General features: G+C 41.0%; 7 protein-coding genes and 1 long non-coding RNA gene across 8 annotated transcripts; 5 read left to right on the top strand and 3 right to left on the bottom strand.

Annotated features, from left to right (window-relative positions):
* Window positions 1–220: 220 nt before the first annotated feature.
* LOC136767285 (E3 ubiquitin/ISG15 ligase TRIM25) lies at window positions 221–1,860 on the top strand. The gene has a single exon (XM_066721063.1). The coding sequence runs from the start codon at window positions 221–223 to the stop codon at window positions 1,445–1,447; it is 1,227 nt and encodes a 408-aa protein (XP_066577160.1). The 3' UTR covers window positions 1,448–1,860.
* A 7,463-nt stretch (window positions 1,861–9,323) lies between these two features.
* LOC136767286 (Fc receptor-like protein 5) lies at window positions 9,324–20,541 on the top strand. The gene is made up of 15 exons (XM_066721064.1): window positions 9,324–9,412; window positions 9,839–9,859; window positions 9,988–10,070; window positions 11,120–11,416; window positions 12,553–12,840; window positions 13,207–13,500; window positions 13,748–14,041; window positions 17,274–17,624; window positions 17,745–18,017; window positions 18,158–18,451; window positions 18,994–19,275; window positions 19,402–19,644; window positions 19,832–20,107; window positions 20,184–20,297; window positions 20,390–20,541. Exons 1-15 carry the CDS (start codon window positions 9,324–9,326, stop codon window positions 20,539–20,541), a joined length of 3,351 nt encoding a protein of 1,116 aa, XP_066577161.1.
* A 5,653-nt stretch (window positions 20,542–26,194) lies between these two features.
* On the bottom strand, window positions 26,195–63,272 carry LOC136768773 (uncharacterized). The gene is made up of 6 exons (XR_010822035.1): window positions 62,867–63,272; window positions 56,936–58,675; window positions 50,990–52,729; window positions 45,057–46,795; window positions 39,131–40,870; window positions 26,195–26,635 (listed from the first exon to the last, which is right to left on the bottom strand). It is a non-coding gene; the product is annotated as an uncharacterized LOC136768773 (long non-coding RNA).
* On the top strand, window positions 29,951–34,457 carry LOC136768023 (C-type lectin domain family 4 member C). Its single transcript, XM_066722080.1, has 6 exons — window positions 29,951–30,077; window positions 30,509–30,619; window positions 31,686–31,862; window positions 32,607–32,758; window positions 33,265–33,389; window positions 33,863–34,457. Exons 1-6 carry the CDS (start codon window positions 29,981–29,983, stop codon window positions 34,011–34,013), a joined length of 813 nt encoding a protein of 270 aa, XP_066578177.1. The 5' UTR covers window positions 29,951–29,980; the 3' UTR covers window positions 34,014–34,457.
* Window positions 63,273–73,124: 9,852 nt separating the features above from the next.
* Window positions 73,125–74,675, top strand: LOC136767287 (E3 ubiquitin/ISG15 ligase TRIM25). Its single transcript, XM_066721065.1, has one exon. The coding sequence runs from the start codon at window positions 73,125–73,127 to the stop codon at window positions 74,289–74,291; it is 1,167 nt and encodes a 388-aa protein (XP_066577162.1). The 3' UTR covers window positions 74,292–74,675.
* Window positions 74,676–76,001: 1,326 nt separating this feature from the next.
* On the top strand, window positions 76,002–88,309 carry pip4p1a (phosphatidylinositol-4,5-bisphosphate 4-phosphatase 1a). The gene is made up of 7 exons (XM_066723136.1): window positions 76,002–76,144; window positions 79,692–79,882; window positions 80,124–80,230; window positions 81,391–81,496; window positions 81,642–81,694; window positions 82,499–82,589; window positions 82,921–88,309. Exons 1-7 carry the CDS (start codon window positions 76,024–76,026, stop codon window positions 83,062–83,064), a joined length of 813 nt encoding a protein of 270 aa, XP_066579233.1. The 5' UTR covers window positions 76,002–76,023; the 3' UTR covers window positions 83,065–88,309.
* Window positions 88,310–88,809: 500 nt separating this feature from the next.
* LOC136767288 (Fc receptor-like protein 5) lies at window positions 88,810–98,921 on the bottom strand. Its single transcript, XM_066721067.1, has 18 exons — window positions 98,594–98,921; window positions 97,934–98,227; window positions 97,408–97,701; window positions 96,931–97,209; window positions 96,340–96,645; window positions 95,753–96,037; window positions 95,336–95,608; window positions 94,512–94,805; window positions 93,629–93,910; window positions 93,273–93,503; window positions 92,822–93,100; window positions 92,319–92,420; window positions 92,036–92,092; window positions 90,283–90,336; window positions 90,048–90,095; window positions 89,913–89,960; window positions 89,463–89,528; window positions 88,810–89,269 (listed from the first exon to the last, which is right to left on the bottom strand). The coding sequence occupies exons 1-18, from the start codon at window positions 98,919–98,921 to the stop codon at window positions 89,205–89,207; spliced, it is 3,585 nt and encodes a 1,194-aa protein (XP_066577164.1). The 3' UTR covers window positions 88,810–89,204.
* A 9,727-nt stretch (window positions 98,922–108,648) lies between these two features.
* LOC136768024 (immunoglobulin lambda-1 light chain) lies at window positions 108,649–110,946 on the bottom strand. The gene is made up of 3 exons (XM_066722081.1): window positions 110,853–110,946; window positions 110,053–110,412; window positions 108,649–109,463 (listed from the first exon to the last, which is right to left on the bottom strand). The coding sequence occupies exons 1-3, from the start codon at window positions 110,899–110,901 to the stop codon at window positions 109,132–109,134; spliced, it is 741 nt and encodes a 246-aa protein (XP_066578178.1). The 5' UTR covers window positions 110,902–110,946; the 3' UTR covers window positions 108,649–109,131.
* Between the last annotated feature and the right edge of the window lie 18,195 nt (window positions 110,947–129,141).

Consider the following 129,141-nt stretch of genomic DNA (forward strand, 5'->3'; position numbering starts at 1 on the left):
TTCAATCATTATTTATTTAAACTTTTAATAATTGAATAATTGATTGACTTCATCAATACAATCTGCATCACCTGATATAGCAGGCCTATCGCAGACTTCAGGTGATCATTACTTCTATGACTTTCTCCCGACTTGTTCAAACGTTTATGCTTCCACAGAACAGGTGCATAAACGCAAGTTTAAAATAATTATTAACATTAAACCACAAGAGGAAGACAAAATGGCCAAGTCAAGTAAAGACCAGCTACTTGTACAGGAGTTGAGCTGCTCAATCTGTCTGCAGCTTTTCTCGGAGCCCACATCTCTGCCCTGCGGCCACAGTTTCTGTGCGCCTTGCATCGCAGAGGTGATCCGGAAAGAGCATTGCGGGAGGCGGCCTCACACCTGCCCGGAGTGCCGCACTGAACACAGCGGCCCTTCTGCTCTGCAGAGCAACTTCAAACTGTGCAGCATCGCAGACTGCTTCAGAGAGAGGGACGCATGCGCCTCATCGCCCCCTGTGCTCTGTGATGTGTGCATGGAGAGCCCTGGGGCAGCAGCGAAGACGTGCCTTAAATGCGAGATGTCCCTGTGCGCTGCGCACCTGCGGCCTCACTTCAAGCCGGCTTTCCAGGGCCACGTTTTAGTGGAGCCCACCTCGGATCTCCGCAGCAGGACCTGCTCGCTTCACCTAAAGCCGCTGGAGTACTACTGTGCGACCGACAGGTCTTGCGTCTGCGCTGTGTGCGCTGTGGAGGGCGAGCACCGAAGCCACGACGTGAAGAGCTTCCTAAGCGCCCGGGCGGAGCTCAGCGCTGCCCTGGACAAGAGGCTCAAAGAGGCGGAGAAGAAGCTGCAGGACAGCGAGCGGATCCAGCAGGAGGGCAAAGAGGCCGAAAGCGCACTGGAGCGGTCGAGTGGCGAGCTCCGGCAGAAAGCGCTGCGCCTGCTGGACGATATTATCCGTGAGGCCGAGGATTACAAAGGACAGGTTCTCGGGGTGATTGAGTTGGAGCAGCGCCGGGTGGAAAGCGAGCTCCGCGGGGTCATCAGCAGAGCCTCGTTGAAACGCGTGTCGCTCAAAGAGGCGCAGATGGAAATCCGAGACGCGCTGGCGCAGACCGACCTGCTCGCTTTCACTCGCAAGTGCCGCACTGTGGCCTCCAGACTGGGCGCTGCCGAGCACCCTGGAGCCGGCGAGCCGCAAAGGGCTGCTTTGAATCGCGCTCGGCTTGTGGCTTCCGTGGAAAAGAAAAGCCTGCAGTTTCGCCTGAGGTGCGTTCAGGTCCAGAGGTCTCTGGCGTCTCTGATGGAGCCCAAGGTGCAGGTCCAGGACAAGAGCCGACTGTCCCTCTCGAAAGGCAGCGCAAACACCCCCGCAGCGGCGAGGCGCAGTGTTGACACCCTGCCCAACCCGACCGCCTTCATCCTCGCCGACTCTCGATTCGGTCGCATCTCACGTCAGTGATGAAGAAGGGGACCAGCGGAGGGACAGTTTGCATTGCTGCCTGTGCACTTGCACTTTATATGCGATTTCACTGTTGCAAAGGGAACGGGACACGTACACAACGTCTCTTGCTTGTACATTTACCAGTAGACCAACGCAAGTGATGCCACGATGGATCTGAAGAACTAACATGTGTTTGAGTTAAGATGGACCGAAAGACGCAGATTCCCATCAGCCTGGCCTGGATTGTGAGGGTACAATACAATCCTCTTCAGTACAAGACTGTGATAATCCCAATTTAAACTATTCTAACTGATATACATGTTTTGTATGTAGGCTATATTATGATTTTTAATGAGGTATTGTTCTCTGGCTCATACAAAATCAGTGCCAGAAATGTATGTATGAAGACTATAATAAAATGTATGTTTCTATTTCTGCTTCCCTCAAATTTGCTTACATTCAGCACATTATACCTCGGTTCATGTGCCCCAGATTTTGCTTGAACCATGTCTGAAAAGGTATTTTAAACAAAAGCCTGGGCTTGTATGCCACAGTATAGGATCTAGAGCAGTCAACCCTGGTGCTGGAGGACCCCATACCTGTTGGTTTTGCTTTCTTATCCGGGTTAAATCCCAAGATAAACAGAATATGGGGCCTGCGGAGGGGGGATGATTTCGAGGTATTTAACATTAAGAATCTGAGAGATTGTTGGGGTTGGGCAGGGTTGGAGGCTGACAAAACCCAACTCATGTCATATTCGCCAAATGTAAAACCTGAGGCTTTACAAGAAACTGTGAGATTCTCCTGGTTTCTTAATTGCTGGTTCAGACTCCCTTTATACGATGCCCATCCTAATGCCTTTAAATAGAAAACACAAGGCCACTAATTTTAACGTCACACAGAGAAAATGTGATCAAATTACATCTAGAAATTTAAAAATTATTTGTTGTTAATACCACCTGAAATAAATAAGCTGTAGCTGTTATCAGTGCTTTTAAGATCTGCATTGTGAATAGTTTAACAGATGATTGTTCAGGGAAAGGAGAAGTCACAGACTGTCTGTTCTGGAATGAGATAAATACACTTTTCAACTTCTGAATTTATATAAAAATATGGTGTGTATCTGCTATACTGATATTTAGTGTTGTATTGTAAGGAAGCTTTAGCTTATTGAGCTTAAGAATGTTATTCAGTTCCTTGTATAAGTCATTACAAGCCTCTGGTAATGTAATGTGGTTCAGTTTGCAAGATGTTAACTTTGTATTTCTATACATGTTTCACTGTTCTCTTTTTCAAACCATGCTCATGTTCCTCTTCTATTTTGCAAAAGTATACTAATTCATATTTTTTCATTCTTGTTATTTAAAGTGCGCTTTGGTCTCCACGGTGCCCCTGCCACGTTCCAGAGGCTCATGAACAAAGTCCTCTGACTTCACCAGAAATATGCAGCTGCCGACCTGGACAACATCGTCATCCAGGACTGGGAGACACATTTGCCGAAGGTGCAAGCAGTCCTAGACTCACTATGGGATGTGGGCTTAATGACTAACCCAAAGAAATGCAAACTGTGTTTCACGAGACCAAATATCTATGACACATTCACTATAGGCAGGGGTTTGATTGTGCCACAATATTCGCCGGTTAATTGCCAATTTTGCCACTATAGCCCCCCAACTGAGATGACCAGAAATAAACAGCCGTCCATGGTAAACTGCTTTCCTCTCCCCAAAGGATTCCTTGTGCCAGGCTGCTACCCAAAGAGGATATGACCCAAAGTCTGCAAGGTCGTGTGGGAGCCTCTTGACTTCAACAAGAAAGGGGCTTAGTTTTCTCTCTGCACGAATTATGTTTTGTTTGTTACGCTCAGTGTAAACCTTTACTGTAGTTACTGTAAGCATTCTATATGTTCACTGGGTGTGTGGCTACGCCTATGTAACTTGATTTTCTTTTATATTTTCTGAACGTGCTCTGTTTATATTTTTAGCTTAACCGTGAGTAACCGTAGACAACTTCAAAGTTATCTAACTCAAGAGGAGTTGTGAGAGGAGTTGCAGGTTGTTTTCTCACAAGTATGTTCTTTATTTAATCCAGCTAAACTGTGACCACTCCTACAGCACTGATGTGTGAAACAAGACCTGCGAGAAGCTCGTTTAGCCCCACAGATCATTTTAGATTCAATACTGTGAGTGTTCAGAAGGGCAAAATCCATTTGCAGTAATGATTTCACCTGTCTGCCTAACTTGCTGTGTAGAAAGATATTATCCTCGGCGCCGATCCCGGCAGGCATAGGGCGCAAGGCAGGACTACACCCAGGACTGGACACCAGGTGAAACTCAAACATTATTAACAGAAACACAGAGGACCGAGAAATTACATACTTCCTAGAAATCCTTTGAATTTGTCTGTACTCCTATGTGCAGCACATTGCAGTTCTGCATGATTATCTAAATCAAGATTGTTATATTATTTAAAAAAGAGAGTGTAGGTGGACGATACTGTGCTGCAAAGAGTTATTTCTGAAACAGACTGTGAATATTAACTGCACTGTCTTTCATGTTCTATATCCGGAAATCAAGAAACACACAAGTTATTCTTGAATTTGATCAGTGGGGTATTTTTGGTCAACAGCAGATCACATCCTTAATCCAGAGTCAAGCCAGAACAAAACCTGAAAGATAACTGTAAGAGTGTTGTCAGGCAATGCAATTAGGGCATATTTCTCATAACTGTAGTTAGATGTGTACAGCTCTGATGAGGAGATTCTCCATTTAAGACAATATGCTTTGTGCCCAGATCCTCCTCTCTATCAGTAAGTATAATGAAAAATATGAAATTTGTTATGAAGCTTGATTTGAATTGTTTTGTGTGAGTAATCGAATTGAATGAGTATTGTTCATTACAACATACTTATTTATATATGTTATGTGTGTGTGTGTATATATATATATATATATAAAAACACTGTTCAACCCAGAGAAAACTAGAAGACTCTCACAATCTGTACAATATTTATTTAAAAATAATAACTTAAAAATATAACACAAATTAAAGTAAAATATAATAGCCATGTTGCACTCTTGCTAAAAAGTCAAATTGAATACAAGAAAATGTTGATTACACTCAACTATCATATCAATATCATAATAATAATACTTTTATAAGGAAATATTCACAAATGGAAATGGATACAAGGACATTTTATCTGGCAATTGACCAACTAGTAGAACCAGCTAAGGCTTATCAAATTTGATAATTTCTTAACTGTAAAATAAGAATTGTTTAACTGTATACAATACACTGTTTTTCAAAGTGAGTAAAATTATTAACTGATGTAAAATGTATTTCAGAGGTCAAATGCATATAGAATCATGACTATGGTGGTTAGAGATGTACACGTGTCAAATATTTACAGACCGATTTTTCTGTTCAGTGCTAGCTGCACCTGTCTTGTCTATTTGAAGCCAGAGAGAACGGGGAAAGGAATTGTCATGGTTGTTTTGTATTGTTTCTTTAAGAAATACCTTACAAATACAAGGTAAAGTTCTCTGTGGGCTGAAGAAAAGTGTAGAATCTTAAAATGATGCTATGCGTGTTTTTTAGGTAACATGTTATTAGTTTTTCATCACAGACTGTTAATCTAAATGACTGTGTAAATGTCATTGTTCACTGAAAAATATTACAGTGAACTCTTATTAAAGTGAAGATAATTCTGGAATACATGCTCATTATTTATTGAGTTTCAATTTATTACAATGACCATTTCCAGTTTTAGCATTAGTTCACTATTAATTTAAAAGTAAATTAGCCTGTTAAATGAAAACTAATGTTAAAATGTTTTCCATATTGAAATGTAGGATTTCAAACAACAATTCGCAAATGCTCACTAACCATTCATCCAAATCCTAATTTAAACCATGTGCTCCCATACCAAAGAAAATAGTTGCTTGCATGGCACCATTTCAGATAAGAAATAGATTAGAACATTAGATTCTAGAATACAAATACTTACAGTATGTCAGTGTTTTTTCTTTCAATCACCGTGAGCTATATCTTTAAAATATTAAGTTTAACTTTTGTATCTGTTGTTCATTTTCCTCTGTCTTACAGTTCTTACCTGTGTTTCCTGTTGGGTTCAATGTGTCACAGGTGGGGGAACAAGCCTTTAATTTGTGTATAATATTCTGTTTTGTTCTAATTTAATCCATCCATCTTCAAAACCACTTATCCTTGTGAGGGTTGCAGTGAAACCAGAGTCCATTGCTGGGCAACACACACACAGAGCAATTTAGCAAGACTAACCTAGCCTGCAGGTCCTTGGATTGTGGGAAGAAAACCCTTGCAAACACGGAGATATCATTCAAACTACATACAGACACACCCCCAAAGCCTGGACTCGAACCCGGGACCCCGGAGCTGTGAGGCAGCAGCGCAAACCACTAGACATTTGTACACTAGACATGCTTTAGAAAGTCTGACCAAAAATTGATTATCTACAGTGTTTGTAGTTTCTTAAAACAGACATGTTTTAATATCTGAGCATTTTAAACTGGGATTTCACATTATTATTGTAAAGCTATTTAGCACACACTTTTGCCCAAGGCAATCTACATAGTCTTAGCATCCCTAGCAATAGCCTATCTGTACACATATTGCAAGGCTATTAACATCACTGTGAAAAATCATCTGAGCATTATAGTGAATACAATTAATGTATTAAAGAAAACAGATACAGATACAGATACATACAGCAGTCCAGCCACTGTGCTGATTAATATAGAATAAAGAAATATAACAAATATAAAATACACACATACAGTATAATTTGCCTATGTCTCCTTTCAGGCCATCAGACACAGCCTGTGCTGACCTTGCACTCCTCAAATGGGACAATTTTTGAAGGCGATGCAGTGACATTGGAGTGTGTGTTTGATGGAGACCCTCTTGTCTGGCAATATAGATGGTATAGAGGCAAACATCTTTACTGGTTAATTGACAACAATCCAAGCCTAACCATCAACCCAGTTACAGTGTCTCACAGTGGGGATTACAGATGTCGTGCTGCCAGAAGACAAAACCCATCCGATATATTTGACAGCAACTCTGTTAAGTTACAAGTGTTTGGTAAGTATTTTTTTTATCAGGCAGAACACACTTTGGTACAGAAGTTCTCCAGCTTTTTGTCTGACCCACTAAACAAACTGCAAATAGTTAATATTCCTGTTGTGTGTTTTTATAGTTTGGTAGGAAACTATGCATTGTATATACACTTCTATCTGTAAAATACATTTACTTTGAACTAGAAAATGTAATGGGTTTCTGTTTTACCTGTTCCACCTTTTAATTAAATACTTATTTAACAAACATGTAATCCCCCTTTATAAAATAAAACTACACAGCAAGGTTTGTTCCCATTTAATTGCTTATTAAATGTAGCCATTGATCCTAAGAGGCTTTTTTAAGGGATTAGAATTACTTTTTATTTTCAAAAACTATATTTCCTATGTTGTTTTCTCCTCTCTCTGCTAATACTCAGTGTGTGTCTCCTACAGTGCTGTTTGGGATCCCTTCCCTGTCCATTCAGCCCTGGCAGGCACTCTGGGAGGGAGAGACGGTGACTCTGTCCTGTCAGACTCAGTTACACACAAAGAGGCGAGACACAGTTCTCCAGTACCGTTTCCTGAAAGGACAGGAGATAATAACCCCTCCAGGGTCACTGGCGCACCACTCTATCCAGACAGTGAGGCCTGCAGACTCGGGGGTGTATCAGTGTGAAGTGAGAGCAGGACGGGTGAGGAAGATCAGCGCTGGACTACAGCTGACAGTGACAGGTGAGCTACTGCCTGCTGTTTACATAGTCCTGTATTAGACCAGTTCAGCCCAGAGAGAGCTTTGTCAGTACTGGTCTGCATATCTGCTGTCCTTACTATGTTATCTGGTGACGTGTCTTTGTCTTACAACTAGACTTAGCAGCTAAAAAGAAGTAGACAATGTCACAAAGAATAAGGAGCTCAACAAGAAAGAACAAAGATTAAATACAAAATACATTCAACTGTTGTATCTGTGCATGACGTTTCAGTAGAAGTTTTAAGTGAAAATTAAACTCATGAAAATAATAAGGCAATTCAGTTTTTTTGTTAGTTTAGTTGCTTTATCTTTGTTTTACCTTTCAAGTCAGAAGCCCATCGAAAACGTTGCTCTATCAGGTCCCTTCCCACTTCCTGTTCTATAAAACGTGACCTGCGCAGGTTCGTCCTCTTTTGCCATTTCACAGGACCCGAGAATGTGAGCTTTCTGTGTCTGTGTGTTGCATTAGACCTTAAAACATTTCATCTGACTGGCTTCACTAATAGTGTTTTTCACTATTTTGCTACATGTCTGTCTATATTGTGTGTCTAATTAGTTATATTTAAAGCTATTTCCAATCCTGGCCGACCGCGCACAGGAGCTCTGGCTATGCTTTCAGTTTTAGTTTCAGTGCACAAATTCAGCATTTCAAAATAATAATCGTGTTAATATAGTGCCATATATGATCGGATTTCTTGTTGTGATGGTTTCTTGTCCACAGGGCTTTTCCTCCACAGCAGGAGCGCTAGCAGCGGCAGTAAAATCTGGCCTGAGCCTCGGTGTGTCATCCTCCACCTGCTTGTGCCTGCACTACAGCCTGGGGCTGCGGCTGTAGGAGATCTCGAGCTCTGTGCGAACTCTGCTGTGCTCCTCCATCTGCGGTTGTAGACTCGTTTCTAGGCTTCGCTTTGGCTGGTCTACTACCCTCAGACCCTGGACCCCATGTCACCCGGTGTCCCCGGAAACCCCGGCACACACGGTGTGGTTAAGCCTATGGGTCTATGCGGCACTTGGTGTTTGGAATATACAGTGTTCTGTCCGGCAACAACAAGGTTGCATTTGGTTGGTGTTGCAGTGCCCCCGTGTCCATAAACATTGCCAGGTGGAGACGCACTTATAGCTAGGTGCTCCACTTGTGGTGGCGGCGTTTCAGTTGTTGTGTGCTCCCTGGTGCAAACACTGACTGGCACCCCTGCTGCACGTTTCCCTGGTCATGAACGTGTGCACTCGGCGATGAGCTCCTCTTGCCCCCACCATTGCGCTGCTTGTAGCCGATGCACCTTGCCTGCCTGGAGTGGGGAATTCCTTGCCTGCCTGGGTACCGACAGTGAGCGTGAATTGGTGGCGACTTCCGGTTCCGCTACAGCACCGCACCTGGTGATCACCTACTACGGCGGTGTGACAGTAGGGTTTTGGTAGCATTGGATCTCTGATTCTCTCTGAGCTCCTCAGTCTCCTCCTCCAGGCTTTGGAGACAGCCATGCGTCCTGCACCCGCTTCTCTGCCTGCGTCTACTCCCCCGCAGCAGCCGCGCCCCCCCTGATGTGCCTGGTCTTCTGACCCCACCCCCCCAATGCTCCAGGTTCGAGAGAGGGAGCAGTGGCCTGACAGGCAATGTCGCATGACAGAGACCCTGCTCCGGAGGGCCTACGATACTGGAGCCCAAGCGGCTTGCCTGCGTAACACCGAAAGTCTGCTGACCCTTTACCTGGACCAGCTGGCTGAGGCCCTGGACCCAGCCACTGCATCACAGGCTCCGCCCCCTATCAGAGAAATGGCAGTGGTGGCCGACTTGCTGGTCAATGTGATGCGTCACGGCGCAAGGGCAACTGTATGCTCCTTGGCAGCCATTGTGGCGGCATGCCACCAGCTTTGGCTGTCACAGGCAAGACAGGTGCAGCAGCCTTCAGGAGCTCGATGTCTCCCGACTTTGGCCCCCAGGCAGCAGCCCAGGCAGTAATCCTTCAACTGCTCTGCCCTGTGTGGGCCCTCAGGTGCTATTTGGAACATACTAAGGACATTTGGCTCTCAGACCAACTGTTTGTGTATTATGGAGGCTCGGATACAGGGCCATGCGCTTTCAAAGCAGCGCCTCTCGCATTGGATTGTGGACACCATTATCATGGCCTACGAGCAGAGGTGATTCTAGGGTATGTGGGGGCCCCAGGCAAAATAATTGCCTACCCCCTTGTGACGCCCCTGCCTACGAGTCCACCATGACCCTGGTGCCTAAACACCTAGTGGCCCACTCGACTCGAGGCATTGCCACATCGTGGGCCCTCTTTCAAGGTGCCCCCTTGGCAGACATTTGTGTGGCTGCAGCTTGGGCCTCACCGCTTACATTTGTCTGGTTCTACGGGTTGGATGTGATGGGACCAGTACCTTCCATTGGGAACCCAGTGTTGGCTGCAGTCAAGCCACAGTAGCTCCTGGCTCCTGATTTCCTCTCCCAGTCTGATGGAGCTATTTGAACCATGTCTTCCCTTCTACCAGACTATGCCTTCCAGTCGAGCACCCACACAAGCTGCTCCTGGACTTGCTGACAGCCTGTCAATGTGTTCCCAGGGTCTATCATGTGGCTTACAGGTATGTTGCCTTACGAGGCAGCCCTGTATATAGTTTGTTCATTAGTGCGTTGTGTTGCAGTGGTGCATGTGTCTGGCCTGTACCCCTTGAACACTTGAACGGGCTCTCGTGTTCCGCTGTGTATACAGTTCATTTGTCAACACGGTAGAGCTGATGTTGCCCTGCATCAGCTGGTCTAATCAGCAGGTGTCAACTGCTCCTGTGTTCCGCGGTTGGCGCATGAGTTGGTTCCTGCGCCTCATGTGTATATAGTCCATTTGTACGAAATTGTAGAGCTGCTGTGGTCTCACTCCTAACTGGGCTAGTGGAGCAAGCGGCCAATGCTCCCATGTTATGCAGAGAGTGCATAAAAGTTTTTTTCCTGCACACCGCAATGTTTATGGTTTGATTGTCATGGTAGAGCCTGCTGTTGTCCTGCATTTGCTGTGCTAATAGGTGACAACTGCTCCTGTGTTATGTGGTGGTGAATGATCTGCTTCCTGCACCCTGCAATGTGTATAGTTATGATAGCATAGTGGAGCTGGCCACTCTGTACTGTTGAGTGAACTTGATTTCTCCTGTGCTGCGCGGAGGCAGTGTGAATGTTCCTGCTGCCACGCTATACTATTATGTCCAGCTGTGGCTACTCAGTTGACTAGCCCCGCTCCTACAAGTTGCTTGATTGCCCGCACCATATATTGTGCAAGTGGATATACAGCCTCGCTATTGTAAGCGGAGGGCATAAGAGTTGACCTCTGTAGCTCCACCTTGTATATGCTGATTGCAGACAGACCCAGGTAGAGTGTGACTGCGGCCCTCACTCCTGGACAGCCCAGGTTGGCCTCAAGGGGCCTCTGTGGCTCCTGTCTGGAGTTGTCGCCTCGGGGCAGGCTCGCTTCCTCCTCCCTTGTGATGATTTTGTTATACAATAACCCCTCCCCCTATTGGGCAGTTCTTACGAATTGAAAGATAATGATAGGTTGCGAATGCAACCCGTTATCTGAAAAAGGAAGCACTGCCCAAGGGTTGCAAGTTCGCGCAGGAGTTCTAGCTCCCGGCAAAAGAGGACGAACCTGACGTCATGTTTTATGGAAAAGGATGTGGGATGGGACCTGTTCTGAGTGACGAGCGCAGGGACCAATAGCAGCTTTGATAGTCACATGTTTGATCGGGTTCCTACGGCAGTGCACAGAAACCCCTCCCCCTTGGGCAGTGCTTCCTTTTTCAGATAACCTGGGTTGCATTCACAACCTATCATTGTTTGTTATTGCACTGTTTCAGAGGGTCAGCCGAGCCCTGTGCTGACCATCCGGTCCAGATGGAGACAGTTTTGTACTGGGGAGAGAGTGACCCTGCTCTGCCAGTCTGAGAATGGGGCAGCAGGCTGGTCCTATTACTGGTACCAGGACAGCCAGGAAACCCCGCGGTACCAGACTGAGTACAACAGGCAGACTGGTTCAGTTCTCAGCCTCTCTGCGGTGACCCCGTCTCACAGTGGACTGTATTGGTGCAGGACTGGGAGGGGACATGAGGTTTATCACTCCCAGTACAGCAATGCTGTTCAGATACAAGTGTCTGGTGAGTGCTGGAGTTTAATGAGTTTTATTACATTACAATGGGAATACATTTGTTATAGTCATGTTGTTTTTTTTAAGCTTTATCTTACTGAGGCCTAGACAATATGTAAAACAGCTGATATGTGGAAATTAGACATTTGTGTTTAAAACTAAAAATATTTGTCATTATTATTATGCATTTATTTCAAACATAGTCAGGTTAACCAAGTTCTGAGTGTAAAAAATCATTGTGGATTAGTTCAATAGAGCCAAGAACAGATACAAAATGATCAAGCCATTTTCACAGTTTGTTTCATGCATTATTCTAGAGGCTCATTGACTCTTCTGTGCAGATGTTTATGGTTTCATGTAGCATCTTACATTGGCGTCAGCTGAAACACACTCACAATAGATAATTTCTGAAAACCACTAAGGCAGCACACCAGCAAGTCAACTGCAGTAGTTTCTTCCAGTAGAGTGACTTTTAAAAGTGAAACACAGTCAAAGCAATTCAGTACATGTCTTTAGAGCAGCCAGTTCTGTGTCTTGGTAAATGTCCTCTTGTCAGTGTCTAAAGAGAGAGAAGGCACATATTTTGTGGACTGATTATAAGCATGGGCAGGAGTTGAAATGTACAGATCTTCATGTCTTCTACACAGGGATACAATAACCATAGGCAAACAAAGCAAAGGTTGCTAGTTGAGCATTGTGGACATTTGAGAAGAAAATTAGAGTTCGGGAATTTTCATTACAGTTGATGAAGGTTCCTCTCATGCTGACATTGAAATCATATATCAATCCCTGCTGCACACTAATTTGAAGAGTTATTAATGAATGAATGAATTAATTAATTAATTAAAAAGCTAGTGTTTATCATCTTCATACAATACTTGAGACATCACCTTAATGACCAAACTGGTCCAAAAATGTTCAAATCCATACACCTCACCTAGTGTTGACTCATTTTTATTTTGTACAAATACAAATTTTGGCCTAAACCTCTGATCTCTGACAGTTTTGTTTCACTTTCTTGCTATGAAATTCCCTGCGGCGGTTCCTGTATGCATCTAATTAAACAGACTTAACTCCTTCCCTGTAGAGGTTTCATAGGTATTAAAAGGTAAAAAATATATACTGCAATATCCACTCTGTCCGCAGATCCACCAGAGACCCGTGTGACTCTGCTTCCTCCAAGAACACAGCTGTTTACAGGAGACAGTGTCACCCTAATCTGTGATGTGGGAAATTACTCCACTGGCTGGCACTACTCCTGGTACAAAGACAGCACCCAGAGCCCAGCCCTGCACGGTGGAGACACCGCTGGAACCAGATATACTGTCCACTCCGCTTCTCTGTCCCACAGTGGACAGTACTGGTGTCGAGTGGGGAGAGAAGACGCTTCATTTCACCTGAACTACAGCCAGCCTATGTCTCTACAGGTGACAGGTGAGAGCTTTCCTTCAGCTGACCAGTATCAGAACAGGGGAATGATTGAGTCAGACAAGTGGAGGAAACAGGAATCAGATGAGGTGTTTTACAGTTTAGTTAAATGGATCTGTCATTAAACAAACTCTGAACAAGGAGCTTTGACTGAGTTATCGCAGGATGGATCAGAACCAGTGTCAAAATAAAGAGACCTTAACTTGACCTCCATTCAGTTTCCATTCAGGGCAGCAGAGGTCCAGTTGTCTGGCCAGGCAGGGTGTGAGTCTCTAATAATGAATTCTGGAGTGGTTACAGAGGATGTATGTGGATGTAATACTGTCCTCACATCCCAAACAAATGTATCCCAACTGTGTTCTGTATCTACAGAGTGGCCACAGGCAGAGCTGACCCTGGTACATGGGTGGACACAGATGTACGCCAGTGAAAGCTTCACCCTGAATTGCCGGGTTCATGGCAGTTATTCTGAATGGAGTTACCAGTGGCACAAGAAAGGAGAGGACAGGCCGGTGTTTCAGCTGAGCTCCAGCACTCTCGATGGTGCGAACTACACTGTAGCCTCAGCTGATGTGCCTGACAGTGGAGAATACAGCTGCCGTGGAGAGCGGACATCCCCCCCTTATTACTCCAATCAGAGCAGCGGTGTGGCCTTGCGGGTGTCTGGTAAGTGCATTGTTCTGTGCTGAACTTAAATCAGTTTAATTCTCACTGGTACCATTGCTAAGGGATTGTCAGCTGCTAAGAAGTGATATCCTTTGTAGAATTGCTAGGAAGTCTATAGTACTTTATAATGCAAGTGTGTATCTCCATCTGCAGTGTGCGTCTCTCAAAGACTGATCATTTAAAAGCAACAGATTAAAAAACTGTGCAAACACAATGTAAAATTGATCTTTATAAATGTATATTGCAGAGAACCTGCCCATCCTGACTCTGACCCAGCAGCCTTCAGTCAGGATGATCTATGAAGGAGACACAGTGACCCTGGAATGTGTGCTGGAGGACGACTCAACTGGGTGGCAGTTTTACTGGTACAAGGACAGTCTTCAGCACAATATGGATGAGATCTCCAGCAGCAGTGTAACTGGAAACCAATATACTATCAATTCAGCATATATTTCCCACAGTGGGAGATACTGGTGCCGGGCTGAACGGGGAGAGAAACCCATTTTAAATTTCACTCAGCCAAGTGTGTTAGAGGTACACGGTAAGTTGATGCAAGTATTTCTAAATACTTATGTTGTAAGTCGACTTGGATAAGGGCATCTGCCAAGAAATAATAATAATAATAATAATAATAATAATAATAATAATAATAATAATGTAGCGTAAGGTACACTTATAAATTTCAATTAAAGAAGTGAATTTATAGTATCACCTTATCACGAATCCTGGAATCTTGTAGAACTCAATTTCTGTAATAATTGGACGCAGACACCAATTCCAAAGATATAAATTGTCAAGTTTATTAAAAAACAAAGACTAAATGTAGCACTCCACTAATTATACAAAAGGGAAAAACGAATTAAAATTCAACTCTAGATCAACAAATCAAAGACAAATCACTTCCGTGACCAAATCAAAGACCATGGGATCGCATATGATTACACACAAGTCACTAAACAAAAAAGGTTATAAACACATTGACTACAATACCGGTTAGTAAGACGAAGGTGAGTCTCTCATTAGTATTGTTAGTCAGACATTAAATAACTACGCAGGTTAGTATTTATGTCAGGTAACTTCTCGTTATATATATCAGTCTCATTTACGTTTAGGTGCCGAGAAAGATCCCATCATTACTTGTTACCACAATTTCCCTTAACTGATTATTATTCAATGATTAAGGATAGGCAGGGCCACCTATAATCTGGTGTCTATTAACTTGTGTCAATTTCAGACTAAACAGTTAAACAGGAATGAGAACATATTTCTCGGCGTTGACAGATTTTATTTCTAAAATTATCAACAAAACAGTTTAATGCAACACACATTTATATTTAAGAAAACTAAATGATATTACACATTCTAGAGTTATGAATCACAGATTAACATTTCTAATTGATTTCTCAAATGTCATGAATCACAAACTCCAAACTGTTAAACTTATCTGAACTTCGTCGCAGAGAGGCCTCTCTGGCTTCGGGCTCAGATAACAGCACACGGCACGAGGTCCGTGTGGTTTGGAACAAAGGCAGTCCGGTTCGGCTTTGTCCAAGAACTTCCACTCAGTCGATGCACCTGGAAGTTGGGGTTTCGCAAAAGTAGAGTCTTTTCCAAACAGATTTTCCACTGGTTTGAAGGCTCCAAGGTTGTGCACAAAATCTTCTTGGCAAGCAGGGGTTCCACCGTAGTTACTTGAAGACAAAGTCTTTGAGGAAACCAGGGCCCTATTCGTTCCGAGGGTCAAGTTTCTTAAGACTCAAATAGCTATTTAAATGACTGACACTTTCGTATGCAGTCGACTTAGTCAATTGTCCAGCTGTAAAACTCCACTGATCAGGTGGGCACAGGCGGGCAGCACAGTCTGTAAAGTTCTTTATTTAATAAAGTCCTTTAAAAGAATTCTTCGTACGGCTCAATCTCCTTCTCCCAGTTTAACTCTTCTGTTGCCGGCAAAGACTTGGTTGGTTTCTGGTTCCGGTTCTGGCAACAGAGCTACAGGTTGAGCTGTGGCAGCGAGTTTCTGGTTCAGGTGAGAGAGAGAGAGAGAGAAAGAGACTGTGCGCTGTTCCTTATAGTCTGTCAGATCAATAGGTGATTGGTTCCTGAGTTCTTGAGATTGGATTTCGGTTTCAGCCCGCAGTGTCCTATTGGAGGGGGGCTTGATTTATGACTGATGTCAATCCATGCCATCTTTTGGAAATGCCGGTTGGCCCGGGTTCGTAGCTCTATGTCGGGATTTCGGCTCTCGTCCACTTCAAAGAGTTTTTATGACCTACAGGCCCCTTTCTCCAGACATTCCACAGCAGGACTCTAAACCATTCGGCCCATTCTCGGTGCCATCCTCCCCAAAACTGTCACTCTGATGCAAACCAGTTCCAAGCTGATGAGCTAAGGAAATCTGATAACTTTGGGGGGGGGAGGTCTTCTTTAGATCAGTGCTTCAGCTCAGAGCCAAAATGCTCTTATCAAAATACACCCAACATAACGCTACAATAATAATAATAATAAAGACTGAAAGCTTTATTCACAAAGTCTCTTTTCGATCTTGCTGTTAGAATAGAAGAGGGAAGTGTAAGCGCTGCTGTGGAAACATAGCATGCACTGCAGGAAATACTTGCTCTGAATTACTCCGTCTTTTTTATACTATAAATATCTATGTATTTGCAGAACGGCCTCAAGCAGTGCTTACCTTTGGGCTCGACTGGACAGCATTATACACTGGAGAAGCAGCAGAGCTCCGATGCACAGTCCCTGGGGAATATCCAATGCACAGCTTCCAATGGTACAAAGATGCAAATCCCTGTCCAGTACATGAGTCCAGCCAGAACATTTACACCCTCCAGTCTGCTCAGAGATCGGACAGTGGGAATTATTCCTGTCAGGGTACAAGTACAGATAATCCGTCCTACTCCAGAATAAGCAGTCGAGTTGGACTCCAAGTATTAGGTGTGTATTCTTGGTGTCTTCTTATTCTCTGTCTTTTCATATTTAATAGGAGAATGTCTCTACCTGTGTACAGGCTACAGTGATCAGATGTGCAGGTACTATAACAAATAGAAAGAATGCCATTGAACTCCAAATCAACAATCACCTTCCTTAGTATGGAGTAGTGGATTGGATGTGTGATCTAGCCTAATTTGGATACCATTGCAGCATTGAAGGTATTACAAAACAGTTCATGACAGGAGCAAGACTGTTTAAACTCTTCCACATTGTTTTCCTCTCTGCCAGTCGCCCAGCCAAGCACAGTGCTCTCCCTGCAGCCTCTGCATGGAGAGATATTAGAGGGAGACAGGGTTACTCTGTCCTGTGTGGTGGAGGACATGGGAATCCACTCTTCTGCTTGGCTGTATTACTGGTACAAAGACAGTCTGGACAACACAGTGCACCAGAGCAGCAACAGCAGCAGGTCTGGAGCCACTTACACCATCGGCTCTGCTGCTCTCACTCACACTGGCCGGTACTGGTGTCGGGCTGGGAGAGGAGAGCCACTGTTCCATTTAAATCACAGCCGAGCCGTCAGAATACAGGTGTCTGGTACGTAACACACAGCGCACTAATGAATACGGGCCTCTGAATATGTCTGTAATTGTGTGCATGAAGTTTGTAAATTCAACTGAGAGGGAAGGAAGGAGGGAGAGAGAGACACTGTGCTACTGGGCCAAAAACACTACCTGTCTACTATCCAAGTGACATTAACAGCATTAGTCTTGGATGTTTTTCCAAGCTTTGCCTTCAGTCTTGAACATCTGCTTTACAGTGAGGAAGTCCAGGGAATGGGATAAAGTGTCCCCTGAAATCCTGGCCGCAATGTAACCATCACTGTGTGTCTTATACAGAGCTGTTCACCAAACCGGTGCTGTGGGTGCGGCCAGGGAACTCGGTCATAGAGGGGGACTCGGTCACTCTGCACTGTGATTCCCAGTTAAACAGCAAAGCCCAGGATATGAAGCTGCAGTACCATTACACAGAGGAGAGGGGGGACTGGAAAACAGTAACATCAAAGGAAACCCTGATGATCCCCATTATCAGGCTCAATCACACAGGACAGTACCAGTGTGAGGTGGAGGCGCTGCAGAAGAGCATCAGGAGATCAAGTAACTGGACAGAGGTCACAGTGGGAGGTGAGAACCAGTCTCTGCTTTACATTATTCCAGCTCTATAGGACACTGTGTATGTGCTGCAGTCCATTCGCTGTTAAGAAAAGTATTTTTGCAATTTGCATTGTGCTCTTACATCTGCAGAGCTTTTCCTGGGAGTCCACATCACAGCTCAGCCATCAGAGATAGTCTGGGAAGGAGAGACCCTCACCCTGCACTGTGCTGCTCAGTTAAAGAACTCAGCTCACAAACTACAATACAGATACGTGAGGGAAGGACGAGTGGTGAAGTCCAGTTGGGAGGATACATACACCATCAAAGTGAAGCAGGGGGATGAGGGGAAATACCACTGTGAGGCTGAAGCTGCAGGGAAGGGGATTTACAGCATAAGCAATGAAGTGGAGATCACTGTGACAGGTGAGTCGCACTTCAGGAGCCACTGATATCCATAATTTAGGTCAGGGATGAAAAAAACAGCCTAGGAGACCACAAGGAATACTCATAGGCCTTGACAGAGCTTCACAAACATGGCACCATCTTCCTTCCTGTCTCTGCAGAGCATCCCAAACCAGCAGTGACACAGGAGCCTGTCTGGGAGAGGCTGTACTTTGGGGAGCCAGTGATCCTGAGATGTGGACTCAGTGTGGATTTCCCCAGACTGGAGTATCTCTGGTTCAAGGACAGCCTGGGAAGCCCAGTGACCAACACCAGTGACCACACCATTCACAGAAACACACTCCGAATCTCCTCGGTTCTCCGCTCTGACCGGGGGCAGTACAGGTGCCTGGTCCAGAGAGGACAGCCTCCACAGTCCACACACCCCAGTGACCCTGTGCTCCTAAACGTCTCGGGTGAGTAGAGCTGTGTTTTTTGAGACACAAGCTTGCCCTGAGTTCCTCACACAGAAAGAGCAGCGCTTTCAGATTGACAGAGTTCCTGTTCTTTCACACTGTAGTCTGAAGGAACTGGTTTTATATCCTGTTTTCTGTGGTTCAGATTCCCACATGCACACACACACACATCAACCACTCAAAGGTCATCTCTGCAAACCTCACAGCATGACATGGTTGATGGATTATGTTGTTACTATAACCAGTACCTAAGCATCAACATTAGAAGAGATTGCTCACTTAAATGTTATCTTTTTCCACACAACTGATTAACATAAAATACATTGATGCAGATCCTCGAGTGACCAAAAATAAACACAGACACACAAAATGTAACTAAACATAGTGCTGTATTGTACAAAAATACTCAACAAGAAATAAGCTTGAAATCAGATCAGGTACCATTGTATTGGATAAGTTGTAATAGAAGTCTCTCTCTATGTCAGAAAGTAATTTTTTTAACTGCTTTAACTACTCTGTCTCTTTCCCCCTCCCTCTCTCAGATGAACCCCCCAGGGTCTGGCTGTCTCTCAGTCCGGAGTGGACAGTGCTGTTTCCTAAGGAGTCTGTTACCTTGCGCTGTGGCCTGACAGGAGACTCCAGTGCAGGACAGTATAACTGGTACAGGGCTGCAGAGGGCAAGGCAACTGAACCAGTGCAGTGCCAGAAGACTAATGGTGACAATTGTTTAGTTACTTTTAAAGACAAGTCTCACAATGGACTGTACTGGTGTGAGGCCCAAACAGAGGGAGAACGGAGCGCATCTGTCCACATCAGAGTAGTGGGTAAGTCATGGTAATACTGGTAGCACTGGAGGTGGGAGCCCAGTGATCTTTAAGGGCACACACTCTCAGACACCACGTCTGAAGTGACGGCCCAATTCATCACTTCCTCCAAATGAATCTTTTCAGATCACAAGGTGATCCTGCAGACCCCTCCACTGCCTCTCACTGAAGGAGACAACGTGACTCTGGTGTGTCGAGATAAGTCAACCTTCAGGAATGACAGTGCGTATACATTTTTTAAAGACAACAAAACACTGTCTGACACAACCCAAAACATACTGAGGATTTCTCCAGTCAGGAAGGACGCTGAAGGGATCTACAGGTGTCAGCATTCACTGGACTCGGAGGAGGTGCAAATATCTGTAAGAGGTAAGCCCCTTAGAAGGAACTAGTGAAGAGAAACACATTTGTTATCAGTATAGTCAGAATAGTCTACATGTCTTAAAGTGTCTCTCATTAGCAAGGCTGATAAGTAGGTGTTTTCCAGTAGTAGAGATCTTTCCATCCAAATGACCACTTGCTATGAGCTTGACTTGCTGTGTGCTCCTGATCTAAGATCTCTTCTCTAGAGTGACTCTGCTAGTCTCCCCTGGAGGCTCAGTGCAGGAGGGAGAGCCTGTGAACCTGACTTGTGATGCCGAGATGTCCGGATACGTCCGTCCCTTGGTCCTCTACTCCTTCAGGAATGGAGAGCTCCTGTCAGAGAGGAGTGGCTCTGCGCTTTACCCCATAGACACTCTGAACCAAACCCTCACAGGGAGCTACAGCTGTGCGGCAGAGACACCCCATGGATTTCAGAAGAACAGCACTGGTGTCACCATCACACTGGCAGGTCAGTGTGGATTAATATCAAATACTTCCAAAGTGCTAATGATGGAGTTATAATAATAACTGAGTTACACTATTAGCTTTGCCCCCAGAGTCTTGCTGGTTAATGGTCAGGACATTTGGTGGAGGAGCGCTGTGTCTGATCTCCCTCTCTGTCATTTTGATTCTCCACTGCAGAAGAGCTAAGATTACAGGTAAGTCATATTGTTTTTTTCTTAAGATTAAGATTTTAGTTGCAAAGCCTCTGACTCATGCCACATCTCATCATCTTATCTTTGTTTTCAAGGAAAATGTCATCCTGCAAAGAGAGAGTATCCAAGTGAAATCATCGAACTGAAAAATCAAGTCTGTGGTGCGGTTATAGTTTGTTCTCTTGGTTTCACCTGTCAAATGTTAATTGTGTGTGGCTCCTTGTTCCCTATTACAGTATTTCCCTGAGACACTGCCATCAGGGCTCCCTTGGTGAATCTCCTCTCTGCCCATCCAGAGCACAGATCCCTGTCTTTGGTCTTTCTGATTACTGTTGATAATAAGACTAAGCCATTTCCTTCACCAGAGACCCCTGCCATTAACAGAGGGGATTGGTTAATTTTAAGCTTCTAAGTAGACTCCTGTAGCTCCCCAATGACAGGTGTTTTGTGTCCCTGACAGATGTGGTTTCAGTCTCAGCTACTATCTTTCCTTCCTCTCCTTGTCAACACAGGGGCAGACAGGCTGCAGGCATCGCAAGAAGCCGAGGAATTCAGCCCTGACTTCACCCAGACTTGTGCCTGTCTCGGTCATGAAGGAGATTTCCCCAGCACTCAGATTTATGTAGAAATTTCTCATTTATAAGTTCTAATCTGATTTGTTTATGTTCTAAAGACTAATGTTAATGTAATGCAGTCAGAGGTATTAATTTTATCTTGAAGAAAACCAACAAAAATAAATGTTATTTAGTCACATATCTGGAAATCACTTTCATGTGTATTCAATATTAACAAAGGGTAACATTGGGGGATTTATATAATAGCCTATTTTCAGTTTTCTTAGCAAACTCACACATTACACACACATTATAATGTAATCTATTGCAGTGTGGTGCAGGAGACTGGATTTGAATCTCAAAACTCCCAAGGATGTTTATTTATACAGACATACACCAATCAGTCATAACATTATGACCACCTGACTAATATTGTGTAGGTCCCCATTTTGCCACCAAAACAGCTCTGACCCATCGAGGCATGGACTCCACTAGACCTCTGAAGGTGTGCTGTGGTATCTGGCACCAAGACGTTAGCAGCAGATCCTTTAAGTCCTGTAAGTTGCGAGGTGGGGCCTCCATGGATTGGACTTGTTTGTCCAGCACATCCCACACAAGTGTCTTCCTTCTACAGCAGAAACGATCATGCAGCCAAATATGCAAAAGACAAGAACAATGTTTTATTGGACAGCCAAGGTGCCAATCAAGACACTGAATATTAATGACGACAGGAAAGCAATGCTGTGGGCAGCAACTGTACCCAATTGATGCGTACTGACTCATTGCAATTGACCCCTGTTTTGCAGTAGTCTAATTTCATACGTGGAAATGTTTATTTCAATTCAGAAGAAGCAACAGGAAAAGGATAATATTATGGTGGACTTTATACTCCAGAGCCTCTTTACAACATGTCATTTATAACCGCCGGGTCGCAGTGTGCTGCAGACAGCACTTTCTCCTCAGCAAACCCAGCTGCAGCTTTCTGAAGCGACTGCAGGAACAGCCCGACCACACGGAGGCTATTTGTGAAAGACGCCTCACGCAGCCTGCTGTGCTTCTGTACCTGCAATTGAAACTAAAGTTACAGCTGCTGATCTGCTGATCCTTGGGTTTGGTACAGAGTGAACGACTGACCCTTTCATCACAGTTTCTGCATAGAAAACGTTCACAAAGCTACCTGTGACATTATTATTATTTTAAAGGTATGTGATGAAGTCCTGTTTCTCAGTAGTGCATGTACTGACACACAGAAAACGCATATACTCACTGCCATCATACACACTTTGCCCCCCCTATTGGTAATGGATTGTACCAGCACTGAAGTGGCATCTTGTAGAATGACAGAAATAGGTTTTTCATCTGCTTCTTCGATTTTCTTGGATGTTTGACTTCCTAAACATTGATAACAGATTTTTTTTTCAAGATTTGTTTAAAGATACTCAAAAATATTGTTAACATTCCATTATGTCCGTCATTGTTCAAGTTCAGATTTGATATGAAGAAAAAGGTTCAAATACTAATATGTCTCTGTACTAAACTGCATGTTACAGAGATAAATGACACTTCATTCAAGCACACTCCACGGGTTTGTCTATAGTGCTTAGACCAACTCCAACGCCAATGTTTTCCAGATATCCTTACTTGATTGCCATATAGTACTGTGGGACAGTAACCACCATAATTGAACCTCAGGGTATTCCTCTGTCTGTGTCAGACAGGTTATTGCACTTGGATATTCTTACTAATCATACACCCAGGTACTTAAATACACGTTTTGTGACCCTTGAGCACCAGCTGGACCCATCAGATATCGGTGTGAATCTCTCCGGGCCGATCACTGGGTCTCTCTCGCATGTGGATCTGTTGGTGCCTCTTGATGGTCTCGGACTGAGCTCTTCAGCTCTTCAGTTCTTAAATGGGGGCACTTAAAGGGCCACTCCCCTCCGTGGGTCCGCTGGTGCTTCCTGAGCATGAAGTCGTGCTTGAAGCTCTTGCCGCACTGGTGCGGGGTGGGTCTTTCCCCCGTATGGATGCACTGGTGCACCATCAGGTTGTTCTGGCTTAAACTCTTGCCGCACTGGGGGCTGCAGTGTGGCCGGTCGCCCCGGTGCCCCCCCAGGTCCCATTAAATATACACTCACCTAAAGGATTATTAGGAACACCATACTAATACTTTGTTTGACCCCCTTTCGCCTTCAGAACTGCCTTAATTCTACGTGGCATTGATTCAACAAGGTGCTGAAAGCATTCTTTAGAAATGTTGGCCCATATTGATAGGATAGCATCTTGCAGTTGATGGAGATTTGTGGGATGCACATCCAGGGCACGAAGCTCCCGTTCCACCACATCCCAAAGATGCTCTATTGGGTTGAGATCTGGTGACTGTGGGGGCCAGTTTAGTACAGTGAACTCATTGTCATGTTCAAGAAACCAATTTGAAATGATTCGACCTTTGTGACATGGTGCATTATCCTGCTGGAAGTAGCCATCAGAGGATGGGTACATGGTGGTCATAAAGGGATGGACATGGTCAGAAACAATGCTCAGGTAGGCCGTGGCATTTAAACGATGCCCAATTGGCACTAAGGGGCCTAAAGTGTGCCAAGAAAACATCCCCCACACCATTACACCACCACCACCAGCCTGCACAGTGGTAACAAGGCATGATGGATCCATGTTCTCATTCTGTTTACGCCAAATTCTGACTCTACCATCTGAATGTCTCAACAGAAATCGAGACTCATCAGACCAGGCAACGTTTTTCCAGTATTCAACTGTCCAATTTTGGTGAGCTTGTGCAAATTGTAGCCTCTTTTTCCGATTTGTAGTGGAGATGAGTGGTACCCGGTGGGGTCTTCTGCTGTTGTAGCCCATCCGCTTCAAGGTTGTATGTGTTGTGGCTTCACAAATGCTTTGCTGCATACCTCGGTTGTAACGAGTGGTTATTTCAGTCAAAGTTGCTGTTCTATCAGCTTGAATCAGTCGGCCCATTCTCCTCTGACCTCTAGCATCAACAAGGCATTTTCGCCCACAGGACTGCTGCATCCTGGATGTTTTTCCCTTTTCACACCATTCTTTGTAGAAATGGTTGTGCGTGAAAATCCAAGTAACTGAGCAGATTGCGAAATACTCAGACCGGCCCGTCTGGCACCAACAACCATGCCACGCTCAAAATTGCTTAAATCACCTTTCTTTCCCATTCAGACATTCAGTTTGGAGTTCAGGAGATTGTCTTGACCAGGACCACACCCCTAAATGCATTGAAGCAACTGCCATGTGATTGGTTGGTTAGATAATTGCATTAATGAGAAATTGAACAGGTGTTCCTAATAATCCTTTAGGTGAGTGTATGATGTCCACTTGAAAGTATCAGAAGTTAAACACTCAAATGCCTCAATACATAACTTTTTTAAAAACCAAAAACATTTCGTTTCATATAAACGAAACAGTTTACCTTGGGAGCTGTTCATTCAGCACCACATCCTCATGCCGCGAAAGCCATGCAAAGCGCAGATTAATATTAATACAATACATATGCAGCAAAGGCATGGGGTTTACAGATGTTCAGCTCTTGTAGCAGTACTACGCCACTGAAGACACCACCTTCAGATCAGGTTCTTTATTTGGCACTGGAATAGTACAAGAGGAACCGGCAATGACATTTAATTAAAATGCAGGGGGATACAAGGTAGCAATGGAAATCAAAATGGATACAAATATCAAACCAATCACAATGGGAGTATTTCTTGTAGACTATTAGAAGTCCTGAAGCAAACAGGCGCCTCAATTACACCGCATTTAGCTCATCGAGATTTTCCAATTGTATGATCCATTCGCAGTACAGAGGTTAGTGTGCAGTGCAGTACCCCCCGCTACAGGCAGGGGTGCTAAAGAGCACTAGAATTAGGAAACGATATGAATCTCACAATAAATACTACACTGGTAATTCACAGGCTAAAATGCAAGATATATACAGTATATAACCTAACAAAGTCTTTGGTCTTTTTGACATGGTTTGAAGTGGCTACTGATACTAATGGATCATGTTTCGCGCTCAGTGTCCCTCACTGCTTCAGATAACTGAACTCGCCCCCCACAATCAGCTCATTCTAACTATAAAGGGGGGGGGGGGGGTGCGATTGATGGCCGGGTGACGCTGCGGGCAACACAGACAATATGGCCTAATAAGCTATGTAGTTATGTTGTTGTGGTGGCTTTCACTTGTGGTGGTGGCTTTCGCATTTTTGTAATATATCAAATGAATAGTATTAAAATAGTGTTCACTCATTTGGGCACCCCTATGGATGGACGGTGCCCCTAGCATCTGCCTATTCCGCATATGCCACAGCCATCGCGCTCCCTTCAAAAACTGCGCAGCCAGGAAATGAGACCCAGGGGCTCGCCATCAATCCAGAAATGAAATGCGGAGATGGCCATCAGATACACTTTCAGCATGCTAGGGACTTGCCCTGGTCCAACAACTCTTGTAAAAATTTAAATATGACCCCAATGGGACAATTACTTGGGTCTTGACAGCCGTCTTGGCACCACGTGTTAAACGTCCACCAGCGGTAGGAATACTGCGACCTCGTAGAGGGATCTCTTGCTGACTGAATAGTGGCTAATACCACAGCTGACTGACCCCAGGCAATCAGTCGATCCTGCTCAGGAGCCAGGCCCAGAGCTGGAGGAGACCCAGATTGGGGTGCCAAAGTGTGCCCTGCACCTGGGACAACAAGTCTGCGGCACTAGGAGTTGCCAAGGCTCTATGTTGAAGAGAGTGATAAGGTCTGCAAACCAGAATCTTCGAGGCCACTCGTTCTCTCCTGACCTTCTCCAGGACCACTGAGAGAAGGGGGAATGGTGGGAACGCGTAAAGGAGACAGGAGACCATGCGTGGGCTAGCGTGTCGATCCCTAGGGTTCCTGAGCGGTCTCGGATGCAGAACCATTGTGGGCAGTGGGTGGACTCTGCCGAGGCAATGAGATCCACTTCTGCTCTGCTGAACCGGCTCCACAATTGTTGTATCACAAGCGGGTCGCCCCGGTGTCTCATCATGTCTCATCATGCTCTGAAGGCACAGCCAGCTGAGCCAAATACAGGGAAGTGCACAGAAACCCCTCAACCTTGGGCAGTGCTTCTGACTTGAAAGATAACACCATGTTTTCAGCATTTGGTTTGCTGGTTTCTGTGAATTTGCTTGAATTAACTTAATTCTTATTAACTAGTTGCTTAATAGTAAAAATGATCAGTTAAGACAGGAGACTCACTAAAACTATTTTGCAGCTTGCCTTTAAAACTACTTTTTAATAAAACAAAGATAAAACATATGCAACATAAGATCTGTGGTTTAAATAGCTGTGAAAGCCTAACTACTTGTAAATGGTATGCTGATTTGTCTATATACAGGAATGTGCAGAAAAACAAGTTGTGCTGTGAAGGACCCAGTCTTGATGCACAGAGGATAAATGTATTTATTTTACATGCCAGGCCTGAGAGGTCCTGACATGGAAGCTCTCTATCTGAGTTGAGTCTCTCTCTGAACAGCAGAAGTTAACAGCTTTTATACAATGCATGACATGTGGTTTAGTGGGCAGGGTCTGTCACAGGTTTCACAAAGTGTTGTCTTGCCCTGTCCATTAAGTCCACAAACAAACTTTTAACAAACAGCTCTGTGCCCTCCCTCTCTGCTGTTTTATGATTTTATTATTGACAGGAATGTCTAGAGCAGTGGTCACCAAACCCGTCGATCGCGATCGTAGATCTTTATCACTGTGCCGGTAGCTCCTGAAAATGAAAGAAAAACACGTACAAAAAATACACCATGCCTGATTAATGTTCAGTTTTGGAAGAGCCTCTCTCTGTTTTTCTTGATCCAACTGCTGTATTTTTTTTTTTAATAAAGTGACCAATGAGATAAGGAAAGAGCACCAGTAAGTTAACTGTCTCAAAAGTCAATATACAGCTATACATGGTGATGATAGTCCATGAGGTAACGGTTAAGCTAGAATGGAGAAGTCTCCATGAAAGAAGGTGAAAACATAATATTTCCATGCAGAATGAGAAGAGGAGTTTATTTTTACCATGGTGAAAGATAAGTGTGTATGTATGTTGTGCCACCAAAAACAAGCACTATGTAAAAGAGGAAATCTGGAGCGGCACCACAACACCAAAAACCTAAAATTTAAAGACAGCTACCCACTAAAGAGTGCAATCCATACAAGGAAAGTTGATGAGCTGAAATCTGAGTTGAAGGCCCAGCAATCACGTTTTACCAAATCTGCTGATCAAAATAAGGCTGCTCCTGAAGCATCATTTTGTGTAAGTCACCTTTTGGCTAAAAACAAAAAGCCTTTTACAGATGATAATTTTTTCAAGGAAGCCATTACTGCCGAGACTATTTACAAAGGGTTTCAAAAAGAAAGATGATATAAACACTGCACTCCATAGTGTACCGCTCGGTCCTGCAACAGTGAAAAGGAGGGTCGAGTCACTGTCAGAGGACGTGGATCAACAAGTGTCAAAGGACTTGTCAAACTATGAATATTTTTCACTACAGTTCTACGAATCTCTGGATGTAATGGATACAGCTCAGCTTGTTGTTTTTGTCAGAATGGCTTTCCAGGAATCTACAACAAAGGAGGACTTCTTGACTCTGTTGCACTTAAAGGAGAGAACAAGAGCTGAGGATATTTACAATGAGTTTAAAAAATATGTGAAAATGAAATCCTCATTCATAAACTGGTAGCAATCACTACCGATGGAGCGCTGGCAATGCATGGTGTGCGCTCTGGTTTTGTAGCACTGTGCCGTAATGACCCTGACTTCGCGAATTATCATTGTGTGATTCATCAGCAGGCCTTGGCTGGGAAAGTCCTGGACTTTTCTCACGTAATGACACTGGTGGTCAAACTGATTAACTCGATACGAGGAAAAGCACTTCAGCATCGCTTATTCATGGCTTTATTAGATGAGCTCGATGCCGCCTACAGAGACCTACTACTTCATGCTGACGTCTGGTGGTTGAGTTGCGGGAAAGTTTAACAATGCTTTTGTTGACTTGCTGCCTGAGATAAAGACTTTTCTGTCTGCAAGGAACAAGGAGCACAAGGAACTGTCAGATGATGTGTGGCTGCTCAACCTGTGGTTTCTGACAGACTTGACCAGAAAACTAAATGCACTCAACAACAAGCTCCAGGGAAAAGACCGACAACTGCCCCACATGATAAGCGCAGTAAATGCATTTAAGTCCAAGCTCAGTGTTTGGATCACACATCTAAAGAACAGGAAACAAACACACTTTCCCAACCTGGAGAACATATCATAGAGCATTGAAGACAAGGATGTTTTTCATCCTGAGAATTACTTTGCTCACCTGGACAAAGTGGCAACAGAGTTCAATCTGCGTTTTGGTGAGTTAGACGTCATGGAATGTGTTGTTGCATTTGTCTCAAACCCATTCATGCCCATTGATATAGAACAGGTTGCATCCAAATTTCAGCAAGTATTTGCTTTGTCAAGTGGAGTTGACATGGAGATAGTGGATTTCCAGAATGGCATTGGGGACAGTGACTTTTGGGGACTTATCAACAGGGAGAAGTTTCCTCTCCTCACCGCATGTGCACTGAAAGTGAGTTTCTACTTTGGATCCCCTTACCTCTGAGAAATTGTGTTTTCACAGATGAAAATAATCAAATAAAAAGTACAGGAGCCGCCTTACTGACAGACACCTCACAGACTGCCTCAGACTGGCTGTCTCTAGCTATGAGACAAACTACAGAGCACTCACAGACAGTATTCAGTTACTGCCATCACACTGACTTGAGTCAGTGAACATCGACTTGAACATCGCTGCAGCAGTTTTGCCTTATGATGGCATTGTGACAAGTGATGCTGCATAAACTGGGACAAAGAACTGCGCTTAGCTTAATTGAGAATGTTAGATTTTTCTTATTAAAGTTAATTTATAAAATGCTAATGATAGTACCTTCAGAAGCTTCAGTGAATAAGCATTTTACTGTTAACAATGGCACTTCATATGATCTGTTCACTACAAGTGGTACAGTGTTGTTACTTAGTTGTCTTGATTGCATCAATTTTAAAGATTAAATATTAAAACCAGTGCATTTAGTCTGTAATTCAAATACAATTACAAATACAAAATGAAAGGCTTCAAATTGGAAATACAACCTGGTCTGTCTTTTTCTATCAATTCCTCGATAGGTAGATCTTGCCTTTCATCAAGGTCAAGGTCAGTGATCTTGGGCTTAAAAAGGTTGGTGACTACTGGTCTAAAGGGTATGCCATGATCAACTGCCTTAGCGGCTGTTGTTAGCTTAATAACGCTACTTTGCTTGGTCAGAATACTATTATAAATATAAAACATAATACAGTTTATATAAAACATACTGACTCTTCATGCTGCATTTGAGGAAGTACTACAAGAACACAAGAAAGACATTTCCTTAAAACATAACTTATTTTCTTTAAGGGAGAAATATACTTATAAACTTAAAAGAGAGCAACAGTGGCAACTCAGGTGTTTTCAGAAGATGCTTCAAGACATTACATATTGTAATTCACTTAATTTAGAATGTTACACTAACCGTCTATCCAACCCACAATGTGATCAATAAAATAATAACTTGTTAGAAAGCAAGTTTCTGAAACCTCTACAAGCTGCTGGTTGCTGCTGACATTAACATCATGACAGAAGCCTTGTTTGCTTTAACACTCTGAGTCTCAGATTTGCAAAAATCCACTGAGATCTGCATACACCCTCATATATCTCCAGAACTGAATATATGTCCTGAGAAAAAAGTACTGTACATAAACAGAGCATTATCATTATAAAACAACATTTGTGTTCATTTATATGTTATGCAAAGCATATTTAAAAAAATAAGAATAGATAGATTTGTCAATTGAAATTAACTGCTTTTGATCACTGCATTTTTTTTTCCAACTTCACTCCTGTTTATTTAAAACCTAAAAATAAAGGAAGCAACTCACCACGTGAACCATTTGTGCAGTCTTAATTTTTGTCATTGGTTTACTTGCAGTTTCCTCTTGCCTTGACCTCAAAAAGTCAGTGCAACTCATGGTTCACACACAGCTCTGTCATTCTGCACTATGGAGATGGACCACATTTATACTGGGTTAGACTTCAACATGGATAAAACACATTCTACAGTACACCAAGGACTGTCATCAAGTGAACTTCAGAAGGGTAAATGATATTTTCCAAAAAGATTTTCAGCCAAATGTAAAATCTCAGGAGACAAAAAAGGGGCATGTATTATTATTATTATTATTATTATTATTATTATTATTATTATTATTATTATTATTATTATTATTAATAATAATAATAATAATATTATCAATCAACCAAAAATCATATTATTGTTCTTGCATTATGATTGACCATTGATCCATTAACAGACTAATGAATAGTGAGCAATGGAAATTATACACACAATTATAATTTTTCTCAATAATGGTATAATGTTTAATTAACCCATCAGTGGATTCACTAAGGGATATTGTGGCCACACTGGTGCTAAGTTAATATTTGTCTTGATTACAGAACGCACTTGAAAAAGCTTGTCTTGGTCTGTAGTGCATATGTTCATTTTGTTGGTTTGGTGTGATTTGCAGACTACAGGAGGACTGTAGGGGGACCTGCAGGCTCATGGCGCTGTGCTCTGCTGGCCGTCTCAGCCCTGCTCTGCCTGTCCCTGGCAGCCAATCTTGCCCTGGCACTGCTGTGTGAGTGGTCTGAATTGTAGTGGTTTCAGTAAATCTCAGGATGCACCAATGAAGAAGTAACAAGTTGATTATACAAAACATAAATACAGGTTAACCCAGAGCTGTCCTTTCACATGAAGTGAGGAAAAGAACTAGCGATGAGAGTTGGAAGAAGCCTTTTTGTATCTTGTGATGAACAATAGCTTACAATTGTGTCTATTAGAAGTGATCTCATTAAAATCCAGCTGTATAGGTTTTCAGTTTGCCACATGCATAATAATACAGTCATTGATTAAGTCTTCAAGAGATTGAAAATACAAAAGACTGGTTGGTTAGATCAAGTGCCCTCTCAGGCAGCAGTTGGCCAAGTAGTCAGAAGATAATGGCTGTATACATGTCAAGATTAACCTTAAGGCGGAGACAGGGTAACATGCTTTTTGTAGATTTCTGTAGCACTTGGCCTTTGGTACGAAACTACAGATGAAAATGCTTAACAAACGTAATTAACATAGCCCCCAAAAAGGAGCAAATGTAAACAAAATGATTGCTTCATAGACAAAACTTACACTTGATGGAAATGTTTTCTTTGTCAGATCATTCGTCCCTTTATAAAATGCAAACCCATCACCTAGCAATGTGTTTGAAATATGCTTTTAGGGTGGGTCAAGGTTTCAGATTTGTTCAAGTCTATTCTAACTGTGTGCAGCAAATTCTTCTTCTACAAAACAACTACAATATCACTTTTTTCCTACAGGAGAGAATACATGAGACTTATCCATGTCTAGATTTTAAAAATAGTGTAAGCCTGCAATATGAATAGTTCCTGATGTTATTGTTAAAAACAAGCCAACAGATAATTAGAAATGATCACATGCATAGGTTTAGAGAACATTTAATAGTCCCCCCCAATAATGTGTGCCAGGCTCCATAAGCATAGTGGATGCATCCCCCCAGTTGGCCTCTATTAAAATGTACAACATACACTTTTTTCCATTTTTGTTTCTATATTATTTTTAATGTCAACATGTACTTATGGCACAGAGCTAAATAAAAGTCTCCAGACTACAGCAGATTATTGTTGTTTCAGATCACAACTCCTCAGAAAAGCATCAGAGACCACTCACTAGAGTAGAAAATGAAATGCATGAGGTTGAGAATATGAAATCAACAGTGACATATGAAGAAAAAACTCAGAAATGCCCACCTCCAGATTGTCCAGATCAAAAATGCCCGGTGAAGAATTGCCCAGTTAAGAAATGCCCAGGTAAATCACTTCCTAATATATGTCTGTAATTATAATAGGGTAATATTCAGAAGATATTCGAGCTATGGCATGATGTTCCCAGTCATTAAGCAAGATAATTGTGGTTACTAACACATATAATCCATGTGTCCATAGAATGTTCTCACATGTTCTAATCAAATGTAAATGTAGGGTATACTGCATGAATGGGGGAGGGGGAAGTGGTTTGTTAACTGCTGTATTAAACTGCTGTGGGTGTATTTTTGAGTACGCACCACCATTTTCAGTTTCACAAAATGTGGTCAATGTTGCTGTCGTCAGGGCTTCCTTGTATGTACATCTCTCACACTCACCACTAGATTGTAAGAAATAGATGGACAGCCATCAAAAACTCTACCAAAGCACAGCCCAGTGCTAAAAACTGGATTGTCAGAATTGTGTATATTGTGATCCAAAAGGAGGTTTTGTCCTGGTACTTTTTCTGACTTTTAATGAGTTCTAGAAGCACACACTCTGACACACTGTATTTGAATGACATCCTTTTCTCTTTCTGCAATACCTGGACCTGGAGCACAGTGTTTAACAGCCCCTTTATTGACAGCAGAAGCACATAAAAAAGTCATTTTACAGTAAACCATAAAAACCCAGCCATAATACACTGTTAAGACATACAAGTTATTGCTAGCGGGATGCCACTCTGAGGACCAGTGCTTAAAAGGAACTAGAAGACCTATACTTTCTTACTTCAAATTCTTTCATTTGCAGTGCAGGATTTGAAGCAATATCTAAAGAAGTGGGTGCCTTTTCAGAACAACTATTACCATTTTTCTCCTGATGTAATGACCTGGCAGGAAAGCCGTGAAAAATGCATGTCACTCGGAGGAGACCTGGTGATAGTCAACAGTAAGGAGGAGCAGGTAAGATTAGCAAGATAGGTAAGAGGTGATGCAAGATGAAAAGTTTGTTATTTTCATGTAATTAAAATACATTTGGAATAGATGTTTGGAGATGAGTTTATCTTAGTTCTCCCATTTCTCTTTTTCTCATACCTGAAAGTGTTTATCCTGAGTTCTGGCAATGACATTTTCACTTGTTTTGTTGCTGTATTTTTGGTTGTTTGTCCCTAAAGACAATAAATGTCAATATTTTTGGATACTTGTCCAAACACCCACACCACCACACCTAAGGACTAGTTACTAGTTACCTAGTTACTTTTAGGAGGTGGAGAAAGAAAAATTACTAATTTATTATTCATGTGCATTACTCTTTTCAGGGTGCTCTCTGTCATATAGCAGAAATGACAGAGACTTTGTAAAACAAATGGATTCACGATTACTATGATGATTAGTTGATGAGGAAACTAATCTCCAAAATGTCCACAGAAGTGTCTCTGAAGTGTGAGAGTTTTTACTGTTCCTTTCAGGATTTCTTAAATCGAATGGCTTGGAGTCTCACTGGTAGTGACCAGTACTGGATTGGACTGACTGACGCATGGATAGAAGGAGAATGGCGCTGGGTGGATAATACACCGCTGAGGACAAATCTGCAGTAAGAAGGATTGTTGTTAAATTGTTTAATTAACATTTGTATTTTCTGATTATATATTTTATAATACATTTATAAAGGTTGAATTTGAAATGAAAATATTGCTTTTTACCAAACAGTAATTAAACCATAAGAAAATATGAAACTACAATAGCCTAGATAAGGCTGTAAATGTATTTAATCTGACATTCTGCTGACAAGACATTATCAGGATGTATTCAAAGTCAGTAATTTCAACACATTTTAACACAGCCCCACACTGATATACATACAGTCCTGGGGAGTAACCAGTTTTATCCACTGTCTTGCTACAGTATAATGTGTTTACACTTTTAATCAAATTAATGTACTCCTTTTTAGGGGTATTTAATGCTTTAATGGGTTACATTTCCATGTAAAGTAGTTTGAAATGTAGAGGGTCTAAACAAATCAGAAGTTTGCAGCAATGTGGGCTAATTTGGTATTATCCAATGCAGATTCTGGACCTCCTACCCTGATGACTGGAAAGCTTCAAATCCATTGGGGGAGGATTGTATAGTCATATATCCTGACAAAAGGCTATCATCCAATTCTTGGTGTGACGTATCATGCTTATACAAACAGAGAGGGATTTGTGAATTACATTAATTGGTTAGTTGGTTTATCATGAGCTTTGCATGTATTTACCCTAGTTTGCTGATAGGAAGATGCAATCAATGGATATTGAAAGATAAAAATTGACAGTCAATAAATATTTTTCTCAGCCTTCCTCTTTGGTACTGGTAAATGAGATCTGGGTTTCAAGGAACTGCAGAAAATCACCACTACTGTCTACAGAAAACCTCTCAAGTGAACTGATGTCTGAAATGCTACAGGTTGCCACATGTCATGGTATCAGATGTTGGGGAGACCACAAACCACTTACAAACCTGGCTGCCGATCCCTATTGTTCAGAGTTTGATATTTACTAATAATATTTCAGAGATATTGTCCCATTATTTTATAAAGCTGTATGAATGTCTCTGAGAAGTATATTAATATCTACACCAGTTTATGATATTCACAAAACATCTGTGGACCAGTTAACAAGGATACATGAATGTTCTGTGTTTCTATAAAATTACAAATAAAAATGAATAACTAAAACAAAGAATTGTCTTTGCATGCATTGTTCAAAGCATTCAGCCAGGAAAGGCAACCTAGCAATATCAGCATGAGGGCTGTTGAAATTGGACCTCTTAGGGTCAGGATGAAATGATCAATGGATCAAGTTATTTCTAACATGTATCTGTAGTTCCTTTATAAAGTACATTTTGGACACAAACCTGGTATATTGTCCTGCCCAAGGGAACTCTTGTATGCTAATAACAGAGAATACTACCTCACAGCTAACACTTGATGTCGTAGAAGGAAAGGAGCTGGAAACCACCAAGATGCATTGTTTGGCAGGTCTATATTGGACAGCTGTCACACTTTGAGCTGCCACAGATGGGCACGTCACAGAGGAGCATAATCCTTGGCATCAAGCTTTGTTGCATTACTAAAGACAACTCCTATACCAGTTTCTGAACTAACAAGAGACTGACTTCAACAAATGCTTAACAGGCTGCAGAACACTGAAGAACAGTGACTGTACTCACTCTGCGGGGACCTCCATAGGGCTCGAGATCTGAACCTCTTAAAACCATGCCGCAATCAGCTCGGGTTCTGTTTCTCTGGAGATATCTTTGTCAAATGCATACCAGTTTTAATAATAATTTATATTCACTTCATATCCAGTTGCTGAATTTGTATTATAATAATAATAATAATCATAATAATAATAATCATAATAATAATAAACAAAATATATCATAAAAAATAATTTAAATAAACCAGACATTTAAAAAATAGAGTCTTTTGAAAATCATGCTCATATCATACAAGATAATTTCCTGTTTATATATGGTGTGTGACATGTACATATTTATATGTATATACACTCACCTAAAGGATTATTAGGAACACCTGTTCAATTTCTCATTAATGCAATTATCTAACCAACCAATCACATGGCAGTTGCTTCAATGCATTTAGGGGTGTGGTCCTGGTCAAGACAATCTCCTGAACTCCAAACTGAATGTCTGAATGGGAAAGAAAGGTGATTTAAGCAATTTTGAGCGAGGCATGGTTGTTGGTGCCAGACGGGCCGGTCTGAGTATTTCACAATCTGCTCAGTTACTGGGATTTTCACGCACAACCATTTCTAGGGTTTACAAAGAATGGTGTGAAAAGGGAAAAACATCCAGTATGCGGCAGTCCTGTGGGCGCAAATGCCTTGTTGATGCTAGAGGTCAGAGGAGAATGGGCCGACTGATTCAAGCTGATAGAAGAGCAACTTTGACTGAAATAACCACTCATTACAACCGAGGTATGCAGCAAAGCATTTGTGAAGCCACAAAACGTACAACCTTGAGGCGGATGGGCTACAACAGCAGAAGACCCCACCGGGTACCACTCATCTCCACTACAAATAGGAAAAAGAGGCTACAATTTGCACAAGCTCACCAAAATTGGACAGTTGAAGACTGGAAAAATGTTGCCTGGTCTGATGAGTCTCGATTTCTGTTGAGACATTCAGATGGTAGAGTCAGAATTTGGCGTAAACAGAATGAGAACATGGATCCATCATGCCTTGTTACCACTGTGCAGGCTGGTGGTGGTGGTGTAATGGTGTGGGGGATGTTTTCTTGGCACACTTTAGGCCCCTTAGTGCCAATTGGGCATCGTTTAAATGCCACGGCCTACCTGAGCATTGTTTCTGACCATGTCCATCCCTTTATGACCACCATGTACCCATCCTCTGATGGCTACTTCCAGCAGGATAATGCACCATGTCACAAAGGTCGAATCATTTCAAATTGGTTTCTTGAACATGACAATGAGTTCACTGTACTAAACTGGCCCCCACAGTCACCAGATCTCAACCCAATAGAGCATCTTTGGGATGTGGTGGAACGGGAGCTTCGTGCCCTGGATGTGCATCCCACAAATCTCCATCAACTGCAAGATGCTATCCTATCAATATGGGCCAACATTTCTAAAGAATGCTTTCAGCACCTTGTTGAATCAATGCCACGTGGAATTAATTAATTAATTTATCAAATTATTTCAGTACAGCACTCAGCTGTCATCAGCAGCATCATATCTCCTTTGTTACTGAATCAGCTTTACTTCCTAGTGTAGATACTGTTTTGTGTGGCGTTGTCAAACTTTCAACACAATGTGCTTATCTTTGTCCTTTTATCTAACTTAAATATTTGAGACCATTACAATAATTATTATCATTATAATACAAGCAGTGTAAATTACCATTCATGACACTCTTGCTCTGTTTGCAGTAAGTTATGAACCCTTACACGTAGTTACAGTCTCTGCCTTCTCTCTATCTCTCTCTCTCTCTCACAGTCATCTCAGGCTGCTTGTCTGCTCAGGCGATCAGGGGGAGCAGTGTCACGGCCCTTGCCCCCTGCCCCCCTCTTCCTAATTGATAGGGTATTTCTGTTTGTGAAAGGACTATTTCCAAACAGTTTTATAACTTGCCACGACTATGTTTCATTAAATTAGTTATATTACACCTTTAGTAGCTTCCTTATTTTCCCTCATATTCCATTCAATCGCCATCAAAACTCTTGTGCTGAAAGTGGCAGCACATTTCTTTCACACATACCAAAATCCTTTTTACAGCTTCCCAAGCCTCATCAAATCTTAAACCCCTTGTCAACGTCCTCAAACCTCCACCAACATCGCTCAGACCCTCTGAAAACATCACTCTGTATCCTAACAGCTGTTCTTTCTCCTTCTCCTAATTTCTTACTAGACAATTCAAGCTATATGTATTGACATGTATTATTACTATTTATACACATATTTCGCTCCATTATTTGAGTTAATTAATTAAGATATGTTCCTAATAAAATATATTTTTAGAAAATAAGCATTTTAATTGATTTCAATAATGATTCCCAGATACCTCAGGAAAACAATTTTTCAAAAAAAGTGTTCAGTCAATGATTTCCCCAATGAAGAGCCTGCGTGGGCACTAAGACTGTCCGCCTGCGAGGCTCATATCTGTCATTATTGTGTCAGCTTTCTCCTATTGAAGTCCAATCTACACCGGTACAGGTTCAGAAGAACTGTTCCCAAAGTCAGATTGAACTGATCAATAGTTCATTTCTTACCTACACCTTGTATTTATTAATCTTATATCTGGGGATTTAAAATCTTCATGGTGGAACTCATAGCTACCAAATGAGCACATCTTTAATTTCCTGAAGTAACTGTTTATCTGTTTCTCAATATCTAAGAAACCTTCATCGGATGTTTGCGGTTGCCTCGGATTCCTTTTTCTAAATTTGGCTCTAATTCCATTTCTAACATGTTACTTTTAACTTCTGTATTCGTAAGATCTATTTAAATAATTTAATTTTGTATTATTATTTCTGTTTGCAATAGCATTCTGTGTACAGTTACTTTCTTGTAGGTCTGTTATTACAACATATTTAACTGGCGTTTTTTAGCTATCATTCTGTAACTATTTGTGACTATGACACTCTTAGTCATATTCTGGACTATACAGTGAATGAAAGACAAAATACCGACATTTAACTGTAAACGTACAAACAGACAAAGAGACGCATATTAATTTATATCCAAAGTAAATTCGGATACCATGGTTTTGGTTGGCATGTTATTTTGACCTGCAGTGTCTCAAACTACCCTTATTTATTACTTATCTAGTAAATTTCCTTCAGTATCTTGAGGACTCATTTATACTGAAATTATATATATATATTATTTGTCTTTGGTGCATTCAGCTTAGGCTAGATTGAATTGTGCCTTTTGTCTTTTCTTTCTTTTCTCTAACAAATGTTTTAAGATAGCTAGCATTGCTTTCTCATTATTTAATATACATGAATCACTCCACATCATAAACACTTTCTAGTTTACTTCTCCCGGCTTTGTATTCCTATTTTGCAAAACCGTTTTTAGGTGCTCAAGTCTATCTGAATCAAAAGTCCCATCTTCTGGAAACCTTAACTTTCTGTCACCTGTTGTCCAGTCAAACCACTTGTGCACATCGCGCAAATCTTCACTCCATAGTTATCATACATATAAAATAACTGGGGAGAAAATATAAAAAGAAAAAGAGAGAGAAAAATAAATAAATAAATATAACCAAACAAAAGACAAATTAAAATAAATCCTATATACGAATAATAACAAACATGTTTTTCAACATGTTTGCATTCATATAACTTGCATATAACTTAATGACGTTTCTTCATTTACCAAACCATTGTATGGTTCTATAAAACACGTGCTTTTTATATTATCACCGGCATATCAGATATTGAACAATTAATTAGCGCTCTTTAATTTATTTATTTATTATTATTATTATTATTATTATTATTATTATTATTATTATTATTATTATTATTTTCTAATAGTATGTCAAACCTACGCTGCAGTTTAGAGACACACTTTTTTCTGCGGGAACCCAAACAGGAAAACACAGTCCTATTTCATCACAAACAAGAAGACACAGTCAAGTCTATGGTAACAAGCAAGAAAACATTTCCTGCCTCAAGTACTTGATGTAAGACAAGCAACAACGTTGAATTCAAATATAGATCGCGTTACCTGATACTCAGAGGGCCAGGCGAGCAGACCAGTGAAAGTAAAGCACTGCAGTGGGGAATTTTTCAAAAAGGCTGCCTTACCTTTTTCTATTTTGCTATTTTTCGGTTTTGCTGGTCACTGGTCTGTCCACTCCAGTCCTCTCCGTCAGGGTTAGCGATCCCATCCTCGTCGCCATGTAATGTGGAAGAAAAAACATCTTCAATCAGGTTGGAACGTCAGTTGCAATGCCTTTAATACACGCAGCGTGGAGAGGAACAGTGAATCAAGAAGATCCCAAAGTCCCTCTGCCTTCATTTAAAAGTAAGAGGCTTTAATTCATAAAGAACAAAGATCTGGTTACAATCACAGAGTCATTACTCTATTATCATTAGAGAGTTAGCTAAGCAGAATATATATCATTAGAAGACAGAGTTCATAGGTTAATACACAAATAAGGGAGCAGGCACTTCAATCATACTGTTTGACATTGTCTCCAAGGTTCTCATCGTGAATACGAACAGAAAACAAGCTACCTTCTGGCCTGTCCATCTGGCTTGACCTTATCTTTCTTAAGTATACAAGAGAGTAGAATAGATATGAGGGAAAGAATTCTAACTTTCCTTCCAAACTCCCATTTTGTCCTATGAAGGACAATCATAGTTTTGTACAGAGTCTTGATTAGGCTCTAGAGTTGTAAACCTTAATCTCAGGGGGAATAGTGGACATCATTCAGTGTAATTAGGTTATATTCATAAGATCCATTATATCACTGCGTTCTTGCAGCATTTCCTCATACATCATTTTAACAGACTCCTTTATTTCAACAGGAGTAAGGCTGTTCTGCATTTCTGTAGCAGTGCATGCACAGCAACACTTGATCAGTACAAAACAAATATAGAGAAGAATGAGTATGCCAAGGATAAAAAGCAGACTCTGGGCTATAATAGCACCAATTCTTCCAAGGGAGCCACTTATCCAGCTCTCCAGAGACCACTTTGAGGTCTGGTGGATTTTAGTAACTTCTTTACGAATGTGATCCGTGAGATCATGAATTTGTTCAGTAAACTTTGAGGCAGATGCATTAACAGTATTGCAAATACTCATTTCCGTTCTATAATGTTTCCATATAGCACAGTTATCTTCCACATTCAAGGGAACTGGGATCACGGGAATGCATCCCTCAGTGTTATGGGGCACATAAGAGCACACCCAGCACCTTGACAGATTCAAGTATTTTGTAAACTGATAAGACAGGTGGAGTCGGGGGCGTTTCCGCTGGTCAGGTGGCTGTCTCGTCGCTGTTGAATTCTCAGTTGTATTCTATCAGTGTACATGTTAATGTCTGTGGTGTTAATATGCAAAAGGGGAGAGGTTACTAGCACGTCACCCGGTATTTGTGTACCCATGCGTCCTGTTGCTCCTTTGGGCCACTGCTCTGTCCCTGTGCTTTTAGCTGCTGGGTGATGCCGATGTCAGCTTCTTCTGGACTGGTTTCCCCAGTCAGTGATGATTCCATCCGCTTGGAGTTGAAGGTGCCCTCTTCCTAGATTACTATGGCACATTCAATAGTCCCGCAGGCGATGAGGAAGAGGGTCCAGACTAAGGCGAGCATCGATCTGTTCTCCACCAGGGTTGTGCTGATCGCCTCAATTTGCAGTGGGAGGAGTGGATCCATGTCATCTTTCCTTGGCACCTCACAGCTGTATGGGTGGTCAGGAGCACCTGGTAGGGCCCTGTCCACCTGGGATGGACTTTCTCTTGTGTGCTTTGATATACACATAGTCACCCTGCTGGAAGGGGCGGCAATCCTGCTGGGATGGTTCAGTCAGGTTGGCTTTCACCTGTGAATGAACAGCTTTGAATGCACGTGTTAGTCCCATATGGAAAGACAACATAGCATCAACCATCAAATGAATGTCCATTTCCCTTACAGACAATGGAGGAGTGATGGAAAGTCTCATAAGTCATCCCATAATAATCTCACATGAAGGAAGACCAGATTTTTTCAATTTGCTGATGATCTCATTGTCATTAGGACTATAGGTAGGGCATCTGGACGTTTGAGTCCTGTTTGTTTGCATATTTTAGCCAGCTTATTCTTTAATATCCCATTTTGTCTCTCCTCTGCTCCAGCTGACTGAGAGTGATGGGCAGGGAAAATGTTGTTTACCTCGCAGGACTTTGCATAGTTCCTGCACTATTGTCCCAGTGAAGTGAGTGTTCCTATCGCTGGAAATTTCCCTGGAATGCGAAATCTACATATAACATCCCTTAACAGTATTTTTGCTACTGTTACTACTCCAGCCTTCCTATGGGATAGGCTTCAACCCATTTAGAAAACCTATACATTATTACAAGTACATAATCATATCCACAACATTTAAGCTTTTGAACACAATCTATTTGCATATGAGCTTTTGCAGCATTATGGGCTTGACAAATGTGGTAAGTTCTACAATATTGCTAAGCTGTTACAATAAAACCTGGGGCAAACCAATTTAAAAGACTGATGCACACATCCCCCCTTTGCCCGTGTGGCCAACACCATGTGCCAGATGGGCAAACCAGGGAAAGAGTGCCTGTGAGGCAACCAATGCATTAGCAAATGTTTGAGCTCTCTTATGGAAGGTGCAGTGGCCAGTTGCAATTTCCTGGAGCTTTTACAGTGCATCTCAAATTACATTTCATCCTGCCCCAGGTCATGAAAGTCAAATCCTAGTTTCAACCTACATAACACATACATTTCGTTCCTTCTAAGAAAATACAAAAGTCAGCAAAATGTTATTTCTACAAATTCAGTTTGTAAACTGTATTGTACATATATTTGTTGCATTTTGATTTATAAACATTGTACATTTTACAAATCTTAAGAGAAGGGCAATGGACTGATTCTGACTTCATGGCTTTCATTCTACCATTTGAATAATGTGACATCTCCACTAATAGTACATTATAAATTTAACTATCAATACAAGAATATATGCTACTCCAGACATCATCTGAGCTGTTTCACAATATATTGTAGATTCCTATAATCTGGAAAACCTTCAACTTATTTCTCCACTAAATCAAGCATCACTTCAGCGTTGTGGACCTCAACATTGGTCTGTTCAAGATGCCGAGAGGCTGTCTTTAAAGCCACGCCCTCGGCCTACTGTGTCTCAAGGAGAACACAAGCGTCTTCTCCATATGCACCTCTGCCACTACGGGTCAGACATCAGTTCCTTCAGGACACGATTTATAATATGCATATCTGGAATAAATCAGTCATCTGAAGACACAACGTGTGGTTCGCACAACATCAGAGATCCTCCTTATAAAATGCAACTCTATCACATTAGTTGACATTCGCACAATCTATAAAGTTTCTAGTAAAGGGACAATTCAAAATAATAATAATCTTGATTCCAATTTATCTAATTTATCAAATTATTTCAGTACAGCACTCAGCTGTCATCAGCAGCATCATATCTCCTTTGTTACTGAATCAGCTTTACTTCCTAGTGTAGATACTGTTTTGTGTGGCGTTGTCAAACTTTCAACACAATGTGCTTATCTTTGTCCTTTTATCTAACTTAAATATTTGAGACCATTACAATAATTATTATCATTATAATACAAGCAGTGTAAATTACCATTCATGACACTCTTGCTCTGTTTGCAGTAAGTTATGAACCCTTACACGTAGTTACAGTCTCTGCCTTCTCTCTATCTCTCTCTCTCTCTCACAGTCATCTCAGGCTGCTTGTCTGCTCAGGCGATCAGGGGGAGCAGTGTCACGGCCCTTGCCCCCTGCCCCCCTCTTCCTAATTGATAGGGTATTTCTGTTTGTGAAAGGACTATTTCCAAACAGTTTTATAACTTGCCACGACTATGTTTCATTAAATTAGTTATATTACACCTTTAGTAGCTTCCTTATTTTCCCTCATATTCCATTCAATCGCCATCAAAACTCTTGTGCTGAAAGTGGCAGCACATTTCTTTCACACATACCAAAATCCTTTTTACAGCTTCCCAAGCCTCATCAAATCTTAAACCCCTTGTCAACGTCCTCAAACCTCCACCAACATCGCTCAGACCCTCTGAAAACATCACTCTGTATCCTAACAGCTGTTCTTTCTCCTTCTCCTAATTTCTTACTAGACAATTCAAGTTATATGTATTGACATGTATTATTACTATTTATACACATATTTCGCTCCATTATTTGAGTTAATTAATTAAGATATGTTCCTAATAAAATATATTTTTAGAAAATAAGCATTTTAATTGATTTCAATAATGATTCCCAGATACCTCAGGAAAACAATTTTTCAAAAAAAGTGTTCAGTCAATGATTTCCCCAATGAAGAGCCTGCGTGGGCACTAAGACTGTCCGCCTGCGAGGCTCATATCTGTCTTTATTGTGTCAGCTTTCTCCTATTGAAGTCCAATCTACACCGGTACAGGTTCAGAAGAACTGTTCCCAAAGTCAGATTGAACTGATCAATAGTTCATTTCTTACCTACACCTTGTATTTATTAATCTTATATCTGGGGATTTAAAATCTTCATGGTGGAACTCATAGCTACCAAATGAGCACATCTTTAATTTCCTGAAGTAACTGTTTATCTGTTTCTCAATATCTAAGAAACCTTCATCGGATGTTTGCGGTTGCCTCGGATTCCTTTTTCTAAATTTGGCTCTAATTCCATTTCTAACATGTTACTTTTAACTTCTGTATTCGTAAGATCTATTTAAATAATTTAATTTTGTATTATTATTTCTGTTTGCAATAGCATTCTGTGTACAGTTACTTTCTTGTAGGTCTGTTATTACAACATATTTAACTGGCGTTTTTTAGCTATCATTCTGTAACTATTTGTGACTATGACACTCTTAGTCATATTCTGGACTATACAGTGAATGAAAGACAAAATACCGACATTTAACTGTAAACGTACAAACAGACAAAGAGACGCATATTAATTTATATCCAAAGTAAATTCGGATACCATGGTTTTGGTTGGCATGTTATTTTGACCTGCAGTGTCTCAAACTACCCTTATTTATTACTTATCTAGTAAATTTCCTTCAGTATCTTGAGGACTCATTTATACTGAAATTATATATATATATTATTTGTCTTTGGTGCATTCAGCTTAGGCTAGATTGAATTGTGCCTTCAGTCTTTTCTTTCTTTTCTCTAACAAATGTTTTAAGATAGCTAGCATTGCTTTCTCATTATTTAATATACATGAATCACTCCACATCATAAACACTTTCTAGTTTACTTCTCCCGGCTTTGTATTCCTATTTTGCAAAACCGTTTTTAGGTGCTCAAGTCTATCTGAATCAAAAGTCCCATCTTCTGGAAACCTTAACTTTCTGTCACCTGTTGTCCAGTCAAACCACTTGTGCACATCGCGCAAATCTTCACTCCATAGTTATCATACATATAAAATAACTGGGGAGAAAATATAAAAAGAAAAAGAGAGAGAAAAATAAATAAATAAATATAACCAAACAAAAGACAAATTAAAATAAATCCTATATACGAATAATAACAAACATGTTTTTCAACATGTTTGCATTCATATAACTTGCATATAACTTAATGACGTTTCTTCATTTACCAAACCATTGTATGGTTCTATAAAACACGTGCTTTTTATATTATCACCGGCATATCAGATATTGAACAATTAATTAGTGCTCTTTTATTTATTTATTATTATTATTATTATTATTATTATTATTATTATTTTCTAATAGTATGTCAAACCTACGCTGCAGTTTACAGACACACTTTTTTCTGCGGGAACCCAAACAGGAAAACACAGTCCTATTTCTTCACAAACAAGAAGACACAGTCAAGTCTATGGTAACAAGCAAGAAAACATTTCCTGCCTCAAGTACTTGATGTAAGACAAGCAACAACGTTGAATTCAAATATAGATCGCGTTACCTGATAGTCAGAGGGCCAGGCGAGCAGACCAGTGAAAGTAAAGCACTGCAGTGGGGAATTTTTCAAAAAGGCTGCCTTACCTTTTTCTATTTTGCTATTTTTCGGTTTTGCTGGTCACTGGTCTGTCCACTCCAGTCCTCTCCGTCAGGGTTAGCGATCCCATCCTCGTCGCCATGTAATGTGGAAGAAAAAACATCTTCAATCAGGTTGGAACGTCAGTTGCAATGCCTTTAATACACGCAGCGTGGAGAGGAACAGTGAATCAAGAAGATCCCAAAGTCCCTCTGCCTTCATTTAAAAGTCAGAGGCTTTAATTCATAAAGAACAAAGATCTGGTTACAATCACAGAGTCATTACTCTATTATCATTAGAGAGTTAGCTAAGCAGAATATATATCATTAGAAGACAGAGTTCATAGGTTAATACACAAATAAGGGAGCAGGCACTTCAATCATACTGTTTGACATTGTCTCCAAGGTTCTCATCGTAAATACGAACAGAAAACAAGCTACTTTCTGGCCTGTCCATCTGGCTTGACCTTATCTTTCTTAAGTATACAAGAGAGTAGAATAGATATGAGGGAAAGAATTCTAACTTTCCTTCCAAACTCCCATTTTGTCCTATGAAGGACAATCATAGTTTTGTACAGAGTCTTGATTAGGCTCTAGAGTTGTAAACCTTAATCTCAGGGGGAATAGTGGACATCATTCAGTGTAATTAGGTTATATTCATAAGATCCATTATATCACTGCGTTCTTGCAGCATTTCCTCATACATCATTTTAACAGACTCCTTTATTTCAACAGGAGTAAGGCTGTTCTGCATTTCTGTAGCAGTGCATGCACAGCAACACTTGATCAGTACAAAACAAATATAGAGAAGAATGAGTATACCAAGGATAAAAAGCAGACTCTGGGCTATAATAGCACCAATTCTTCCAAGGGAGCCACTTATCCAGCTCTCCAGAGACCACTTCAAGGTCTGGTGGATTTTAGTAACTTCTTTACGAATGTGATCCGTGAGATCATGAATCTGTTCAGTAAACTTTGAGGCAGATGCATTAACAGTATTGCAAATACTCATTTCCGTTCTATAATGTTTCCATATTGCACAGTTATCTTCCACATTCAAGGGAACTGGGATCACGGGAATGCATCCCTCAGTGTTATGGGGCACATAAGAGCACACCCAGCACCTTGACAGATTCAAGTATTTTGTAAACTGATAAGACAGGTGGAGTCGGGGGCGTTTCCGCTGGTCAGGTGGCTGTCTCGTCGCTGTTGAATTCTCAGTTGTATTCTATCAGTGTACATGTTAATGTCTGTGGTGTTAATATGCAAAAGGGGAGAGGTTACTAGCACGTCACCCGGTATTTGTGTACCCATGCGTCCTGTTGCTCCTTTGGGCCACTGCTCTGGCCCTGTGCTTTTGCTGCTGGGTGATGCCGATGTCAGCTTCTTCTGGACTGGTTTCCCCAGTCAGTGATGATTCCATCCGCTTGGAGTTGAAGGTGCCCTCTTCCTAGATTACTATGGCACATTCAATAGTCCCGCAGGCGATGAGGAAGAGGGTCCAGGCTAAGGCGAGCATCAATCTGTTCTCCACCAGGGTTGTGCTGATCGCCTCAATTTGCAGTGGGAGGAGTGGATCCATGTCATCTTTCCTTGGCACCTCACAGCTGTATGGGTGGTCAGGAGCACCTGGTAGGGCCCTGTCCACCTGGGATGGACTTTCTCTTGTGTGCTTTGATATACACATAGTCACCCTGCTGGAAGGGGCGGCAATCCTGCTGGGATGGTTCAGTCAGGTTGGCTTTCACCTGTGAATGAACAGCTTTGAATGCACGTGTTAGTCCCATATGGAAAGACAACATAGCATCAACCATCAAATGAATGTCCATTTCCCTTACAGACAATGGAGGAGTGATGGAAAGTCTCATAAGTCATCCCATAATAATCTCACATGAAGGAAGACCAGATTTTTTCAATTTGCTGATGATCTCATTGTCATTAGGACTATAGGTAGGGCATCTGGACGTTTGAGTCCTGTTTGTTTGCATATTTTAGCCAGCTTATTTTTTAATATCCCATTTTGTCTCTCCTCTGCTCCAGCTGACTGAGAGTGATGGGCAGGGAAAATGTTGTTTACCTCGCAGGACTTTGCATAGTTCCTGCACTATTGTCCCAGTGAAGTGAGTGTTCCTATCGCTGGAAATTTCCCTGGAATGCGAAATCTACATATAACATCCCTTAACAGTATTTTTGCTACTGTTACTACTCCAGCCTTCCTATGGGATAGGCCTCAACCCATTTAGAAAACCTATACATTATTACAAGTACATAATCATATCCACAACATTTAAGCTTTTGAACACAATCTATTTGCATATGAGCTTTTGCAGCATTATGGGCTTGACAAATGTGGTAAGTTCTACAATATTGCTAAGCTGTTACAATAAAACCTGGGGCAAACCAATTTAAAAGACTGATGTACACATCCCCCCTTTGCCCGTGTGGCCAACACCATGTGCCAGATGGGCAAACCAGGGAAAGAGTGCCTGTGAGGCAACCAATGCATTAGCAAATGTTTGAGCTCTCTTATGGAAGGTGCAGTGGCCAGTTGCAATTTCCTGGAGCTTTTACAGTGCATCTCAAATTACATTTCATCCTGCCCCAGGTCATGAAAGTCAAATCCTAGTTTCAACCTACATAACACATACATTTCGTTCCTTCTAAGAAAATACAAAAGTCAGCAAAATGTTATTTCTACAAATTCAGTTTGTAAACTGTATTGTACATATATTTGTTGCGTTTTGATTTATAAACATTGTACATTTTACAAATCTTAAGAGAAGGGCAATGGACTGATTCTGACTTCATGGCTTTCATTCTACCATTTGAATAATGTGACATCTCCACTAATAGTACATTATAAATTTAACTATCAATACAAGAATATATGCTACTCCAGACATCATCTGAGCTGTTTCACAATATATTGTAGATTCCTATAATCTGGAAAACCTTCAACTTATTTCTCCACTAAATCAAGCATCACTTCAGCATTGTGGACCTCAACATTGGTCTGTTCAAGATGCCGAGAGGCTGTCTTTAAAGCCACGCCCTCGGCCTACTGTGTCTCAAGGAGAACACAAGCGTCTTCTCCATATGCACCTCTGCCACTACGGGTCAGACATCAGTTCCTTCAGGACACGATTTATAATATGCATATCTGGAATAAATCAGTCATCTGAAGACACAACGTGTGGTTCGCACAACATCAGAGATCCTCCTTATAAAATGCAACTCTATCACATTAGTTGACATTCGCACAATCTATAAAGTTTCTAGTAAAGGGACAATTCAAAATAATAATAATCTTGATTCCAATTTATCTAATTTATCAAATTATTTCAGTACAGCACTCAGCTGTCATCAGCAGCATCATATCTCCTTTGTTACTGAATCAGCTTTACTTCCTAGTGTAGATACTGTTTTGTGTGGCGTTGTCAAACTTTCAACACAATGTGCTTATCTTTGTCCTTTTATCTAACTTAAATATTTGAGACCATTACAATAATTATTATCATTATAATACAAGCAGTGTAAATTACCATTCATGACACTCTTGCTCTGTTTGCAGTAAGTTATGAACCCTTACACGTAGTTACAGTCTCTGCCTTCTCTCTATCTCTCTCTCTCTCTCACAGTCATCTCAGGCTGCTTGTCTGCTCAGGCGATCAGGGGGAGCAGTGTCACGGCCCTTGCCCCCTGCCCCCCTCTTCCTAATTGATAGGGTATTTCTGTTTGTGAAAGGACTATTTCCAAACAGTTTTATAACTTGCCACGACTATGTTTCATTAAATTAGTTATATTACACCTTTAGTAGCTTCCTTATTTTCCCTCATATTCCATTCAATCGCCATCAAAACTCTTGTGCTGAAAGTGGCAGCACATTTCTTTCACACATACCAAAATCCTTTTTACAGCTTCCCAAGCCTCATCAAATCTTAAACCCCTTGTCAACGTCCTCAAACCTCCACCAACATCGCTCAGACCCTCTGAAAACATCACTCTGTATCCTAACAGCTGTTCTTTCTCCTTCTCCTAATTTCTTACTAGACAATTCAAGTTATATGTATTGACATGTATTATTACTATTTATACACATATTTCGCTCCATTATTTGAGTTAATTAATTAAGATATGTTCCTAATAAAATATATTTTTAGAAAATAAGCATTTTAATTGATTTCAATAATGATTCCCAGATACCTCAGGAAAACAATTTTTCAAAAAAAGTGTTCAGTCAATGATTTCCCCAATGAAGAGCCTGCGTGGGCACTAAGACTGTCCGCCTGCGAGGCTCATATCTGTCTTTATTGTGTCAGCTTTCTCCTATTGAAGTCCAATCTACACCGGTACAGGTTCAGAAGAACTGTTCCCAAAGTCAGATTGAACTGATCAATAGTTCATTTCTTACCTACACCTTGTATTTATTAATCTTATATCTGGGGATTTAAAATCTTCATGGTGGAACTCATAGCTACCAAATGAGCACATCTTTAATTTCCTGAAGTAACTGTTTATCTGTTTCTCAATATCTAAGAAACCTTCATCGGATGTTTGCGGTTGCCTCGGATTCCTTTTTCTAAATTTGGCTCTAATTCCATTTCTAACATGTTACTTTTAACTTCTGTATTCGTAAGATCTATTTAAATAATTTAATTTTGTATTATTATTTCTGTTTGCAATAGCATTCTGTGTACAGTTACTTTCTTGTAGGTCTGTTATTACAACATATTTAACTGGCGTTTTTTAGCTATCATTCTGTAACTATTTGTGACTATGACACTCTTAGTCATATTCTGGACTATACAGTGAATGAAAGACAAAATACCGACATTTAACTGTAAACGTACAAACAGACAAAGAGACGCATATTAATTTATATCCAAAGTAAATTCGGATACCATGGTTTTGGTTGGCATGTTATTTTGACCTGCAGTGTCTCAAACTACCCTTATTTATTACTTATCTAGTAAATTTCCTTCAGTATCTTGAGGACTCATTTATACTGAAATTATATATATATATATTATTTGTCTTTGGTGCATTCAGCTTAGGCTAGATTGAATTGTGCCTTTTGTCTTTTCTTTCTTTTCTCTAACAAATGTTTTAAGATAGCTAGCATTGCTTTCTCATTATTTAATATACATGAATCACTCCACATCATAAACACTTTCTAGTTTACTTCTCCCGGCTTTGTATTCCTATTTTGCAAAACCGTTTTTAGGTGCTCAAGTCTATCTGAATCAAAAGTCCCATCTTCTGGAAACCTTAACTTTCTGTCACCTGTTGTCCAGTCAAACCACTTGTGCACATCGCGCAAATCTTCACTCCATAGTTATCATACATATAAAATAACTGGGGAGAAAATATAAAAAGAAAAAGAGAGAGAAAAATAAATAAATAAATATAACCAAACAAAAGACAAATTAAAATAAATCCTATATACGAATAATAACAAACATGTTTTTCAACATGTTTGCATTCATATAACTTGCATATAACTTAATGACGTTTCTTCATTTACCAAACCATTGTATGGTTCTATAAAACACGTGCTTTTTATATTATCACCGGCATATCAGATATTGAACAATTAATTAGTGCTCTTTTATTTATTTATTATTATTATTATTATTATTATTATTATTATTATTATTATTTTCTAATAGTATGTCAAACCTACGCTGCAGTTTACAGACACACTTTTTTCTGCGGGAACCCAAACAGGAAAACACAGTCCTATTTCTTCACAAACAAGAAGACACAGTCAAGTCTATGGTAACAAGCAAGAAAACATTTCCTGCCTCAAGTACTTGATGTAAGACAAGCAACAACGTTGAATTCAAATATAGATCGCGTTACCTGATAGTCAGAGGGCCAGGCGAGCAGACCAGTGAAAGTAAAGCACTGCAGTGGGGAATTTTTCAAAAAGGCTGCCTTACCTTTTTCTATTTTGCTATTTTTCGGTTTTGCTGGTCACTGGTCTGTCCACTCCAGTCCTCTCCGTCAGGGTTAGCGATCCCATCCTCGTCGCCATGTAATGTGGAAGAAAAAACATCTTCAATCAGGTTGGAACGTCAGTTGCAATGCCTTTAATACACGCAGCGTGGAGAGGAACAGTGAATCAAGAAGATCCCAAAGTCCCTCTGCCTTCATTTAAAAGTCAGAGGCTTTAATTCATAAAGAACAAAGATCTGGTTACAATCACAGAGTCATTACTCTATTATCATTAGAGAGTTAGCTAAGCAGAATATATATCATTAGAAGACAGAGTTCATAGGTTAATACACAAATAAGGGAGCAGGCACTTCAATCATACTGTTTGACATTGTCTCCAAGGTTCTCATCGTAAATACGAACAGAAAACAAGCTACTTTCTGGCCTGTCCATCTGGCTTGACCTTATCTTTCTTAAGTATACAAGAGAGTAGAATAGATATGAGGGAAAGAATTCTAACTTTCCTTCCAAACTCCCATTTTGTCCTATGAAGGACAATCATAGTTTTGTACAGAGTCTTGATTAGGCTCTAGAGTTGTAAACCTTAATCTCAGGGGGAATAGTGGACATCATTCAGTGTAATTAGGTTATATTCATAAGATCCATTATATCACTGCGTTCTTGCAGCATTTCCTCATACATCATTTTAACAGACTCCTTTATTTCAACAGGAGTAAGGCTGTTCTGCATTTCTGTAGCAGTGCATGCACAGCAACACTTGATCAGTACAAAACAAATATAGAGAAGAATGAGTATGCCAAGGATAAAAAGCAGACTCTGGGCTATAATAGCACCAATTCTTCCAAGGGAGCCACTTATACAGCTCTCCAGAGACCACTTTGAGGTCTGGTGGATTTTAGTAACTTCTTTACGAATGTGATCCGTGAGATCATGAATCTGTTCAGTAAACTTTGAGGCAGATGCATTAACAGTATTGCAAATACTCATTTCCGTTCTATAATGTTTCCATATTGCACAGTTATCTTCCACATTCAAGGGAACTGGGATCACGGGAATGCATCCCTCAGTGTTATGGGGCACATAAGAGCACACCCAGCACCTTGACAGATTCAAGTATTTTGTAAACTGATAAGACAGGTGGAGTCGGGGGCGTTTCCGCTGGTCAGGTGGCTGTCTCGTCGCTGTTGAATTCTCAGTTGTATTCTATCAGTGTACATGTTAATGTCTGTGGTGTTAATATGCAAAAGGGGAGAGGTTACTAGCACGTCACCCGGTATTTGTGTACCCATGCGTCCTGTTGCTCCTTTGGGCCACTGCTCTGGCCCTGTGCTTTTAGCTGCTGGGTGATGCCGATGTCAGCTTCTTCTGGACTGGTTTCCCCAGTCAGTGATGATTCCATCCGCTTGGAGTTGAAGGTGCCCTCTTCCTAGATTACTATGGCACATTCAATAGTCCCGCAGGCGATGAGGAAGAGGGTCCAGGCTAAGGCGAGCATCGATCTGTTCTCCACCAGGGTTGTGCTGATCGCCTCAATTTGCAGTGGGAGGAGTGGATCCATGTCATCTTTCCTTGGCACCTCACAGCTGTATGGGTGGTCAGGAGCACCTGGTAGGGCCCTGTCCACCTGGGATGGACTTTCTCTTGTGTGCTTTGATATACACATAGTCACCCTGCTGGAAGGGGCGGCAATCCTGCTGGGATGGTTCAGTCAGGTTGGCTTTCACCTGTGAATGAACAGCTTTGAATGCACGTGTTAGTCCCATATGGAAAGACAACATAGCATCAACCATCAAATGAATGTCCATTTCCCTTACAGACAATGGAGGAGTGATGGAAAGTCTCATAAGTCATCCCATAATAATCTCACATGAAGGAAGACCAGATTTTTTCAATTTGCTGATGATCTCATTGTCATTAGGACTATAGGTAGGGCATCTGGATGTTTGAGTCCTGTTTGTTTGCATATTTTAGCCAGCTTATTCTTTGATATCCCATTTTGTCTCTCCTCTGCTCCAGCTGACTGAGAGTGATGGGCAGGGAAAATGTTGTTTACCTCGCAGGACTTTGCATAGTTCCTGCACTATTGTCCCAGTGAAGTGAGTGTTCCTATCGCTGGAAATTTCCCTGGAATGCGAAATCTACATATAACATCCCTTAACAGTATTTTTGCTACTGTTACTACTCCAGCCTTCCTATGGGATAGGCCTCAACCCATTTAGAAAACCTATACATTATTACAAGTACATAATCATATCCACAACATTTAAGCTTTTGAACACAATCTATTTGCATATGAGCTTTTGCAGCATTATGGGCTTGACAAATGTGGTAAGTTCTACAATATTGCTAAGCTGTTACAATAAAACCTGGGGCAAACCAATTTAAAAGACTGATGCACACATCCCCCCTTTGCCCGTGTGGCCAACACCATGTGCCAGATGGGCAAACCAGGGAAAGAGTGCCTGTGAGGCAACCAATGCATTAGCAAATGTTTGAGCTCTCTTATGGAAGGTGCAGTGGCCAGTTGCAATTTCCTGGAGCTTTTACAGTGCATCTCAAATTACATTTCATCCTGCCCCAGGTCATGAAAGTCAAATCCTAGTTTCAACCTACATAACACATACATTTCGTTCCTTCTAAGAAAATACAAAAGTCAGCAAAATGTTATTTCTACAAATTCAGTTTGTAAACTGTATTGTACATATATTTGTTGCGTTTTGATTTATAAACATTGTACATTTTACAAATCTTAAGAGAAGGGCAATGGACTGATTCTGACTTCATGGCTTTCATTCTACCATTTGAATAATGTGACATCTCCACTAATAGTACATTATAAATTTAACTATCAATACAAGAATATATGCTACTCCAGACATCATCTGAGCTGTTTCACAATATATTGTAGATTCCTATAATCTGGAAAACCTTCAACTTATTTCTCCACTAAATCAAGCATCACTTCAGCGTTGTGGACCTCAACATTGGTCTGTTCAAGATGCCGAGAGGCTGTCTTTAAAGCCACGCCCTCGGCCTACTGTGTCTCAAGGAGAACACAAGCGTCTTCTCCATATGCACCTCTGCCACTACGGGTCAGACATCAGTTCCTTCAGGACACGATTCATAATATGCATATCTGGAATAAATCAGTCATCTGAAGACACAACGTGTGGTTCGCACAACATCAGAGATCCTCCTTATAAAATGCAACTCTATCACATTAGTTGACATTCGCACAATCTATAAAGTTTCTAGTAAAGGGACAATTCAAAATAATAATAATCTTGATTCCAATTTATCTAATTTATCAAATTATTTCAGTACAGCACTCAGCTGTCATCAGCAGCATCATATCTCCTTTGTTACTGAATCAGCTTTACTTCCTAGTGTAGATACTGTTTTGTGTGGCGTTGTCAAACTTTCAACACAATGTGCTTATCTTTGTCCTTTTATCTAACTTAAATATTTGAGACCATTACAATAATTATTATCATTATAATACAAGCAGTGTAAATTACCATTCATGACACTCTTGCTCTGTTTGCAGTAAGTTATGAACCCTTACACGTAGTTACAGTCTCTGCCTTCTCTCTATCTCTCTCTCTCTCTCACAGTCATCTCAGGCTGCTTGTCTGCTCAGGCGATCAGGGGGAGCAGTGTCACGGCCCTTGCCCCCTGCCCCCCTCTTCCTAATTGATAGGGTATTTCTGTTTGTGAAAGGACTATTTCCAAACAGTTTTATAACTTGCCACGACTATGTTTCATTAAATTAGTTATATTACACCTTTAGTAGCTTCCTTATTTTCCCTCATATTCCATTCAATCGCCATCAAAACTCTTGTGCTGAAAGTGGCAGCACATTTCTTTCACACATACCAAAATCCTTTTTACAGCTTCCCAAGCCTCATCAAATCTTAAACCCCTTGTCAACGTCCTCAAACCTCCACCAACATCGCTCAGACCCTCTGAAAACATCACTCTGTATCCTAACAGCTGTTCTTTCTCCTTCTCCTAATTTCTTACTAGACAATTCAAGTTATATGTATTGACATGTATTATTACTATTTATACACATATTTCGCTCCATTATTTGAGTTAATTAATTAAGATATGTTCCTAATAAAATATATTTTTAGAAAATAAGCATTTTAATTGATTTCAATAATGATTCCCAGATACCTCAGGAAAACAATTTTTCAAAAAAAGTGTTCAGTCAATGATTTCCCCAATGAAGAGCCTGCGTGGGCACTAAGACTGTCCGCCTGCGAGGCTCATATCTGTCTTTATTGTGTCAGCTTTCTCCTATTGAAGTCCAATCTACACCGGTACAGGTTCAGAAGAACTGTTCCCAAAGTCAGATTGAACTGATCAATAGTTCATTTCTTACCTACACCTTGTATTTATTAATCTTATATCTGGGGATTTAAAATCTTCATGGTGGAACTCATAGCTACCAAATGAGCACATCTTTAATTTCCTGAAGTAACTGTTTATCTGTTTCTCAATATCTAAGAAACCTTCATCGGATGTTTGCGTTTGCCTCGGATTCCTTTTTCTAAATTTGGCTCTAATTCCATTTCTAACATGTTACTTTTAACTTCTGTATTCGTAAGATCTATTTAAATAATTTAATTTTGTATTATTATTTCTGTTTGCAATAGCATTCTGTGTACAGTTACTTTCTTGTAGGTCTGTTATTACAACATATTTAACTGGCGTTTTTTAGCTATCATTCTGTAACTATTTGTGACTATGACACTCTTAGTCATATTCTGGACTATACAGTGAATGAAAGACAAAATACCGACATTTAACTGTAAACGTACAAACAGACAAAGAGACGCATATTAATTTATATCCAAAGTAAATTCGGATACCATGGTTTTGGTTGGCATGTTATTTTGACCTGCAGTGTCTCAAACTACCCTTATTTATTACTTATCTAGTAAATTTCCTTCAGTATCTTGAGGACTCATTTATACTGAAATTATATATATATATATTATTTGTCTTTGGTGCATTCAGCTTAGGCTAGATTGAATTGTGCCTTTTGTCTTTTCTTTCTTTTCTCTAACAAATGTTTTAAGATAGCTAGCATTGCTTTCTCATTATTTAATATACATGAATCACTCCACATCATAAACACTTTCTAGTTTACTTCTCCCGGCTTTGTATTCCTATTTTGCAAAACCGTTTTTAGGTGCTCAAGTCTATCTGAATCAAAAGTCCCATCTTCTGGAAACCTTAACTTTCTGTCACCTGTTGTCCAGTCAAACCACTTGTGCACATCGCGCAAATCTACACTCCATAGTTATCATACATATAAAATAACTGGGGAGAAAATATAAAAAGAAAAAGAGAGAGAAAAATAAATAAATAAATATAACCAAACAAAAGACAAATTAAAATAAATCCTATATACGAATAATAACAAACATGTTTTTCAACATGTTTGCATTCATATAACCTGCATATAACTTAATGACGTTTCTTCATTTACCAAACCATTGTATGGTTCTATAAAACACGTGCTTTTTATATTATCACCGGCATATCAGATATTGAACAATTAATTAGCGCTCTTTTATTTATTTATTATTATTATTATTATTATTATTATTATTATTATTATTATTATTATTATTATTTTCTAATAGTATGTCAAACCTACGCTGCAGTTTAGAGACACACTTTTTTCTGCGGGAACCCAAACAGGAAAACACAGTCCTATTTCTTCACAAACAAGAAGACACAGTCAAGTCTATGGTAACAAGCAAGAAAACATTTCCTGCCTCAAGTACTTGATGTAAGACAAGCAACAACGTTGAATTCAAATATAGATCGCGTTACCTGATACTCAGAGGGCCAGGCGAGCAGACCAGTGAAAGTAAAGCACTGCAGTGGGGAATTTTTCAAAAAGGCTGCCTTACCTTTTTCTATTTTGCTATTTTTCGGTTTTGCTGGTCACTGGTCTGTCCACTCCAGTCCTCTCCGTCAGGGTTAGCGATCCCATCCTCGTCGCCATGTAATGTGGAAGAAAAAACATCTTCAATCAGGTTGGAACGTCAGTTGCAATGCCTTTAATACACGCAGCGTGGAGAGGAACAGTGAATCAAGAAGATCCCAAAGTCCCTCTGCCTTCATTTAAAAGTCAGAGGCTTTAATTCATAAAGAACAAAGATCTGGTTACAATCACAGAGTCATTACTCTATTATCATTAGAGAGTTAGCTAAGCAGAATATATATCATTAGAAGACAGAGTTCATAGGTTAATACACAAATAAGGGAGCAGGCACTTCAATCATACTGTTTGACATTGTCTCCAAGGTTCTCATCGTAAATACGAACAGAAATCAAGCTACCTTCTGGCCTGTTCATCTGGCTTGACCTTATCTTTCTTAAGTATACAAGAGAGTAGAATAGATATGAGGGAAAGAATTCTAACTTTCCTTCCAAACTCCCATTTTGTCCTATGAAGGACAATCATAGTTTTGTACAGAGTCTTGATTAGGCTCTAGAGTTGTAAACCTTAATCTCAGGGGGAATAGTGGACATCATTCAGTGTAATTAGGTTATATTCATAAGATCCATTATATCACTGCGTTCTTGCAGCATTTCCTCATACATAATTTTAACAGACTCCTTTATTTCAACAGGAGTAAGGCTGTTCTGCATTTCTGTAGCAGTGCATGCACAGCAACACTTGATCAGTACAAAACAAATATAGAGAAGAATGAGTATACCAAGGATAAAAAGCAGACTCTGGGCTATAATAGCACCAATTCTTCCAAGGGAGCCACTTATCCAGCTCTCCAGAGACCACTTCAAGGTCTGGTGGATTTTAGTAACTTCTTTACGAATGTGATCCGTGAGATCATGAATCTGTTCAGTAAACTTTGAGGCAGATGCATTAACAGTATTGCAAATACTCATTTCCGTTCTATAATGTTTCCATATTGCACAGTTATCTTCCACATTCAAGGGAACTGGGATCACGGGAATGCATCCCTCAGTGTTATGGGGCACATAAGAGCACACCCAGCACCTTGACAGATTCAAGTATTTTGTAAACTGATAAGACAGGTGGAGTCGGGGGCGTTTCCGCTGGTCAGGTGGCTGTCTCGTCGCTGTTGAATTCTCAGTTGTATTCTATCAGTGTACATGTTAATGTCTGTGGTGTTAATATGCAAAAGGGGAGAGGTTACTAGCACGTCACCCGGTATTTGTGTACCCATGCGTCCTGTTGCTCCTTTGGGCCACTGCTCTGGCCCTGTGCTTTTAGCTGCTGGGTGATGCCGATGTCAGCTTCTTCTGGACTGGTTTCCCCAGTCAGTGATGATTCCATCCGCTTGGAGTTGAAGGTGCCCTCTTCCTAGATTACTATGGCACATTCAATAGTCCCGCAGGCGATGAGGAAGAGGGTCCAGGCTAAGGCGAGCATCGATCTGTTCTCCACCAGGGTTGTGCTGATCGCCTCAATTTGCAGTGGGAGGAGTGGATCCATGTCATCTTTCCTTGGCACCTCACAGCTGTATGGGTGGTCAGGAGCACCTGGTAGGGCCCTGTCCACCTGGGATGGACTTTCTCTTGTGTGCTTTGATATACACATAGTCACCCTGCTGGAAGGGGCGGCAATCCTGCTGGGATGGTTCAGTCAGGTTGGCTTTCACCTGTGAATGAACAGCTTTGAATGCACGTGTTAGTCCCATATGGAAAGACAACATAGCATCAACCATCAAATGAATGTCCATTTCCCTTACAGACAATGGAGGAGTGATGGAAAGTCTCATAAGTCATCCCATAATAATCTCACATGAAGGAAGACCAGATTTTTTCAATTTGCTGATGATCTCATTGTCATTAGGACTATAGGTAGGGCATCTGGACGTTTGAGTCCTGTTTGTTTGCATATTTTAGCCAGCTTATTTTTTAATATCCCATTTTGTCTCTCCTCTGCTCCAGCTGACTGAGAGTGATGGGCAGGGAAAATGTTGTTTACCTCGCAGGACTTTGCATAGTTCCTGCACTATTGTCCCAGTGAAGTGAGTGTTCCTATCGCTGGAAATTTCCCTGGAATGCGAAATCTACATATAACATCCCTTAACAGTATTTTTGCTACTGTTACTACTCCAGCCTTCCTATGGGATAGGCCTCAACCCATTTAGAAAACCTATACATTATTACAAGTACATAATCATATCCACAACATTTAAGCTTTTGAACACAATCTATTTGCATATGAGCTTTTGCAGCATTATGGGCTTGACAAATGTGGTAAGTTCTACAATATTGCTAAGCTGTTACAATAAAACCTGGGGCAAACCAATTTAAAAGACTGATGTACACATCCCCCCTTTGCCCGTGTGGCCAACACCATGTGCCAGATGGGCAAACCAGGGAAAGAGTGCCTGTGAGGCAACCAATGCATTAGCAAATGTTTGAGCTCTCTTATGGAAGGTGCAGTGGCCAGTTGCAATTTCCTGGAGCTTTTACAGTGCATCTCAAATTACATTTCATCCTGCCCCAGGTCATGAAAGTCAAATCCTAGTTTCAACCTACATAACACATACATTTCGTTCCTTCTAAGAAAATACAAAAGTCAGCAAAATGTTATTTCTACAAATTCAGTTTGTAAACTGTATTGTACATATATTTGTTGCGTTTTGATTTATAAACATTGTACATTTTACAAATCTTAAGAGAAGGGCAATGGACTGATTCTGACTTCATGGCTTTCATTCTACCATTTGAATAATGTGACATCTCCACTAATAGTACATTATAAATTTAACTATCAATACAAGAATATATGCTACTCCAGACATCATCTGAGCTGTTTCACAATATATTGTAGATTCCTATAATCTGGAAAACCTTCAACTTATTTCTCCACTAAATCAAGCATCACTTCAGCGTTGTGGACCTCAACATTGGTCTGTTCAAGATGCCGAGAGGCTGTCTTTAAAGCCACGCCCTCGGCCTACTGTGTCTCAAGGAGAACACAAGCGTCTTCTCCATATGCACCTCTGCCACTACGGGTCAGACATTAGTTCCTTCAGGACACGATTCATAATATGCATATCTGGAATAAATCAGTCATCTGAAGACACAACGTGTGGTTCGCACAACATCAGAGATCCTCCTTATAAAATGCAACTCTATCACATTAGTTGACATTCGCACAATCTATAAAGTTTCTAGTAAAGGGACAATTCAAAATAATAATAATCTTGATTCCAATTTATCTAATTTATCAAATTATTTCAGTACAGCACTCAGCTGTCATCAGCAGCATCATATCTCCTTTGTTACTGAATCAGCTTTACTTCCTAGTGTAGATACTGTTTTGTGTGGCGTTGTCAAACTTTCAACACAATGTGCTTATCTTTGTCCTTTTATCTAACTTAAATATTTGAGACCATTACAATAATTATTATCATTATAATACAAGCAGTGTAAATTACCATTCATGACACTCTTGCTCTGTTTGCAGTAAGTTATGAACCCTTACACGTAGTTACAGTCTCTGCCTTCTCTCTATCTCTCTCTCTCTCTCACAGTCATCTCAGGCTGCTTGTCTGCTCAGGCGATCAGGGGGAGCAGTGTCACGGCCCTTGCCCCCTGCCCCCCTCTTCCTAATTGATAGGGTATTTCTGTTTGTGAAAGGACTATTTCCAAACAGTTTTATAACTTGCCACGACTATGTTTCATTAAATTAGTTATATTACACCTTTAGTAGCTTCCTTATTTTCCCTCATATTCCATTCAATCGCCATCAAAACTCTTGTGCTGAAAGTGGCAGCACATTTCTTTCACACATACCAAAATCCTTTTTACAGCTTCCCAAGCCTCATCAAATCTTAAACCCCTTGTCAACGTCCTCAAACCTCCACCAACATCGCTCAGACCCTCTGAAAACATCACTCTGTATCCTAACAGCTGTTCTTTCTCCTTCTCCTAATTTCTTACTAGACAATTCAAGTTATATGTATTGACATGTATTATTACTATTTATACACATATTTCGCTCCATTATTTGAGTTAATTAATTAAGATATGTTCCTAATAAAATATATTTTTAGAAAATAAGCATTTTAATTGATTTCAATAATGATTCCCAGATACCTCAGGAAAACAATTTTTCAAAAAAAGTGTTCAGTCAATGATTTCCCCAATGAAGAGCCTGCGTGGGCACTAAGACTGTCCGCCTGCGAGGCTCATATCTGTCTTTATTGTGTCAGCTTTCTCCTATTGAAGTCCAATCTACACCGGTACAGGTTCAGAAGAACTGTTCCCAAAGTCAGATTGAACTGATCAATAGTTCATTTCTTACCTACACCTTGTATTTATTAATCTTATATCTGGGGATTTAAAATCTTCATGGTGGAACTCATAGCTACCAAATGAGCACATCTTTAATTTCCTGAAGTAACTGTTTATCTGTTTCTCAATATCTAAGAAACCTTCATCGGATGTTTGCGGTTGCCTCGGATTCCTTTTTCTAAATTTGGCTCTAATTCCATTTCTAACATGTTACTTTTAACTTCTGTATTCGTAAGATCTATTTAAATAATTTAATTTTGTATTATTATTTCTGTTTGCAATAGCATTCTGTGTACAGTTACTTTCTTGTAGGTCTGTTATTACAACATATTTAACTGGCGTTTTTTAGCTATCATTCTGTAACTATTTGTGACTATGACACTCTTAGTCATATTCTGGACTATACAGTGAATGAAAGACAAAATACCGACATTTAACTGTAAACGTACAAACAGACAAAGAGACGCATATTAATTTATATCCAAAGTAAATTCGGATACCATGGTTTTGGTTGGCATGTTATTTTGACCTGCAGTGTCTCAAACTACCCTTATTTATTACTTATCTAGTAAATTTCCTTCAGTATTTTGAGGACTCATTTATACTGAAATTATATATATATATATTATTTGTCTTTGGTGCATTCCGCTTAGGCTAGATTGAATTGTGCCTTCAGTCTTTTCTTTCTTTTCTCTAACAAATGTTTTAAGATAGCTAGCATTGCTTTCTCATTATTTAATATACATGAATCACTCCACATCATAAACACTTTCTAGTTTACTTCTCCCGGCTTTGTATTCCTATTTTGCAAAACCGTTTTTAGGTGCTCAAGTCTATCTGAATCAAAAGTCCCATCTTCTGGAAACCTTAACTTTCTGTCACCTGTTGTCCAGTCAAACCACTTGTGCACATCGCGCAAATCTTCACTCCATAGTTATCATACATATAAAATAACTGGGGAGAAAATATAAAAAGAAAAAGAGAGAGAAAAATAAATAAATAAATATAACCAAACAAAAGACAAATTAAAATAAATCCTATATACGAATAATAACAAACATGTTTTTCAACATGTTTGCATTCATATAACCTGCATATAACTTAATGACGTTTCTTCATTTACCAAACCATTGTATGGTTCTATAAAACACGTGCTTTTTATATTATCACCGGCATATCAGATATTGAACAATTAATTAGCGCTCTTTTATTTATTTATTATTATTATTATTATTATTATTATTATTATTATTATTTTCTAATAGTATGTCAAACCTACGCTGCAGTTTAGAGAGACACTTTTTTCTGCGGGAACCCAAACAGGAAAACACAGTCCTATTTCTTCACAAACAAGAAGACACAGTCAAGTCTATGGTAACAAGCAAGAAAACATTTCCTGCCTCAAGTACTTGATGTAAGACAAGCAACAACGTTGAATTCAAATATAGATCGCGTTACCTGATAGTCAGAGGGCCAGGCGAGCAGACCAGTGAAAGTAAAGCACTGCAGTGGGGAATTTTTCAAAAAGGCTGCCTTACCTTTTTCTATTTTGCTATTTTTCGGTTTTGCTGGTCACTGGTCTGTCCACTCCAGTCCTCTCCGTCAGGGTTAGCGATCCCATCCTCGTCGCCATGTAATGTGGAAGAAAAAACATCTTCAATCAGGTTGGAACGTCAGTTGCAATGCCTTTAATACACGCAGCGTGGAGAGGAACAGTGAATCAAGAAGATCCCAAAGTCCCTCTGCCTTCATTTAAAAGTCAGAGGCTTTAATTCATAAAGAACAAAGATCTGGTTACAATCACAGAGTCATTACTCTATTATCATTAGAGAGTTAGCTAAGCAGAATATATATCATTAGAAGACAGAGTTCATAGGTTAATACACAAATAAGGGAGCAGGCACTTCAATCATACTGTTTGACATTGTCTCCAAGGTTCTCATCGTAAATACAAACAGAAAACAAGCTACCTTCTGGCCTGTCCATCTGGCTTGACCTCATCTTTCTTAAGTATACAAGAGAGTAGAATAGATATGAGGGAAAGAATTCTAACTTTCCTTCCACACCATTGTTCAACAAAATAATGATCTATTCCTGAAAAAGATGCATTGTCCACAAATACTGATCATTTGTAAATAAAATAATGTTTGTTTGCTTATCTGTTTGTCTGTGTTTCAGAAACACTTTTTTTTTTTCATCTTTAATTTTTGACTTTTTCATGATTCATTGCAGTTGTTGTATCACCTAGTGGGAATTAAACTGAACCGATGATTAATTTCTGAATGAACATTTATTTCATTAAATCAGCTGTCAAATTAAAAGGAAGCCGTTCCAGTTGTATCACATCAATCTCCTAATAATTTGTATAAAGACAGAGAACCTCTTCACCTGTCTTCTCCCCTTAAAAAATTAAAGAGAACCCATCCACTGTGGATCAGACCTGTCTCCTCTCTGTGACAACATGCAAGAGATCCCGACGTTCAGACAGTGAGGTTCACAGGATCCCTGGCCCTTCGTGTGTTGGAGGAACAAGAAAATGTCAACAATCAAGAAGTCCAGAAATGTTGGACCTGGGAATTATTGAGGAGTCAAAAACCACCTGGAATAACCCGAGTGCTCGTGCCCAAGCCGGGAGGCTCCCTCCATTTCTGCGATGACTAGTGAAAACTCAATGCCATATCAGACTTTAATACTCTACCCTATGCCCCAGGTTGAGGAGTTAATCAACAGGTTAGGAAAAGCCTGGTTGAGCAGCACCATGGATCTGACGAAAGGCAAGTCCCCCTCCACCCAACAGCAAGAGAAAAAAAGCCTTCTCCACTTAAAGGGGTTTGGTATTAATACTAAATGCTGTGCTTTGGTCTCCACGGTGCCCCTGCCACGTTCCAGAGGCTCATGAACAAAGTCCTCTGACTTCACCAGAAATATGCAGCTGCCGACCTGGACGACATCGTCATCCAGGACTGGGAGACACATTTGCCGAAGGTGCAAGCAGTCCTAGACTCACTATGGGATGTGGGCTTGATGGCTAACCCAAAGAAATGCAAACTGAGTTTCACGAGACCAAATATGTATAACACATTCACAATAGGCAGGGGTTTGATTGTGCCACAATATTCGCCGGTTAATTGCCAATTTTGCCACTATAGCCCCCCAACTGAGATGACCAGAAATAAACAGCCGTCCATGGTAAACTGCTTTCCTCTCCCCAAAGGATTCCTTGTGCCAGGCTGCTACCCAAAGAGGATACGACCCAAAGTCTGCAAGGTCGTGTGGGAGCCTCTTGACTTCAACGAGAAAGAGGCTTAGTTTTCTCTCTGCACGAATTATGTTTTGTTTGTTACGCTCAGTGTAAACCTTTACTGTAGTTACTGTAAGCATTCTATATGTTCACTGGGTGTGTGGCTATGCCTATGTAACTATTGCTCTGTTTATATTTTTAGCTTAACTGTGAGAGACTGTAGACAACTTCAAAGTTATCTAACTCAAGAGGAGTTGTGAGAGGAGTTGCAGGTTGTTTTCTCACAAGTATGTTCTTTATTTAATCCAGCTAAACTGTGACCACTCCTACAGCACTGATGTGTGAAACAAGACCTGCGAGAAGCTCGTTTAGCCCCACAGATCATTTTAGATTCAATACTGTGAGTGTTCAGAAGGGCAAAATCCATTTGCAGTAATGATTTCATCTGACAGCCTAACTTGCTGTGTAGGAGGATATTATCCACATTTCAAATCCCATAATTGTCATAGAATGTGAAAAAATGGCTTATGAAGTATACGAAAGAGAAATAGATAGTATTATTAAAAGCATTTTCAAGCTTTACTGAGACACATTAAATAAAACTTGGAGTTTAGAAAATTAGCTTTCATTCCAGAGACAGTGTAAATTAAAAAGTTTAATGTCAATTAATAATAAATAATAAATAAGTACACAGAAGAAACTCAAACATTATTAACAGAATACACAGTGCAGAGAAATGAGATACACTACTGTTGCTGAATTTGTGTGTACTCCTATGTGCAGTTCTGATTGATTATCTAAATTAAGATTGTTTGATTATTAAAAGGGTCAAAGAAAGAAAAAGTGTAGGTGGATGATACTGTGCTGCAAAGAGTTATTTATGAAACAGACTTTGAATAGTAACTGCACTTTCATGTTCTATATCCGGAAATAAAGACACACACGACTTATTCTTGAACTTGAGCAACTTCAACAGCAGAACAAAACCTGAAAGATAACCAAGTGTGTTGTCAGGCAATACAATTAGGGCATATTATTCTAAACTGTTTAAACTGTAGTTAGATGTGTACAGCTCTGCTAAAGAGATTCTCCATTTTGAAGACAACATTCTTTGTGCCCAGATCCTCCACTCCATCAGTAAGTACAATGAAGCTTGATTTGAATTGTTTTGTGTGATTAATTGAATTGAATGAGTATTGAATTCACTCACTACTTTGGATGACTGGCCCGGTCTCACAGAAGGACAACAGGGCACAGGAGCTAGGGCACAGGAGCTAGGGCACAGGAGCTAGGGCACAGGAGCTAGGGCACAGGAGCTAGGGCACAGGAGCTAGGGCACAGGTGCCATGCGGAAGGAGGAAGGACAACACTTTGCCCTGAGTGAGGGCAGTGAGGGGTTTAAGGAGGGGATCAGAAACCAGGATGGCAGGTGCAGGGCCAATGGGAGCAGAGGGAAAGAACAAGAGTGCACATGGGTGTGTAGGAATGTTAAGTGGAAGAGTGACAGATGAAAGCAATGAGAAGAGAAAGAAAAGGCAGGGGAACAGTGGCAGCCTCTAGTGGGGATACAGGGTCAGGGCTAGGGAACCCTGGCAATAACATTCACAATAATGATAATACTATTATATCAATATCATAATAATATTTTCATGAGGAAATATTCGCAAATGGAAATGGATACAAGGAAATACTCTTCAAGTTATCTGGCAATTGTCCAACCAGTGAAACCAGCTAAAGCTTTTTTTTTTAAAATTACTGTACAATTAGAATTGTGTAACTGTATACAATAAACTGATAGTTTGGAAAGTCAAAGTGAGTAAATTGACGTCAAATGTATTTCAAAGGTCAAATGCAGATAAAATCATGACTATGGTGGTTAGAGATGTACACGTGTCAATTATTTACAGACTGATTTTTCTGTTCAGTGCTAGCTGCCTGTCTTGTCTCTTTGAAGCCAGAGAGAACGGGGAAAGGAACTGTCATGGCTGTTTTTTATTGTTTCTTTAAGAAATACCTTACAATTAAAAGTTAAATGTTCTTTGTGGGCTGAAGAAAAGTGTAGAATCTTAAAATGATGTAATGTGTGTTTGTTGGGTAACATCTTATTAAAGATGGTTTCTTGTTTCACAGACTGTTAGTAAAATCTAAATGATTGTGTAAATGTCATTGTGAACTAAAAAATAAACCTCTTATCAAAGTGAAGATAATTCTGGAATACATTATTATCATTATTTATTGTGTTTTGATTGATTAACAACAGTAACATAGTAACATAACATAGCCTGTTAAATGAAAACTCAAAATGTTGTGAATGCTCACTAACCATACTGGCAGGGGGCAGGGGGCAGGCTGTGATGGTGCCAGTCGGTGGCAGTGGAGTCTGAGGAGAACTGAAGTCCCTCTTGCTGCCCAGGCTCGGAGAGTCACCCTGTCTAACGTCCCCCCCTTTATGAGCAATGATGGGCTGGAGCGAGAATTGTTCCGCTATGGCCAGCTCGTCTCCGCCATTAAGCGGATGCCTCTGGGGTGTAAAGCCCCACAATTGAAGCATGTCATTTCTTCTCGCAGAAGAGAGGGATTGTGTTGGAGGAATATTGTCCCGATGTGGTGTTTTTTATTAGTTCGATTAAATACCGGATGAGAAAGGGACAGGGAGCAGATCGCTTTACAGACCTAGAAGGATATAGAATGAAAAGTCTCCTTAGTAAGTTGAAAGCGTCTGCTAAACTTATTTGATGGATGGTGGGTGTTTTACTTACTTTGTTCTGCTGTCTGTTTTCTTTGTGTGTGTTGCTCACTCTACCTCTATAATGGCACACTTAAAGTAGGCCGTCTGAATGGGAATGGTTGCAGGGACGCGTTAAAGAGAGCGGCTGTGTTTGAGTTTGTCAGTGATCTTTTACAGGAGACGCACACAGACAGGGTGCTATGGGCGGACTGGGGCAGGAGCTTGAAATGCGAGATCTGTTTTAGTCACGGGTCATGACACAGCGCAGGTTTGCAGTTTTAGTTTCAGAGCATTTTATATTGGTTCCTGTTTTAATGACTGAGGCGGTGGAAGGACGCCTGCTTGTGGTCAATGTAGTAGTTTGTTTTTATTAATTTATATGCACCGACAAACTACAGGGAGAGAGTTGGGTTCTTAAAACAGCTTGACAATGTTCTGAAGAACGATGACCTGGTTTTGGGTGGAGATTGTAATTGCACCCTGCATGACAAGCTTGACAGGAACCACACTGAGGCGCACTCCCAGTCTGCCAGGGAGATGAGGGCACTGCAGGAGAGGCATGACCTGCAGGATGTGTGGAGGAGTTTGCATGGGGCAGAAAGGCAGTATAGCTGGTCACAGGTGCGGGGGGACACTCTCTTCCTAGCCAGGGTTGACTGGTTTTACACTTTTAGTCATCATTTTAGTGTTTTTACTGCCAGTTTTACACCTACTTCTCTGTCTGACCATTGTTTAGTGTCGTGTACCTGTGTCATTCCAAAAGCTAAGAACAAAAGCTCCCATTGGCATTTTAACAGCATTTTAACCAATGATAAACACTTTCAATCTTGTTTTATTTATTTTTGGTGACAGTGGAAGGGTAAGATTAACTCTTTTTCCTCTGTGAGGCAATGGTGGGATGTAGGCAAGGTGCAGATCCGCCAGTTCTGTCGGCAATACACTGGGAGTGTCACCAAGAGCATTAACGAGTCAATGAGGTCCCTGGAGACTGAGATTGTGGAGATCCAGCGTGTTCTGGATTCCACTGGAAACGGGGGGCTGATTGACGCTCTCAAAGACAAATAGGCCACGCTGGCTGACCTGCTGCATGTCAAAAGCACAGGGGGCTCTGTTCAGGGCAAGGTTTCAGTGTATGTCTCAGAGCGATGCCCCCACACAGTATTTTTTCAGCCTGTAGAGGAAGCAGGGCCAGAGTCTGCTGATCCACTGCCTGCGCTCAGCTACAGGACGCGAGCTGCATCGGCCCGAGGAGATCCGCAGCAGGGTTGTGGAGTTCTACTACCAGCTGTATGCCAGTGAGGTGGGTGAGCCGCAGACTGACATGCAGTGTTTGCTCGGAGACCTGCTGGTGCCGGACGAGGAGCAGGCTGGGCTGGAGGGGGGGGCTCACCCTGCAGAAGCTCACTGCTGCCCTTCATGGGCTGAGCACAGGGAAGGCCCCGGGCATCGATGGCCTGCCAGTTGAGTTTTATAGGACCTTCTGGGGTGTACTGGGGCCTGACCTGCTGGCAGTACTGCAGGAGAGCATCCAGCAAGGGGCACTGCCAGTGAGCTGCAGGTGTGCCCTCGTGGCATTGTTGCCCAAGAAGGGGGACTTGTGCGAAATAAAGAACTGGAGGCAGGTGGCTCTGCTCTGCACCAACTACAATCTCCTCTCCAGAGTGCTGGCCAGTAGGCTGAGGCTGGTGCTGGGGCACCTGATCCACCCTGACCAGTGTGGCACAGTGTGTATCAGCCACCGCTAAATAAGAGAGCTGGGGATCCACAGTGGAGGGTGCTCCACGCCATCATTGCTGTCAACTCCTTCCTGTCGCTAATTAACTCTGCACAGACTTGTGTTTCATTGTTTTTCATATTGCACCTGCCTACAGCCTCTTGAGTGCAGTCAGTAGAAATTTGAATTGTCTTAAACTGGTTTTTAACTATTCTGTTTTTATATATGGTGTTTGGGGTGGGAAGGAGCTGCATTGGAGACAGCGGCTCGCTACTTTCAACTTGGGGCATGGCCATTTACAAGTCCAGAAAAACTAAAGTTAGTACCAATGTTTTATTAAGGCCAGGATTTTACTTGATTATAGGTTTTATACACTTAACATGGACCTTGAAACTTTTAGTCGATTGTGGTGCATAGATGATGCACTATGCACCCTCAGAGAGGGGGAACTCATCTTTACGATACCATTTTAAGTTTTTTTGGGTTGTTTAATATGGTATAATTGTTTTTACTGATTGTTTCATGGTTCCTTGGTGTTTGTTACAATAAAGTGTTTTGTAAAACTCAAACTCTCTCTCTCTCTGGTCTTGGCTGCGTGGACGGGCGGGTCCACTTGGAAGGAGTGCCGCTATAGAAGATTTTCATCCCCGCCCGGGATGGGGGTCGTGTGCGGGGACTTAGTGCAAGCACCCTACCTGGATTGTGCATCAGGACTATTTCCTTTTAGTTTCTCTCTGTATTGCTGCTATTTTGGTTATTTGGGGATCTGGGTTGTGGGCGGGGTTTTATATTAGGGTGCGATTAGGTCGATTTTGGTTTTCGTACCTTTTTATTGCCCAGTTTATTAAAAAGGTAATGTTTAATTGTTTAGCAGACTTCATGGCCTGCTAGTTGCCCCTGCTGTAATTGTGAATAACATTGTACTGTGTAGAATAAAACCTTCATTGTATCGACTGACTTCCTGTGGTGTATGTCCTGAGGTCTTGCCGAACCTGTGCAGGGGACGACTGAGTGATCTAGTGTTCACTGCCACTCATGACACATCCAATATATTTTAGAGCAGCTCTGTTAAGTTTCAAGTGATAAGTAAGTAATTAAAATAAAGACATGATAAATATCCTTTCCTGTAATCCAACAGTGACCCAGAGTATCGGTTTTCTTGATAAACACGTACACTTACATTTTTAAACAGGCAGAACTCAAGTTGGTACAGGAAGTGTCTGACCTCCTAAACAAACCCCAATTAGTATATTTTCCTGTTGTGAGACTTGACATTTCAAGTTTTTAAATACTTACTTATCAAACAAGTAAACCCCCTTTTAAATTCAGAAAATAAAACTATGCAGCAATGTTTGCTCCTGTTTCATCACTTATTACATGTAGCCATTGATTCTAAGAGTTTTTTTTAAAGGAATTAGAATTACCCTGGAATGTGTGCTGGAGGACAACTCTCCTTGTACCAGGAAAACTGCCACCCAGTACAGTCTTCAGCACAATATGGATGAGATCTCCAGCAGCAGTGTAACTGGAAACATATACACCATCAAATCAGCAGATTCTTCCCACAGTGGGAGATACTGGTTTCGGGCTGAAGAAACCCATTTTAAATTTCAGCCAGCCGAGTGTGTTAGAGGTACACGGTAAGTTGATGGGAGTATTTTGAAAGACTGAAAGCCTTATTCCTTTATTCAGAAAGTCTCTTTTCAATCTTGCTGTTCATGGGCAGAATAGAACAGGGAAGTGTAAGTGCTGCTGTGGAAACATAGCATGCACTGCAAGAAATAGTTGCTCTGAATTACTCCATCTTTTTAATACTATACATATCTGTGTATTTGCAGAACGGCCTCAAGCACTGCTTACCTTTGGGCTCGACTGGACAGCATTATACACTGGAGAAGCAGCAGAGCTCCGATGCACAGTCCCTGGGGAATATCCAATGCACAGCTTCCAATGGTACAAAGATGCAAATCCCTCTCCAGAGAGAACATTACACCCTCCAGTCTGCTCAGAGATCGGACAGTGGGAATTATTCCTGTCAGGGCACAAGTACAGATAATCCGTCCTACTCCAAAATAAGCAGTCGAGTTGGACTCCAAGTATTAGGTGTGTATTCATGGTGTCTTCTTATTTAATAGAAGAATGTCTCTACCTGTGTACTGGCTTTAGTGATCAGATGTGCAGGGACTATAACAAATAGAAAGAATACCTTTGAACTCCAAATCAATCACCTTCCTTAGTATGGAGTAGTGGATTGGATGTGTGATCTAGCCTAATTTGGATACAATCGCAGCATTGAAGGTATTACAAAACAGTTCATGACAGGAGCAAGACTGTTTATACTCTTCCACATTGTTTTCCTCTCTTCCAGTTGCCCAGCCCAGCCCAGTGCTCTCCCTGCAGCCTCTGTCTGTGTCATACAGGTTATTGCACTTGGATATTCTTACTAATCATACACCCAGGTACTTAAATACACATGTTTTGTGACCCTTGAGCACCAGCTGGACCCATCAGATATCGGTGTGAATCTCTCCGGGCCGATCACTGGGTCTCTCTCGCATGTGGATCTGTTGGTGTCTCTTGATGGTCTCGGACTGAGCTCTTCTCAGAGTGGGGGCACTTAAAGGGCCACTTAAAGGGCCACTCCCCTCCGTGGGTCCGCTGGTGCTTCCTGAGTATGAAGTCGTGCTTGAAGCTCTTGCCGCACTGGCGCAGGGTGGGTCTTTCCCCCGTATGGATGCACTGGTGCACCATCAGGTTGTTCTGGCTTAAACTTGTGCCGCACTGGGGGCAGCAGTGTGGCCGGTCACCCCGGTGCCCCCCCAGGTCCCATTAAATATATGATGTCCACTTGAAAGTATCAGAAGTTAAACACTCAAATGCCTCAATACATAACTTTTTTAAAAACCAATAACATTTCGTTTCACATAAACGAAACGGTTTACCTTGGGAGCTGTTCATTCAGCACCACATCCTCATGCCGCGAAAGCCATGCAAAGCGCAGCCTGACATTAATACAATACATATGCAGCAAAGGCATGGGGTTTACAGATGTTCAGTTCTTGTAGCAGCAAAACCCTCAGTCTCAGACATGCAGCTTCCCACCTCATTTACCATTTAATACATAAATAACTTTAATTAATTAATTAATTAATTAATTCAATCAAGACAACGGTAAACAGCCCAAACTAACAGGCAGGTCTCAGGCAGGTGACTCAAATGAGAAGCACCTGCCTTTTAACCTGGGGGGGGGTAGCCAGGTGTCTTTCTACCGATCATAGAGCTCTACTGATCATTCAATTAGTCACCATTAACGCTGCTTAGAACCTACTCCCAGATGTAATCAAACCAAATGCAAAAGTGTGACAAAGTTATTAAGAAAATCAATGAAATAAAAAGGTACAAAAGTGAAGAAATATATAAACCAAATACAAAATTAAATACTAGTGACTGGATTTTACATACTTTCATACATGCATAAACAGTGTTAAAAGTATTTGCAGTTTAAAAATATATATATACAAACTGCATAGTTTCATCGTACATTATGTATATTAATTAACTTTATGGGTTGTTTGATTTCTTAGCTGTTAAGAAACGGAAAACAGGAGACACTTCTTCACACAGAGAGTCGTCACAATCTGGAATAAACTACCCAGCGATGTGGTAGAAGCTGAAAGTTTGGGAACATTTAAAAATAGACTGGATAGGATCCTTGGATCACTTAGATATTAATGGACACCAAACGAGCACGATGGGTCGAATGGCATCCTCTCGTTTGTAAACTTTCTTATGTTCTTATGTTCTTATGTATGTGCAATTTTGTTTTCGGTTTAATCTCAGTGGAAGGCTATGCATTTAAAGAAAATTGTAAAATTGCAGCATAAAGCAGCATAGTAGAATACAAAATACACCAGAAAAGAATAATTGAATAATTGATTGAATTCATCAATACAATCTGCATCACCTGATATAGCAGGCCTATCGCAGACTTCAGGTGATCATTACTTCTATGACTTTCTCCCGACTTGTTCAAACGTTTATGCTTCCACAGAACAGGTGCATAAACGCAAGTTTAAAATAATTATTAACATTAAACCACAAGAGGAAGACAAAATGGCCAAGTCAAGTAAAGACCAGCTACTTGTACAGGAGTTGAGCTGCTCAATCTGTCTGCAGCTTTTCTCGGAGCCCACATCTCTGCCCTGCGGCCACAGTTTCTGTGCGCCTTGCATCGCAGAGGTGATCCGGAAAGAGCATTGCGGGAGGCGGCCTCACACCTGCCCGGAGTGCCGCACTGAACACAGCGGCCCTTCTGCTCTGCAGAGCAACTTCAAACTGTGCAGCATCGCAGACTGCTTCAGAGAGAGAGACGCATGCGCCTCATCGCCCCCTGTGCTCTGTGATGTGTGCATGGAGAGCCCTGGGGCAGCAGCGAAGACGTGCCTTAAATGCGAGATGTCCCTGTGCGCTGCGCACCTGCGGCCTCACTTCAAGCCGGCTTTCCAGGGCCACGTTTTAGTGGAGCCCACCTCGGATCTCCGCAGCAGGACCTGCTCGCTTCACCTAAAGCCGCTGGAGTACTACTGTGCGACCGACAGGTCTTGCGTCTGCGCTGTGTGCGCTGTGGAGGGCGAGCACCGAAGCCACGACGTGAAGAGCTTCCTAAGCGCCCGGGCGGAGCTCAGCGCTGCCCTGGACAAGAGGCTCAAAGAGGCGGAGAAGAAGCTGCAGGACAGCGAGCGGATCCAGCAGGAGGGCAAAGAGGCCGAAAGCGCACTGGAGCGGTCGAGTGGCGAGCTCCGGCAGAAAGCGCTGCGCCTGCTGGACGATATTATCCGTGAGGCCGAGGATTACAAAGGACAGGTTCTCGGGGTGATTGAGTTGGAGCAGCGCCGGGTGGAAAGCGAGCTCCGCGGGGTCATCAGCAGAGCCTCGTTGAAACGCGTGTCGCTCAAAGAGGCGCAGATGGAAATCCGAGACGCGCTGGCGCAGACCGACCTGCTCGCTTTCACTCGCAAGTGCCGCACTGTGGCCTCCAGACTGGGCGCTGCCGAGCACCCTGGAGCCGGCGAGCCGCAAAGGGCTGCTTTGAATCGCGCTCGGCTTGTGGCTTCCGTGGAAAAGAAAAGCCTGCAGTTTCGCCTGAGGTGCGTTCAGGTCCAGAGGTCTCTGGCGTCTCTGATGGAGCCCAAGGTGCAGGTCCAGGACAAGAGCCGACTGTCCCTCTCGAAAGGCAGCGCAAACACCCCCGCAGCAGGGATTAAGAAAGGGACCAACTGAGTGGAAAGTTTTGATTTACAGCCTGTGTATTTGCACTTGCACTTGCACTTTTTATGCTGCTTTCTCTATGGCAAAGGAAAGGTGGCACACAACGTTTCTTGTTTGCAGAGGTCTACTGGTATATCTAAAACGCAAGTGAGTTACTTTGAGTTAAGATGGACCAAAAACCTCCTTGGAGACATATTTTCACCAGCCTGGCCTCCATTGCGAGGATACAATGCAAAACTCTTCAGTTAAAGACTGACTTCTTATATACACTTCAGTTATAAGCATTTATTTGTTTTGTATGTATAAACTCCTTCAATAGCATATTTTGTTGCTGGCACTTATTGCATGAGCCAAAATGTATTTATGAAGATGTATAATAAAATTTAATTGTTTCTATCTCCGTTTCCTTCTTTCTTACATTCAGCACATATTTAAATTGCACACTGTTAGTGTTACTCAAAAGACTCGTGATCCTGTAGGCTTTTCCTAAAGTCTGAAAATCTGTTTTAAATAAAAGCATGGATTTCTGTGCCGTGTTATAGTAACTAGAGCAGTCAACCCTGCTTCTTTAGGACCCCCTACCTGATCTTTTTTTATTATTCCAACTGAGCTCTGTTCCTTAATTGAACCCTTAATTTAAGGAAGTGGATTATATTTGAGTCTTTAATTTGTGTTACTAGTAAAAGGTTGGTTCCTTAATACATTTCTTGTATAATTTCAATCTTAACTAAAACCCCCTACAGTTAACAATTTAAAATTACTTCAATTAAACATTCAATTCGTAATTGAGAACTCGGCTTATATAAAAACCAGCAGCGTATGGGGTCCTCCATGAGCAGGGTTGAGGACCACTGTTTGAGGGGACTGGTGTGTGTAGTCTACTCGAACAGGTTAGGAGACCCCTGCTGCACTAAACTGCAGGACCAGGGCTGCAAACCGCTGCTGTAGTGCACTTTACAGCAAATTACAACACCATTTATTATAAACATGATAATGTGTATTATAAATGGTGTTTTTCCCCATACAGACTTGTGTTAAATACATTGTGTTGTGCTTTGGTGCCTTTTGTCACAATTTGTTGCCCTTGTACAAAGACAGATTAGTTCTAATAATATAAATATCTAGATGGATGTTTACATATGTTTACAACAACATATTTTTTTATAAAAAGTAGTCTACACTTTTAGTTTACTAGAAAAAGTAAAACTCACATATATACATTATATTCACAGAAGGAGTTATCACAATCTGGAACAAACTCCCCAGCGATGTGGTTGAAGCTGAACATTTGGGAACATTTAAATACAGAGTGGATAGGATCCTTGGATCACCAAACCAGCACGATGGGGTGAATGGCCTCCTCTCGTTTGTAAACTTTCTTCTTACACTTCGACCAGGGTAGAATATATTTGGAGGAAACTGAATGCATACCATGATTTGAAGTACATATTTTAAGCATTTTTCTGAAAATGTGTTTCTTCGGTAATGCCTACTGTATTCAGTTCTATAAAGCACATTCTGGATTATTGTTATAGCCCCCATTCTCAGCACAGCGCTCTTATCACTCAAGATGGCGGCACGACGTCTCACTCAAACGCGGATGGCCGGGCAGCATCCAGCCAATAGGATCCCGTGCTGGCCTATGACGTCAATCGGTCTCCCGGATCACGTGGAAAACCTGCCTGGCGGCCTCGTCATGTGACCCGGCGTGCCGTACGGCAGTCTCCCTGCCCGTGTACCCGGTATGGCGGACGGCGAGCGATCCCCGCTCCTCTCCGATCTGAGCGATGGAGGTCTCAGCGGCGGCGGCCCCGGCGGCCCGCTGCCCACCGCCCCACCGTACGGGCTGCCGAATAAGCCGCAGAGTGAGTATGATCGGACGGCGCAGAGCCGCCCCGGCCTGCGGGTCGGGTCGGGTCCGGGAGAAGACACGGACACACACACACCCCGCTGCAGGGAAATAAAGGAGATCGCAACCAGCCACCACGGTCTGCCTGCTGGCGTAGCTTATCCACAGTGCACAGTTAGCGATGCTCACACGGACATCTCCTGTCCAATCTGTGCGCTTTATGGCGGAATTAGCTGGTTTCTCCTGTTTGGGGGGATGTGGGATCCCCCATGTTGTTGTTGTTATGATGATGATGATGATGATGATGAGAGTTTCCCCTCATTATTCAGTTGTGTACTTCAGTGGCACACAGTTGCTGGGTTCTCCTCCTAGCTTTGCATCTTTCTTGAGACAGATACACCTTTTAAAGCTCGCCATTAGTAAACAGACATAAATTGTCTTAATCCAGCCACGATCACAGGGTCTGTGCATGCTGTCAGGTGGATTCGTGCCCACAGGGGTGCAGTATCCTCTTGCACATGTTTGCAGCATTGGGGGGGATGAGTGTTTTTAATGGGGATCTGAAAAGGCTACACTGTGTCAAATGAAAATCGCCACGATATCTTGAAGTTTGGTAGGAAAGGGTCGTGGGTTGTTGTTATAGCATTGCATTTAAATAGACAATAGGATGTTTGCATTGCAATGGCTGGGTAATAATATTAATAATCATAATATTGAGCTGTAGTTGTTGTTTTAGATGGTTTTCATGATGCACTGTATTGCTGAGGCATTCTTGTAGTGTTTCGCAGTGGTGTGTGGGTTCAGTCTACGGCCTTTTATTTGTGTGTTTATTTGTTTATTTATTTTTTATGAATTGGCCAGACTCCGCAATGTTTGTGCTGCGTGCGTGTGCGACAGCAGTCGACCGCGGAGCACCTGATTTGATTGACGGGCGCGCCGAGCCAACCGCTGCGCTGCCCTCGCCGGTCCGACATCTCCGCAGCCAATGGCGTCGCTGCTGGGCGGGGCTGGGCGGTCTTGACGTGCTCATTGATCTCCTCTGGGGAGAGAATTGGCTCCCGGGTTGTGGGGATAGTAGTTCAGTGATTGTAGGTTGACACTCATATAAGCTTTGCTAGTTTAAATAGTTTTCTTCATCAAACTGTAGTTACTGTCTTAGTGTGCTTGTTAAAACTACTGCTTTAAACCATACCTCAACAGTTTAAATGTCTCATTGTTCTGAGAAATGTAGCCTGCATGGAAAGCATTAAAAAACCCAATCAAAAAAAAAAAAAAAACACCTTTTGTTATTTGTTATATCCCTGTAAAGGCTTGCCTGTCCTTTCTTAGAAACGACAACAATAATAAAAAACTTTCCAGGGGGGTTTCCACTTCCCCACTTAAACAATGTTACAAATCTTGACCTATGTAACAAAACCACATTTGTGGTACACCCCACATCAGATATAAATAATATATTTATCGAGGGAAGCAAAACAGTCAGTATTAAAGTGATTTTATACTGTGCAGATCCAGTGATGTGCTGTTTCATATGATAAGAAAAGGATATTTAAGTACAGTACAATAAAGCAGTATTATTCAATACTTTCGCTATTTATATTGGATTGTGTCCAGAGAAAATTAAACTCCACTGTTTGTGGTCACACTGCTTGTATCCTCTAGGTATTATTTTTAACACTTCTTTTTTAAACACTGTCTGTCTTGTGTGAAATCTGTAGTATTTTTACCTGGGGCGTAATTTTGTTGAAATCTAGTATCATAAGACCTTGAACACTTTGTCGCCCAATGGAAAACTTTAAATAATGTTTTCGTCACAACCTTTGAATTGATTGTGGATATTGTTTTAAAGCATCTGTTGAGTAATTGAAAACAAACCACCACTGTGGTTTTTATGGGTGCTAGTGGCCTACAGTTGATCAAATCTGTCTTCCTGATTTCTTTCAAGATACTGTGTCAACAACTGAATGCAGTTTTTGAAGGACTGGCTTATAAAGCACAGTGGAGCATACATTTCGTCTTTAAAATCCCTATTAGAATGAAATAATGGCTGTAGTTCAGAAAGCATGATAGTGATGCCCTCAATGTCTCTGCACTAGCTGTTATTTTTAAGCATTAAGGAGAATCCAGACTTTAGATTTATAAAACACAGTGATTGATAGAGAGCAAGGGGGGAGGTATATTTTGTCACCATTTTGACTGTCCAATTTGGAAATCTGTCATGTAACGTCATTTAACTGCTTTCCAGTTACTGTGTGTGTGTGTGTGTTTATATAATATACACTATATCCAGTGTTTTCCCCTACCGTTATACTCGGGACTCGGGGCACGGACAGTGTGTATGTATATATATATATATATATATATATATAAAGGCTGTATTTCCTATTAAGTTTCAAATGCACTCCTTGTCTTAAAATATTTATTGGGCATCTTAGGACCTGTCTCGTCACAGGTAGTCAGCGCATAGCAGGAGGCAGACGATGGCAGGACGCATTTGGTCAGCGGACAAGGTCGAAGCAAGCTGTTCAACTTCACTCCTGTGTAGCGTGTGGCGAGAAGCCAGTGGGATACTACTCCCGGTCACAACCAATCTGGCAGCATTAGAATGAGCTGAGTGGAAATCGCATCACATGACATTCCTTAGGTTGCACAAACACAGCTACACCGAAAACACGTCTAATTAAGTACAATCTGAGCTGCTTAGCAACCTTCTAACATTCTTCAAATGCCTCTTTCAGCAGAGCGGCGACAAACCTCATTTTCTTGATGAATTGTAAGAGAGCCAGGGGACCTCTAACACCGAGGAAATAAGGGATTTCACCTTCATGCTTAAAAGAAAGAAAGCCCGCCGGGAGGGTTGTAGGCTTTTACTTTGTAGTTCATTACCTACGCCAAACTCTGAAACCTGCAAGTGGTTCAAATGATTTAAACACCGCTGTTTTGCCAGGGCTTAGAGGATGTTCAGTTAAAATAATTTATATGATTAAGTCGGGATAAAATTAATCTAGGGTCAGGGTTCTAACATTTAGGTATATCGTACGTGTTGGAATACTCGGATGCCGGATTTGTTTCCTGGAACGTCGTGCTGTGTCAGATAAATCCTCCTTGTAGGCCTGGTGTTCTGCTGCTTTTTCCGTTGTCCATTGTAAACTGTAAAGCACCTGGTCTGCTAATGAATAAATAATAAGCAGCGTGCTACAGATAAAACCTGTGTCAGAGGTCTAGCTATTGAGACATGTTTTGTTTTGGTTTAGTTTCATTCTTAGCGCTGTCCCAGAGATGTTACCTCCCATCAGTATGTCTCTTTAATACGTCCCCCACCCCCCCCCCTAAAAAAAAATCACCTTACTTTTTAATGTGCTTGTCTTGGTGATCAATACCTAATGGGTGTGTAAATCTTTTTGATTATGCATCTGGGTGCCATCTTTTTGTAAGCTGCAGAAAACAGACAGCTCCCCCCACTCCTAAAAAAAAAAAAAAGCAGAACGTGTTGGTGAATCAGCAGTTTTTCTTTCCTGTTTCCTTGCTGTAATTTGGCCTTGCCTGTGCTGGATTCTCTACAGGTTTCCCTGGGTTCCCCAGCTCCCAGCCCTCGGTCCTGCCCGGAGAGGACCCCCCGCCCTACTCCCCTATGACCTCCCCGGAGAGTGGCAGTGCCCCCATGATCAGCTGCCGCGTGTGCCAGTCCCTCATCAACGTGGAAGGCAAGATGCACCAACACGTGGTCAAGTGTGGTGTCTGCAATGAAGCAACGGTGAGTAGGCAGGCATCCGGGGGTGGGGGGTCGGGGCGTGACCTTGTTCCCTTGGCATAGATCTGTCCTGAACAGTGAGTGAAGTAATGCGTCCATGTGAGGGAATGAAGGTATAGATGTATCTATATGCTGCCTCATTACACTTGGACTCTCTACAGATCTCTGTCCCAGTGTGGCCTCATACTGCAGTGAGACCGTCCTAGCCTGCGCTGTAAGTGACCTTGTGCTTTCTGTTCGCCAGCCCATAAAGAACGCTCCGGCCGGGAAGAAGTACGTGCGCTGTCCCTGCAACTGCCTGCTGATCTGTAAAGTGACGTCACAAAGGATAGCCTGCCCACGACCATACTGGTGAGCCTGGGGTGGGATTGAGATGTGTAGGTTTTCTCATAGGCCTCAACCCTTAAACCCCTAGTCAGTCTTTCGATTAAAGAAACTGTGTGGACCAACTGCTCTGCTCTCCTCTTTCTGACTGAACTACAATGTTACCCTACCTGATTGATTGATGTGAAAGTTTTGCAAGGTTTTTAACTGAAGGGTCCGCCCCCCCAATGACCAGGGTTGGAGAAGCCGTATGTGCGCCTTTTTTATACTAGGTACAATCCCCTCAGCTGTGTAGATACTCATTAAGGGGTCTGACTTGTACAGTTCACTCGTGGCTCTTGTCGGTGATGGCAGATTTTATTGTTGGGGAGTTTGTTAATTAACGGTAAAGGTTGTGGTGTCATGGGGGCCTGTGCCACACAGCTAGATTGAAAGGACAGCCACTGGTTTCTGTGGAGAGGCTCTCCTGCCTCACTAAATTCCAGCAAATTGAAGAACGGGCCCAGAGAATTTCCAAACAGATTTTAGCACAATTCACTGACAAATGATAGTTGAGACTTGGAGTAATTATAGACTCTTCATAAGTATAGAAATAGGCTTATGCATCTTTACAGTCCTATTTTTTTTTTTGTTTAAACGATATGTAGGTTGGCTTTTTTTCTGATGCATACTATCACAGTCCCATTAAAGTGTGACTGTGCGTGTTTAAGTCACAAAGTTTATTTCAGTTACATAACTTCCTTACAGAATTAAACAAAGATGGTTATACGTATAAGTTTACATTTTACGAAACGGCAGCCTGAACCCCCAATTCTGTCCATCCCCAAAATTCCAAGCTAGGCCCATGCAAATCTACACCTGATCCAGCTAGCTTGGTCCAAAAGCAAGCATAACCCTAACCCTTACTCCATACCTGTCCAAACTGTGAGTTATGAAATTAGGACTAATGCAATGCAAGTGCATAATTGACTCAAAGTTCTTTATACAACTTATATTTAACTGTTACATGATTCCCTCCTCTTTTTAAATTTTCCATGGAGAAATTTTTACATTTTGAGGCACGTGAGAAAAATACAATCTCAAATAAATGCATAATTCCTGACAGAATATGCTGCTCTGTCCCTTGATTTGGATTGGATTCCCCCCAATAACCTGACCTGACCTGTGTTGTTTTATTTCTGTCACAGTAAAAGAATAATCAACCTGGGCCCGGTGCATCCTGGGCCGGTCAGTCCCGAGCCGCAGCCCGTCGGGGCGCGAGTCACCTGCGGACACTGCAAGAACACTTTCCTGGTAGGCCGGTTTCTCTCCCAGAAATGCGGTGGACCCCTTCAGCATTTATTTATTTGTATATATGAAATGATTTGCTGATTCTGTTTGTTAAACTGCATAATTAGCTATAATTGAACCGCAACCTTTTGCTCTCTCCCTCTTGCAGTGGACAGAGTTTACAGACCGGACGTTAGCCAGATGTCCACACTGCAGAAAAGTGTAAGTGTATTTGCGTACTCTTGAGGTTTTTTTTTTGGTGTGTGTGCCAGGCCAGTTCCTCAATCGTCCTCCAAATGGACACTCAAAGCCGGATAAGAAAGTGAGTGTCACTGTCTCTTTTTGGAGGGGGAAGTTCAACAAATAATACAGTAGGGCAAAGTGTGGCCACAGCAACATGCGCAGAAAACATTATCCAGTTCCCTAATCTATTAGTTTCAGAGCTAGATGAGTATCTACTATCTAAACTATTAGTCTATAGTGTTCTGTCACCTCACCAGATGACCAGGTTTTGGTATCTGGCCAACAATAGACTAGTTAATTTGAACAGTGGGGAACCTCATACTTCAAATGTTAAAGACAAAATGAGGCTTTGCAGCAGACCAATTAGATTGCAGGCTCAGGAAGCCAGTGTGATAAAACCATGTGTATTTAAGGTACATGACTCTCATGCCACTGGTGAGACTGTGAAGGATATTATTTTTTTTGCACTGAAGCCGGTGCCAAAGCTAACATGGGAAGGAATGGTGTTACATAAGTGTTTACATTAGAAATGTTGCCACTTCCCGTGACAGACTCTTCTCAGATGCGTCATTAAAGTTGGGAGTGGCAGGTTCAAGTCCAGGTAAGCCTGCAGAGGAGTGGCCCTCTTGTGACAGCATGCCAGGCAAGGAAACTCAGGGAGATGCATGCAACCCTTCTCAGAGTCTGATGCAAAGGAAGTTGCAGGGAAGACGGTGGGATTTAGGAAGCTCGGATTGTGTGCCCTGACCTTGGAACGGTTCCATTGTGTGTGTGTTGCTCCAGGTCCTCAATTGGGAGGCGATATCCCCGGAAGAGATGTCTCTGGTGCTTCCTGGTGGGCCTGCTGTTTGCCATTGTTGCCGGTGCGATCGCAGTAAGCAATTATTTTCCTTCCCATAGTCCTTCATCCAAGAAAACGTGGAATACGGTCGCCAGCTTATCGCCTGTCTCAGATGTCTTAAGCTTCCATGTCTTTACACTCACTAGCTGTTTCTGGATGACTTGCAAGACTTAGATCTTGCCTCCCCACAAGAGATGCTGTGTATAGTTGACAGATACAAGCTGCGTCACATTTAGCGCATTGTCACCATAGGAAGGATCTTATCAGTAAATGATTAAGTGGACATTATCACAGTTGAACTGTCTCTTCTCTCTCGCTCTCTGTCTCCCTCTCCCCCCCCCCCCCCCCCCCTCCCCCCTTACAGGCTGGTACCTGGAAGCAGGCACAGAGATACAGTGGCATTTATGCTTCTTGGGCAGCGGTGATCCTGTTGGCGCTGATCTGCATGGGCCGGGCCTGTTACTGGGCCTGTATGAGGGTCAGCCAGCCCGTCCAGAACTTCACATAAACAGGTGGGGGAGAGAAGACGCCAGGAGGGGGCCAGAAAGTACAAGAGATGAGCCTTTATTCCTTTTTCATTTGATCTTTCCAAGGTGGACGATGAGCAAAGGGGGGAGGGGTGGGGGAGGCATGTGTAGAGCTATAGAGACCCCTGAATGGAACTGAGCTATTTTTGTTTTGAGGGGGCGGGATAAAAAAGAGAGTCCGTTGCCATCAATTTCGGAAAATCGGTGCCCTGGCGTCTGTTGGGTCTGCCCCACTCTGTACATCCTTCCGGGCGGCCCACTCGAGTAATTACTCAGCATTGGCTTCCGGAACACGCGAGGAATCCTCATTTAACCACAACTCTTCCTGAGCATCTTGGCCATCTGTCGAAGCTTAATCCGACCTTTTATCCTTTGCCCTTCTGATTAAACAGCTTCCCTGCTTGTCTTTGAAACGAACGTATGCTCAAGAGGGGTGGGGTGGGCGAGAGCCAGGCGTCGGGTGCGTTTTTCTCCACACTTTATCTTGTCATGGTCCGTATACATCCAGGAGAATTCTCCTGGATTTACTTTTCGGTTTTTTTCATAAATATATGATCGCCCGTTTCATTTTTTGTCCCCATATTTACAGTGGTTTAGGCAGATCTGATCAGAAGGTTGGTAGGCATGTCCGTATTATCCGTATTTCCTCCTGTCGTAGCTTTGGATCACTAGATCGCCCCGGAAGGATTTGTCCTTGCGTCTTTGAGGACTTTGAAATCAGTGGTAGCCACCAATATTGCATCACCTTGCAGTTCTCTGTCTCCTGATATCTCTGTCCACTTCTCTTCATGTAGCAGTTAAGAGTGAGGAATCTTATTTTTTTTCTTTTTTCTGTGGTTCGTTTCCTTCCTCCCATTCTCTCGTCTGCCCATTTGGTCTTCCATGCTCTAGTAATTCCAGCAGGATAACCTTTTTTAAGGATTGTTTACCATGCTTTTCCTTCAGCGTTTTATATGTCACATTGAAACTTGGAAGTGCCAGGGAATTCCCAGAGGTAAAACTGGAAAATGTCTCCATCCCAGTAAGGGTCTCATACAAACTATTAGAGATTGATACAGAGGATTTCTGCACTGTATTATGTTTGTTTTTTGGGAGGGGAAGGGTGGCAAAAACCTAATATTGCACAGGGTATTAGTTGTATAAGCATTCTCACTTTAATTATTTGTATTATTTTAAATTGGAATCACCGTTCTCATTTGGTGCAGTGTCATTTTTGTTTTCCTAGGTTTTTATTTTTTCGTTTTCACTCTTTTTTTTTTTAATGAAATCTGTGCCTCTCCAAGGTGAAATGAATGACTTCATCCTAATTCCAGACCTTCGCTCCACCGCATTCTGTAACTCTCACTGGTCCTACTGGTCAAGGTGGACTTTTTCTCTATCCTAAATCCCTGGAAGTGCAAACAAATGAGATCATTAAAACCAGATTATATAGATTGAAGGGCTGCTTTAGAACGAGAGAATTGTATTTAAAGATTCTCGGTGCCTCTGTTTAGGAATAGGTTAGTAAATCGAAGACTGTCGGGCCGTTTTCGTATCAGAGCGAAGTATAGAAAGCTTACTTTGAGTGCCTTAATATTTGATGGATAGCAATGAAACCTAACATTAGAAGCATAAAAAAAAATTATGTTGTAAAGGCCACACTGGGGCCAAAGGTTGCTGTAAGTATGCGTAGGTTAGGTTTATGTACCACAAGCTGAATTGTCTCTGGTGTTTTATTCTCTGCAAGCGAGCTGGGTGTCCTGTTTTTATTGATATATAATGAAGTCGCCATCTAATGTCTCGTAGAAACTAGAAATATAGTTGTATTTAGCGTCATGTAAAAGAAATGTCAACTAATCACGGCCACACTGTGATGCAGTTTTCTATTTATGATACTGACTGACCTTAGGAGCCCTGTGGTGGGAACTTCTCTGAGGTAGCAATTAGTTCCCCTCTTCACTCTTCTTTCATAATTGTGGAATCTGCAGAAAGTCCTAAACACGCTGTAGGTTAAGCTAGAAATGTTTAACATTTAGTTTTTGTGCCACTGTATCTTCTCTGTAAAGGTGGCACTAACTGTTTTAATCTGGCTCATGTTTTGTTTGAAATGCAATCAAAATACATGAAGGATCTTTTCTTTTTTTAATTGCGTTATGTTCTCTGGATGTAATTTAAGCCCGCTGCTTACCAGCCACCTCAAATCAAAAGATGCTCACGGCTTTCCACAGTGCTGTTTTGTTGACAGCCAGTTGCGTTACAGCCCTACCTCAGAAAGAAATCTAAAAGTCTACATGACACACAGACCAGCCCTGCTGAAGAAGTGTGCCGCAGGAGCCGGCGTGGCACTAAACATTCCTTCTCACTGATTTATCCTGCATTATCGCCTTCATGTCCAACCAGTTTCTTGGCAGACAGGTCTTCTTAATGGACCGTTTGCCTTTCATTTCCCAACTGATAGTCCCTTCTTAAACTACGCAGGACAATGCGCTTGATAAGAGCGTCTTTGAACGAGTGCAACGAGGCATGTTTGACATTGACAGAACTGCATTATGGGATATAATACCCAGCCAATTTGTCAGTGTCCCTGTCCTTGTCTCGCACAGACTCAGTCAGGAAAATCTCATTATGTAATAAAACAACAACAGAAATGGGTCTGTATTTGCCGATCGATTCAACTCAAATCGAACAATACTAAATGGTTTACTTCGATTTCCGTTGACAAAAAATCAATCGTAGAAAGAGTTCTCTCTGCCATAACAAGGACTCTCATTTCCCTTTTAGGACTTCCATTTATAAATAAATCTAGTAGTTCGGCTTCATCCACACCAATCGATTTTTAGGTTAGAGCAGCATGAAATTGCTTTTCACATTGGTGAGGTCACAGTCGGAGTTCCCTGGACTTTGGCCTTTGCTTACTGACAGAGTGGCAGCAGCTTAGAATCGTGAACTGGACTCCATCCTATCGTTTTCAAAGAGGACGTTGGCATTATGTGTCACAAACAAACTAAGGGAAGCTGTAACTCCCTCAAATGGACCTACAACAAACTAATACTGTCTCCCCAAGTTATTCATTGCACTCATTGCATTGGAAGAGTTTGGATCTTAAGGAATGCTTAGGCAGACCAGGATTTGTTCTCAAGTGCTCCGTGAGACACATTGAAACCTACGCAACGATTCAGAGGATTGTTTTTGTCTAATTATCGGTAGGAATATGGTAAACTGACATTAGAGAGAGAATTCTTACTTTCCTTAGTCCTTTTAAAAACAAAATGTATAGCATATACCTTCCATACAGTTTATACAACGCTAGTAATCGGAGAAGCTTGCCGTAAGAACAGTTATAAATGAAGGGGTATTCAGGGGTAGTTTGCGTAAGCTGACAGTTGCTCTGTGTCCCGCTGACAAGAAGCTCCAAACATTTGCTTTATCCTCCAGAGCTGGTTTCATTGTCGCCAGCAGCTTCAAGCTAATCAAATTTGCACAATATTTAGGAAACACTCGGACTTCTGGTGCCGAGTTTTGGTCTCTCCATCCAGACGTGTTGGAAAGGCCGGCCTTCACTCGTTTATTGTGCGGGGCTGCTATTCACTCGGGGTGGTTGTAACTGAATTGTTAATACAGTACTTTAGATTCAGGACAGGGGTCTGCAGGTCCTGGTTCTTGGGTTTCAGTTCTGAATATCTGATTTGGACGCTTTTTATGCTAAACTGGTATAGCGGTGTGTAGCTATATAACAGTGGCTCTGCAGGACAAGGATTTTCAGACCTCTTACCTTCAATATTATTACAGACTTTAGCAAACATGTTTTTCACAATACATTTGAGCTCTGCTTTCTGTGACTGAACAGATTGTTTACAGTTAAGAAAAACTGCACAAAAGAAAAGTAAAGAGTGCTGCAAAATACACCTGTGTGGTGAGAGAGGACGGGAGTTTAGGTTTTGTAAACAAAATAGTTTAGCTTAGTTTTTTAAATGATACTGTGAAACCCCTTTTTTTTCTCTCCTTTCTCCTTGGTTGTGTCCAGAACTTCCAACACAATTACCTTAAGGTGAGGTATAGCATAGTAATCCATAGGCATTAACTCTGTAAATGTTTTCCACGGTCATGCTTTGTGTGTCATACGAATGCATAGCCGAGTCGGGTGTCGAGCAGCTGTCCGCGCTGTAGTGAGGTTGCATTATTCAGTCTTTCACCTACAGTTCTCAATTAAATAACAGGCTTTTTTTTTTCCCCGACTTGAATCATTTGAGAAGAAGCGTTCAGCACCTTTTTATTTATTAATTTATGTTTTAATCATTTTAAATGAACCTGATCGTTGAAACCATGCAAGGTTAAGGTAACAGTAGACCAGGAAGGAGCAGTTTTCGGCACCAAAGAAGACGAACATTGATACGTACTTAGCCACTGTTTGCTGTAACTTAAACATGGAGCAGAGAAGCCAGAATCCCTCTTCACTGTGTCGCATGCGTCTAAACACCAGGAGTGTTGTAAGGGACGCATAGTTGGCCTTCATCCAGGGAAGGTAGTGAGAATAGTCTTGCTACAGTCGCCCTGCCGTATAAAAATGGGCAGCCTGTGCTTGGAAAGTAATGGGGACGCAACGCAACTCCAAGCACAAAACAAATGTGTCTCAAACACTGAATTTTTTTTTCTTCCCCCCCACTGTGTTGAACTGTCCTGGTGTTTGTTTTAAAAGCATTTCATTGTTGTGGATCATTTTAACTTAGCAGGGCGCATTACAGGTTTGATTATAACTCAATGAAATCTCTACCGGTATTGTGAGCTAATGCAAAATATGTGGCCACCACATAAACGCGTCTTTCGCCCGTGTCTCTGGATATCGCTGGTCTGTGAACGAGAGAAGCTAATGCTTTTTATATATAGAGGAAGAAAAAATCAAAAAGAAAATACTAATCCAATTAATCAGTTAACTGGAATTATTTGTACAAACTAACCATTTTTTGTTTTGTACATATAAGTTATGTGACTTGTAAATACATGTATTTATTTTTCTCTTTTTCCTTGTTTCTTTTATTTTTTCTTTAATTGTTGCACTACCTTTTCAGAGATTTTCTTTTATTTTTGTTATCATTATTGTATTTTTTTTTAATGTCAACTGAAGGAAGGGGATGTTTACTAACTAATGACCTTTCAATGTTAACCCGTTGTGAAACTGCACATTAATATTCGATCGGTGTGGGAAATCATGAGGTGTAAATAAATGAAATAAAATTCAAACCAAACTGACCTGCCTCTGCCGACTCTTCATTGGACGTTCAGTCCGAAAACAGCCTATCGAGAGTAAGACTGTTGGAGTTATTTTATTGTAGTTAATGCACAAACTATGGCAAGTTGATTTTGGGCTTATTCATTGTGTAAAAAAAGTAAAAAAACATAAGAACATACGAAAGTTTACAAACGAGGAGGCCATTTGCCCCATCGTGCTCATTTGGTATCCATTAATAACTGAGTGATCCAAGGATCCCATCCAGTCTGTATTTAAATGTTCCCAAATGTTCAGCTTCAACCACATCGCTGGGGAGTTTGATCAGATTGTACTGTAGTGTGTATGTATACTGTAGGAATCCTGAGTAAATGTGTAAGAGATGCCAAAACTTCAGTGAACTCTTCTGCTGCCTCCACCATCCCGGCAAATCGTGATGGCTTCATATCATGGTGAAGTTATTTGTCCCAATGATGAGTTTGTGTAAAGGAGACCCTACTGTGCTTTGCTCTGAAATTTTATTGTTATATTATTCAGTAATGCAGAGGACAAAATGAAACTCTTACAGCATCATGTTTAGTTTAGTTTGTAGATGTTAGTATGACATAATATTGAAGTTCATATGATAAAATTAAAGTAACAATAAATAATAAGACAAGTTGTAAAGTAGAATAAATAGCCAACATGCAGAAATGTTTACAATCGTCAAAGTGAGATCTTTGTGCAGAAAATGAACAGTTCAAATATAGTTTAAATTGTTGCTTACTGGACGTCCCTCTCTGTTATGAGCTAAGTGCATTATTTAAAGTCTAAAACCACAAGCTGTGATTCTTTGTCTTTGGTCATATCGATATCGACACCGAGTTCAACGAGAGGCCATTTCACCCATCGTGATTTAGTACCAAACCCTCTTCAATATTAGATTTCTTCATAAAGGTGCTCAACTGGGCTGGATGCTCCTGCTGCGTGTCTTTGCCCTGCAACTGGAAAGACGACAGACAGAACGTTTATGTATGTACATTTACATTGGAAACGACCCTGACCAGCAGAAATGTAAGCATGTTCTGGCTTGAAATCTTTGGAGAAAGTGATCTACCAGGTAAGCTAGTCTTATGATGTGCAGTTGGGTGTAGGTTTATACTGCATTTATCATTATGTCATTCTAAGCAGCCATACCTCTGATTTTCTCTTTCAATTCGACGAGTGAGTATAGCTCATTGGTCTTGTCTGTGGGTCTTGAAGCTGCAATAGACAGAGTAAGCGAATTAGTGGAATGTGATCAAATTCAGGCATTGACACATGGAGTTCAAGAAGAACAGACACCTTTATCTTTTTTCTTGGTGGAATTGGCATAAATAGATTCACTGTTCTTCTTCTGGGGTGTTTCTGAAGAAAACAAATAAGTTGTTTTTTACAGATAAGACACCAGTGTTTCCCCTTATCATTCATTCATTCATTCATTCATTCATTTAGTCATCCATGCATCCATTTACTTGAGCAAATAAGTTCAGTGAAGTGACTTGGAATGGATATAATTCAAATCATAGAATATCATTTATTTATTTTATATTTATGTTTAAATCTTGATTTATCCCTTAAATTGAGTTTTACCTTAGACAATCTTACCTTTTGGAAAGGTAACTGTGGCATAACTGCAATCATTTTGTTGGGTATCTGGAAAATAAAGTATATATGGCTTATTGGCTGACATTTTTTCCATGCAATTTGCATCTCATGGACTGTTACCCCAAGGAATCTTACCTTTGTTATAAACAACATTGGAATAAACAACAGCATTCCGTTGGGTATCTGGAAAAGATACAGTATATGTTATATAAAATGGATCAATAAATATCCAGGCTAACTTGCACATATTCATACTGTGACATTGGAGCAAGAAGAAAAATAGTGATGAGGGAGAAAATGCCCTGAATTAAATTTGTTAACTGGGACAGAGTGGAATGAAAAGCATCATCACAAACTGTATGAAACGCACCAGTGTCTTGAGCCAGAGAGTACGGAGAGTCTCTCTCGGCAGACTGGATTTTATCTGCAAAACCAACAGAAGGAAATGAATGAGGAGATTGCATAACTTTGGCATCCACCCCCCAACCTCTCCTCACAGGCGTTCCCCAAGGCTCTGTCCTGGGCCCGCTCCTGTTCTCTCTCTACACTCGCTCCCTGGGCCCCCTCATCGCTTCCCATGGCTTCTCCTACCACTTCTACGCTGATGATGCCCAGATCTTCCTGTCTTTTCCCTCTTCTGACCCTCTCATCCCCTCACGCATCTCTTCCTGCTTGTCTGCTAATTCCGCCTGGATGCACTCGTACCACCTCAAGCTCAACCTCTCCAAATCAGATCTCCTGTTTTTCCCCAACTCTTCTTCACCTTCTGCTGACCTCCCCATCTCGATCCCCTTGGAATCCAGCACACTCTCTCCTTCTTCTTCCGCAAAAAATCTAGTAGTCACCCTCGATCCTGCGCTCTCCTTCTCCCAGCACATCACCACGCTGACGCGCACCTGCAGATTCTTCCTGAGCAACATACACCGAATCCGTCCCTTCCTCACCGGCTACTCGACTCAGCTACTCGTCCAGTCACTGGTCCTCTGGACTGGACTACTGCAACTCCCTCCTGGCCGGCCTTCCTGCATCCACTAACTGCCCCTCCAGCTCATCCAGAACTCTGCGGCTTGTCTGGTGTCTCTCTGCCACGATTCGCACACGCTACTCCACTGCTCCGCTCCCTCCACTGGCTCCTCGATAGCGGCACCCATTCAGTTCAAGACTTTGACCCTAACCTACCGCTGTCTTGACCACACTGCACCAAGCTACCTTCAGACACTTGTCTCTCCATACATCCCCTCCAGACCACTCTCTGCCTCCTCTCCACTCTCCTTCCTCCAGAGCTGCTCCTTCTCATCCCTGAACCCTAAATGGTGGAACGACCTGCCCACCGAAGTCAAAACAGCAGAGTCCCTGACCTCATTCCGGCGCTTACTCAAGACGCATCTCTTCCGACAGCACTTGTAATATTAGTCCTCTATCCCTGCTAGATAGCACTTCAGCTTATTATGCTCCTCGCATTCTTGATTGTTTTCCTTCTTGCTCCCTTTCCCGTAGCCCTCGTCTGTAACCCTACATCTTGACAGCACTTAGCTTTGACTGTCCAGGATGTAGGAAGTCACTTACTGTACTTGTGTAAATTGTAAATTGTAATCTGTAAAATGTATTTTGAATTGCTATGTTTTAGCTAAGTTGAACTTGTAATGATTGATGCCTTGTTCTTCTCTATATTTTTGCACTTATGTTGTAAGTCGCCCTGGATAAGGGCGTCTGCCAAGAAATAAAAATAATAATAATAATAATTGGTTAAAACCACAGTCATTCTGAAAGTGGAAATTGTCCTGTAATTCTCCTGCCAGCAGAGGGAGGCCGTGTGACTGTTATGAACATCATCATTCCACTTTCAGAGGTGTCTTTAAATCAGTAGCGTAATATCGTGTGAATCTTGACGCAGACTCCTGTAATTGAGAGCTCAGCTGGAGTGACAACTACCAGAGTCAACAACAGATTGTTTATGGCATGCATGCTTTCTGGTTTTTGTTTCTGCTGAGCTCTTAATGAATGAATGAATGATTAATATAACAGTTTGATTCTAGGCCTATGTGAAATAAAGCTTCACAATTTGCATTGGTTTGCCAAGGTGTGCTGATGTGTAGTATTGACAAAAATGCTTAAATCCTTACTTTTTTTCTTATTCATATCGATTTGAGCATATATAATGACCTCATCTGGCTGTTTATCTGCAAAACAACAACAACCACAACAAACAAATCACATTAGGAACACCACATTATCAAACCTGATAGAGTGAAGGGGTTTAACTTAATGTTTCATATTGTAGTGATGAGAAAACAAAGCAAGGCAAGAAGAACATTCAGATCAGGACAAAACTTTCTTCTAATTTAACCAAGTTGTTGGCGATTTTAATAATCTGCATGAAATTCAAAGTTGCTTTACCAGACTCACCTGAATACTGGCCTCTCCTGCAGAACCACATTAAGCAGAGGGCCAACATCCCGAAAAACAGGACTCCTGAACCAGCTGCTCCGGCAATCAGCAACCAAGACACTGGGAGTCAAAGCAAATGTTTTTAATATGGGAGAATTTAGTCCTTGACTGGGAATACCTATAGCTAACCTGTCCAGATTTATTGGAGTTTGGCTGAGAATACAGACTGCCTCTCAGCTGAAATCTGGTTTGGAACAGTTTTCACAAATGTGGTGAAGTGTACGTTCTAAAAAACAGAGACAGAGATCCCCAAAAGTCCGACATAAAAAAGAGCTAAGAGGTTATTTAATGAAACTATCTAGCTGAATAATTTACCTAAAACAAAGTTAAAGAATGAGTTCAAAGTAAGGATTTAGACCTGCAAGATTGTGGTCCTCTACAACTAAAATCAATATCCAAAATACATGTTCTGTCTAACAATTCCCACGTTCCCAAAACCTCAAACCTCTGTGTATACTGACCTTGCAGTGTGATGGCAATACCAGTGCTGTTCTTCTGAAATCCATGGGGTGTCTCTGCCGCACAGCTGTAGCTCCCTGTGAGGGTTTGGTTCAGGGCGTCTATGGAGTAAAGCGCAGAGCCACTCCTCTCTGACAGGAGCTCTCCGTCCCTGAAGAAGGAGTAGAGGACCAAGGGACGGACGTATCCGGACGTCTCGGCATCACAGGTCAGGTTCACAGGCTCTCCCTCCTGCACTGAGCCTCCAGGGGAAACTAGCAGAGTCACTCTGGAGAAGAGATCTTAGACCAGGAGAACACAGCAAGTCAATCTCATAGCAAGCGGTCATTTGGATGGAAAGACCCTACCACTGGAAAACACCTACTTATCAGCCTTGCTAATGAGAGACACTTTAAGACATGTAGACAATATACCATTCTGACAATATACCATAGTTCTTTCTAAGGGGCTTACCTCTTACAGATATCTGCACCTCCTCTGAGTCCAGTGAATGCTGACACCTGTACATCCCCTCGGCGTCCTTCCTGACTGGAGAAATCCTCAGTATGTTTTGGGTTGGGTCAGACAGCAGTTTTTTGTTGTCTTTATAAAATGAACTTGAAGTTGACTTATCTCGACACACCAGAGTCACATTGTCTCCTTCAGTGAGGGGCAGTGGAGGGGTCTGCAGGATCACCTTGTGATCTGAAAAGATTCATTTGGAGGAAGTGATGAATTGGCCGTCACTTCAGACGTGGTGGCTGAGAGTGTGTGCCCTTAAAGATCACTGGGCTCCCACCTCCAATGTTACCAGTATTACCATGACTTACCCACTACTCTGATGTGGACAGATGCGCTCCGTTCTCCCTCTGGTTGGGCCTCACACCAGTACAGTCCATTGTGAGACTTGTCTTTAAAAGTAACTGAACAATTGTCACCATTAGTCTTCTGGCACTGCACTGGTTCAGTTGCCTTGCCCTCTGCAGCCCTGTACCAGTTATACTGTCCTGCACTGGAGTCTCCTGTCAGGCCACAGCGCAAGGTAACAGACTCCTTAGGAAACAGCACTGTCCACTCCGGACTGAGAGACAGCCTGACCCTGGGGGGTTCATCTAGGAGAGGGAGAGAGAGGGAGAGAGAGAGGGAGATGTACCGTGTAGTTCAATTTATATGTTATTCAACAAGCACAAACTTTATGTCATAGAGAGAGATTTTCAATACAACTTATCCAATGGTATATTATTTGCCTGTTTTAATTAACTGATTATCATTCAGCCTAATTTTGTTGAATTACAATCTTTAATAATTTTCTTAGGTAATACAATAATGTGTGTGTGTTTATTTTAGGCCACCTGAGGATTGGTATCAATGTAGTTTAAGTTCAATTGGGTGGATAGAAAAACGGTAACTTTTAAGTGAACAATGTGTTCTTATGTTGATGCTAGGTACTGGTTATGGGAACAACGTAATCCAGCAACTATTCTCACCACGTTATATATTTTGATGTTTGCAGTGATGACTTTTGAGTGGTTGATATATATGTGTGTGTATGTGTGTGTGTGTGTGTATTGGAACCACAGAAAACAGGATGGAAAACCAGGGCTTTCAGACTACAGTGTAACAGAACAGGAACTCTGTCAATTTGAAAGCACTGCTCTTTCTGTGTAAGAAACTCTGGCAAGTTAGTTTCTCAGAAACCACATCTCAACTCACCGGAAACGTTTAAGAGGAAAGGGTCGCTGGGGTGTGTGGACTGTGGAGGCTGTCCTCTCTGGACCAGGCACCTGTACTGCCCCCGGTGAGAGCGGAGAACCGACGAGATTCGTAATATGTTTCCATCAACACTGCGGTCGCTGGTGTTGGTCACTGGACTTCCCAGGCTATCCTTGAACCAGAGATACTCCAGTCTGGGGAAATCCGCACTGAGTCCACATCTCAGGGTCACTGACTCCCCAAAGTACAGCCTCTCCCAGGCAGGCTCCTGTGTCACTGCTGGTTTGGGACGCTCTGCAGAGACAGGAAGGATTATACAGTGACAACCGGTGGGGTCAGCAGAATATGAGAGCGGGGGGGGGTGTGACGGTAACAAACTGTGAGAGCGGTGGGGGGGGAGTGATAACCATGAGGGGGGGGGTCGCAATTCACGAGAAATAGACCGCATTTTCTGTTACAATATATTCATATTTCGATCCCCTCCACCCTTCTATTTTTGCCTCTTTCGGGGTGGTCCAAGTTTAATTAGGGGGGTTCACATCACACAGGTTCAATGTGGCTTCCAATTAAATTAATACATTTTTGTGTGTCAGTCACGGCATGGATACCAGTTTGTGTGGAAATGTCACGGCTGTGTGCATGAGCTTTATCCAGTTTGAATATAAAATCTTACAGACTTGCATTCATGACGACTTTCTTAGCACAGCTTTCTCAGGTGTTAATCTCTGTCGAGGCCTATGAGTATTCCTTGTGGCCTCCTAGGCTGGTTTAATTAATCCCTGACCTGAATGATGGATATCAGTGGCCCCTGTAGTGCGACTCACCTGTCACAGTGATCTCCACGTCATTGCTTGTGCTGTAAATCCCCTTCCCTGCAGCTTCAGCCTCACAGTGGTATTTCCCCTCGTCCCCCTGTCTCACTTTGATGGTGTATGTATCCTCCCAACTGGACTTCACCACTCGTCCTTCCCTCATGTATCTGTATTGTAGTTTGTGAGCTGAGTTCTTTAACTGAGCAGCACAGTGCAGGGTGAGGGTCTCTCCTTCCCAGACTGTCTCTGATGGCTGAGCTGTGATGTGGACTCCCAGGAAAAGCTCTGCAGATGTAAGAGCACAACATGAAGTGTTAAAAGACTGCTTAGATCAGCGAATGGACAATGACAAAATGATTTGGCAGTAGCTGTAGCTTTGTGAGTGTTTACTGAATTTACTGCTATTGTAAAGCAGGGACTGGTTCTCACCTCCCACTGTGACCTTTGTCCAGTTACTTGATCTCCTGATGCTCTTCTGCAGCACCTCCACCTCACACTGGTACTGTCCTGTGTGATTGAGCCTGATAATGGGGATCATCAGGGTTTCCTTTGATGTTACTGTTTTCCAGTCCCCCCTCTCCTCTGTGTAATGGTACTGCAGCTTCGTATCCTGGGCTTTGCTGTTTAACTGGGAATCGCAGTGCAGAGTGACAGAGTCCCCCTCTATGACCGAGTTCCCTGGCCGCACCCACAGCACCGGTTTGGTGAACAGCTCTGTATAAGACACACAGTGACGGTTACATTGCAGCCAGGATTTCAGGGTACACCTTATCCCATTCCCTGGAATTCCTCACTGTAAAGCAGATGTTCAAGATGGAAGGCAAAGCATGGAAAAGCATCCAAGACTAATGCTGTTAATGTCACTTGGATTGAAGACAGGTAGTGTTTTTGGCCCAGTAGCACAGTGTCTCTCTCTCACTCCTTCCTTCCCTCTCAGTTGAATTTACAAACTTAATGTACACAATTACAGACATATTCAGAGGCCCGTATTCATTAGTGCGCTGTGTGTTACGTACCAGACACCTGTATTCTGACGGCTCGGCTGTGATTTAAATGAAACGCTGGCTCTCCTCTCCCAGCCCGACACCAGTACCGGCCAGTGTGAGTTAGAGCAGCAGAGCTGATGGTGTAAGTGGCTCCAGACCTGCTGCTGTTGCTGCTCTGGTGCACTGTGTTGTCCAGACTGTCCTTGTACCAGTAATACAGCCAGGCAGAAGAGTGGATTCCCATGTCCTCCACCACACAGGACAGAGTAACCCTGTCTCCCTCTAATATCTCTCCATGCAGAGGCTGCAGGGAGAGCACTGTGCCGGGCTGGGCGACTGGCAGAGAGGAAAACAATGTGGAAGAGTTTAAACAGTCTTGCTCCTGTCATTAACTGTTTTGTAATACCTTTAATGGTGAGATTGTATTCAAAGTAGGCTAGATCACAAGTCCAATCCACTACTCCATACTAAAGAAGGTGATTGTTGATTTGGGGTTCAAAGGTATTCTTTCTATTTGTTATATTCCCTGCACATCTGATCACTGTAGCCAGTACACAGGAATGGACAATCTCCTATTAAATACGAAAATACAGAGAATAAGAAGACACCAAGAATACACACCTAATACTTTGAGTCCAACTCGACTGCTTATTTTGGAGTAGGACGGATTATCTGTACTTGTACCCTGACAGGAATAATTCCCACTGTCCGATCTCTGAGCAGACTGGAGGGTGTAAATGTTCTGGCTGGACTCATGTACTGGACAGGGATTTCCATCTTTGTACCATTGGAAGCTGTGCATTGGATATTCCCCAGGGACTGTGCATCGGAGCTCTGCTGCTTCTCCAGTGTATAATGCTGTCCAGTCGTGCCCAAAGGTAAGCACTGCTTGAGGCCGTTCTGCAAATACACAGATATTTATAGTATAAAAAAGACTTGGAGTTATTCAGAGCAACTATTTCCTGCAGTGCATGCTATGTTTCCACAGCAGTGATTACACTTCCCTGTTCTATTCTGCCCATGAACAGCAAGAATTAAGAGACTTTCTGAATAAAGGAATAAGGCTTTCAGTCTTTTTAAATACTTCCATCAACTTACCGTGTACTTCTAACACACTCGGCTGGCTGAAATTTAAAATGGGTTTCTCTCCCCGTTCAGCTCGGCACCAGTATCTCCAACTGTGGGAAAAATCTGCTGATTTGATGTTGTATTGGTTTCCAGTTACACTGCTACTGGAGATCTCATCCATTGTGTGGTTCAGACTGTCCTTGTACCAGTAAAACTGCCACCCAGTTGAGTCGTCACCCGGCACACATTCCAGGGTCACTGTGTCTCCTTCAAAGATCATCCTGTCTGAAGGCTGCTGGGTCAGAGTCAGGATGGGCAGGTTCTCTGGAATATACATTTATAAAAATCAATTTATAACAACTTTGTATTTTCATAGTATTGGTTGCTTTTAAATGAGATGCACACTGCAGATGGAGATATACACGTATTATAAATTACTATAGACTTAATAAGCAATTCTACAAAGGATATCACTTCTTAGCAGCTGACGATTCCTAAGCAATGGTAGCAGTGAGAATTAAACTGACTTAACGTCAGCACAGAACGATGAAATTACCAGACACCCTCAAGGCCACACCGCTGCTCTGATTGGAGTAATAAGGGGGGGATGTCCGCTCTCCACGGCAGCTGTATTCTCCACTGTCAGGCACTTCAGCTGAGGCTACAGTATAGTTCGCACCATCGAGAGCACTGGAGCTCAGCTGAAACACCGGCCCGTCCTCTCCTTTCTTGTGCCACTGGTAACTCCATTCAGAATAACTGCCATGAACCCGGCAATTCAGGGTGAAGCTTTCACTGGCGTACATCTGTGTCCACCCCCGTACCAGGGTCAGCTCTGCCTGTGGCCGCTCTGTCGATACAGGACACAGTTGGGATAACATGGTTTGGGATGTGAGGAAAGTGTTACGTCCACATACATCCTCTGTAACCACTCCAGAATTCATTATTACAGACTCACACCCTGCCTGGCCAGACAACTGGACCTCTGCTGCCCTGAATGGAAACTGAATGGAGGTCAAGTTAAGGTCTCTTTATTTTGACACTGGTTCTGATCCATCCTGCGATAACTCAGTCAAAGCTCCTTGTTCAGAGTTTGTTTAATGACAGATCCATTTAACTAAACTGTAAAACACCTCATCTGATTCCTGTTTCCTCCACTTGTCTGATTCAATCATTCCCCTGTTCTGATACTGGTCAGCTGAAGGAAAGCTCTCACCTGTCACCTGTAGAGACACAGGCTGGCTGTAGTTCAGGTGAAATGAAGCGTCCTCTCTCCCCACTCGACACCAGTACTGTCCACTGTGGGACAGGGCAGCGGAGTGGACAGTATATCTGGTTCCAGCTGTGTCTCCACCGTGCAGGGCTGGGCTCTGGGTGCTGTCTTTGTACCAGGAGTAGCGCCAGCCAGTGGAGTAATTCCCCACATCACAGATTAGGGTGACACTGTCTCCTGTAAACAGCTGTGTTCTTGGAGGAAGCAGAGTCACACGGGTCTCTGGTGGATCTGCGGACAGAGTGGATATTGCAGTATATCGAGTGTGCATGTGCTGTGTGTATTTTTTGGGAACTTTTAAACCTATCAAAACTTGTATAGAAGAAACCGCTACAGGGAAGGAGACAAACATGTATAATTACATACACACAGCAACAGCCGCATAGAATTTCATACCTAGAAACTGAAACAAAACTGTGAATGAGATCAGAGGTTTAGGTTTTGTATTTGTGTGAAATGAAAATGCTTAAATCTGAGAGTCAACGCTAGGTGATTTGAATATTTTTGGACCAGTTTGATTGATAATGGGATGTCTCAAATTTTGTAAGAAGAAGATGATGAACACTAGCTTTTTAATGAATTCATGAATTCATTCACAACTCTCTTCAAATTAGTGTGCAGCAAGGATTTAGATATTTCAGAGAGGAACCTTTATCAGCTGTATTGAAAATTCTCTGACTCTGTGGGGTTGTTGTAAAATGTCCACAATGATCAACTACCAACCTTTGCTTTGTTTGTCTATGGTTATTGTATCCAGAGCTGTGCTGCCCTATACACTCGCTAGGCAAGTTGCGTAGGGCCCCTCAAATTACACAAGGGCCCCGCCGCCCCCTCGTGTCAAAGCGGGTGTCAATGTTTACAACTTCGATGAGAGGATGAAGCGGAACTATCCTTCTCGCAGGGCCAGCCCGACGTACAGGAGAACTAGGTGGTAACTTAGGGCCCCAGAATATCAAAGGGCCCCTAAATGATGACATAAATTATATTTAAAAATAAATAAAAATCCAACCGAGCGTTTTCGCTGTCGTCTACGAGCAGAGTGACAGAGATGTGAGTGATGGGTTAGTCGCAGGCACAGCGGGGCTCTGAGGAGAGAGCTGAGGTGGAGAGAGAGAGGGGTGGCAGCTTGTGAAAGACAGTGCAGGAAAAAGGACAAGGACAAGATGCGCAAGGTAGAGGCATGTATCAGACGTTATTCATAATATAACCTCACTTGTGTCGAGTGATGCTATTATCGAACTAATTTTCACTCGGAATCAGTAGCTTTGAAATCAACACAATATATTACAATGTAAGCAGATAACTAGCCAACCAAATGTTAAGGAGCAATGACAAAATTAAAGGTAGGGTATGCAATGTATTCCAGAAATTTTTTTTGTTAAAATGGTTGAAAGTCTCTTCACATCCTGATATCAATCAACAATTTAAGTGGTCTAAATGTAAAAATATATATATACATCTTCTGTGGAAGGGACAGGACTAAAAAAGGATCGTCCAATCATTGCTCTCGGTCCGAATGTAATGATAGGATGTCCTTCCTCTCTGTCAACCTATATTTGCATACCGCCGCGCAACTGGTTCGCGCAGACAATCGCACGTCATCAGCGCAGGAACCTTGACGCTGTGCGGAGCGAGCGCGAGAACGGAAGGCGAGCCGCAGCTGCTACTTTTAACAACATAATAACCATAAATAAGATGTTCACACTCGTTATTATTGTGATGTCTGACATATGAATGAGACGTGCGTTTCTGAAACTGTTGCGATGGATTCCAGCCGCACGTCTCTCCTCCCGGCGCCGAGACTCTGTGTGCGTGTGCGCATGTGTGACAGAGGGGGCGTGGCTTTGGAGACGCTCTGAAGCGAGGGCGGCTCTGTGCTTTCAGAACAAGCTGCTAATTTCACGATTGGAGCTGTTAGTGACGTGAAAACACACTCTGTAAGATCATTACAACTAAGTATTAAACAACAAGGTGTAATGCAATTTGGCGTAAACAGAATGAGAACATGAATCCATCATGCCTTGTTACCACTGTGCAGGCTGGTGGTGGTGGTGTAATGGTGTGGGGGATGTTTTCTTGGCACACTTTAGGCCCCTTAGTGCCAATTGCGCATCGTTTAAAAGCCACGGCCTACCTGAGCATTGTTTCTGACAATGTCCATCCCTTTATGACCACCATGTACCCATCCTCTGATGGCTACTTCCAGCAGGATAATGCACCATGTCACAAAGGTCGAATCATTTCAAATTGGTTTCTTGAACATGACAATGAGTTCACTGTACTAAACTGGCCCCCACAGTCACCAGATCTCAACCCAATAGAGCATCTTTGGGATGTGGTGGAACGGGAGCTTCGTGCCCTGGATGTGCATCCCACAAATCTCCATCAACTGCAAGATGCTATCCTATCAATATGGGCCAACATTTCTAAAGAATGCTTTCAGCACCTTGTTGAATCAATGCCACGTAGAATTAAGGCAGTTCTGAAGGCGAAAGGGGGTCAAACACAGTATTAGTATGGTGTTCCTAATAATCCTTTAGGTGAGTGTACATTGCCCTTTGCATTTTGTATATTCCAAATAGTAGGAATTTAAAATGTCATAACTCTGTGAGCAATTAACTATTCTATATAAAGCAATAATCCAGCTCAGTCAGATGAAGTAATAATCTAGTTTTTGAAAAAGTTGGTGATGTGACTTTTTTTGTGGTGGAGGGTCACATCACTCTGATAGCTAACCTACTGCTGTGGCCATCCAAATGATGATAATGATTACAGTAGTTTGCCAGTTGTCAGCTAATGATTTTTGATAGTGTTGTATTTTTTTTAAATACATTTTGTGTTTAATGTTTAATTTGCACTGTGTAATATAATATTTTCAGTACTGAGTATTTTTACCTAAACTGTTCATTAGTATTCTCTCTGCCCCAATTCGCACACTCTACTCCTCTACTCCGCTCCCTCCACTGGCTCCCGATAGCGGCACGCATTCAGTTATAGATATTGACCCTCACCTACCGCTGTCTTGACCACACTGCACCAAGCTACCTTCAGTCACTCGTCTCTCCATACATCCCCTCCAGACCACTGCGCTCCTCCAGTGCCAGAAGACTAACTCTGCCTCCACTCCGCTCTCCTTCCTCCAGAGCCGCTCCTTCTCATCCCTGAACCCTAAGTGGTGGAACGACCTGCCCACCGAAGTCAAAACAGCAGAGTCCTTGACCTCCTTCCGAGGCTTACTCAAGACGCATCTTTTCAGACAGTACTTGTAATATTAGTCCTTTTAATCCCCTGTAAGATAGCACTTTACAATCATGTCTGTTTCTACTTTTTGGGATATCGCCCTGGTCTAGTATGTGAGACATCTGCAAAAGCGGGACGGAATAAAACGAATGAACTGAGACAGTGTTCAACGGCTTTGTAAACGGGGCCTTCAGAGAACCTGGAAAATTGTGCCAACTTATATGTCAACGCTAGGTGATGAGTATGGATTTGAACATTTTTAGACCAGTGTGGTCAATAAGGGGATGTATCACCTTTTGTATGAAGAAGACAATAAACACTAGTTTTTCAATTAATTAATTAATTAATTCATAACTCTCTTCAAATTAGTGTGCAGCCGGGATTTATATATGATTTCAAAGTCAGCATGTACAGAACCCTCATTAGCTGTATTGAAGATTCCCAGACTCAAAATTTATTCACAAATATCCACGATGCTCAACTACCAACCTTTGCTCTGTTTGCCTACGGTTATTGTATCCCAGTGTAGAAGACATGAAGATCTGTAAGTTTCAACTCCTGCCCATACTTATCAATGAAATATGGGACTCTGTGCCTTCTCTCTCTTTAGACACTGACAAGAGGACATTTCCCAAGATGCAGAACTTGCTGCTCTAAAGACATGTATACCAGATGAGCACGATGGGTGAAATGGCCTCCTCTCGTTTGTAAACTTTCTTATGTTCTTATGTTCTTATAGTGGTCTGTTTTGCTTTGACAGCGTTTCACTTCTTCCAGAATAAGAAAATGCAGTTGACTTGGTGTGTTGCCTTAGTGGTTTTCACATGTAAAGATGCTGCCTAAAATTATCTATTGTGAGCGTGTTTCAGCTGACCCCAGTGCAAGATGCTACATGAAACCACAAATATCTGCACAGAAGAGTCAATGTGCCTTTTGTAAATTTGCATTACATCAACTGTGAAAAAGGCTTGATAACGTTTCATCTGCTCAGTAAACATGTCTTGGCTCTATTGAATGAATCCATGATTAATTTTTACACCCAGAACATTGTTAACTCACGTCATGTCTGACTATGTGTATTAAATAAATGCGTAAAAATTATGAAATAGAAAAAATGGTGGATTCGTTTTTCATTTTTAAATCCTAATGTCTAATTTTCATGTATCGGCGGCTTTACTCAGTAAGGCTTAGACCATATTGTCTAGACCTCAGTAACATGAAGCTTAAAAAAACAACAACTGAATAACAAATGTATTCCTATTGTAACGTAATAAAACTCCAGCACTCACCAGACACTTGTATTTGAATGGCATTGCTGTACTGGGAGTGATAAACCTCATGTCCCCTCCCAGTCCTGCACTTAAACTGTCCACTGTGAGACGGGGTCACCGCAGAGAGGCTGAGAACTGAACCAGTCTGCCTGTTGTGCTCAGTCTGGTACCGTGGGGTTTCCTGGCTGTCCTGGTACCAGTAATAGGACCAGCCTGCTGCCCCACTCTCAAACTGGCAGAGCAGGGTCACTCTCTCCCCAGTACAAAACTGTCTCCATCTGGACTGGACGGTCAGCACAGGGCTCGGCCGACCCTCTGAAACAGTGTGATATCAAACAACACAGTATTAGCATCTCAGGGTACTAAACTAACATAAAAAAACTAATTGCTTTGTTATATTCATAATTTAAATTTTAAATTTAAATTGGTAGTTTTCACGTTTGATTTCTACTGGAAAGTCATGCTTAGATACTACAGTACAGTACAATATATTTAATTATTATTATTATTATTATTATTATTATTATTATTATTATTATTATTTTTTTTTTTTTTATTATTATTATTATTATTTTTTTTAATTAGTTCCATATGCTTTGTGTCATATTCGTCTTATTTTCTGGTAAGTTGCAACACAAGAGGACAAAGACACATCACTAAATAACATAGTAAAACAACACTCTAAGTTTCAGCAGGCAGTAGCTCACCTGTCACTGTCAGCTGTAGTCCAGCGCTGATCTTCCTCACCCGTCCTGCTCTCACTTCACACTGATACACCCCCGAGTCTGCAGGCCTCACTGTCTGGATAGAGTGGTGCGCCAGTGAACCTGGAGGGGTTATTATCTCATGTCCTTTCAGGAAACGGTACTGGAGAACTGTGTCTCGCCTCTTTGTGTGTAACTGAGTCTGACAGGACAGAGTCACCGTCTCTCCCTCCCAGAGTGCCTGCCACGGCTGAATGGACAGGGAAGGGATCCCAAACAGCACTGTAGGAAACACACAGAGAAAATTAGCAAAGAGAGGAGAAAACAACATAGGACATACAGTTTTATTAGTTTAAATGAAAATAAAATAAAAAGTCATTCTAATACTTAAAAAATAAACTTAGAATCAATGGCCACATTGAATAAGGAACAGGAACAAATCTTTCTGCAAGGTTCAAATTTCTGAATTGAAAGAGGTTTACATGTTTATAAAATAAGTATTTAAAGACTTGAAATGGTCAAGACACACAACAGGAAGATATACTATTTGCAGTTTGCTTAGTAGGTCAGCTGGAGGACTCTTGTACCAACGTTTATTCTGCCTGTTTAAAAATGTAAGTTTATCAAGTAAACATACATGTTGTATCTAAATTACAGGAGAGCATATTTATCATGTCTTTATTTTAGTTACTTACTTAACACTCGTAACTTTACAGAGTTGCTGTAAAATTCTTCCTCTAGGTTAAGTCTTCTGGCAGTGCGACATTTGTAATCCCCACTGTGAGACACTGTAACTGGGTTAATGGTGAGGATTGGATTGTTGCCCATAGACTGGTTAAGACGTTTGTCTTTATACCAGCTGTATTCCCAGACAAGAGGGTCTCCATCAAACACACACTCCAATGTCACTGCATCTCCTTCATAATTTGTCCCATTTGAGGAGTGCAAGGTCAGCACAGGCTGTGTCTGATTGGCTGAAATGAGACATAGGCAAATTATACTGTATGTGTGTATTTTATATTTGTTATATTTATTTATTCTACAAGAAGATTCAGCACAATAACGAGAATGCTGTATGCATCTGTAGGCTGTTTTCTTTTATACATTCATCTTATTCCTTATAATGCTCAGATGATTTTTCACAGTGATGTTGTTAGTCGTGCAAGATGTGTGTAGGTATATATATATACACCGATCAGCCATAACATTATGACCACTGACAGGTGAAGTGAATAACACTGATAATCTCATTATCAAGGCACCTGTCAGTGGGTGGGATATATTAGGCAGCAAGTGAACATTTTGTCCTCAAAGTTGATGTATTAGAAGCAGGAAAAATGGGCAGCGTAAGGATCTGAGCGACTTTGACAAGGGCCAAATTGTGATGGCTAGACGACTGGGTCAGAGCATCTCCAAAACTGCAGCTCTTGTGGGGTGTTCCCGGTCTGCAGTGCTCAGTACCTATCAAAAGTGGTCCAAGGAAGGAAAAGCGGTGAACCGGTGACAGGGTCATGGGTGGCCAAGGCTCATTGATGCACGTGGGGAGCGAAGGCTGGCCCGTGTGGTCCGATCCAACAGACGAGCTACTGTAGCTCAAATTGCTGAAAAAGTTAATGCTGGTTCTGATAGAAAGGTGTCAGAACACACAGTACATCGCAGTTTGTTGCGTATGGGGCTGCGTAGTCGCAGACCAGTCAAGGTGCCCATGCTGACCCCTGTCCACTGCCGAAAGCGCCTACAATGGGCATGTGAGCATCAGAACTGGACCACGGAGCAATGGAAGAAGGTGGCCTGGTCTGATGAATCACGAGTTCAAGGTGTTGACTTGGCCTCCAAATTCCCCAGATCTCAATCCAATCGAGCATCTGTGGGATGTGCTGGACAAAAAAGTCTGATCCATGGAGGCCCCACCTCGCAACTTACAGGACTTAAAGGATCTGCTGCTAACGTCTTGGTGCCAAATACCACAGCACACCTTCAGAGGTCTAGTGGAGTCCATGCCACGATGGGTCAGGGCTGTTTTGGTGGCAAAAGGGGGACCTACACAGTATTAGGCAGGTGGTCATAATGTTATGGCTGATCGGTGTATATTTATTTATTTATTTATTTATATATTAATTTAAATGATTGCTTAAGTTAGTTACAAGCAAGTTTGAAGCATTATGTTTTTTCTATTACTCCTTTAAAAAAGTCTGTTACAGAAACTACTACCACCATAGATATTTAATTTTAATGTTTGGTCAGCCTTTCTAAAGTCTAGTGTACAAATTACATTTTTTTCTTTGTTTTTCATTGTTACATGAGTGTTTTTTTTTTCACAAGGATTGAATAAGGAGATCTTGGAATATTTTTTTTGAATACACTGCTTGTTCACCCACCTTTGACGCATTGTACCCAACAACAACCACAGGTAAGAACTGTAAGACAGAGGAAAAGGAATAGATAAAGAAATTACACTTTTACAGAGAAAATAGCTCATGGTGCTTGGAAGAACTCCAGAAATGGATATTCTGATTTAAAAAATATATATGTATTTATATTTGCATACATTGAATATGAACTATTTTGAATTCCTACAAATAATTTAATAAAAATAGTGCCAGGCATCAAGCAAATTCAACAATTTTCTTTGGTATGGGAAGAGACAATTAACATTTAGATTTCAACATATGGGCAGTGAGTGTTTACCATATTGCCCATGAAATCCTGAATTTCAATATGGAAAACAATTTCAATGTACTTCTAATTTAACAGACTGTTAGTTTTAGTGGTGACATAAAATTTAAACAGGAAACAATCGTTGTAACTTCACTAAATTGAAACTCAAATTATTATCCTCAAAAATTAGGATGTATTCCAGAAATATTTTCACCTTAATAAGAGTTATTGTAATAATGTATAGTTCATAATGACATTTATACAATCATTTAGATTATACTAACTGTGTGTAGAGACAACAAAAAACAAAACAGAAAACATGCATGGTTATCTTTATAAGATGTTATCTGAAACACCAACACATTTTAAGATGCAACACATTCTTGACATCTTGAAAAGCTACCTTTTAACTTAATGTATGTCAGAAACAAACAAACAAACAAACAAACAAACAAAATAGAATAAAAAATACTATCTCACAAAGAGTCAAGACAGGACTGGCTAGCAATGATGACATTTACAATAAATGTATAAGGTAGTGAAATAGAAACCTGTCTGTAAGTAATTGTCATGTCTACATCTCTAACCACCATTTTCATGATTTCATTTTGTATTTGACCCTAGAAAAACATATTAAATCAATAAATTATTTTGTTCATGCTGACGTTCTAAACAATTGATTATTGTGTACAGTTACAAAATCCTTATTGTATACAGTTAAGATATTCTTGATCTCCATAAACTTGAGTTGGATCCCCTGGTTGGGGAATGTATTGCCTGATGTGTTGAAATTTGCATATATTTCTTCATCAGTTAGTATTCTATGGTAAACAGTGTTGCTTGTTTAAAAGACTAGTACAACACAAAGAGCGTACGTGTTCAAGGTCAGCTATAACTGGCATGGCATCTTCTCAGAAATATAGTTTCCTTTCTACTGTTTCACAAGCAGAATCAAAGAAACATATTATCTGATCAGATATAACCCCTGGGGTTTTGAAATAAATTAGCTAAACTCTTGTTTGTAGTATTATGATCGTTATTCAAATGAGTTTATATTTTTGACTAGTGAGTTTATACATTCAATTGACATAGATAATGCAAACTTTTCATGTGTAAAATAATACAAATGTGCATGAGTGTAACATGGTATATTTGATTTTAGTTTGTAATATATTTATTTAGTATTTTGTTTATGTGACTTTTTAAAGATTATGCATGTTTTCTCTAGAATGAATCAGGGTTAAAAACTCACAGAATAATACTGTTTCAAATGAGGAGTGTGAATGCTTTCAACAAAGATGTGTGTTTAATACATGCATTTCCTTGAGCTTCTATGATCCTTTGTACCTTTGAATCTTTGTCTAAATCACAAAATAATCCTCTTTTTGGTGTGGGCAATTTTCTAAAACTAATTTGAATATATTTCCATTGTACTTACCGATCAAGTGGAGAAACTGGTAATAGCGCATGTTGAATTCACTCAGAGGTGTGCATGTCTAACTACAGTTTCACCAGTTGGAGAAATAAGCCCTAAAAATCTTATCTGATACCACTCGCTAACAGTTGACTTCTGCCTTTTTACAGTTTTGTTTTTACAGTCTCAACAGCACGTCTGGTTGAAAGATGCGATCTGCCCTTGACCAAAAATACCTCACTGGCCAATTACAAGAATAACTTGTGAGTAGAAGACAGTGCAGTATATACATGTCTGTCTGAGAAATGAGACTCTGCATCTTCGCAGACCACAGCCTGCATTGTGTCCCACCAGCAGAAGTGCTTTGTCAAATTAGTCTCATAGAAATTTTACAGTTTCAATCTCAGTTTAGCAGGAATTGTTTTGTGCTGGACTTAAGGGCAGATAAATTGACAGCTACAACACTATATCTATTGTTAATATTATTATTACATAGTTTTGTTATGTGTCAGAAAGGCCTGTACAGTGCCATTTGTAAATCCTTATATTAACAAAGGCCTTTTTCACCGGTGTGTACTGTAATGCTGTAAGGTTCAACTAGGCCACCCTTCCTCTTTCAATAGTGGCACACTTCCACCACCACTACCATGACTATTACTAATACTAGCAATAAGGAGAACATTAAAACAGAAAAAAAGACAGACACAGATCAAATGTTTACAACTTTATTTTTAGTTTAAACATAAGACTACGTAGCAGTTCTATGCAATAGCGCTTTCATGTTTTTTGCAATCAGATGTGACAGTAGGTCAGAGAGACTGGGCTGCTTTCTGATTTGTTGCGTATGAGAATTGACATTGCTGCAATTTAGGATTACGTTTGACATTTTAAAGATTGATTGAGAACATCCCCAACCACATCCTCAGCTACTAATTCCCCATTTGCTGTCTGGAGGTTGGCTTTTAAAAGCAACCGGTTCCAACTTTCCAACTGTCAGGCAGGTGATTAGTATAGGGAATCAATCAATTAAAAATATAAAAGTGTATCAGACATGCATTAATTGGTGCCATTAGCCTATTGTGTTTTTATACCTTGATTAACTTATACTTATTAGCAAAATAAGCATTTGTTTTGGACAGGTTTTAGTCATACATTTGCATGAAGCCTGTTAAACAGCTGTGGTCATGCTGGCTCTCAGCACTTATCCTTTGTGATGGATCCTGTGACCGGGGTCTGGCTGGACTCGTGCAGGGCAGTGCAGGAAAACACATTGTGCGTCTCCCAGTCAGTGGCAGGCAGCTTCATGTAGCTGCTGACCACGTAGGTGTTGCCATCGATGCTGCCCAGAGACACAGGGCTGGTGTGGACTCCTTCGGTCACCACCGCTCCATCCATGCTCCACTTCACTTCGATGAACCCGGGGAAGAAGCCACTCACCAGGCAGGTCAGGGTCACCGAGTCAGCGCTGGAGGACTCCCCTTTGGGAGGTGGGAAAAGCTGGATGATGGGGCGAGGGAGACCACTTTCTGACAGACAACAAGATTTTAAACAAGATTTTAACATTCAAGGTTACTTTTGAAAGCTTCTTGTCTGATGTGCAACAATCCCCAAGTTGAATAATACTTTACAGATGCAAATTAACGCAAATCTACTTTACAGATGTGGATTTTGCCTAAATGAAATCCCTGTGCATCAAGGCTCTGCTCTTCCAACTCTTGAGGTGGACTAGAGTCTTTATTCTTTATTAATTTACTGACAATGAAAGTAATCAAGCCTCCATCCAAAGAATAATAGGTCCATACCCTGTCTAATTTTTAAACATCTCCAACCAAAAAGCCTAAATCACAGGAACATAAACAAATAGAAATAAAAACTGTTCTTCACTTAGAACAAGTTGATAAATGTCACTTGCCAAGTGTTACATAGTGTTAAAGAATGTGATGTCAAATTAATGTGATATCAGATACACCTGAATGTAGTATCAGGCAGTTCTGTTATTAACAATATCTGATCATACACCCAGTGTACTTTCAGATGGCTGTCACCATGAATAGACACTCTAAAAAGCAATTATATTTTGTATCTTTAATATAATTAGAAGTAAAAAGCACTTACTGAGAACTTTGATTCGAGTTCCTTCTCCCCATGACTGAATACCAGATGAGCCGTAAAACAAAAAGCAATAATAGACAGAATCATCTTCTTCTTGAATGTTGCTCACAGTGAGAACAAAGCTGCTCCTGGCTGTGTTTGTGGATGGGAAAAACCGGTTGGGTATTGCAGAAGGTCTGTTGATCTGACCTTTCTTGAAGCCCATTACACCTTCAGGTTTCTTCCCAGGGGTCTGCCGAATCCATTGCATATACAGTGTATCAACATTGCCATTCTTAACTGAGCATTCCAGTATGACTTTTTCTCCAGGAGACACAGAGACAACCGTAGGGGACTGGGATAAAACTGCTTCACCATGGATAACTGCAAATAATAACACCACAGTTTCACACAATTATATATCTACTAGTGAATTCAGAAAGCAATGCTGTACATGACTTGGCAGCCCAGCACACCTTTCCAACATTGAAAATATTCAAATATTTTACTGTAATGCCTGTATTCAGATAAAGCACTTTTAATTTGACTTAAAGTTGGCAAAAGTTGAACAGTTGTAGTTGCATACATACATTTACAGAAAACCTTTCAATCTAATGGGATATTCCCTTGATGGAAAAGTGACACCAGCAGACAATGTCTACCTTTTGTCAACATCTTTAGATGTATTACGTATTTCTAAAGTATTTTCCTGTGTCTTAAAGGAATAGACATGTATAATTTTAAATAATTTTCACTTCTACTATCAATTTTGTGGCCAGACCTCCCCTTGGCTAGTGAAACAGAAGCATAAATTAAATACTTACAGGTCACAGACAGAAAAAGAATCAGGACTTGTGCCGTAAACATCTTCATAGGTTGCTCTCACTGTGAAGAAGACCAGTGTTATGAGCGAATGACTTTTCGAAGGGCTGTTTATGAGGTTTCCGTGCGTCGCGAAGTGTAGTTGGGGACCTTCATGTAAATTAGCTCGGCCTGATTGGCTGACGAAATCTGTTTTTTCCTTTTCCGTACATCTTTCATTGTCTTATTTTTAGACGTATTATCAGACATTTAACACAACGTTTGTTTGTTTTTATTTTCTTCAAGAAAGGCCATGCTTTGGGAGGAGTGCAAACTACCCAAATTCCCCCAATGACAGCAAAACACACTTTCCTTCTCCATTTGAAAGAGATTGGATTGATACAGTTTGCAAACTAATTCCATTGTTGCTCATAGGTTCAACCTTCATTAATGGAAGGTAATTTCTTAATATGTCTGCACAGATGTGTCTAAAACACACCATTGAGTTTTAGACTAAGACCCTTCAATGATGTACATAGGAATTTAACTCCTCAAAGGACAAGGTTCGATTTGTACACTGCATTGATTTGAGATTTAAAAGGTAAAATAGGTGTTCAGTGAGAGAACATACAATATCTTTAAATACATTGCTCTTCATTGGAGTGAAGGTGTGTTGATGTGGACAGATAAGGTAATTTCCTGCTTTGAAACACAGTCATATTATAATACAGTATAGACTGCGAGATGCGATCACTAAGGCTGATATAGAATGAAACTTTTTCTAATATGCCATTGTCTCACAAATTCCTTAATATCAATTATGGGAAATTTACTCAATACCAGATACAAGGGGCATGATATAGACTGCAAAATTCAAGCAACTCGATCTTCATTGACTTAATAATAATGATCCAAAAGATTATGAATCTATTGTTAATTAAATGTAGTCAGTTCAATATATACAGCTCCGGAAGTGACCACTCCAAGTTCAGAAATCAATGTTAAGTGGTTTCTTCATTTTTTCCAGAGCTTTATATATAAATAAACTTGCTTGTAACTAACTTAAGCAATCATTTAAATGAATATATATATATATATATATATATATATATATACACTCACCTAAAGGATTATTAGGAACACCATACTAATACTGTGTTTGACCCCCTTTCGCCTTCAGAACTGCCTTAATTCTACGTGGCATTGATTCAACAAGGTGCTGAAAGCATTCTTTAGAAATGTTGGCCCATATTGATAGGATAGCATCTTGCAGTTGATGGAGATTTGTGGGATGCACATCCAGGGCACGAAGCTCCCGTTCCACCACATCCCAAAGATGCTCTATTGGGTTGAGATCTGGTGACTGTGGGGGCCAGTTTAGTACAGTGAACTCATTGTCATGTTCAAGAAACCAATTTGAAATGATTCGACCTTTGTGACATGGTGCATTATCCTGCTGGAAGTAGCCATCAGAGGATGGGTACATGGTGGTCATAAAGGGATGGACATGGTCAGAAACAATGCTCAGGTAGGCCGTGGCATTTAAACGATGCCCAATTGGCACTAAGGGGCCTAAAGTGTGCCAAGAAAACATCCCCCACACCATTACACCACCACCACCAGCCTGCACAGTGGTAACAAGGCATGATGGATCCATGTTCTCATTCTGTTTACGCCAAATTCTGACTCTACCATCTGAATGTCTCAACAGAAATCGAGACTCATCAGACCAGGCAACATTTTTCCAGTCTTCAACTGTCCAATTTTGGTGAGCTTGTGCAAATTGTAGCCCCTTTTTCCTATTTGTAGTGGAGATGAGTGGTACCCGGTGGGGTCTTCTGCTGTTGTAGCCCATCCGCCTCAAGGTTGTACGTGTTGTGGCTTCACAAATGCTTTGCTGCATACCTCGGTTGTAACGAGTGGTTATTTCAGTCAAAGTTGCTCTTCTATCAGCTTGAATCAGTCGGCCCATTCTCCTCTGACCTCTAGCATCAACAAGGCATTTTTGCCCACAGGACTGCTGCATCCTGGATGTTTTTCCCTTTTCACACCATTCTTTGTAAACCCTAGAAATGGTTGTGTGTGAAAATCCCAGTAACTGAGCAGATTGTGAAATACTCAGACCGGCCCGTCTGGCACCAACAACCATGCCACGCTCAAAATTGCTTAAATCACCTTTCTTTCCCATTCAGACATTCAGTTTGGAGTTCAGGAGATTGTCTTGACCAGGACCACACCCCTAAATGCATTGAAGCAAATGCCATGTGATTAGTTGGTTAGATAATTGCATTAATGAGAAATTGGACAGGTGTTCCTAATAATCCTTTAGGTGAGTGTATATATATATATATATACACCGATCAGCCATAACATTATGACCACCTGCCTAATATTGTGTAGGTCCCCCTTTTGCCATCAAACAGCCCTGACCCGTCGAGGCATGGAGTCCACTAGACCTCTGAAGGTGTGCTGTGGTATCTGGCACCAAGACGTTAGCAGCAGATCCTTTAAGTCCTGTAAGTTGCGAGGTGGGGCCTCCATGGATCGGACTTGTTTGTCCAGCACATCCCACAGATGCTCGATTGGATTGAGATTTGGGGAATTTGGAGGCCAAGTCAACACCTTGAACTCGTGATTAATCAGACCAGGCCACCTTCTTCCATTGCTCCGTTGTCCAGTTCTGATGCTCACATGCCCATTGTAGGTGCTTTCGGCAGTGGCTATGCAGCCCCATACGCAACAAACTGCGATGCACTGTGTGTTCTGACACCTTTCTATCAGAACCAGCATTCACTTTTTCAGCAATTTGAGCTACAGTAGCTCGTCTGTTGGATCGGACCACACGGGCCAGCCTTCGCTCCCCACGTGCATCAATGAGCCTTGGCCGCCCATGACCCTGTCGCCGGTTCATCGCTTTTCCTTCCTTGGACCACTTTTGATAGGTACTGACCACTGCAGACCGGGAACACCCCACAAGACCTGCAGTTTTGGAGATGCTCTGACCCAGTCGTCTAGGCATCACAATTTGGCCCTTGTCAAAGTCGCTCAGATCCTTACGCTTGCCCATTTTCCTGCTTCTAACACATCAACTCTGAGGACAAAATGTTCACTTGCTGCCTAATATATCCCACCCACTGACAGGTGCCATGATAACGAGATTATCAGGGTTATTCACTTCACCTGTCAGTGGTCATAATGTTATGGCTGATCGGTGTATATATATATATATATATATATATATATATATATATATTGGGATCTGCAAACCTATTCACTGAAGGATGAGCTCAGCAGTCTGCTTCCAGTGAAACAATTATGACTGGGGTGAACACTGCCCTCTAGCTCTACTGTAACTGTAATCTGTAAACGTATGGTTGGTTGGGTCACCCCTGTTCCTACTCTTTGTTCTTCAAGACACACTATGTTAGATGTACTAGCTTTCAATATTGTTCTTCTTCTTCTTCTTCTTCTTCTTCTTCTTCTTCTTCTTCTTCTTCTTCTTCTTATTATTATTATTATTATTATTATTATTATTATTATTAATAAGCCTCGTCTCCTGTACAGCTCAGCACTCTGGCTCTTCTGCTCCCTCATGCTCCTGATAATGTATGTGTTTTTCGTTATTTGGTCATTATATTGTAACTTCTCCTGCTCCTATGTCTGCCCCAACCTTTATCACATACCAGAGGGCTGTACTAGGAAGGGAGTTTAACCTACTCAGAGTAAACTCGGGATTATCAAGGGAAGTCAGGGCTGACAAACTGTGATTGTTAAACTGGTGTTAAGCGGTACTATGATGGTGGTTAAGATGTCGGTTAGCTGACTCGGTGTGACTGAACTGGAGTTTGTGCGCGTTCATGTAAAAGGAGCACGTCTGGCAGCACATGATCAGTGTGTGCACAGTGTCTGTGCACCGGACTGTCCCTGGAGCAATGCAGCTGATAATGTCAGATATGAGGGTTTAAAGAAAGGTTAGCGGCTCAATGTAACACCGTTGCGGCCAACACAGCCAGGGAGGCTTGTTAGCAGCACATTGCCGACAGAGTCAATTCGTAAGAACAGTGTTCTTGTCATATGTTCTCTATTTTGTCTCAAGGATTATTATTTTATTTGTAATATGATTGAGATGTAAGGACACGTAAAATTGTAAGCTCATGTGTACTAGGATGTCTGATTATTGTGTTTTGCACTGATTGTATTACTGCACTTGTTAATGTTTTTTAAATGTCTTGTGAAAACTGTCAGTTGCCCTGGGTCTGAATGTCTGCTACAAAATATAATAATAATAACAATAATAATAATAATAATAATAATAATAATAATAATAATAATAATAATAATAATAATTCACTACAGTCACCAGTGGGGGGTGCTAATGTACATTTAGCTCGAACACAATAAGGAAATACTGCATTGAGCAACAACAAGCAAAGGAATATAAGAGACTAGGCCTAAATAAATTGACCCCTGTGTTTCGACAGAATATATGGACAGATAGGAGTCGGTTGAGCTTTATTATCCTTTACTTTTTCTTATTCAAAATCCTCACACATCAACCAATACTATACTGTTCATACTGTTCATAAATGGTGTATGATTTACAAGGAAACCCCAGGGAGCCATTCTCATTGCCACACACTTTTGTATTTGAAGAACCCTGCTGCAATTTCAACATACAGATTATAAGACATAATATAATTGAATGTTCATGACCAAGGTGTGTCCACAGCAAAATAAAAAAATGAAAGATTAATTTAATATTGCACATTTGCATAGCTGTGTGCAAAATAGTCAGATTACTATGATGAAAGCTTTTTTTTGTGTGTGTATTGGTTAGTATTTGTATAATAAGCTTTGCTACATATTTTGCTATGAGGTGTGTATATATTTAAATATATATTCACATATATAGTATGGATGTATAATTCAACTCTGTGTATAAAACATCAACAGGAGAATAACAATTGATTCCGGCAAGTCAGTTTGTTCAGTATAGTTGTGCACCTTCAGTTAGTATGTGGTGCTTGTTTGCATCTTTAATTAATGCATGCTTTTCTGAATGCAACATGATGTTTCACTTTCATGGTACTGATGCATCATTCACTTTAGTTTGCATGATGACGTTATTGCATTAATTATTTGCTAGCAGAGTTTTCTTGAGATGTTAAATTGCATAAATATAAATTGAATATTAGATAAGTATTTTCAGAAGTATGTGGAATATAAGATTATTTGTGAGAAACTAAATGGGCATATATTTAAAACAGATGAAGCAGAGAAAGATACATTGTGTTCTTATTCTTATTTTTCACCAAAGACCCTGAACACATCTTATGACCTACATTTTCATATATAACATTGGCTGAAGTATATGAATGAGATACAAGTCACAATTTAGTTGGGTAGTTGCAAATGACGTTTAATACATGTGTAATAAAGACTGTATGATCCTTTAATAAAGTGCTTGTGTTATTAACACAAGTGAGTCAATTTCATCCGTGAACACTTGACAGATTAAGAGCTAATCAGTTAATATGTGTTATTATGCATTTATAAATCTACTATTTTAAATTAAAAGATATTAGATTATATGGTGTCATTATTAAATTATTAATACATAGTTTATAAAACAATTAGGAACCATTAATACATTTCAATGATAAATCAAATGATAAATGATCAATAAACCTTTTCAAGATATGATTGACTATTTATATAAAGCTCTCAAAACACTATTGTGTTTAGTTACTTTTATTTTTTTTTATACATGATGAATCATATACTATAAGGGTTTATTGATAATGTATAAAATAGAATTATGAATGTTTCCCAACAGTTTTTAAACTATTTTACCAAAAATATCAAATTATATCAATTAAATTATTATTTATATCTGTTCCAAACCACTCTTGACTGCTGTTTTATACAATTAAAATGTAAACTAGAAATGTTTATATACACACACACACACACACATATACATATATAGTAAACTATACTATACTATAGTAGAAGAGATATTAAATTATATCTGCTTCCTTTTTCTTTTTTTTCTTTGTTATATTTCATGAGCTTACAATGGAAACAGGAAACGTCAGGCAGTCAAGTGAAAAAAACAACCCAGCTGAGTTATATGATCAGAGTTGAATTAAAAAGTTATGTTCAAGTCTTCTTTCATGATTTAGGAGGTGTGTCTATTAATTGTTAGTTTGTCAGAATTCAGATTGTTTTAGTCACAATATTTTTTTTCAGGCTGGAAATATGTATTATTTTGACAGTTTCATCATATTTTGATCTGCATTCAACAGTTACTTATGTCTAAATATGTTAATTACATTATATTAAAAATTGAATAAAGTGTATTTATTTATTTTAGATTTGACATATGGCAGATTGCTATTTCAATTATGTTAACCGGAGAGTTCATAGCAGCAGATACAATCCCAGCAGCTCAGGTTATTCAAAGGGACTTAGATAATATTCAGTTGTGGGCCAACACCTGGTAGATGAAATTCAGTGTGAACAAGTGTAAGGTTTTACATGCAGGTAACAAAAATGTCCACTATAATCAGCAGGGACACACGCACCCGGGGACACAAATGGAAATTGGGCTTCAAGGCATTCAAGACAGAAAACAGGAGACACTTCTTCACACAGAGAGGCGTCACAATCTGAACAAACTCCCCAGTGATGTGGTAGAAGCTGAAGGTTTGGGAACATTTAAAATCAGACTGGATAGGATCCTTGGATCACTCAGTTATTAATGGACACCAAACGAGCACGATGGGTCGAATGGCCTCCTCTCATTTGTAAACTTTCTAGTATGAATGGCAATACCTCCCTGTAAATAAAATAAACACACAAATACATTTGATGTAGTGGCAGGTTGATAGTTCACTCCTGTGTTTTGTATGTTGTTAACTAACTGTTTACTAGGGTTTGTGATATGAAACCTGTACAATCTGTACGTATCATCAATTTGATGTTGACGTTCTTTTTGAAACACTTATTTTTATTGTATGACAGGACAGAACTTATTCCTGAAAAACAATCTAATTAACTAAGAAACAAAAACCTATTATTATTATTATTATTATTATTATTATTATTATTATTATTATTATTATTATTATTATTAGGGGAGACAATGGGTTGGTTATAACACCTAGAATTTCTCTAATCACAGTCATGGTAGACTGATGTCATTCACTCTGGACTCAAACAATTTGGTTTCCTACCTTCCTGTGAGAAAATGATCTGATTCCAAAACATTGTGTTTGTGATGTAGTTCTGTGCTCCCTAGTTCACATTGTCACACATTATTTTGATCATAATTGCTAGATGTCAATGTTTTTGTCTCTAAAAATGAAGATTAGTCACTACTCCCAGGGTTGGGGTCCATTGTAACACATATTACATTTGCTCCCATATTCTTATTTTTGTGTTTGCAGGTTTATGTTATGGTCTAAATGCCTATTTTATTAGCATAGGATAATACATTCTTTCTGTAACACAATGGTGGACTTAAAGACAGAAAGCAAGTGGTGTCCTTTTCATTAATTCAAATTGAACAGGAGGTACTAAGAAGTGAGTTTGAAAACATTTTAAAATAAAATGTAAAATCATATATGTGTGTGTATATAGTCTCCAGGTGTATTTATTTGCTGATACAGTGCAATGAAAAACACTTAATAGATAATGGAAGCAAATTAATAAAACAAATATAGTGAAGAAAGCATACATCCAGCACTGGTCCTGCAGTGTCTGGACCCTTGAAGCACCGGAGCAGCGAGATGTACAGATGAACTGTCAGTCACAGTGAAGACTTACAGGTTTCAAAACATTCACAGTTTGAAAAGTAGGCCTGCTTTCTGCTTTAGTTGTACAGAGCGCTGTGTGAGATGGCATATGCAGCCTAAGTAATATAATCAAGCATATACATGTTTCTTTTAAATGTTCTTCTTGGAAAAAATAAGTTTATTATCTGTATATAACAATATATCAATTTTAATTAGAGTTTCTGAGTTAAATATATTTATTATTATTATTATTTATCGCCATTCAAAGGCCGAATATCTTTTTCTGACTTAATACAACACAGAAATCCATGAGAAGAGCTCTGAACCTGTTAGAACAGGGTTTCATATCTCAAGAGTTTGATGGTTTCTTTCTCTTTTCTCTCACTGCAGTTCAGAGCCACTGCACCGAAAGGGCACAGCTGCTGGTTTCAGGTCAGCTCCCTGCAGCTAAACCCACTCAGGTCTCGTCATCTGAGACTTGCGCATCCGATGGCGGATCTGGCTGAGCGCACACCAGCCCGGCAGGCCCACTCTGCTGGTTTCAGAGCTGCATCTCCAGCAGTAAGAAATAGCACAGGGCTCTCCCCGAGATAGGCAAATGCTGACCGTAATGATGTTTCTAGAGGAGAAAAAGAAAACCATTCTGGACTCAAGCTGGGTCTTGTACACGCCGTCTGGCCAAGCAGTATCAGTTTCTGTGCTCAAACTATCCATTTTACAAGAAACTTGAACAGGCATGAGGACTATTTTATTTTGTATATATATAATTTGTTTGCACTCGAGTGAAAGGTACAGAAATATATATTAAAAGAAGAAACTGGATTGACTGCACCAGTGTCTAATCCACAAATGTAACACAAGCAGTTTATTCAGCATTTATTGTATTTCATCATTAAGAGATTCATGAAAATGAGCAACAGACCATACAGATATATAAAAAAACTATTATTATTATTATTATTATTATTATTATTATTATTATTATTGTTGTTGTTGTTGTTGTTGTTGTTGTTGTTGTTGTTGTTGTTTGTAGTTGTTGTTTGTAGTTGTGTTTGCATTTTTATCAGGGCATAATACACTTAATAAAAATGTATGTGTAATCTTCTGAACTGAATGTGTATACGTTTATGCACACAGCTCTCTTCATACATAATAAATCAATGTTCATAGGACAGTCTCCAGCAGACAATGAAAGTTCTGATATGAATTACAATGAACATATTTCACTCAGATGGCATAAGATCATGATATGGAAACAGAGATAATACATCATATTGTTTTCATTGAGATATCCTTTCTTCTTGAAATATGATTTGCATTCTTAGAAGCTGGTGCAAAATCTAAATTATTACTATTGCTTGAAGACACACTTCTTATTTTAATTTCTTGGCTAAAACAAAATACAAATAATATCAATAAAATAATTACACCATAACGTAATCACATTATTTCCTGCCTGAATCGAAGAGGGGCAGCTTCAATTTAAATATAGAAACACACTTGCTGGTGCTTGTTCTGAGTTTTGCATAATCATCTAGAAAATACAGTTACATAGTGTACATAGTATAAGCACTATAAAATAAAGTGGAAGGTTTTTGTATGATGTGAAATGTTAGAAAAGGTGCAGGATTACATTATATTTGAATAGAGATATTGTAAAAGTGCAATATAAATAAAGGTGCTTGAGTGCTGTAGCTCCTCTTACACAAGCATCCAGTTAAAACCCCTGCCCAACCTAACTGCAGTTTTAACAATTTGTAGATGCTGTTAACTATTCCATGACTATATATGTATATAATTCAACAATGAAGAATGCAGGTTGTGCACACTGACTTTCACGGATCACACATTGTCTATATGTTTACTTATCTATATGGAACCTTCTTTACCAAACACGGGGCATGCTTCTACCATCTGTATGTCTCTAATATACACACAGCATTACATAATGTCAGGGTCAATATATTAATCAAAATCCCAAATCAATCAAATACCACACATGTTTCTATCAGAGTTTACTGATACAGTCTGTAGGTAACAATTTACATTGCCTGGCATGAGGGCAACCTTCAGCCCTAGGCCTTAAGCTGTGGACCCCAAGAGATTTATTTTCTCCTGTAAGTATCTGCCATCCATATGCATTTTTGTTTCTCTCTCCTCCGTGCCTAATGGTTCATTTTATTTTATAAACTGTTGATGGTTTATTTATTTGTTTATGTATTTATTTATTCTGTTGTTTTCTGCAAAACGCTCTGTGGCTCCCCTTTGAAGGGTGCTATACAGCTGAAAATGTATTGATTGATTGATTGAGCAAAGCTTGTGTAAACAAATACTTAAATTAAAAAAGAAACAAATAGAGTCTCACATAATAACAGTATATAAACGCACACAAACACACCAATACATATATAATCACATGGGCTGCAATAGCAACAAGGCACAACCACCAACATTATTTAGCATCCGAACTGAAGTAAAGAAACATAATCTGCTGATCTTTGTTTTGATACATTGAAAGATATATTGCTTTACTGCCTTTATGTGGTCAAACTGGGTGGTTCTTAGTACAGGGTTGTGGATGAGCACTGTAGTGTGCAGTTGTACAGAAAAAGGATGCACCTGCTTAGTAATTGACATACATGCTTCTGTTATTAGACCCTGACACTTACATACCTATTTATTTATTTATTTATGTATTTATTTATTTACTGTCTTGCTATCTCCTGTTTGCCACTCTGCATAATATGTGCTTTACAGTATAGACCAAACTGTACCAGAGCCGTGCTTTGGATGCAGAGGTTTTGGAAACAATACAAATGAATCAAGTTACTGGAGGAATTCATTTTAACATTGTGGATTCTTTGCTTGTTACACTTTTTTTCTGATAAGCCTCAATCAACATGTCTCCTGCAAATGATGGCCATTGATGTGACATGAATTTCACTTTTATATATCACACACAAGCATAAATAACAGCAGACAATCTTGTATCAGTATGTATAGAAGTCCCTTGTTTTATTCATAATATGTGTAATAATGACTATATACATATATATATATATATATATATATATATATATATATATATATATATATATATATATATATAGCTAGAAAAGGTTCAATACCTGTTTTGGATCTCTATCTATCTATCTATCTATCTATCTATCTATCTCTGTATGTCTGTCTGTTTGTTTGTCTGTCTCTTTGTTTGTTTGCATGCTTGTTTGTTTATTGGTGGATGCCCTTATCCGGGGTGACTTATAGGTTACACAAGCATTACAAAAGTGCAGCAAAACAATACAATACAATTCAATTCAAAATTCAAATTAAGCATTAAAAGAAAGTACAGTTACCAAATATGAAACATAGATCCTTGTTCAAAGAGGTAACAAGTGCAGTGAAGTACTAGATTTTATTTCATTTTATTTTATTTCTATTATTATTATTTTTTCATGTTATTTTTACTATAAACCTGAACATTTCTGAAAACTCATCAAACACATAACAGTAGATTGTAAAAACATGATGATTTTAACAATTTTGTATTAGGTACATATTCATATACAATTTACAGATACATGTTTTTTTTTAACACATCAACGTGTTTTTACGTAAACATTTTAAAACTTTACATTCTGTGAGTTTATATTATTCACCCTGAAGACTATGCAATCACTAACAGCAGTTGTTTGTTGTATTTTTCCTTTTCCCTTACACATCAAAAGGAAAAGTTAAAAGTTCACTTCAGTATGAGTTAAAGATACCTGTTGTTCAAAACATAACTTGCATCGAGCTTTTAATCTAACAAGAGAATCCCCATGGATGCCATGAAGTACAAAATACAGTAAAGGACGAGAAGGGTTTTCAGCACATCATTTCAAAGGTGGCAACATGCACAGAGATTGAACAGCATGCCTTTGATACATGCTACAATATTGCTACTTTCTTTTGTAAACGGCCATGTTATACCATGAAACAATTCTAATGCAAGTTCTTGAAAAAGCCACCAGGTTTTTGTGTAGGGCTGCCTTTTGTGATGGAAATTATTTGTTTCATATTTTTAATATGTCAATTATAACCATTCTGCAATTGTTTTTTCTCATTCTGGTGTCTCAGGTTTATTATTTTTTGACAGACCGAGCTGGAGAGAATTGAGAATTGGATATTGGCACATAATGAATGTGTAGTTTCAAATGCATCAGGTCTTATCCACAGAAATATTGATAAATCTATAAATAAATAGATATAATTAAACATGAGTTTGAAATATTCTCAAGCAGTTCACACATAATCTTTGCTCTCAGATCCTATGGTGTCATGTCATGGTTAACATTTTCTAGCTGTTCAGTTTTAATAAGCCATATGTCACACATATGTGAGAAGAACCAATGCAGTCGCTGTGTCTCTGGGAAGCGGAGGGCGCTTCTGCTGGGCTGCACTGACATCAGTGCCAGATCATTTTCAACACAAACACAAACACACCACCAGACGACTGGATATAGACCAAACGAAGGACGTTTTAATAATCAATGCATTGCCATTTGAAGTATTTATTTCTTACATAGACTCACACTCCACCCAGGAGATGGAGCCATGAATAAACTGAAAAATAAGGCTTGGCTTTGCAGTGAACACTAACAATACTTTGCGTCTTCTGTGAGGAACAAAGGGGAATATATACATGGGAGGATGTGCGGATGGATCAGATGCAGGTGACTATGAGTGCGTTAATGGCCAGAAGATCATTCAATTATTAGATAGTTTAGTTTGAAGGAGACAGGAAAAAACAATGGAGCACGAGTGATCTCTAGCGGTGAGTATGAGCAATGACAGGCAATGAGCGTCACAATATTAGTTAAGTCAAGAAATGTCAATAAAACATACCATGTATGTAGAGATGCTGATTTAAGAAAAAAATGCAGTGGTCTCTTATTTTTTTCCAGAGCTATATATATATATATATATATATATATACACACACACACACACACACACACACACATACATACACACACACACAATTTTATGTTGAAATATTTGATGTACAGCCTAATATTGCATATGTGTGGTTGCAATATATAATCTACGTTTAAAGCATCTGTTTTTCAGTATTACATAATCAATAAACGTGTGATTAGCATATGCAAATCTGTCTACACCCTCTTCCTTCATAAATCACATCTCTGAACAGGACCAGGACCACACAGTTAGTACAGGACTTGCCATTCAGCCCCTACCACTGAGAAAATGGACCTTCTGAAGACCTTCACACTTCACCTCTGGATATGTTTACCTTTGTGGACATGTATGTTTCCAGTCTCGAGTCTCCTTCACAAATGTCAGTCATATTTGACATATCTATATCTCATTTATGTTGCAACTTTCTTTTGTCTGTTGTTAGGTGTCGTGTCAAGCATCACTCTCACTCAAACCGATCGAGAATCTCAGATGCCTGGGCAGACTCTGAAGCTGTCCTGTAAAGCCACTGGGTTTGATGTGAACAGCTACTGGATGATTTGGGTTCGACAGACTGCACCAGGGACAAGCTTGGAATGGCTGGCCAGCATTGGTGGTAGATCTGATACAGAATACCATGCCGACTCAATCAAAGGCCGTTTCAGAGCCTCCAAAGACTTCTCCAACCACATTTTCTACTTGCAAATGAACGCATTGAGAGCCGAAGACACAGCTGTCTATTACTGTGCCAGAGACACACAGTGAGAAGAGCCCAGACCAGAGCTGTGCAAAAACCTCGAGTGACACAGACTGTGACCTCAGCACCTGCAGTCAGTCATAGAGCTGTAGAAGCACAGATCAGCTCGATCACATGCCTGCAAGTCCCGTTTTAAGAAGTCCCTGATTAGACCTTCCGTGATAGGCACTCATAGGTTCTGACACTCTGATCTGCTAGCCTCAAGTCAAGGAATCATTCAACTGTAGAACAGGGCCTGTAAAGAGAAGTGAGACAGAGAGTTTAAGCAACTAGTCTCACCGAGGGGGGAAGGTGCACAGCAATTGAAATCTTTCAGTTTTGGTGACGATCGGCAAACCCAGGTGGCGACGCTTGAGAGCAGATCTGATCGTGTTAATGAGGAATACAGGCTAGTGGGATATCAGAAGTGTATCTTCTCCAGTTTAAGTCAAGCGGCTATTAATGCAGGGTCAGAGGAAGTGATCAGTTGCAAGGGTCAAGCTGTGGTTAGAACTGGGATTTGAAAACCAAGCAGCACAAAAGGCATCTTGCAGAATTTTAATTCACAATCAAAGAATCTAGAATCTATGTCTCTATAACTATCTCTAAATCTATTTCTCTATCTAACTTGCTATCTGAATGTCTATCTAAGTAACTATCTCTATCTCTCTGGCTCTGTCAATGAATGTATTCCGCAAATCTGTCTCCTCTCTATTATCCACAGATTTGAGGTGGTTCAGACCTCTTTTAAGCATTATGGGGGTATGATACACAGATGCATATTCCAAACCTATTTGACTGTCAGCTGCTGGTGTGATGTAACAAAGCTTAATTTGCAGTGATCACATGGTTTCTGGCAAGGTGTCGCGGGGCTTCGAACCCTTGTATCCATACACCATGCTTCAGAAGGGTCAATACTGCATCATGAAGCCTGCTTCAAGCATAACATCACTAGTTGTAATGACGAATATCCATCAGGCTTCATTGAGCCTCCATGAGACACTGTTAAGTATCTATTAAACATATGTGAGAGCATTTATAACACTTCAGTATGCGGCACCAAAGTCTTTCCAAGTGATGGTTTGATCCCACTCTGGGCCTGACATGGATAGTGTAAGCAACTCTAAGCAACTGTTTATTGTCTACGTGTAACTTCTACTTGTGTCATTGACTGATATCCCCTTTATTTATATAGATACGTGCCTCCCTTGTAACTTTTATTGCGAAAAATACATAATATCTTATATGAATAAAAAATGCATATATTGTGAAATTGCATGTACAATAATAAAAAATTATACATATATGTAGTGAATACTCATCCTCCTTTTTAACTCACTGTTCTGTTTTGCCTTCCTTTACAGATCTGTACGGCATTACCTTGACTTCATCAGGAGCCCAAGTCAGTAAGCCTGGGGAGTCAGTGAAGATCTCGTGCGCCATCTCTGGATACTCCTTGACGGATTATGGCACAAGATGGGTTCTCCAGGCTCCTGGGAAAGGATTGGAGTGGATTGGGATCATCTGGGCTGGTGGCAGCATTGATTACTCACAGTCACTCAAGAGACGGTTCACCTTGTATGTAACGGTGATGATGATGATGATGATGATGATGATGATGATGATGATGATGATGATACCTTATTATTCCTCACTATCTACATTACAACATTAGGGTGTCTGATGTCTGATCTCAATAAATTAATTAAAATTTACAAAATAACAACTGTATGGTTAAATTATGTAAGCCTAATGTGGAAACATTGTAATAGCAAAGTAATAATACTTTTATAAACTGCAATCTCGAACTAAAGTATTGTCTTTAAAGCATTCATTCAATGCACCATTCATGTATGACCAAACACGACAGACAGTAACCTAAAGCCATCATTGACTGTACACTTCAATCAATCCCACGGCACTGACCACTACCCTAAACTTGACCTCAACAAAAATGAACACTTGTTTGTCACAGGCTTTGAAATGGCTCCAATAGATGCCTACATTTATTGAACTGGATTCAGTTCCAAGAGTAAAAAATTACGTCTCCTCTGTCTATGTTTATTTATTTCCGTTTGATAAAATAACTTGGATCCGATATAATAAAGGCTCTGTATTTGAATAGCCTGCCTCCTTAGGAAGTGTATGCAAACTATTGGCCCACACTGTGCTTATCTCCTTGTGTTGATCAGAGTCATCACTGTCCATTTGCCCATTGAGTTTCTCCACTCAGAGAATCATTATTGGCGCCTCCTGTTGAACAGCTCACAATGTGGAGTCCAGTCCTGTTTATCTCACTTTTCTTCTTAAAATGTATGATGGTACAATGGCATTGTAGACATACATTTTGATATTATTGTTTTATTTATCTGTCATTTAATTTTGGTATGGGGGGCATTTGTTTGTGCATATTTGTTTATTTGTGTATTTCTTACAGTTGGCCCAGCCTGAGGCAATGGTAAAGAAGCCTGGAGAATCATTTAAAGTGTCCTGCAAAGCCTCAGGATTTACCTTCACTGCTTATAGCATGAACTGGATCCGACAGACACCTGCAAAAGGGTTTGAGTGGCTGGGATACATTAACAGTGCACTTAGCACAGGCTATGCAGATTCTGTAAAGGGGAAAATCACATTCACCAGAGACAATTCCAACAGTATGACATATCTGCAAATGGACAACCCAAGGCCTGAAGACAGCGCTGTGTATTACTGTGCTCGATACCCACACTGAGAGAAGTGATGCCTGAGCCCTGACAAAAACCCCAGACCACAGTGTCACAGCTGGTCCTGCTTCATGCATTCTGTTCTGTTATGTTGATGTAAAGAATAACTGAGAAAATGAACCTTCTGAAGGCCTTTATGCTTCACCTTTATATTTGTACCTTCTGGACATGTATTTTTCCAATCATAGGTTACACATTACCACAGAGTCTCTCATTTGTTCTATGAATTACACGTTTCTTTTGTATGTTGTTGGGTGTTGTGTCAAGCATCACTCTCACTCAAACCAAGATGCCTGGGCAGACACTGAAGCTGCCATATAAAGCCACTGGGTTTGATGTGAACAGCTACTGGATGCTTTGTGTTTGGCAGACTGCACCAGGGAAAAGCTTCGAATGGCTGGCCAGCATTGGTGGTAGATCTGATACAGAATACCATGCTGACTCAATCAAAGGTCGTTTCAGAGCCTCCAAAGACTACATTTTCTTCTTAAAAATGAATGACTTGAGAGACGAAGATGAAGCTGTCCATTACTGTGCCAGAGACCCACAATGAGAGGAGCCCAGACCAGAGCCGTTCAAAAACCTTGAGTGACATAGACTGTGACCTCAGCACCTGCAGTCACTCAGATGAGCTTGATCACACGCCTGCATGTCCCTATTTAAAGAAATCCATCCCTGAAATTAGACCCAATCTAACCACAGCTAACCCCTGCCATTGAATCTCTTTACACATCACCTGTCCCCAGTTCTGTCACACTTAACCTGCCCCTCTGTGATGATGTAAACCGATCAGAACTGGAATTAACATGATGTTGTTGCAGTTGGTCCTGATATTGTGCTGGCAGGCAAAGAGTTTCATTCAGGCTGGTTGCAATGGTGTGATCGGGTTTTCTCCTCTAGTGCAAACGCTTGAGGGCAGCATTGGATAAGATTTTGAAACCGATCGTGCACAGCAGAAAGAAAACGCACTCTGATCTGCTAACCTCCAGTCCACAGTCACCACATCACCCCTGAGACCTTCAGCCAGGAAACCATTCAACTGTCAAACAGGGCCTGTAAAGAGAAGTGAGACAGAGAGTTAGATTAGTTTCAACAAGGGGGGAAGGCACACAGCAATTGAACTCTTTCAGTTTTCGTATTGAGTGGCGACGATTGAGAGCAGATCTGAATGTGTTCATGAAGAATACAGGCTAGTGGGATGTCAGTAGCATATCTTCTCCAGTTTAAGGGTCAAGCTGTTGTAAGAACTGGGATTTGAAAACCAATTCAGGATATGAGTGGCACTAAAGACATGCAGCGATCATTTCAATTCCCAATCGGGGATCAACTTCCTAATTTTCAATCTGATAATAAAATGAGTTTACTTTGTCATATTTATGACAATACTTTAATGTGGCAATTAGGGAATTTACTGTTAAACAGTCACTGGAAGTTCTTAATAGTACAGCAAGTGATTCAGGGATGGTCAGCTGTCCTTCTCTTCTTGTATCCTATTGACTACAGGTTAAGCAGGTTTAGGTCGCCCAATGAATACTGCTCTTGAGGCTCCACCACGGACAGATATAGAGCATCAGGCCATGTGGAGAAGCTCATGCAAATTGTGTTTCCCCAGGATGACTATTTATGTTGTGCCTCGGCTCACTGTAATGTGAAAACTCCCACCTGCCGACATGATGGACAGAGTAGCCCTGCTTGTGATCGTACTGTGGCTTCCTTGTAAGTGCCTTAAACATATCCTCTGTCCCCTTCTTCAGTGATGTTGGGAATGATTGAAATGCTATTTTGATTTTAAATGGAGATATATACTTGACTTTCATTCTCTCTCTCTCTGATCTCTGTATAACAGGTGTGAAATGTGCTCTAGAGTCCATTCCTTCCAGTCCAGCCCTGAAGAAGCCCGGGGAGACGCTGAGTCTCTCTTGTAAAGGCTCTGGGTTTAATTTCAGAAGCTCTGGCATGCACTGGATACGGCAGCCTGAGGGAAAGTCCCTGGACTGGCTGGGAGTTATCTGGTACGATGCCAGCAAAACTGTATACGCAGAGTCGATAAAAGAAAGGATTACAATCACCCGAGACAATTCCCAAAGCATGTCAT

This window comes from Amia ocellicauda, chromosome 14 (genome assembly GCF_036373705.1).
Source record: "Amia ocellicauda isolate fAmiCal2 chromosome 14, fAmiCal2.hap1, whole genome shotgun sequence".
In the NCBI taxonomy this organism is placed as follows: Eukaryota; Metazoa; Chordata; class Actinopteri; order Amiiformes; family Amiidae; genus Amia; species Amia ocellicauda.

Bases quoted from the DNA above. Each gene is read 5' to 3' on its own strand.
- LOC136767285 (XM_066721063.1), top strand. From the start codon at position 221: ATGGCCAAGTCAAGTAAAGACCAGCTACTTGTACAGGAGTTGAGCTGC.
- LOC136767286 (XM_066721064.1), top strand. From the start codon at position 9,324: ATGGAGGCTCGGATACAGGGCCATGCGCTTTCAAAGCAGCGCCTCTCG. The intron at 9,860-9,987 runs GTATGTTGCCTT...CTGTGTATACAG, and splicing joins GTCTATCATGTGGCTTACAG to TTCATTTGTCAACACGGTAG. The intron at 20,108-20,183 runs GTCAGTGTGGAT...TTACACTATTAG, and splicing joins TGTCACCATCACACTGGCAG to CTTTGCCCCCAGAGTCTTGC.
- LOC136768023 (XM_066722080.1), top strand. From the start codon at position 29,981: ATGGAGATGGACCACATTTATACTGGGTTAGACTTCAACATGGATAAA. The intron at 30,620-31,685 runs GTGAGTGGTCTG...TTGTTGTTTCAG, and splicing joins TCTTGCCCTGGCACTGCTGT to ATCACAACTCCTCAGAAAAG. The intron at 32,759-33,264 runs GTAAGATTAGCA...TGTTCCTTTCAG, and splicing joins TCAACAGTAAGGAGGAGCAG to GATTTCTTAAATCGAATGGC.
- LOC136767287 (XM_066721065.1), top strand. From the start codon at position 73,125: ATGGCCAAGTCAAGTAAAGACCAGCTACTTGTACAGGAGTTGAGCTGC.
- pip4p1a (XM_066723136.1), top strand. From the start codon at position 76,024: ATGGCGGACGGCGAGCGATCCCCGCTCCTCTCCGATCTGAGCGATGGA. The intron at 79,883-80,123 runs GTGAGTAGGCAG...TCTGTTCGCCAG, and splicing joins GTGTCTGCAATGAAGCAACG to CCCATAAAGAACGCTCCGGC. The intron at 80,231-81,390 runs GTGAGCCTGGGG...TTTCTGTCACAG, and splicing joins GCCTGCCCACGACCATACTG to TAAAAGAATAATCAACCTGG.
- LOC136767288 (XM_066721067.1), bottom strand. From the start codon at position 98,921: ATGCACACTCGATATACTGCAATATCCACTCTGTCCGCAGATCCACCA. The intron at 92,093-92,318 runs GTGAGTCTGGTA...GTTGTTTTGCAG, and splicing joins CAGGAGAGGCCAGTATTCAG to ATAAACAGCCAGATGAGGTC. The intron at 90,337-92,035 runs GTAAGGATTTAA...TTGGTTTTGCAG, and splicing joins CGATATGAATAAGAAAAAAA to ATAAAATCCAGTCTGCCGAG.
- LOC136768024 (XM_066722081.1), bottom strand. From the start codon at position 110,901: ATGAAGATGTTTACGGCACAAGTCCTGATTCTTTTTCTGTCTGTGACC. The intron at 110,413-110,852 runs GTAAGTATTTAA...TATTATTTGCAG, and splicing joins TCTTTTTCTGTCTGTGACCT to TTATCCATGGTGAAGCAGTT. The intron at 109,464-110,052 runs GTAAGTGCTTTT...GTTGTCTGTCAG, and splicing joins AACTCGAATCAAAGTTCTCA to AAAGTGGTCTCCCTCGCCCC.